The following is a 144,179-nucleotide window of genomic DNA, read 5'->3' as shown; positions in this document are numbered from 1 at the left end:
ATTCCTGCTTCTGCTCTCTCACCTATACATTCCAGCTAAAATCCACATGCATTAACATTCATTCTCATATTCTGGCTGTGCTTTAGCACATGGAATATTTTTTTGAGTTTAGTCATTTGTATTTTCCAGTGGTGTAGTGGAGGCAGACCTTTTCCAGAATAGAGGTAATGACATCTACCTCAGTGTCAGGGTAATTGACAGGCTCTCCTTGCTCTAGCACAAGAGTCAGCAACCTTTTGGCTGGTCCACCGTCCCTCAGACCATGTGGTGGGCTGGACTATATTTTGGGGAAAAAATAAAAATGAACAAATTCCTGTGCCCCACAAATAACCCAGAGATGCATTTTAAATAAAAGGACACATTCTACTTATGTAAAAACACGCTGATTCCCAGACTGTCCGCGGGCTGGATTGAGAAGGCGATTGGGCCGCATCCAGCCCCCAGGCCTTAGGTTGCTTACCCCTGCTCTAGCAAGTGAGAAAGGAGATAACAAAGCTTTCAAGTTTGTTTGCATCAGGTTAGCATATGGAAAGTCAGAGTGAGGAAAACAATCAAGCAGTAGCTGAGTACTTCAAGTTTTCTCCTTGATAGAGTTCCTGCTTTCACATGAGCAGGGTCAACACACTTTTTTTTCTAGATGATTTGCATTTCTAAATAAAAGCGAAAGGTGGCATTTCAGCTGGCTCAACATCTTTGATTAAAACTCAGTGTGTTTTGCAAGTTGTGCAGTCAGAAGTAAGCCCCAATGACTTCAGTGACTTTTATTTCCAGGAAACTAAGCATAAAATTGCAGTCATGGTGATCCTAATGAATAGGGTATTCTACTTTGCCCTTAAACACTTTTGGGTGTGTGTAGGGATCAACACAGAACACATGAGCAATATTCAAGGTATGCTGTATGAAGCCCTATACAGCATGCGACCAGGTTACCTGACAGAATTATCTCTCACCTTGTATTGCCAGTCAATCACTGCATTCTACAGGCAAGGGCCTCCTGCAGATACCATCTTATCAGGAGGTCCATTACACAAAGTGTGGGAACTGGGCCTTTAGTGTGGTGGCACCTACCCTTTGGAGTTGCCTCTCCTTAAATATTAGACAGGTGCCATCTCTCTTGTCCTTTTGGAACCTAATGAAGACCATCCTCTTTCAACAAGCCTTTTAAGTTGAGGTGTTTCCCATTCTGCATCTGTATGGGAAGTGTGCTTTTAAGATGTTTTTAGCGTTTCTCTCTTGTTTGCTGCCCTGGGCTCCTTTGGGAGGAAGGGTGGGATATAAAATAGACAGAGGGCCTTCTTGGTAGTGGTGCCCCTCCCTGTGGAACACCCTTCCATCAGATGTCAAGGAGATAATTAACTATATAACCTTTAGAAGATATCCGAAGGCAGCCTTGTATAGGGAAGTTTCAAAATGTTTATTTTTTATTATGTTTTTTATATGTTGGAAGCTGCCCAGAGTGGTTGGGGCAAGGCAGTCAGATAGGCAGGGTACAAGTGTTGTTGTTGTTGTTGTTGTTGTTGTTGTTGTTGTTGTTGTTACTATTATACTGTTGCCTACATTTTTGGACTCCCTTTGGGATCATAGCTCTAGGGGCCATTAAAATGCACTTCAAAATTTACCACAAGTATTGTCACCTTATTGGATCTAAATATAATCTGTTTTGGATACCAGTGTAATAGAGAAGATGGATGATGATGATGATAATTTTATTACAACATTTATATCCCACCTTTCCTTCAACAAACTCAAGATAGTTAGTATATGGTTCTCCCCTTTCTCATTTTATCTCCACAACAACCTTGTGAGATAGGCTAGGCCTAAATACAGTAACTGGCCTAGGAGAGCTTCCTGGCTGAGCAGGGATTTGAACTCTGGACTCCCATTGCCCTAGTCCAGATCTCTAACCACTGAACCAAACTGTCCCTACTTCTGAGAGCAAAACAAGTGCAAGTGAATGTTCTTCTAGAACACTGAAGGGGAACCATAATGTACTCTTCTGTGGCATTCTGGGGCCTTGCCTTTTTTCCAGGAAAAAAGAAGGAGGGGGGTTATTGCCTTGCACTTTGCTTGGAAATGCACAGCACTTTTTGAAATGGAACAAATCCGACCTGACGGAGCTTTTGTGAGGTAGATCATTAAATGTGGGCTTGAATCCAAATCCCGCCAGCCTGAATTTGGCACTTTGCTATCAGGGTGCACTGGTGGGTAATAACACTTTGGGATGATTCATATGATCACAGAGGCAGGCCAATTAAGCCTTGGCTGAAATATTACAGGGCTGCTGAGCAATGTTGCCCAGCCTCCAGACGAATTCATTTTCTTTCTTTCTAGTGAGGATGGAACACAGTAGAATCTGAAAAAGGTTAGGTGTTGATTCCAGGAATCCAGAGCCTTACTAAGTACTCTGGAAGGAGGTTTTCAGGGAGGATACTACTTTTTGCCCTGTTCTCCCATAGCATATTGTGCACTGTGGGAATCTTGTCTACACATGCATGTACTTCTATTTTCCAGCATCTATCTTCCCAATGAGGAAATGTGTGTCATTTATACTCCCCCTTCCCTCCAAGAAACTCGAGGAGAAGGCCTGTAGGAGTATTTCCTTTTGTAGGTTCTGACTCACAATAAAATAAAGTTCCTCTGAAGCCAGGGAGTTGTAGGCCTCTGCAGGAGAAATGCAGAGAGCAGAGACACCCCTTTTACATCGCCTTCATAGACCTGACAAAGGCCTATGACCTTGTCAGCCAAAAAACACCATTCACACTGCTCAACAAGCTAGAGGGCCCACCTAAGCTCCACAAGAAGATTGTGTCCTTCCAGGAGAACATGCACAGCACCATCCATGATGACGTCCATTCATCTTCTGATGCCTTCCCTATAAAGAGCAGTGTTAAACAGGGCTATGTTCTCACCCCAATTCTCTTTGGCATATTCTTCTCCCTAGTGCTCTCCTATGCTTCAGCTCAATTGAAGATGGTATGTACTTTCATTCAAGGAGCAACAGGGCATGTTTCTGGGCCATGACAAAAGTGTGGCGGGTCCTTATCCTTATTCTTTGCAGATGTTGCAGCCTTGACAGTGCACTCCAAGGAAGCCCTGCAGAGACTCATCAGCTGTTTTGCCCAAGTCTGCAGGGAGTTCAGTTTTACCTTCTGTCTGACAAAGACCAACATCTTGGGTCAGGACACTGCTAGCACTCCATGCATCAGCACTGGTGACCACACACTTGATGAGGTGGTAGGTGATTTTGTCTTCTATGGGTTTCATCATAACCAGCAACCCCTCCATTGATGATGAGTAGGACAAGCGTATTGGCAAGGCAGTTATGGCTATGGGTTGCCTCTCCAAAAGGGCATGGGAGAATGTGATGTTAATATTAATATGAAGGTCTACCAGGCTTGCGTGTTGAGCACCCTGCTTTATAGAAGTGAGTCATGGACAACTTATAACCATCAGAAGTGGTGCCTCAATGCCTTTCACATGTGCTGCATCAGGAGGATTTGAGGTATCACATGGCAGGACAGAGTTTCAAGAGATGTGCTCTCGAAAGCCCACAGTCCCATTATGTTCACACTCCTGTCAACCATGTCTACTCTGGCTTGGTCTTGTTGACAAAATAGAAGATGACAGGATCCCCAAAGACGTGCTCTACAGGGAACTGGCTGCTGGCACCAGGCCAAACTGGAAGACCAACTCTGCGTTACAAAGATGTCTGCAAGCATGGCATGAAGGCTGGCAACATTAACCCCACCGTATGGGAATCCCTTGCAGACAACCACAGTGCCTGGAGTCAGACAGGTTGTTCATCCATAGTGGTGGCCAGAGGAGGAATGGCCATTGGAAGGAGCACAGAGAAAAGAAAGGTCATGGTGCATCTGGAGTAGTATAACCGGCCACCTTCATCTCCCCCAGCTGCAACAAAATATGTCTCTTCCGTATCCGTCTCTACAGCCACAGCAGGCGCTGTGACTCCAGCGATTTGACTTTCCTCCTTCATTGTTTCCTGAGACAAGATGGATACTAACAATGGCAACAACCTGGTATCACAGTGATGCTAGGTACTTAAAAGATCCAGAACTCAGCCCCATAGCACAAAGTTGCACATTTTACTTTTTACATAAAGATGCAAATTTAGACTGCTTCCTGGCTGGAGGTGGAGACAAATTCTGGCTTTTGCTGTCAGGGTTTACTTCAGAGCTATGGATTGACAACAGGATTTTCTGGATGTACACAGTATGTGAATTGAGCCCTCCACCCTACCTGCAATTTGTTGTCAACTGCTTCTTGTGTACCTATGTGCTTACATACATAATAAAACTGAAATAAGTGTTGTCCAACATCTCACCTGACTTTTTTCACTCACTTTCACTCTCTCTCTCTCTCGCATATATAGTTCATTTGAGGGGGCCAGTTAAAATCTAATGGAGGAGTCTATTTTTGAACTAGTGGAACAAGTTCCTTTGCAAGATAATGGCCGTAGCTTACCAGCTAAGTACTGTCATTAGTCTCTTCATCTAAGCAATTACTGTTGGTCTGAGCAATTAAGCGCCATAATCACAGGCTAATGGGTGGGCTTCACACACACACTCACCTGGCTGGTATATTGAAGTTCAGGGGCCAGTGTGTGGGTGTTAGCTGAGCTAGAAGCAGGTGGAAGCCATAGAGACAGAACTGTGTTTGATTTATGTTTGATTCCAAGGCTGAAACTATGAGAGAAGCAAGGCCCTCTTGGCATGTTAATGCTGTGAGCCCCTCCATTGTAGGCTCAGTTTGTATGTATGTGTGTAAATAAACCATATATCCTAAAGATACCACAGTCTCCATTGACCCTCATTCCACGGAAACTGAACCCTGTGTAAATGCTTGGAACCCCTGGAATCTCTCACCTGTCAGAGATTGTGGTAGCAGGTAACAATCTCTCTCTCTCCCACTCTATCCAAGTATTGCACATACTTAAGGATATGTATGTATTTTGCAATACATTCTGGACACAGTAATAGTGCATTAGTGATGAATATTCTGCTTTTGTTTGTTTTTTTTATGCTTCCTCGGGGCAACCAGATTATTCCTGTTCAGAGAGGCCACAGCAAAACAAAAGTGGGACAAAACTAAACCCAACCATTTGTGTTATTAAAAGTTCTGAGAGTTGTTAGGAGATCCCTGTTCCCCTCAAAGAACTCCAATTCCCAGAGTGGTTTAATAATCAATTCCTTTTCCCAGGGACCTCTGGGAATTGTAGCACTGTTAGATGAATAGCAGCTTTGCCTAATATAGTGCATTTTACCCTAGAACATGCATTTCTGCACACATTATCTTGCTGGTGAACTGCATTGCAAAACTCAGAGAACTACAAATTTAGAAGGAAAGTGCAAATCAGGTAAGTTTGCCTTAAGATGCTAACTGAATCACATTTCTCACCCATCCTTACAAACAGAAACACATCTCTGAATTTTGCAATCCAGTTCGCTAAACACAAATGTGTGCAGAACATCATAATTATGAAAAGGTATGCATCAAAATGAATATATGTGAAAACAACATACAAAAAGTGCATTATACTAGAGAAAATTTCTTGTATGTTATGAGAAAGGAATGTAGAAATGTGTGTGACCTTTAGAAACAGATGCAGAAATGAGGCAAACCAAAACTGCTAATCCCTGACCTCAACATGTGGGTAGGTTGATGTGGGAATAGGTATTCATTCATTCCTTCAAGTACTCAGGTCCCAACCATGTTGTGCTCAGAAATGGACAGTTAGGCTGCATGAAAAGTTTCATTCAGATATTAAGTGTACTTAAAAGAAGTCATCCTGAACTTGTGCACGTTTAAATAGCTCAGCAGATAGGAATGTTGCTCTTTTCGAGGTCAATAGCATTTTCTTTGTCACATCACTGATAATAACCCAAAGGTCACTTGAAGGGATTTTACTGTCAAACTAAACTGCAGCAAACATTGCATTTGAATCCCCAGCCCGTCTCTTTGCCCAGTAGTACTATGGCATTTCATTTTTTTAACAAAACTTAACAGTTTTCATAGTAATTATAGACTTCTAGATTGTAAGACTAGAGTCTTAATTCATGAAACACTCTAAGCCAGAGTGTTTTCAACCTTTTTGAGTCCACGGCTCCCTTGACCAACTTCATTCTTTCTGTGGCACCCCTGTGGGGATCAGGAGCCCTTGCCTGCAGAGCTGGCAGCCTCTCACCCTTTTTTGAAACCCTCCTTTGTGAAGTGTTTCCTCAGCCTCTTCTCCTCTCCCCTCTCCTTGGGAGTCCTCCAGACAGCTGCTGCTGCCGCCCCTGGTCTCTGAGCTGCCTTGCCCTGCCACAAAGAGAGATGTCTCCTCACATTAACTTGCAGGGCCTGGGACTTGTCTGTCCATTCCCAACAGCAAGGGCTGGCAGACTAGCTGGCTGGGCTCCCTCTCTTGCTTGCTTGCTTGCTTACTTGCTTACTTTGAGGCCGATTCAACTCCTGGCAACCAGCACCCCTTGGCCTGCGCAGAGGCACCATTCGCCTGGGGAGCTTGTAGCCAGGGCTGCTGCAACAAACAGCTGTGCAAGCTGTTTGGGAGGCAGAGACGCAAGAGGGCATTAGAGGAGGAAGGGAAGGGAAGAGGGATGGAGGCCAGTGTTGCCCGCGGCACCCCTGACCATCATTCAAGGCAGCCCAGGGTGCCATGGCACACTGGTTGAAAACCACTGCTCTAAGCCAAACTTAGGTTTAATGAGACTGTGGGCAAGCATGCGGGCTTCCAGAGTAGATATTGCAGCCACTTTACTCCTTCTCCATTCTTTTTGTTCCTATATGAATGTAGCCAAAGTTTAACTTAGCATGATATCTAAACAAGGACCCATGGTTAAGCTCTCTCCTCACTAACTATGAGCTTGGATTTGCTCTGCCCAGGTATAAAAATAGTAGATTGAAATAATTAACCCTGGCTTATAAATGCAAGCTCCTCTCTTGGAGCTTGCATAGCCTTGCTAAGCTTGGGAGCATGGCCGCAGGGCTGGCTCAAGACATTTGGCTGAAGAAGGTGCCCAGCAGGTTGTTCAGTCTTACTTCATCACTGGCAATGGGGCAGGGTCGTCCACCCTGCGTGAGGAGAGCAGGCTAGTTTAGGAACCACATGGCACACCAGCTCTATCCTCTTACTATTTCACCACTGTTCCCTACATACTTTTAGAATTTGAAGTTGACAGAGCATAACAAAAATAATAAATGCAACTTGAATTACTAGGATTGATGCATCTCCGAAGTTCTACTGTTCATCAGGTCTTTGTTTCAACTGGATACTAAAATTGTTAAAGCGGTTATAGTTTTTGAAGAGCTGGACCTTTAACACAACAAAGAACTAAGCAAGTTAAACTGGTTGGGCAACAGTGAGCCAGAGTGTCACTTGCCATTTCATTCTAGCTGTCTTCCTTCTATGACACTATTTCCTAAGGCAAGTTTAGTATACTGAAAGCACCTTCTTTAAATATAGCTCGTGGAAATGCTTTTAGATACAAAACTTACCATAAAAGGAAAATCCTTCTCATCTCCAACCTGATATGCATTAAAGTTTTCTCAGTGTTTTGCTGATCCAGTGAATTGTGGGTGTTTTAGTTCTGTAATGGTCCCAGGGAGGAAAGTTACAGTAAAGGACAAATATTGTGCAATGCAAGATCAGTGGCACCTTTTTGATTGGTGTGGTGTAACCCAGTCTAGACGCATTGAGTATTTACACAGGGGTGGGCTGACTTCAGTGTTTATGATTAGTTTTTATGATGGTTCATTGCTATTATTATTAGAACCACTAGCAACCTGCCCATTGTGTCTTGGAAAAGATGCAGAATAAGTACCGGTAATAAGCAATATTATTATAAGCATAATAAATACACTGGTACCTCGAGTTACAAATGCCTCAGGTTACAAACACTTCCGGTTACAAACTCCACTGACCTGGAAGAGTTACCTCGAGTTGAGAACTTTGCCCCAGGATGAGAACAGAAATCTTGTGCGGGCGGTGCAGCGGCAGCAAGAGGCCCCATTAGCAAAAGCACGCCTCCAGTTAAGAACAGTTTCAGGTTAAGAACGGACCTCCTGGACAAATTAAGTTCATAACCAGAGGTACCACTGTTATAGCAATAAATCAAGTGTGCATTTTTGAACCTCTTAACTGGTAAGACATGGCTCAGGGGTTGGCAAGGTTTACCTTGCCTGGGCCAGTTGACTCCAGCGGAGATCCCTCTGTGGGCCGGATTGTGCATGCTTGCGAGTGCATGCGCCTGTGATTTCCAGTGTCTGCGTTTGCACAGACGCAATTTCTGGCATCCGCATCTGCGCAGACGCGATTTCTGGCGCTGTGGAAGCGAGTCCCCCTGCCACGCTGCGCTGGTTTAGCGCAGCGCGCGGGGACTCGCCGAGCGGGCAGCTCAGTTTGCGTCTGGTTCGTGGGCCAGTTAAACGACCCCCGTGGGCCGCTTGTGGAATGGATTGCTGACCCCTGACATAGCTGAACTGAGTAAAGCACTCTTGCCAAAGAACATAGCAATTGCACCAATGCATTTAATTCAAGGTGTGCATCTTAGTGTTTAATGCCCTAAACGACTCCAGCCCCAAATGCCTTAAAGACCCCCTCCTTCCTTCCACATATCCTCTCAGGTGCTAAGATCGGTAGAGGAGGCCTTCTTGGTTGTTCCTCCATCCTCAGAAACTCAGAAGGTGGTGACCCAGGAAAGAGCATTCTCTGTGGGTGCCCCTAAGCTGTGGAAATCCCTTCTGACAGAGCTACATTTGGTACCTTCATTTCACAGCTTTCGACCATGCTTCTCACTGGCTCTGCTTTGAACCCCAAGTGTTTCTGCCAGGCTGAAATGTGTCCTTGAATTCTAATAATGCCTTTTGCTTGGTTGGGTGGAGGATAGAAAGTGGTGTGTGTATGTGTGTGTGTGTGTGTGTGTGTGTGTGTGTGTGTGTGTGTGTGTAGTTCAACGGTAAAATTTACATGGATTGCTCTGCTCACTCTGGCCCCACCCACCACTAGCATGTGGCCCTCATAAGGTTGCCCAGAGTGGAATGCGGCCCTCAGATTGAACAGTGTTTCCCACCCCTTTTCTACACACACTCTTCTCCATCCTCCTTCCAGGTAAACAAGAGTCCTAGGACCAGTTCCAGACAGGCAAAAACACTCAAGGAGGGCGTGCAGCAGGGTGGTTGAGGGGTGTGGCTGGGGAGGACAGGGTGTGTCCTGGGGAGAGTCCTGAGGGTCAGATGGAAAGCTTGGAGGTCCACATTTGGCTGAAGTTTCCCTACCCCTGGTCTACTGCCAAACATCCAGTTGGCACCTACCTGGGTAGTTTCGATGCCTCCATGCTCTCTTAAATATTTGTGTGAGCTGCATTGTTTTCCTTTCATCCGGTAGGTACAACACAAGTCCCAGCTCATTGCTTCTTCCTGTGCCAGAGCAAACAAAAGGGGGGGGTCCTCCTTTTATTAGCTCTCTTCGCCTCCTCCTGTATTTGCCAAGATCAGAAGACTTTGACTCAAAACAGGAAGTAGCTCCCTTAAAATCCTGGAGTGGATTAATTTCATTGACAGCTCTCTGCCACGTCCTGATTAGCTTTCAAGCTGGGTTTGTTAGCTTGCCACCCTGGGGAAAAGGGTGGTCTGTGTTTCTGGTTATGGCTAAACCCTGTAAGGCAGTTTTCACAAAGCTGATCTGCAAGGGCCATATGCTACCCACTCCCCAGTTGATATCTGTTCCCCCAATCACTGCTTCCTTGAACAAATAACTCCCCTGCTCCCCCAACATCAGCTCATTCCTCCAGTCCTTTCAGCCATTGCTGTTCTTTTAAGCCTGAGCCATAGCTGGAACTAGGAGCTGTGTGCTTGGAGTTGGGTCAGAACCAGTGGGAGGGGGCAGAATCTATCACTACTCAGTACAGAGGAACTGTACTCAGCCAGGCTCAAAAACAAATCAAGTTCTACTCAGGAAGACCACAGTTGCTCAAGCAAGGTTCCAGCCGAGACAGGAAGTCTTATATAGTTTTCCCTGTCTAGAAGGTCCCAGTGGCCAGCCCAGGTGGGTAGGGCCAGTGCAGAGCCTAGAATACTTCACTATGCGGGAAGTTCCTCCAAACTTCAATACAGTGGTACCTCTGGTTACATCCGCTTCAGGTTACAGATTCCGCTAACCCAGAAATAGTACCTCGGGTTAAGAACTTTGCTTCAGGATGAAAACAGAAATCGCGCGGCGGTGGCACAGCAGCAGCAGGAGGCTCCATTAGCTAAAGTGGTGCTTCAGGTTAAGAACAGTTTCCGGTTAAGAACAGACCTCCAGAACGAATTAAGTACTTAACCAGAGGTACCACTGTATGGGGCAGTTGCTCACAGAATCCCAGTTCTAGCTCCAGAATCCTGGGAACTAGTTTGTTAAGGGTGCTGGGAATTGTAGCTCTGGGGATAAACGACAGCTCCCATGATTCTTGGGGGGAAGCCATGTGCCTTAGCTTGGCATTAATCATACAGAAAACACTTTCTTATGTAAAATACCACAGCCATCAACATTAAAAAATAATTGATTTAATCTCACTGACTCCTTTCTAACAGGTGAGAATAATGAACATATCCCAGAGAGTCCGAAAGACAGGAAATCATTCTTGCCACCAGAAGCAACAGTTTTGCCTTCCGCTATCTCAGAAGAAGAAAGGTAATATTAACAAAAGAGAACTACACACATGGAACTCATTGTCAACGAAAAATGTGACAGTCAAGGAATTGGTGTGATATTGCTTGTTGAGATTCTTATTCATACAGTTCCATCTGTATATGCGGCACTTCACTGACCATCAAGGTGCCCCAAGCACCTGCAATTTAAATATAGATGGGGAGGGAAGGAAGAAGACAACACAGAAAGTCAAAAGCAACAAGGGGTGTATGCTAGTCCAATGGTTCCCAAACTCCCCCCCACACACACACCCCAACCACTTGAAAATTGTTGAGGGTCTCGGTGGACCACTTAATGGGGTGTTTTTTTTTGCCTGCTGCAGAAATTGTGATGTGATGTGTTATATGTTGAATCATTTCCAAGTGTATATTATTATTATTATTACTACTACTATTACTATTACTATTACTATTAATTTAATTTGTTTACAACCCTTCATCCAAAGACCCCAGGGCAGTTCACAACAGAAAAACACTAAATGAGAATACAAAATACGTAATAAAACAAAAACAAACCAATAACCCCCCCCACAAGCACATTTAAAATTATTTCTTATATATTGTATTTTAGTTTGAATTCCATAGGATTCAAATGGGTAGGTTTTGTTCACATACATACACACTGCAGACTCCACAAATGAAGCAGTGGCCCATGGACCACAATTTGGGAACCCCTTTGCTAGCCAGTGAAATTACACATACTTAGAAAAAGGAGACAATTGGCACCACATTGGTCTGAGAAGGTCCGAAATGGATCTGGCATCAGTGAGAACACCCAAAGAAGGCTTGCAGTTAAGGCCTTTCCCATAGGTCTCCACCAGAGGGTTGAAGAATTGAACTTCAGAGGCCAGCACTTCAAGACCCCACAGTTGCCTGGCCTGGCAAGTCTGTTGTCATCTTGTATGGACAGCAGGAAAAGCTATTATGTATTAAATACATTAGGACCATCCTCTTTAACTGAACTGCCAGTGCCTATTGATAGCAAGTAAGGTATATTTAAAGCCCAGCGCTGTGGGTTAAACCACAGAGCCTAGGACTTGCCGATCAGAAGGTCGGTAGTTCGAATCCTCGTGGCGGGGTGAGCCCCCGTTGCTCAGTCCCTGCTCCTGCCAACCTAGCAGTTCAAAAGCACATCATAGTGCAAGTAGATAAATAGGTACCACTCCGGCAGGAAGGTAAACGTTGTCTCCGTGCGCTGCTCTGGTTTGCCAGAAGCGGCTTGGTCATGCTGGCCACATGACCCGGAAGCTGTACGCCAGCTCCCTTGGCCAATAAAGCGAGATGAGCACCGCAACCCCAGAGTCGGCCACGACTGGACCTAATGGTCAGGGGGACCTTTACCTATGACTCAGTTACTGGGATCCCCAATGGGGAGCACATGGGCACCACCATGTCCTCAGATACTCTACTTTGAGCCCACCAGGGCACCCTGTGCTACCCATTCATTTCTTTTTAAATGAAGGCTTTTGTGTTTGGTTGATGAGGGTGGTCCGTTTTGGGGTGAGGGCATGCCAGCCCTTTTTGGGGGAGGATGTAGTTTTGTCTGTTGTGTTTTTTGGTGGGGGTTCCTCAGCATCATTGGTGTTTCTTCTGTGAAGGGAGTATCTTGCACGTGTCCACAACAATTTCTCTGATTTCTAAATGTGCCCCTAGGTCCAGGAAGGGTGGATATCCTTGCTCTATCATATAAAGCTTTGCAATCAAGCACTATAGAAAACCTCCTCCTCCTAGCTTTGTTTTTGAAAGTCTTGCCATTTTTCCTGGCTATTCACAGTGAAATCGCCTCCTTAATTCATGCTCTGAACTTAAGTTTGAACCCTGCAGACTGTCAGGTCCTGTTTGCAGGCTTCCCAAAGGTTGGATACTGTGGGAACAGGATGCTGAACAGATGGGGCTTTGTCCTGATCCAGCCACAAGGCTCATGGTTTACTGTTCTGTTCAGAAGACATCTACCCATTGAAGACTTGGGGGATGGTCACAGCTACTTTCAGCTATTTAAAAGCTAAAAATAAACCATGCAAGGAATTTTCTGTTGACTGCTTCCCCATTTTGTCAATTGCAAATACAACAATTCCAACCAAAAGTTAATCATTAAACAGGCACTAGCACCTGAGATGCCGAAACAGTTGGATGCCATTTGCCAAACTGTTTATTTAAGGCTGTAACTGCTTCCCTTTTGCAAATTGGGCTTTTTTGCCAGTTAGTGCAGGGTGAAGCATTTTGTAATCCAATCAGCTGATGGAGAAACATTGGGGGCCAGTCCTAATTTGACTATGTCTGGCCTCAAACAACTAGTCCAGACTGTTCCCTGCTAAGGAAGCAACTCCTTCGCATCTACTGCTCCCAAGATCCAAAACATTCAAAGAAGCCAGACTGGAAGCAGAGTAAGGAACTATTTCACCAATGGCACTTAAAGTACTTATGAGCTATTGGTGTCTCTCTCTGTTTATAAGACAGAAATGCAGTTTATAATGTGCTTGAATGCAAGTTTTTAAAGTGATGAACAAACATGAGGAAAAGTTCATTATAAGCTCACACTATTTTTGTGCTGCTGTTACTTGCAGCATTGTAACTAGTGCCAGAAGCATTATCTTCTGAATGAGGCCTGCCTGGCACCAACACTGACATATTTTTGGTGCCACAATAAAAACCTTCCTTTTCATTCAGATGTTGGATGGAATTTGATCCTGCTGGGACAAGCTTTGTTTTAGTGCCTCTCCATATTGCTGATTGGTTGTCCCCCACCAGCAGAAGCTGGTGCTTTTATGTTTTGTGTATTTTATTTTATTTTTGTTCAAATTTTGATGCTTCTTGTTTCTAACAAAGGGGCATAGCTTTGCATATAGAAGGTCTCAGGTTCAACCCTTGACAGCTCTAGGTAGAACTGGGAACCTGTCTGAAACCCTGGAGAGCTGTGGCCAGTCAGTGTAGACAATACTGATGTACCAGTGAACTGCCTCAGTATAAGACACCTTCCTAGTTTGGCGAGATGCTGCTTCGTCACTGTAGACAGTATTGAGCCAGATGGACCAATAGTCTAACTCAGTGATACACTACATGTGATAGACCTTGTGATAGACCCCATGTTGACACACAACACACCCACTCAACCATGTACAATAACAGCACCCACCATCTGCATTGAACAACATTGTTTGTATCTTGGCCTGTGACACCTCATATTATTATATGATTTAGGACCTCCTCTATACTTCTGACTGTAAATTGTTTTTACTGATTTCAATGTTGTCCATGTCAGAATATCATCACTCAACTCCCATTGGAGGATTCGTAGGGCTTCATCACAATCCTGGATTTGCATGAAGTCAGGCAGGGGGAGGGGAGCAAAAGAGAAGGCAGGTTTTAGACAACAGTGGAGGTTTGAATAAAGGAAAATGAGCAGTGGGGAAAGTGGTGATTTTTAAACAATGGCAGAGGTGTGAGTAGAGTGGGGAGGGGGGAAGAGTGGCAGTTTAAGACAAGGTTTGACTACCGTGAGAAGTGAGCCAGGAAAGGCTCTGTTGTATTAGCCTCAAATATCCCATAACCTTCGCACAAAAACTATTTTGCTCTTGGTACTGTGAATTGCCTTCAACATGAAGTTCCAGATCCATTGTTGTAATTTAGAAGAGATACTTTAATAATGAGCAGACCCCCATCTTTGTACAACACCCATCAACTGAAGTTAACCTTCTGTAATGGAACAAGCTGGCAGGATTCTGTTCACTTTCAAGACACAGTGGCATGCTGTATATGAGCATGGGGTGGTTGGGTGCAAAGGTGGCTGCAAATAGGAGAGTCCAGAGGGGATTGCAAAAAAAGAGGGAGGCGGAAGCATGAAAGAGGGAACATCAAAGGGTCTGGAGAAGAGGAAGGGATGGTAGCTTCATAACTGGGGAGAGGGTGAAAAAGGGTTCTTAGTAGTTGTAGTCTGTGGGAGGAGGAAGATGCATGAAGTTACCGCAAGGGTGGTTTACATGCAAAAAAAAAAGGGTTGCACAAAAGGAAAGGGAGGCAGAGACATGAGTGTGAAGGCAAAAATGGGTGCAAAGTGAGGCTGCAGAATAGAAGAGAGAAGTGGCTTCAGAAATGTGGTTGGGAAGGTGAAAAGTGAGGTTAGTAGTTGTATGGGGTGGGAAGGGGAAGCTCTAGGGAGTAAATATGGGAGAGATAGCGGGGGGGGGTGAGTAAGGCAAGCAGGGTAACAGTCCCTAGTATTTTCAAACTGTTGTAACCAATACATGATCCAATGAGATTATCCAATACATCACCATCATCTCAGGATTTGTGTCTTTGTGATAAAATGTTCTTTCTCTACAGGTCATGTGAAGCTTCTTTGGATTCAGCAGAAGGACACAGATCCAAACCAAAGCCAAGGCTAAGGTTGTGTACTCTTCCATCCTCTGCAGAGAAGGTAGTGTGTCCAATGGAAGTGGAATTGGCATTAATTGGCAGCTGTAGATCTAGAACAAACAAACGAAAGTCCTCTTTAACATAGGTAGGGATGGGGAACCTTGTTGAACCTGCCGCAGCTCCCATCAATCCTGGCCATTGACCATACTTGATAGGGCTGATGTTAGTTCAGCAACACTTAGAGGGCCAAAGGTTCCCCATACCTGGCATAAAGTATACAGAACATATGGAATCTGCTGTCACAAGGTGTGGTGATGGCCAATGGCTTAGATGGGGAGGCGGTACACAGGGAGTACTCAGGTCGGTACTCAGGGAGGGCAGGTGTTATTTTCTGGTCCCAAGGTGGAGCTTCCAAAGCACAGTTGGGCAAGGCAGAAAAGAGAGAGATATTCTCCTGGGCGATGTATGTAACACTTGATTGGAAAATAGGCCCTGCAAGTAGTTTACATCTCAGGCTCCCCCCCAAAACACAACAACTGCACCCAGATGGAATGTGTATGTGTGCACAGGCAGCAGAACTGTAGGAAGAGAGGGAGAGTCTCATGAGTGAGCTCACATCCACTTTGTCTTTAAAAGCTTGGTGGGTGGGGTATGTCATTGGGACATCTTTGTAGCCTCTGTTTCATTATGAATCTCTTCCCTTGGAATCATGACTTCTGCTGCTGAGCCTGTACCACTTTTCACCTGAATAAATATCTCTGTCATCTGAGAGCAGTAATTCCACCAGACTGCCTCAGTGGGATAGCTGGGATTTGGAGCTCATTTCATCAGCTTTGTTGGAGGCCCAGCTCCACCAGGCATCTCCTGCCCCTGAACTGTGCCAACTGGTTACTACAAGAACAACTGTTTAGAAATTGGGGCCTGAGCGTAGCTGTCAACATTTCCCTTTTTTTAAGGGAAATTCCCTTATTCCAAATAGGATTCTTCACAAGAAAAGGGAAAAGTTGACAGCTGTGGGCCTGAGTTGTGAATTTGATTTTCCTCTTCCCTCCCTGTCCCTTTTCCCTTGTGTGTCGTGGTTCTTTTTTTAAGGTTGTAAGCCTATGGGTAGGGGCTGACTGTCTTCTCTAGATCGTATGCAAGCTGCTCTGAGAGCCTTTTTTGGCTGGAGAGCAGGGTACAGATTCTCTTAGTAAATAAATAAGTCGTATTTTCCTCTTCAGAGATCAAGCCTAGAAGATATCTCTCCAGCAGACAGTGGCGTTGGTATAAGTCCTTTCCTGGTTACAAGAAGCAACTTGCAAGGATATGGAAAAGGTATAGTGCCTGGCTAGCTCTGGTCCATGGGGTCACGAAGAGTCAGACACAACTAAACGACTAAACAACAACAACATGCTTCATTTCTTGAAGTTAAGCATTGGGAGCTTCTATTCAGGGAGGCACATTTACAGGGGAGAATCAGCAGGTGAAGGAAGGGTAAAACATTCCCCTCCTACCCAGTAATTCTTCCTAGTCCATATTCCATCCCTGCATTGCCATCTGAGATCAGGTGGTAGGTGAGCGTAGCAGCTTACCTGGATGGGGCCACTGCAAGGTCAGGCTCCTGTGAGTTGAACCAGCAGAAGCACTAAATTGGTGGGGTGGCCCCACCGATGCACCCATACAGTCCCAACTTCACCTCTGCTCCAGCCCCACCCAGGTCAGCAGCAGCAGCAAATGCTGGTCTCAGCTCCACCATACCGTACACACTTCCACTGGAATTGGGAATCCCAGGTTTGCTTTGCAATGTGTAGATGCACCCTGCGGCTGGGGCAGAATGCACTGCTTTCTCCAGAGCCGAGAGAATCATAGGAGAGCACAGAATGAGGACATTCACATAGCCCAGTCGGATGGTATGCACTTCCTGATAACAGTCAGTTGCCCATAATAAATTATAGGGTACTGTATTTGCTGAGTAGGCTTTCCCCAACCTGATGCCCTCCAGATGTTTTGATCTTCAGCCACCATCATTTGTAAGCATTGGAAATGATGCTTGGGGTTCATGGGAGTTGTATTGCAAAACCTCTGGAGGAAACCAGACTGGAAAACACTAGTTCAGAACGCCTTGTAATTGCAAAGCAGTTGGGTGTAGTTCTGTCAATGATGCTCTGAACAGGGCCTTGGGGTTCTATTTTTGTTGCAGGTCATGAAATACCCTCAACAATATCCAGAAAGCTTTCTGAAAAGGATCTTGATGATTTTTCTTACTCAACTGGCGGGGATGTTGCAGATGCTCCTTCAAAAAGCCACACATTCTCACCAGTTCCACAGGAAGAATTTAGCCCTTCCAGCAAAATACCCGTGAAGAGGATGTCCAACAAAGGATCGTTCCAACCTAGCACAGTTTTAGCTAATGGAGCTGAGAATCCCGAGTTTGGTCTAGCAAAGAGAGAATCACCAAAAAGCTCAAAATTACCCACTCTAGATTGGGAAAATGGCCGTTCTGTCAAACAAGGAGCCAATTATACAATCTCCTCTAGCAACAATAAAGATGAGGAGATTGGTCTGGATTGGGAACACTTTAAGAACCTGAAGAACTTTTGGGAGAAGGGTGGGGAGCCCCTCTTGACTAATGATGTATCTGAAATCTCAGCAGAAAAGGCCAGCACCACAGAGGCCAATGGAAGGCCATCAAGACTGAACCGATCTCTCTCAGCCCAGTCTAATAACAGCCAAAATGGTGGCGACAAGTTCACTTCTAATATACACCCCAAAGCCAGAATCCCCTACAGGAAGCCAGTTGCCTTGTCTTCCAGTGAAGATGAGCCCACTTACATAGCTCCTCCTAGGAAAGGATCGGGATCTGCAATCCCCCGGTCCACGTATGGCAGAAGCAAAGGGGCAATGACCAACAGAAATAGCCTAAGTGATGGGAATGGGAAGCAGTCTCCAGTGGAGGAGGAGAAGAAGGTACCACGTTGCACAAGGAGATCAAAGTTGCCGATTCGAGTGCCATCAGTCAAAATAGAGGCACCGGCTAAAGAGCGGACTGGCATCATTTTTGAGCCAGAGACCCCTGCTGATGAGTTTATTATGGCTGATGAAAGCAAACGTAAGACTGATTCTTTAGCAGGTAGGGTTCAGATATTGATAGAGTCTGTATCTTCAGAGGATATTGATAAAGTTGGTAGCTTTGTGGAAATAAGTTCTGACTTGGGCTCTCAAGACAACCTGGAAATGGAAAAGAAGCAGCTTAAAGATGGGCCTAGTAGCCTTGCAGAGGACCCACTACAAAACGAGGCTGTAGATGAAAGAGGAGTCGCTCAGGAAGTGGATTCTTCCATGCTTTCAGGTACTGATGCTTTGCTAGTTATACATAGTTTTGTGCTGGTCAATACAAAAAACACAAAAATGTGAGGTTGTACCCAGATAAGTTAGAGTAGACTCATTAAAGTTAATGAGCCTAAGTTAGTCTTTTCCATTAATTCCATTGGGTCTACTCTGAGTAAGACTAACATGAGCTGCTACCCTGTACCAACATGTACATACCACATTGCCAATCAAACATAGAAAATATTAAGTAAAATATTGTCATCTGTTTAAAAACATCTAGGATAGTAAGCTACCATCATATACATCTTAAACAACAATTAATCTACAATTTGGTGCCTTATCTCAGCTTACCTATAAACAGCCATTTTTATTTACGGAAATACAACCACCATAATTATTCCTCCAGTACAGTTACCCCTTCTCTAGGCTTGTCTTCTCCAAGGGCTAAGGAGCCTGTGCCTCTTCAGATGTTGTTGGACTCCAACTCTCACCAGGCCAGCTGGCATTACCAGTGATCAGAGACAATTATCTACTATGAGGACTGACCCTGACAGTGAATGAGAGAACCTGAGCTCTATGAGTGTTCCATCAGTGGATGGTCCAGAAAGATCAGAGTTGTAGTCTAACAACATCTGGAGAGCCACAGGTTCTCCACCCTTAGTCTGCTTAGCCATGGACTAAAAAACTGGAATCAATATTACAAAGAGCTCATCTTCACTTGCAAGCTGGCAGCAACTGACCTGGGTGGCCAGCAGTGCATTAATACAAACTAACCCAGTGTCTGGGAGAGCTGCTGGAGCAGAACAATGTAAGCCAGAAGGCCCAGCTGTGTACACAAGCTCCAGGACCACAAGCCGTAATCTCTAGATCAAATAAACAAAGAATAGGAGGGGGAAGTTTAGGGTGAGGTGGAAGCCACCCTGTTCAAACCTTGGTTACAATAATGCCAATGTCTTACATTGTTTAATACACACCTGCTTCTTTTCCAATTTATTCCAGAGGGAAATGAACATCATTCTCTGGCTGCCAAGAATTTAATATGTGCCAATGGCTATAGCCTTACGAAGAGCTTGGTGAACATTTATACTACCACAGAAAGTAAGTAGTAGCTTGCTTCAATCCACTGGTCTGGCTTTTTCTAACAAAGCAAGCTGGCAAAAGTTACCGTATTTTTCGCTCCACAGGGCGCACTGGACTATAGGGCGCACCTAGTTTTTAGGGGGGGAAATAAAGAAAAAAAATGTATTTCCCCCCCCCAGCCCCAAAGAGCAAAGAAGCTAAGACAACGAGCGGGATCCATCCCTCTGGCTGTCTTGGCTTCCTCTTTAGCCGCCGGCAACCTCTCCAGCCGGGAGAGGCTGTGCGTGGCTTTGGATCCCGCTCGCTGTCTTGGCTTCTTTTTTAGCCGCGGGGCTGGGGCGGGGAAAGCCTGAGTTTCCCCCGACCCCAGCCCCCAGAAGAGGTCCAGGAGCGGCAGCAAGGTTGCGCGCAGCCTTGCCGCCGCTCCTGGAACTTGTGGGGCTGGGGGGCGTGCTCCGAAGGCTTGCGGATAGCTGCCTGAAGCCCGGGGAGCGCAGCAGGAGTTGGTGCTGCACTCCCCGGGCTTCAGGCTTTAGGCTGCTATCCGCAAGCCTTCGGAGCGCGGGGGGAACTCCCACCGCGCTCCTAAGGCTTGCGGATAGCTGCCTGAAGCCTGGAGAGCGAGAGGGGTCAGTGCGCACCGACCCCTCTTGCTCTCCAGGCTTCAGTGAAAGCAACGTGAAGCCTCCGGAGCGCGGAGGGAGCGCTTCCTCTGTGCTTCGGAGGCTTCCCGTTGCTATCGCTGAAGTCAAGGAGCCTGCATTTGCTCCATAGGATGCACACACATTTCCCCTTCATTTTTGGAAAAAGTGCGTCCTATAGAGCGAAAAATACGGTATAACACATGGAGCTGAACCTATCAGTCATACATAGCAGGCTTGACAAATCTCCTGGTTTTGCTGCCTGCTGGAGAATAAGGAAACAGAACAGGGTGGAGGAGTCCAACCATCTGGAAGGCCTTTCAAGACATTTGCAGACCACCTGCCTTCTGGTGTTCAAAAGGAATATGCTCTTAGAGTGGAGTGGGGGCTGTGCATGTTAGCCCTACTCCTTCCCTGCCCCCCAACATTGCTGTTCCTGCTGGAGGAAGTTGTTTGTTTTGCTAAGAGCTATGGCCAAAGCTAACACTATTAATTACATAATTAATTTCAGTGGAAGGGGAACATCAAACACAGTGCAGAAAATAACATAATTATTAATGTAACAATTGTGAAGTTAAAAAAAAAAAGCTACATCAAATATCGATCATACTCACCTGATATCAAACGAACATGTGCATTGCAATGATTCCTGCACCTGTTTCCAGCAGAATTCTGTATCACCCAGCTGAGACTGGCTTGGGTTAAACAGCCCTAGTCTGTTGGAAGATTGTAAGTCCATTTGCCTGAACACACCTAAAGGATTCTTCAAGAATAGAGTGTGGGGAACCAGTTGTTTTTTTTTTAATTGTATTAAATTTGTTTTAATTTGTGGCTGATCTGGTAAAATGTGGGAAATCAATTAAAAATGATTTAGCAAGGGGGGGGGAATAATTCCTGAAGATTTGGCATCCTTTCTTATGAGCTCCCACACCAGTACAGTGGTACCTCAGGTTACATACGCTTCGGGTTACATATGCTTCAGGTTACAGACTCCGCTAACCCAGAAATAATCCTTCAGGTTAAAAACTTTGCTTCAGGATGAGAACAGAAATCGTGCTCCGGCAGCGTGGCAGCAGCAGGAGGCCCCATTAGCTAAAGTGGTGCTTCAAGTTAAGAACAGTTTCAGGTTAAGAACGGACCTCCAGAACGAATTAAGTACTTAACCCAAGGTACCACCGTAGTGGATTTATAAGGGGTTGTTTTTACTTACCAGTGAAATGCAGAAGTGGTACAGGATGATATTTTGATAAAGACAACATGTGGACAATGCAACAGCAACAACCCCTCTGATCATGAACACCACCGATTCTGTAACAGACTTCTAACTATTTATCTACACAATTTATTAAATCCTTTGGCTTATTAACACTAATTTCACCGAATGCTTTTGGCAATACAGCAATTTTTATTTCAACCAACAGATGGCGCTGAATCCATGCGTAAACGCAGATATTCCCCTTTAACTGTTTTAGTTGCCATGCCTTTGTAATGGGCTTTTTAAAGGCAATTAACTCACTGGAACCCAGTTCCGGCGACTTTCAGGTAGGTGCCATTTCTGTTCCAAGAGAACGGGGCAGGCGTTCATGGTGAGTTCCACCACCTCTTTTTCTAGAGAAATAGAAAATGGCTATTTATATTTTTAAAAGAAAAAGAAAAAAGAAACAGGCTTAAGAATATGTGAGTGCAATGCAACACAGATTTTTTTAAGCTGCTTGGTTTGCCACAGTCTCTATATCTAATGGTTTATACAGATAATGAAACAGGTTCTGTTGCTTCAGAGCACAGGATACAATCTTCATGTTGATATGTTTTCTTTTATTGTTTCCAGCGTACACTAAGCCTCAGGTGCCAAACCACCAGTACCTTGAGCCTGAGAGGGCCAAAGACTTTAGCAAATCCACTCCTCTCCTGCTGTCTGAGGTAGGACTATGTTGGTCTGCCTGTATCATGTTTACTAAGTCCTTTTGCTGCTCAGGCTACAACTGCACCAAATATTTACAGGACTTTTATACCACTTTTAACAGTCACATCTTCCCTGCAAAGAATCCTGGGAGCTGTAGCTTGTTTAAGGGTGCTGAGAGTTGTTAGGAAACCCTTATTTCCCCTCACAGGACAGCAGTTCTCAGAACTCCCTGGGTAGTGGGGTAGGAAAGTTGGAAATAATTCACATGCAAGCAATGAGTCCCTCCTAGCCGGAGGCTTAGTTTGGTCAGAATCAAGCATGCACTTCCAGAGTTAAGGATAAGTATGTTACGTCTGGTAAATGACCCACCATGGCCACTAGAGGGCTAAGGAAAGATTGAAAGAACCACTTTCAAGGGAATGGACTTGAAAATGAAGTAGGAACTGTTTAAAGTTCTACCCGAGATAAACTTAATTCACATTTAGTGCGCCTGGCAATTATGGCAACTGCTTTCTGATGTTTTTGGACTAAAACAGTTAAACTTAATTAAACCGAACAACTTTATTCCAAGCCCTGTCTATTTTAATAAGAAAAATCAGATTGATATCCCCCTTCCCACAAAAAGCATTCTGATGCACTAATAAAAATCGGGAAGTCAAGAACCATAGTCATTCAACAATCATCTTCTGCTTGCACCGATCACATCCCTCCATCCTTTCAATTCCCATTGCAGCAAAACACTCAAACATTCCATGACCAATAATTAATATCCACCTTGGCTTGATTTGCAGACGGAATCAGACACAGCTTCAGAAATCAGCTTCCAGTTCAGCAGGCACAAGAAGACCCCCAGTGTGGGGAGCCACTCCTCTGATATGGCCTCCGTCTCCTCGGTAAGCAGAGGCAGATTTAGAGGAGCGTGATTGATTTGGCTGCACTGGGCGTGAAACCTCAGGGGTGCCGCAATGTTGCAACTATTATTTAGAATTGAATGGGGGGGGTGCTAATTCTGGCATCACACAGGGTGCTGCTGAAATTTAAGACCCCAAGGACTAAGATCTGGACCAAGATCATCTAATGAAATTCATGGCTGAGAGAGGATTTGAACCCTGGTGTCCCAGGTCCTAGTCTGATACTCTAACCACTATACCACACTGTCTCTTACTGTCATTTGTTAAGAATGCTGGGAATTGTAGTTCTGTGGAGGGGGTAAACTACAGTTCCCAGGATTCTTTGGGGGAATCCATGTGTTTTAAAAAGAATGTTGTGTACACAGACCAAGTTGGGTCATTTCTCCACATTATAAAGCAATCCTGAACCTATAGACCTTCTAACAATGAATGAATGTCTCCCTTGCACCTTGGACAGGTGAGTGGCAGTGTCCTGAGTGTCTACAGTGGTGATTTTGGGAGTGTCGATGCCCAGGGACACGTTCAGTTTGCCCTGGATTATGATGAGAAGAACCGGGAATTTCAAATTTTCGTTTGTCAGTGCAAGGACCTGGCCATTGTGGATGAAAAGAAAGGAAGGACAGACCCGTAAGTGGAGATTAAAATGCTGAAGTAATGTTGTAGCAAAGCATACATTTCATAAGTGTTGCTGAGGCATTCCAGCAGTTCCCCTTGGGGACCTGGTGCTAAAATTCTAAACTCTGGAATTGGGGTGGGGAGTTAAACAGCACTATCACTTCCAATTAATTGTAAGAGTTTTTTAGGACTGGATTGGACAGTATCGCTCCCTGATCAGTCTCATACATATGGAAGGGGACCAGAGCATAGTGCTGACCTGGATTCCATTACATGCCTGTCTCTGGCATCCTTGGACATCTGCTCAGGACCATAAGATTCAAATGTTGCCTGTACAAGTAATATCTAGTACACGTAGGAACAGCCTGCATGGTCAGTTACCAAAGATTATCTGGGAAATTTGCCATGTGCATTGGATTTTCCACATATAGGTGGAAAATTGCAGCCACAAATGGACATCCCAGGAGGGAAGTAATAAAGCACTCAGAGTGTGCATAGAGGGCAGGTGTGCTATAAAGCCATCTTCAGCCCCCTGTCCACAGATGTTCATAAAATTATAGAACTGTAGAGTTGGAAGGGTCCCCAGGGATCATCTGGTTCAACCCCTTGCAATGCAGGAAGGTCAACTAAAGCATCAATGACAGATGACCATTCAGCCCCTGCTTAAAAACCTCCAGAGTCCACCACCTTCCAAGGGAGTCTGTTCCACTGCCAAACAGCCCTTCCCATCAGAAAGTTCTTCTTGATGTTTAGTTGGAATCTGCTTTCTTGTAACTGGAAGCAGTTGATTGTTGGACTACAACTCTCGTCATCCTCAGCCAGCTTAGAAATTGTAGTCCAACATAACATCTGAGGATCCGGACTGAATAATACTGTGCATTTAGCTTTTCTCTATGGCTGGTGGGCTGGGCTGATGAGAGCTAGCACTCAAACCAGCCTTTAGCTGACTGAATAGTCCAGCAAACTGTGCACAACTTTGCAAATGAAACATCCTTCATTTTGAGAGGAAGAATGCAAACGTTCCTTGTAAAAGAACACTCTACTTCATAGCCCTACCCCAGTATATATCTCTTTTGCCACCTCTCTCCCAGGCATACAAAAGCCTTTTGATGTCTCTTGAGTTCTGGCATGAACTGGTGTCTCCAGCCTGCTTACCTGCAGATATAATATCCTTTTTCTGCCTGCCCCCTGCCAGTCACAATCTCTGCCCAGCAGGTCACAGGCAACAGGAAGTCATGGAGGACCTCAGATGGGAGATACGTCAGGATCTTTATCCACCATGAAGTTCTTATAATAATAATACTAAATTTTATTTATACCCTGCCCTCCCCAGCGAAGACTGGGCTCAGGGCGGCTAACAACCAATAAAAAACAAGTTGATTGAAATGCAACCTAAAAAACAAGATTAAAATACAACATTAAAACAATAAATGCAGTCTCCTCACAAGAGGAGAAAGGAAAAAGAAATAGGGGGAGGGAATCAAATTGACTCCAAGCCAAAGGCCTGGCGGAACAACTCTGCCTTACAGGCCCTGTTGAAAGAAATCAGATCCTGCAGTGCCCTGGTCTCATGTGACAGCGTTCCACCAGGCCGGAGCCAGTGTTGAAAAGGCCTTGGCTCTGATTGAGGCTAATCTAACTTCCTTAGGGCCCGGGACCTCTAGGGTGTTGCCCTAGAGGTCCTCTGTGGGGCATACCGGGAGAGGCGGTCCCGTAGGTATGAGGGTCCTAGGCCGTGAAGGGCTTTAAAGGTCAAATCCAGCACCTTAAATCTGACCCTGTACTCCACCGGGAGCCAGTGCAGCTGGAAAAGCACTGGGTGAATATGCTCCCATGACAGAGACCCCGTGAGGAGCCTCGCTGCAGCATTCTGCACCGGCTGGAGTTTCTGGGATCTTTATCCACCATGAAGTTCTCTCTTCCAAACTGTACTGCAGGGCATTATCGCAGATAAACTCCCTATCCCCCAAATGAACAAAAAGGAAAATATGCATTCTTCTTTAATACAGAACTGTCCATATAAAAGCATAGCCCATACAGACTGTCAATTTCAGCAAAGTCCCAGTCCCAATTAAACATGAAAGTAAATATCACAAGAGCATTCTTATAATATGAGCACTCCTAGATCAGGCAAAGGTCCGTCTAGTCCAGCACTCTGTTCTCACAGTAGCCAAACAGATGCCTTTGGGGAACCTGCAAGCGGGACCTGATTGCAACAGTACTGACTCCACCTGCAACTTCCAGAAGCTGGTATTCAGAGGCATACTGCCTCTAACAGTGAGCATAGCTGTCATGGATAGTAGTCATTCACAGCCTTCTCCATGAATTTATTTATTTACTTCGTTTATTTTAATTTCATAAAGTTTATGTTCTTGATTGCAAAGAAGCCCTCAAAGCAAGTGGCTTACAAAAAGTACTAAAACAATTGTTAGCAGTAGCAACAGTTTAAAACAACCATTTGCAACATTAAAAAAAAAAAAGCCAAAAACATATTAAAGCACAAGTCAACATCTTGCCTAAGCAAAACTGTTTATCACAGTTTTATCACACCATAATGAAGGTGCCTGCTTGATGTCAAATAGACAGGGAGTTCCAAAGTCTGGATGCCTCCACACTAAAAAGTACCAATTTCTTAGAAATGTGCATTATTGAGTATTATTACCGTATTTTTCGCTCTACAAGACGCACCAGACCACAAGACGCACCTGGTTTTTGGAGGAGAAAAACAAGAAAAAAAATATTCTGAATCTCAGAAACTAGAACAGCAAGAGGGATTGCTGCGCAGTGAAAGCAGCAATCCCTTTTGCTGTTTTGGCTTCTGGGATAGCTGCGCAGCCTGCATTTGCTCCATAAGACGCACATGCATTTCCCCTTACTTTTTAGGAGGGAAAAAGTGAGTCTTATAGAGCTAAAAATACGGTATGTGGCACCTGTTATACTGCCAGTTCTGCAGATCCAAGTGGTTGGATGGGTATATATGGGGTCTTATCCTCTTTTTAAGGGCATTTAAGTTGGTGACCAACCCTACATTTGTCCCTGGCTCCACCAGATGAATTATAACTCAGCACAGACACCATGTTGACAACCCAGCTGCTGCTGACTGTCAGGCGTCCCCTGTTTGTATGCAAGATCCTAACTGTGTTGAATGTTAACTCGGTGGCTGCCTCTTCACAGGTACGTCAAAACCTACCTGCTTCCAGACAAAGCACGGATGGGCAAGAGGAAGTCATCTGTGAGGAGAAGAACTGTTAACCCCGTTTTCAATGAGGTGTTGCAGGTAAGGAATAAATACCTAGGAAGGTTAGGATTTGTGGCAAGGGAGGAGGTGGAATCGAGGATATAATTCTGAATCCAATCTCAGGCTCCCATCACACTAGAGCTCAGGACCGCTACTGAGAATATCCTGTCGAGGGCATGGCTGGCTGCTGGCTGGGACCATGAACAGGAATTAAGAGGTGATGATACACTGCAGTATTTAGTTTCAGGCCCCATTTGTTGTTTTATAAAACAAATGTGTAGAAGTGCGAACTACATGGGGCTACATAAACAAAGTGTCTCCTCTTTTAATTTATTGTGAGCAAAAGCTGTGTTTAGCTTCAGTTGAATGGGATAACAATGATCCCTATATACCAGGGGTCAGCAAACTTTTTCACTGTCCCTCAGACCTTGTGGGGGGCTGGACTATATTTTGGAAAAAATAATGAACGAATTCCTATGCCCCACGAATAACCCAGAGATGCATTTTAAATAAAAGGACACATTCTACTCGTGTAAAAACGTGCTGATTCCTGGGCCGTCCGTGGGCTGGATTTAGAAGGCGATTGGGCCAGATCTGGCCCCCGGGCCTTAGTTTGCCTACCCATGATATATACATATGCATCCTGTTCTTCTGTGAACTGTCTGGTGGTCTCCTATCCAAGCGATTAGCCAGCTCAGTGCTGCTTAATTCCATCAATACTATGCCCCCGCCCCCAGAACCCTCCCCTCAGCACTATGAGATGGTGACCATTAAGAGAACATAAGTAAAAACAAGGTGTGCAAAGTGATAAAAGTCGCTTCTCCTTTCTCCTCAGTACAAAATAGAGAAAATGGTCCTGCTGATTCAAAAACTAAACCTCTCCATTTGGCACAATGACCCTTTGGGACGCAATAGTTTCCTGGGCGAGGTGGAAATAGACCTTGCCAGCTGGGACTGGCAGAACAATAAACTGAACTGGTATATGCTCAAGCCACGGGTAAGTATAGTTCAGCAGGGATCCTGATAAATATAGGTTCTTATATAGGGTGAAGGGCTTAATCATACATTCACATTTTTCTTTTAAGAAAACTTCAGTCATACACACGCACACACACACATTTCTGGAACAGAGCCAGTGTGCTGTAGTGGTTAGCATGGAAGGGCTAGGACCTGGATGACCAGGGTTGTAATTCCCACTTGGCCATGAAGCTCACTGGGTGACCTTGGGCCTGCCACTGCCTCTTGGCCTAACCCACCTCACAGAGTTGCTGTGAGGATTAAATAAAAAGGGGGAGATCCATGTGCAGTACGTCACTTTGAGTTCCTTGGAGAACAAGGTGGGGTATAAAAGGGGTGGGGTGTTGCCTAGCAACCAGTTAGAATGGCATGATCCTTGCTGAGGTAACTCATGCTCTGATTGGCTATGTAGCTCTGAGGGAGTTTTCCTCAGTATGTATTGTGGAATTTCTTAAGGCCAGTTCTAAGAAAGGCAAACTCCCCCCATTCATTTCTCCTCAAACTATATACTCTTGTCCAGCTTACCTTAGATCAACAAGGAGAATTTCAACATAATTTTAAGCAAATATCTCCTTTAGTGCAGCATTTCTACTTGCCTACTGTCCTTTCCTCCCCTCATGCGCTATTCTGGTGGCTTTACTGATCCTCCTGAGCCAATTTGGGGACAACCCAAAGCCCTGTTGTGCTAGCAGAAGTTCTTGTGCAGGCTTCCAATGGTGGGAACAGTTAGTCAAACCTGACCCTGTTTTCATTCTCTCTCTGGACTTTGTCTATGTTCTTCAAGTGCTAGCATCGTTCCCCTACACACACACACACACACCCTGCCTTTCTGCTTCCACTCCTGATCACAGCCTGCCAGGGCTGCATTTCATTTAAAAACTACTCTCAACTGCCATGGAAAAGAGATCAGCATTGCCCCTCACATCTAGTTTTGCCCAGAGGCAATTTTGCTGATTTTGATGGAGAGAAATTTGATTGAATTTTCAGCATAGGTTTTCTGATCACCAGCTGATTTGAAATCCCTCGCTGTGGTTTTCTGCACACCATGCTTCTCACAGTCCTTTCTCTTTCAGATCCTCCCAGCCATCAATCATGTCGACCATCGGGGTGTGATGAACCTGTCCATCAAGTATATCCCACCAAGCAGCCTAGGTAAAAACACAACAGTGAAGATTTCAGAAAGCGTCTCCATGTTACTACAGGATTGGGTACCGTGCACCACCCATTCTCATTATTATACACCGCAAGCCACACTGCATATATCAGGGTTTCCCAAACTGTGTTCCATAGACCACCAGTGGTCCTTGAGCTTCATTCAGGTGTTTCACAACATGCCAAATATTCATTTTGATTTTTTATCTGCTTTTATTTCTTACATACTTTATTTTATCATACTGCAATTTGAATTCTTTGGAACGCAAGTTGTACTAAAATGTCACCCTGGGACAATGTGTGGAGGGAGAAAAGCTGATGACTGAAATTGAATCCCTAAGGATCTCAAAAGAGAGAAGAGAATTTTAGAATTCTCCCCACAGCCCAACAGCACTAAATATTGGACAATTAGGAAGAATAGTTGGACCACCTGAGAACAGAATCATAAAGACCTATGGGGTCCTTTCATGCTGAGGTCTATGTTGTTCTCCCCTCTTAATTTTCATAACAGGCCTGTAAGGTAGGTTAGGCTGAGAGGGAATGGCTGGCTCATGATCACCAGCAAAGCAATCCTATGCATGTGAAGTCAGAAGTAAGCTTCATGGTATGGAATGGGCTACCTTGCAAGTTTGTCATAGCAAACTTCTTTTCTCTTCAGCACATGGGGGGAAAGAGCTGTGGCTCAATGGGATGAGGACCATAGCTCAGTGGGTTGCATGGAAAAGGTCTCAGATTCAGCCAATTTCATCTCAAGATAAGGCTACAGAAGACCGCAAAGCCGCTGTTGGTCAGGACAGTACTGGGATAGATGAACCAATGTTCTAACTCAGTCTAAGTCAGCTTCCTATGCAGGGCCAGCTCTACCATTAGGCAGTGAGAGAACCCCCTCAGATGGCATGCTCTGGTGGTTAACAGCAGCCTCCTAGCTGTACACAACTGTCTCTGTGAGGTAGAGTTGGCTGGGAGACAGCGACTGAACCCAGGTCACCCAACGAGCTTCATGGTTGAGTGGGGGTTTGATATATCCTTGTCCCTAGTTATAGGAACATAAAGAGCTGTCAGACCATTGGTCTCTCTAGCCCACTGTTGTCCACAGTGACTGGCAGTGGCTCTCCAGGATTTAAGGCTGTGGTCTTCTCTCACCACTGTACTTGGAGCTGCTGGGGATTGAACCTGGGACCTTCTGCATGCAAAACAGATGCTCTGCCACTGAGCTACAGTATTCCCTATACTTACTGGCACCTTTCCTAGGCCCTGTCCACCATCAAGTCCAATGTTCTGGCCGCTCCACCACATTTCACTCTCTGTTTAGACTTGTTTTATTATAACTACGAATTGGTGGCACTTGCAAACTTAAAAGTTTAAGGATTTCTATGCCTACTTCATGGCAGGTCCATTAACTCCTCCAACTGGAGAAGTCCATATCTGGGTGAAAGACGCTAAAGACCTCCCACAGTTACGTCCTTCTGGAGTGGATTCCTTTGTGAAATGGTATGTATGTCATTTGCTGTGCATGTGCGCGCACACAGAGAGAGAGACGTACTTGCAGTTAACATAAATTCCTTTTCTGACCAGGGACATCAGAATTAGTCATATTAGGAAGATGCAACCCCTTAAGTAATATTTAAATGCTGGACTGAGACAGAGCCAGTGCTGATTTGTTCTCATTGGGCAGAAGGCAGGGAGACCTACCGTAGGTGGCAGCAGAGCTAAAGACAGGCAGGGTCAACTAATTCAAGTTTTGTCCCCATCCTCATGCCTGCTGAGTTCTGCAAGGGCAACCGGGAGATTAAAGAGGGGGAACCTGGCAGGCAATGCCACCCCCTGGACTGTTTTGCATGCAAGAAGCAGGTGGGAGCCAGCCAAGCTTAGAATGAGGTTGGAGGGGGCACCAAATGGGCCAGCCTCCATTGGATAGAGCTGAGAATAAGGAGGCCCATGGTTTGAAGCTCCCCTCCACTGTGGACTCGCTTGATGGCTTTAGGTAACCCCCCTCTCTCAGCCTCAGTAGTTTCCTTCCCCCCCCCCCATTACATTATGGGGGATATTAATATCCCTTACAGCGTTGTGTTGCGAGGATTACAGGAAGATTAGGGACTGGAATCTGGTGGCCCTCAACCTAATCTCATGTGGCCACTAATTCCACTCAGGTGAAGGGAAGCCCAGAGAGGGAAAAGGAGGGGAGCCAAAATGGATGTAGTGATGGAATGAACAGAGGGGGGAAGCCCTCTGCAAGCAGTTGGTCCAGGTCATGGACTAGAGCAAACGGTCCATCCCATAGCAGCCTACTGGGTGGCAAGGGACAGGGAGAGGTAAAGCGAAGCCAGAGAGTTGGGCTAGAGTGCTGGGGCTTAGGCATCGCTCTCTTTTGGCTCTGGCTTTACCCACCACTGTCATGTGGGCCCTGAGGAAATGCAGTCCTTCTCACAGTACCCTCCTCCTGAAGTTCATTCCATAGCTCAGTTGGTAGAGCATGAGACTCTAAATCTCTTTTTTTAAAAAAAAAAAAAGATATTTATTAAAATTTTCCATTATAATACATTAAAAAATCAAAAAGAAGAAACAAAAAAGTTTAAAAACACATAGAATTCAGAATCCTTATTTTCAATAACATATTTCCCTGACTTCCCCACACCTCCCCCTCTTGTATTCCAATTCAAATTGTTGGTTCAACAAGTTCTTGTCCCTAATTTTTAACCTTTTTATACTTTATATTTTATATTTTTTTGAAAAACCAATTTTGCCTTGTAGACATCAATGATTATACATCAGTGCTTATTCTTAAAGCCTTTTTCTAAAGTCAGCCTAAATTCCCTTCCACGATTTCCTCAATTCTCATACAAATAACAAAACAAGAAAAAAGCAAAACAGATTATAATTATACACCCTTTGGATTCCCAAACTCCACCCCCCCCTTTCCTGGTTCCAATCCCCAATAAGCGTCCATCAATCAATCTACTATCAGCCTGGAGACCTCACGTCCGAGGCTCTAAATCTCAGGCTCACGAGTTCAAGCCCCACGTTGGGCAGAAAGATTGCTGCATTGCGGGGTGTTGGACTTGGACCTCAGGGTCCCTTCAGGCTCTACAATTCAAAAATTTTAATTGATTTTCACAAAATTAAAAACACACTAACAAATAAACAAACAGACATAAATCATAACCTTATTAAAACTAATCTCCTTAACATTGTTAAGTGACTTCCTCATATTCCCCCTAGTTGAATTTCAGTGCATATCATTTTAACAGTTTTCCAAATCAAAGTTCTTATAATTTTAACTTAATCACTTAACATCACTCTTTCTTCCCAATTCAGCATTAAACATAGTAATTATCAAGCTCTACAATTCTCTGGACTATGCAGGCGATATACTTTGAACTATTGAAATAACTATTCCAGTGTTAAGTAGTACACAGCATCATCACACGGGATGTTCAGAATGACAGCAGCATCCTCCTTGCTGCAGTTTCACTGCCCCTTGCCAAGGCAAGGCAAGTTTGGGGGAGCTCCAAGTTGATGGCACTGGTGCCCTTCTGGTCCTCCTGACCTCACCGCCCCCCATCTTATCCCGCCCCACCCTGGTCACAACAAATGCAGCTATACCACTAGGAGGGTCAACCTGCTTCTGCTGCTCTGCCCCCTTACCCTCAGGTTCCACTGCTGGTGTAATTACTATTATTGTTATTATTTGTTTGCAGGAGAGGGGGTTGGTATTTGAAGGAACATGCAAATAAAGAACTGTTGGCATATATAACATTAAACACTGCTTCTTTTTAAGCTACATCCTTCCAGACACCAGTAAGAAGAGTTATCAGAAAACCAGAATTATCAAGAGAGATTCAAACCCTGTCTTCAATCACACCATTGTGTATGATGGATTTCACACAGAAGATCTGAAGGATGCGTGTGTGGAGCTGACCGTCTGGGATCATGAAAAGCTGACCGATCACTTCCTTGGTGGCATCCGACTGGGAGTAGGGACAGGTAAGTGGGTCACCTGCTCTCATCCTTTGATTTTCATTTATGGGAACATGGAACACAGTCTGCCATCAAGTAATTACTATGACTACAAAGAGCTGGCATCAGAATGTTAGCCCTGGACTGTATTTAAATAAGAAAGAAAATGTGTGTGAGCTGGGAAGGCTTTTCTTCAAAAGGAGGGCTTGGCTGAAAAGTAGGTTTTGTTTTGTTTTTCAATTTTTTAAATTAATTTCCCACATTTTTAAACAAACCAACCAACACACATCATAACTGAACTTGGTCCAATGTTAATATCATAGTTAAATGACTTCCTTAAATTCCCTTGACTGAATATCATTGTAACGGTTTTCCAAAATAGTATCTCATAAAATTTACTTAATCCTCTTAACATCTTTATCTAATTTTCATCTTAACTTTAAACATAATGTTTTATAATTTCACATATTTATATCCTTAGCCTATCTGTTATTTTGCAAGTATTTCTATTTAATTTATCTTAGCATATTTGAATAAATAGTCTTTAAATTTCTTCCATTCTTCCTGGTATTCCTCCTCCTTCTGGTCACGGATTCTTCCGGTCAGGTCGGCTAGCTCCGAAAAGTCCATCATCTTCATCTGCCATTCCTCCACTGTTGGTATTTCTTGTGTTTTCCAATTCTTAGCTAATAAAATTCGAGCTGCAGTTGTGGCATACAAAAACAATCTAACATCTTTCTTGGGCAATTCCAAACCTGTTATTCCAAGAAGAAAGGCCTCTGGTTTCTTAACAAATGCGTATTTCAACATTTTTTTCCAGCTCATTATAAATCTTCTCTCAGAAGTCTTTCACCTTGGAACAGGTCCACCACATATGGTAAAGGGTACCCTCCTTTTCTTTACATTTCCAGCATAGATTATCACTGTTGTGATAAATCTTTGCTAGCTTTACAGGGGTCAACACCATCTATACATCATTTTCATTATATTTTCCTTTAACATTGTACATGCAGTGAACTTGACCCCTTTCCTCCACAACCTTTCCCAATCTTCAAACATTATGTTATGTCCCACATCTCTTGCCCAATCTATCATCCCGGATTTAACTTGTTCATCCTTTGTATGCCACTCCAACAGTAAATTATACATTTTAGACAAATTTTTAACTTTAACATCTAACAACTCCGTTTCCAATTTAGTTTTTTCCAAAGCAAAACCATTTTTCTTATCTATTTTGTACAATTCATTAATCTGGTGGTAATGTAACCAATTTATTTTATCTTTAATTTGACCAAATGGTTTTAATTTAAATCCTTCATTATCTTCTAGTAACAAATCTGAATATCTCAATCACTAGGTTTCCATGTTTGACTTTTTCTGAGCCTTTGCCTCCATTGGCGAAAGCTATCTGGGTGTTTTCCTTTCTAAAAGATCTTTGTATTTAATCCAAACATTATATAAAGATTTCCTAATTACATGATTTTTAAAAGCATTATGGGCCTTTATTTTATCATACCATAAATATGCAAGCCATCCAAACACATTGTCAAATCCCTCCAAATCTAAAACATCAGTATCTTCTAGTTGTATCCATTCCTTAATCCAGCAAAACTCTGCTTCTTCAAAATAGATCTTCAAATCTGGCAAGAAAAATCCCCCTCTTTCTTTGGAATCTGTTAGTAATTTATATTTAATTCTGGGTTTTTTCCCCTGCCAGATAAATCTAGATAAAGCTTTCTGCCATTCTTTAAAATATTTCATATTGTCAGTAATTGGGAGGGCTTGAAACAAAAACAACATCTTTGGCAATACATTCATCTTAACTACAGATATCCTGCCCATTAATGACAATTTCAAATTCGACCAAATCTCCAAATTTCTCTTAATTTCATTCCATAATTTCTCACAATTATCTTTATATAAATTCAAAATTTTCACCGACAAATTAACCCCTAAATATTTAACTTTTTTCACAAAGACTAGGCCCGTCTTTTCTTGTAATAACTTCCATTCCTCATTGTCCAGGTTTTTCTCTAAGACTTTGGTTTTGCTCTTATTTCACTTAAATCCTGCTACCTGCCCAAACTCCTGTATCATCTCCAATGCTTTTACTGCACTGGAATCTGGTTCTTGAAGTGTCAATACTAAATCAGCAAAGGTTTTTAATTTGTATTGTTTGGATCCTACTACTATACCTTTGATTTTTTTCTTCTTTTCTTAAATAAGAAAGAAAATGTGTATGTGCTGGGAAGGCTTTTCTTCAAAGGGAGGGCTTAGCTGAAAAGTAGGTTTTTTTTGTAAGATTCAGTTGACTTCCAGATTTTGGCGGTTGTGGGGGGGACTTAATTTGAAAGCTAGTGGTTGCAGTGGGTTGCTTTTGTTCTATTTTTTACTTATTTGATTGTCCCTGGAAAGGGTAAGTCTCAGATAAATTGGAGTCTGGCATTCCATCCGGAAGCTCTCTCTCCATCTAAACTTGTAACCTGTTACTGTTTACTTTCCCTTTAAGAAGGTTCAGCAGCTTTTCGCAACCTACGTTCCTTTGAAGCTCCAAGTCTGCCTTGGGGTTTTAGAAGAGACCTGGAGAGGCTGTTAACCCTAATGGAAGTCCCAGCCCATTCTCATCACCAATAACTTAATTTTCAAATAATACTGTTAAAGAACATAAAATTACTTATTGGTGGCCATCACTGCCTCCAGTTCCATAGTTTGACTACATATTACGCGAAGAGCATGTCCTGAATCTTCCAACATTCAGCTCCATTGGTTTTCAATGAGTTCTTGTGTTGAGAGAGAGAGAGGAAGTTTCTCTCTATCTACTTCCTCCATGATGTTCATAATGTAATTACTCCTTAGGTATATAACAGTCCTGCAGAGAATGCAGGAGACTCAGAAAAAAAACAGTTTAGCATAGGACAGCCCCTTCCTGCAATTATTTCTACAGTGATTCACCACATCTTTCTCTCCCCCACCCCCAAAAAAGGTATTAGCTACGGGATTCGTGTTAATTGGATGGATTCCACACAAGAGGAGGTGGTCTTTTGGCGGGAAATGATGACGACACCAAATGAATGGATTGAAGGATCAATGCCTTTGCGCTCCTTGGCAGGGAAAAAGAAGTATAAATGAAACTCTGGGAACTCTATGAATCATCTGAGATGAAGTTTTGAGTACAGGTGACAGACAGGGGAGGACTCTTGACTGCCAGTAAGCATAAGGCTATTTAGATCATGTTTGTGACATATTCCAAAGAAGCTAAGTATTGTTTCTTATCCCAAGAGAGATCTGAAAAGATATAATACCGATATCACATTTCAGCTTAGGTAAAAAGCACGGAAGAACTACTGTTTACCTCCACAACATTATGTACTACAAATTAAGTTTTGTTTTGTCTTTAATTAGATTTTGGATATGTACCCAAAAGGCAAGGAAGAAGAGGTGTAAATATTTTATAGGTTTTTGAATTTTCTGTTCTATTACTATTCCCATGATGGTTTTGTTTGTTTGTTTTTCTGGGCAGAGGAAGTTATAATAAAAACTGTGGTGTAGCATTCATCAGTGAGCACAATATCTCTTTTGCTGAATTTATTATATTGTTCTGTCCTGGTTCAAATGGTTTTGTTTATTTTTCATAATTGGAACAGCTTGGGGTTGTATCTGGCATAGGTATCCTGTTACCACAAGGACTTCCACTTTAGCAACAGAACTTCCCTCTCCCTTTGTGCCCACTCCTCCTAAATACCAACGATGGTTGGAACCTTAAGGAAAGATTTGGGGGCACACAGGGGAGGAGTGGAAGGAGAACTTCCATTGAGCAAGTGGAAGTCCTTTGTGCCATCACAAGAATGACTTTGTTGAATACAATCTGTTGAATACAATCAGTTTTTATAACTTTATGTTGTGATTTTGAAACCTGTTGTGGGAGATTATTGAGGAAAGGCAAGTAAGAAATGTCACAAATAAATATAAATAACTTCTCTTTTTCAGTGTTGCCACACCCTTTATGTTTCACTTTAAAAATGGGAAATGCTTGATAAGACCAAAAAAACAAGTAGGTACAGCACTTCCCACTATTTTGGGGGGGTGGGTCCGGTAGCCTGTAACATGTAAACTAAAATATCCTTATGTTTCATGGTGTGCAATGCTTATGAATGTTACCTGTAAGTCATAAACATCTCTTAATGCTGTACCCCTCCTGATATGGGTCTGTGAATATGTGCCTTGAATGTTAATTATATATAATAAACCTGAAGATCATGTTTATGGTTGCTAGCTGTTGTTTAGCCCCATCAGTGGGCTTCGTGCTTTCTAGCAGTGTTGGGGGGGGGGCTTTTTCACCTTGAGGGCTGCATTCCCTTCTGGGCAACCTCCCAAGGGCCACATTGGAGTGGTGGGTGGGGCCTGCTATAGAGGGCAGTCTCCCGAAGTATGCATGTATGATTTGGGGTGGCCCAGAGGTTATTGTGAGATGCAGACCTCCAGGTTGCTATTTGTTACTGTCATTAGGGATCATTGCAGATAGACTCTCCCAGCTATGGGTGGTATATCCATATCTGCCCAATGGCACTTCCTCCTTCATTCACCAAGGGAATGTGCAGAGAGGGGAAAGCATGGGTAGCCTAATCAAATGCATATCAAGTAACTGCTCCCTCCATTGTGGATGGCAGGGTTTAGAATCAATTTAGACTGAAAGTAGCACATTGAGGAAGAACACAAACAATTTCGGGTTGAGAAAGCTACTTTGTGCTACAAATGAATGAGTGTGTACACACAGCCATAGTACTGAACACCTTCAGCTCATGATTCTTGAATATGATGGTTACAGCCTTTTCCAAGATGTTCTGGGAACAGAGGGGCTGCTGTTGCATAGTGACATCTGAAAAAGAAAACGCATGTTACAGTTCAATTGATTTATTGTTTCTGTCTCCCAGGTAACGCAGATGCAAGCACTGTTGCATGCATGGTGTCCTACAGCGCTTGTTGTTGTAGTCTTCTTTTCAGCCAGGAGATTGCTAAAATCTCCAGCTGCTCATTAAAACAATGAATTTTGCATCCTTTTACTCCTCTCAGGTTAAAATGCATCTGTTGCTCTCAGTGTAGGCAAGTACTGCTTCAGCAGGCAAAACCCACCTGGAACTGACCCCAGACAGACATCTTATGATTTTTCCTCTTTGGAGTTCATGATATGACTGCAACTTTTAAAATTTTGAGGTCCATTTTATTTTATTCTATATTATATTTATTTTTCTATTTTGCCCTACTTTAGACCTCAGGAAAATGTGTTCCACGTGCTTCTTATTTTGCTTCTTTAATGCTGGTCATTGACTGCAACAATAAAGTTTTGGGACAATACGAAAGACATTTCCCTTCTATGGATGCATATAGAAGTAATGGTAAAACAGGAATTGGGAGAGGGTTTTGCACCATCAAATAAAGCTAGCTTCCTTCATCACTCAGAATCATGGCAAGTGAACATATCAACTGTTCAAATATTATTCTAGGCTAAGATGTCAATGATTCAAAGGGGGTTTGCAGACAGCCTGTTTCTTCAGCATTCACCTTTATCTTTATGCAGGGTAAGATTAGATATTTCTGGTTGTTTAATGAGTATTCATTCTTATTTGTTTACAAATGATACTGCATCAAAGCAATTGCTACCCACACTTCCCAGTGAATTTTCCCATCACTTTCCTTATCGCAAAAAAGCCTGAACTTTTAGGGAAGCAGTATTGTTACACAAGGTCTCCCAATCAACTACAATTGAATTGATAGCATGTGATTGAATCTTGCCTGAAAGTAGTGATAGGCTGGAATTTTCCAAACGCAGGCATTGACAATCCAAAGGCTGATTCACTGCCCTCCTCCTCTCTCTTCCTGTGCCCCCACCCCAACGCTTCTATGTGTTCTCTGCTTTTTAGTTTGTTATTTTAGCAAGTCCATTTATTCATTTCAACATTCATTCATTCCCTAGATTTTTATAATGATTATTCAGGGATAAAGGAGAGAGGGGTTTTTGATGGCACCAATGCTACCCAATCTGTACTGTACATAGTTTGCTCCTGCTGCAAACTCAAACTTTTTTTTTTTTGCCTGAGCTCAAGCTTGAGAAGTGAAATAATTGCTTCTGAGCAAAATGCAGCAAATTAACTTTAAAAGCACCCCTGCCACCCAGTTACTGTATGCTTTCCATGTCTCATAAATTGCACAGAAATCACCATAGAGATCACCATCAATCACACTGAAATGGGAAACTTTGTGTAGCTCATAGCCCAGCATGACTCAAGCTGGTTGTTCTAAGAAACAGCTTTTTCTACTTAAGGTGATTTTGCTTAGCTGTACGGTTACAATTTGTTAACAGAATTAGACCCAAAGTGCCTGGTTCCTTTCCAACTGTCAGTTCCTCTCTCAAATGATAAATACTTTAATACAACAGGTATGCCTTTGAAACAAGGGTTGTTTATAAAGATGTATGACAAAGAGTTCCAAGAAACTAGGGTTTCAAGCTGTGTGCACATTACCATTTACTCTGACTCTAATGTGCTTCCACCACAGGTGTGTGGAGACAATTGCACATGACGTTAGCAACCATCCACAAGCACCCTTTGGTTTCTTGGCAAATACTGCTGTTCGGTGTGTTTTTTCCACAGACCAGCTGTCAAGTGATTTGAAAGTGTTGACTGTGGTTCAGCTGAGGTGGTGTGCATTTGAGACAGTTGTTGCACATGTGCAAACGACAGCTTCATTAAGGGCTTTTTGCCACAGAGCTTTCCTCGCAGAAACCTGGTCTTAAAAGCTGAAGTACAACAAATGGCAATTCGGGTTTTCTGCAGATTCAGGGGTAAAGAGCAGGTTTTCACAGAGAAAGCTCCAGAGCAGAGAGAGAGAGAGTGCTCAGACACAGAGCTCTAAAATGTGGACCATGTCTGGAAATCGCAGAGGAAAGATAAATGCAGATAAGCCCTGAATAGGAGTTTAGGGGGTTGCAGGCACGGGGGAATCAAACTGGTGATATGCATTGACTGAAGACATCTTCACCTCCTCTCTGGTGTGTACAGCAAAGTATATATGAGACTTGAATCAGGAAGGGGGGTGGGAAAACAACCTCCCTGTGTTTTAAGCCTCTAATGCGTACAGACATGCCCACTTGAGCTGATCATAGCTTTTATTACACCATGTGGTGGTTTTCATAAAATGCCAAGGATCAGCTTTCACGATTGCTTGCTTCTTAATTAAATTTCTGGCACTCAGAGAACAAAGGAAGGCTGGGGGTGGGGTGGGGTGGGAACTGCAGTTTCTAAGTGATCAGAAAACATGGGAGGATGCATAGTGTTTCAATGCGTGAAATAAATGCAAAGTATTATTTAAATCGGAAACAACTTATTTGTAATACAATTAGCAAAGTGTTAGGATGCACACACTGAATTCAGACCCCAATGTTTTGCCTCTATATAAAGGTAAAGGGACCCCTGACCATTGGGTCCAGTCGTGGTCGACTCTGGGGTCATCTCGCTTTATTGGCCGAGGGAGCTGGCGTACAGCTTCTGGATCACGTGGCCAGCATGACTAAGCCACTTCTGGAGAACCAGAGCAGAGCACGGAAACACTGTTTACCTTCCCGCCGGAGCGGTACCTATTTATCTACTTGCACTTTGACATGCTTTCAAACTGCTAGGTTGGCAGGAGCAGGGACCAAGCAACGGGAGCTCACCCCGTCGCAGGGATTCGAACCGCCAACCTTCTGATCGGCAAGTCCTAGGCTCTGGGTTACCACAGCGCCACCTGCATCCCTTTGCCTCTATATAAGCCTGTGTAATTTATTAACCTATGTACTCCCATTTTCTTGGGTTCCCCATGTGCGGCTGCTGTTCTGACCAAATAAAGTCACCTCAGACATCACAATTGGTGTATATATTGAAGGAATTCACCACCTGCCCACTCCTGACATCACATGACATCAGGTATGGAGGAGGTGCAAACACAACCACAAAGCTATGATTGAGAGCCTCTGGGCAAGATCCAGTGAAGCAGCTCCAGCAGCATCGGGACTTTTGATTGTGCAATGGAACTTGCCCCCTCTTTCCTCTGCCTGGACAACCCATGCCTTCCTAAATCTGTTCTAGGTTTCCCCCCACAGCCCTCAAGAGCAGATCTGGGGACAGCATGGGGGCAAAAGGAGGAGAGGGAGAGGAAGTTATACTATGCAAGTACGCACAAAGATTATCATTAGTTGGATACCACAGTTTAAAAAAACCTCTGTATAGTCCTTGGCAAGTGAGGCACATAGCAAGCCCTGCTGGGATCTGCTGCATTATAAAGTTCCTGGTCAAAAGCTAAACCCTGCTAAAAGCCAGGCTGACCAATAGGCAGGGCCGGCCTGGGACATTTTGCCACTGAGAGTTAATGGGTGGCCCAATTTCACCCAATGGACTCTAAGGCTCAGTCCTGGCATGGTACTCTAACCTAGGAATAGCCAATATGGTGCCCTTCAGGTGAATACTAGACCACAAATCCCATCATCCCTGACCATGCTGGCTGATGGGAGTTGGAGTGCAGCAACATACCATGTGGGTTACCACTGTCCTAACCACTACACAACATGGAAGGTCTTCTTACTCAGGCAGCTGAGAATGCAGCTATGGGGATAGTACTCCTGGATCTGCATTCATTTTGAAGTATGTAGAACTTTCCAAGGTCATTGTTGGCCTGTAAACACTCATCTCAAATCCTGTTGACCTGTAATTGTTGGCCTGTAAATATTCAGCTCAAATCATCTCTTACATTGTCTTTTACTGTAGATCTTATCAAGGGGAAGATAATGCATTATTTATTCCTTTATGAGGTGTTGTCCTAGTCAAGCCTTAAAGCCCCTATGAGTATCTTCTTTGAGGGGCTTAAGATATTTGTGACCAACCAGGTGGCAAGATATCTAAATGCTGTAATATCTTTTAGACCTGCTATGACTCCTTAGCTTGTCAACTTTAATATAATGATCAGTTCTATTCAGGCCATGATTTCTGCCTGCTTCGTAGTTTGTACTTTGCTTAATGGTTAGTTGAATGGAATCCACATTTGACATACTGACCAACTGATTGATTGATTGAAGTATGCAGAAATGCAATATATCCTGGTTTTTCCCCCATTATGCAAAAATCCTTCTGCCCAGCCCAGAAGAGGTAACTGCTAAATCTCCCAGTGCCTTAGATAGCAAAATCCATAATGAGATCATGTAATGAGATTTAACTATTGCCGCTTAATCTTTGGATCTCTAATTCATGTAAGAGTGAGCTGCTGAACTCTGTCTTATCAATACTATAATCATGGTTAAATGCTGACACGTAAATTTACAGGACATGGCACTGAATGAACCTTCCTGGATATAGTTCAGAGGGTACTTTTTACCTTTGTGTAAATGTTTTTAAATGTGTAGTGTTTTAAAATGATAATTTCTTACGTATAAGTGTTCTCAGGATCATATGTAGAAACAACAACAACAAGTGGCGTACAATTTAAATAAAGTCAAATTCCTAATAGTTGTTAAGGACTAGGTTCTTGAATTTAAAATGAAATGCTTGTTTGTGTTCCCAAATGGCCACAGAAGACCTAAGCAGCTTTGGGTTTGGGGCTGGTTGGTGTGTTTACTCTTTCTTCCTTACAGCTTTCATTGGGCCAAACCGCTGTTATAATTACCTTGTAGCATCAGCTGCTGCTTCTTTAAGTGGACAGAAGTATAAATCAACATGTGAACATTATTCCGCCATGGAGATGTGATGATGGGGGAAATTAGCATTTTATTTTATTTTTCATTTCTGCCTGTGACCGTAAAAATGCTGGCAATCCCTAGGGAGTTAAATCCCAGCCTGCATCAGCACGAAGACATGCTCACTTTGGGGCATTTGGCAAAAATATGTTGATATTATGGTGTCACAAAAAAGGGGGGAGGGCAGTGCTTAGAATGAAGAACACCAGGCTTCTCAAAAGGAAGCAAAGGGGGTTGAAGGGGCTTAGAACTTGCTTTGCACACAGGTGTCATCTTGGGCATCTACTGTCAGCACAGCCTTCCTGATCTAGATTGGCCAGTAGTCTGACTCTGTGTAAGGCAGGTTCCTATGTTTCATTAGATCAAAGGCTGCATTCAGTGCCTACAGATGCACAAGGAGGTAGACGATATATATAATATTGCTTGATTTCAAAAACAAACAAGCAGCAAATCTCCAAGCAGATAAAACATCTCTAAGGAGATAAAAACATCAGAATTAAAATTTAAAAACAGGTATTAAAAAGAGTAAAAGTAAAATCAATTTAATTTTAAAACCAATTTAATTTAATTTAATTAATTAAACCAACACTAATGTATCAAGCATGAGTCGAAACATGGCTTATAAGGAGCCTTATAGGGAATCTGACCACTGATCCATCTATCTCAGCATTGCTTAATACTGGATAAAGGTTTCCAAACAAAATGGTAACACAGTCCTTTGCCTACAGGATTACAATCTACATTTTTATTTACCAGCCATTTTTAATGGCTATGTTTAATCTGCATTAAAGTTCTAGTCTGCAATCCTATGCCCATTTACTTGGGAGTGAATTGAATGGGACCAATTTATTGGGGGTGGGGAGGTACAGAGGCTGTGCTGTTGAAGGCTTATCGCTCGTTTTGCTAATTTGTTGTGGAAATTGGTTTTTGTTGTTTTATTTGTATCTGGTGTGAATTTTTTTTAGTATTATTCTTACCTATATCGCAGTGCAACGTGCAGCACAGCCCTCTCAAGTAAATTCAGCCATAAAAGTGGCCGGCAGAATGGTTTGTGTCTTACAGCCCAGCGCCATTGAACTGCATACTATTCCTATCTTGAGCGGGCAGTGCGTGGTTTAGTCACTCAATTATTATTAATTCTACACCGAGCATAGTTGCCAGTCTCAACCTCTGCTTTGCTCTCCGTGACTCTTGATTCTCCGGAGCTGATCTGTTAGCAAATGGGGGGGGGTGTTTTTGTTTTTATAGAGATCTTATTCTTTGTTGGGAGAGGTTGTCTGAGTTTTATTATTTTAAGGGCGCTTCACTTCTAAACAATGTGGTAACGGCAAAACCAACAATATCCTGCAGGCTCCTCTCTTCTGGGCAGTACAGTAAGCTGCTGATGCCAATGATGAGTCAGACTGTTTGGTGCTGATGCTGCTGCCATTTCATCAGTTCTGTGATCTCGCCTGCATCTCTCCCCTTCGCTGCCCCTCCATCTTTGAAGCGCTGGGTATCTTTTTTTTCCGGGGGGGGGGGGCAGAACGCAAACAGGAAGGTGGATGTTCTCTACTCTCTTGGAGGCAAACGAAACCCACCTGGTGCTAACCAGATGTCCTTGAGAAGCATCCCTCCTTCCTCCTGACATATTTCCGACGGAAAGCTTCAAGGTAACTGCCTTGCCAGGTCCTTCGCTCCCCTCTGCCTCGCAAGAAGGCCCGGACGGGCTTGGAGCATCCGGCCTGCCTTAGGTGGAGGATGGAGCCTCGTTTGAGGACAATATTCCTAAGAGCCTTCCTCCTGCAGCTCTCCAAGGACCGGTTGCCTGGCGGATCCCTGGGGGAGCGCTGAGACAGCAGCCGGGAGGTCGTCTTGCTGAGAGCCTTTGTGGGGGCTTGGGGTAAAAACAAAAAACCAAGAACTAAACAAGAACAGCAACCCACCACCACCGAAGCCAAGGGCTTGAGAAAGAGGAGAGGAGGGGCGCGCGCGCGCGTTTTCTGTCATTGCAAACGGCAAGACCCCTTCCTTGGCAAAAATGAGAGGGGCGGCTCTTCGGCTGAGCGGTGTGACGGGCTGACGGTCAGAAAGGATGCGTTGTTATTGTCTTGCTTTAAAAAGAAATGTGCTGCTTTGGCTCGAGGGAAGGGGAGAGAAGGCGCTTAGGTGAGGAGTCTCAGACCCCCTGACCTTTCCGTCCACTTTCAGCAGGAACATTTGTGAAGTGTGTGTGTGTGTGTGTGTGTGTGTGTGTAGAACACCGGCAGCACCAGCCTAGGAGTCTACTCCCACGCGGCCACGTTCTGTAGGACCTGCCCCTCTTCCTCTTCCTCCGCCTCCAGAGAAGACCTCCTGCGACAAGGACCGCGTCGCTTCCCCCTTTTTCTCCCCTGCTCGCTCGTTCTCCCAGGAGACGAGAAGAAGCCGCAAAAGGGGACGGAAGAGGAACGCCGCCCAGTGGCCGGTGCGTGCGCGCCGGCGCGCTCCTCAACCAGTCCTCGCTCTCCAACGCGGCGCCCCATCCGCCTTGCGGGCCGCCGGGAGGGCAGCCTCGAGTTGCTAGAGGTGGCGGGGGCCCCTCCTGGGTCGGGTATGAAAGGCTTGTATTAGGCTCGCTCCTGCTTCCCTGCGCCAGGCTTGTGCGCCTCGACGGAAGACGCTGCGCCTCCGGCATCCGCGTGGTTGGTCTCTCCGGGGGCGAAGACGCAGCGGCGGCGGCACCGACACCACCACCACCAAGCGCCGGCTCCGGAGCTACCCCGCCTGGGGAAGGTGGAGCATGGAGGCCATTTGGCTCTACCAGTTCCGCCTGATCGTCATCGGGGACTCCACCGTGGGCAAATCCTGCCTCATCCGCCGCTTCACCGAAGGGCGCTTCGCCCAAGTCTCCGACCCCACCGTGGGTGTGGATTTCTTCTCCCGCTTGGTGGAGATAGAGCCAGGCAAAAGAATCAAGCTGCAGATCTGGGACACCGCCGGACAGGAGAGATTCAGGTGAGGAGGAGCCACTTTTGAGGATGGGGCTTGGGGGCCGGGCGGGGGGTGTCGTGTACGGATGGAGGGCGAGTGGCAGGTCGGCGCGGCGGAGGCTGCAACTGCGCCCCGAGTTCTGTCCCTTTTACCCCCCGCCACCGTCACCATCATAAACATCTTTGCTCTTCTGCAAAACAGCCTTCATTGTGAAGGATGGTGGAAGATCCGGACGGCTGGGTGGCGGTTTGATTTTGCTTTGTCGTTGAAGATGGAGGAGCCAGAGTAGGAGGGAAAAAGAGACACCTTGCTGCGGGTGGGGGGCCTTGGGGTGGGTGGGGTCCGGGTTCCAAGTGGGATCTCACAGCAGGTCACACAACAACACCCAGCTTCCTCCCCTCCCTCACCCCTATCCTCCTAACAGCTGTTCATTGAATCCTGAAGGGAGCCAGAAGCACAACAAAGGCTGCTGAGGAGCGCCCCTCCTCTCAAAGAAACATAAGATGCAGCCTTTTACCGAGCTAGAATATTGGTCCATTTGGCTCCATGTTGTCCACACTGACTGGCAGTGGTTCTCCAAGGTTTCAGGCAGGGGTCTCCCCAGCCCTACTTGCAGAGCCTAGGGTCTTCTGGTAGCTCTGCTGCTGAGCTCCAGCCCTTCCCTTCCCTCTCCATCCTCCATGTGTGGGCTGATACTGCAGAGGTTTTGTACTAGATTTATTCAAGAAAACTTTCCCACAGTGCAGATTTGTAGGCCACAAGCAACCATCTTGGACAGGAAGAAAGAGACTCTGGCCTTAACAATTTCTCAGGGTCTGGCTGCCCAAGTAAGGGTCTCCTAATGTAAAGAGAGAAGAAAACCAGGCCACTGGGGATCTCATATGCAGGCTTTCCACATGCGTCAAGGAGCTTTGATGCAGTGGTGCTTTCAAACAGATTTCCTTCTCCGTATCTTCCCAAGTGGTACAGCCCCCTCCCTTGAGAGTACTGTACCACATGCCTGTAAAAACATCTAGGTCCATTCTTAATAGACACCAGGTGTGAGGAACATTTGGCTTTCCAGCTGTCACTGAACTACAGCTCCCATCAGCCAGTGGATGGGGGTGATGGGACTTGTCATTCAGCAAGTTCTGGAGGGCCAAAGGTTTCCTGCACCTAATATGCACATACATGAGCTACTCATTGAACAAGGCCTTGAGGATATAGCGACTTCTGAAATCGTGTCACCTGGAGGACTTTGTGGATTGTGGTCGCTTTCCTCCCCACAACACCCTTGCTAAACTATTTGGCCAATGCATTTCCAAATCTTTCTCCATAACTAACCACAAGAACTATAAAATGTTAAGCTATGTTCCTGGATGCTGAATCTCAGAACTATATCAAGAGCAGGCAGCCAAGCACCAAACTGGCTTGAGGGAGCAACATGTGATTTGCAGACTAAATGTTGCCCAGTCAGCAGATGCCCCTCCTGTCCTTTATCCTGCCCCATGATTGAAAAATGTGTTTATGAGGGACAAAGCAACCCTCTCTCACTAAAATAGCACTTCTCCACCCATTTCTGACCCTACATAAAGGAAGGAAGGAAACTGTGCACCATCTCATTTTTCCACGCCCCCTCCCCAATAAACCTGGGTGTGGATGTATAATTGCTTCTGTATACGTGGTGTCTCCATTCTCTTAGGTGAAAGCAAGCTACTGTATTTTTCCGTGTATAACACGCCCCCGTGTATAAGATGCCCCCTATTTTGGGAGACACAAAATTAAGAAAATGGGGGGAGATTGCCCTTGTGTCTAGGACTACCCCCTTTTTAACATTAGTTTTTTAGTAAAAAAAAACCCTAGTCTTATACACAGAAAAGTTCAGTAATTCTTTATTACATTTGTATCCCACATTTCCTCCAAGGAGTTCTAAGCCAGTTCTGTCCGCTCATCCATTTTATCCACCCAGCAACCCAACAAGGTAGGCTAGCCTGAGAGAATGATTAGCCCAAAGTTACACAATGAGTTTCATGGCTGTGTGGGGATTTGAACAGCACATTGGCCTCCAGTGTCAAGTTTTTAGTGCCCACAAAACTAATAAACCTTCAGCTTAATATATCTTGTGACTTTGTAACGCTGCTGCATTCAGACATTGTGATAAGCTATTTATTATGCTGGGAAACAAACCTCTCACAAGCTTGCATGCTTCCCCTCCATTTCTGGCATGGCCTAGAGGAGGAATTTAGGAATTTTGCTTGCCCTCTATACATGAGCTACATTTGGACAAGGATGAAGTTGCTACATGAGAAAGAATGGTTTTGTTTCACCAGCGATTACACTGCAGGATGCTTAATTAGACTGTTTCCATTTAGAATCACCAAGGGTTTAATTCTTTTTTTTAAATGAAAAAACAAGTCCCATTCTTCCAATTCACTTTAGTTATGGAAACAGATGGAAATTCAAGAAAATGAGTTCAGAAATATATTTTTATTTATTTTGTTTGGTTCATTCGTCATTCATTTCTGTTGGGATCATAGGAGCTAACTCCTAGGGGCCAAGGTCCCTTCACACACGCCCCCAATGAAAAATTTAGGGGTGCTGGCACTTCACAAAGATGATGGGTATTGCCATTCAAATGGGGGGTGCCGTGTCATGTGATCAATTATGTGGGGTGGCACTTACCTGCCCCCCATATTTTATTCAAGTTGCCCCCCCCCTGGTTGGGATGAAATATAGAAAACAGCCTGGGGGAGAAATAGTACAGGTCAGAGAAAGGTTATAGAGAAGAATGGGGACAGAGAGCGGGGAAACTGACAGATATATATATATATTTAAAATCTCTAAAATAGATAACCTGTCCAATCTGTCTGAAGATTAGCAAGTCTGATGCTTAGGGTGGGTGAGGTGAAGAGGTGGCAGAATGCCTGAAAATTGCATGACATTAGGATGAAAAAGAGAGAAGTTAGAAGCAGCAGAAGACCTACTGGGTCTCCCATTGAAATAAATGATGGGGCAAATGGAAAAGCAGAAAAGGAGTGCAATTGAAATGAATGCCGAAAAAGAATAAAGAATAAAGAATAAAAATGTTGTTTCCCTACTCCCCCAGAAATCACATGACATGCTGTGATCATTTCAGCTGTGCTTCTGGTCTTAACAGATGCTCTCTTGAGTCACCTTCCTCTTGGACCCTGATTTCTAGTCTTGGGCTGTCCCATTACTATTTGATTTAAATCTCATGGTTTCCACTTGCAGTGCACAGCTCTCTGATGTACTTAGTCTGGATCATATCAAAGGCCTATTCAGTCCAGCTTCCTGGTTCCTATGGTAGCCAATCAGATGCATCTGGGAAGCCTTCTAGCACAGACTAAAGGCAAGCACCCACTATCCCCAGTAGACAACACTATGTGCCATAGTTCTGGGAACCTGGAAGCTGCAAAGAGCCATCTTGGCTATACTTATCCTTCATCAACTTATCTAACCCCCTTAATGCAGAGGTTTTCAACCTTTTTGGGTGCACAGCTCCCTTGACCAACCACATTCCTTCTGCGGCACCCCTGTGGGGCTCAGGAGCCCAGTTATGTCACCCCTTGCCTGCAGAGCTGGCAGTTTCTCACGCTTTTTGGAACACCCTCCATTGTAGAGGGTCCCCTCATCCTCCTCTCCCATCTCCTTGGGATTCCCCTGGGAAGCTTCTGCTGCCCCTCCCTGTCCCAAAGAGAGGTGCCTCCTCAAACTGCCCCACAGGGGCCTGGGACATGTCTGTCCATTCCCAACAGCAAGGGTTGGTGGACTGGCTGGGCTCCCTCACCCACTTGCTTGCTTACTCCAGGCCACCTCAGCTCCTGGCAACAAGCACCCTCTGGCCAGCCCCAGAGGCACCATTCACCTGGGGAGCTTGTAGCCAGGGCTGCTGCAACAAACAGCTGTGCAAGCCTTTGGGAGGCAGAGACACGAGAGGGTATTATTATTATTATTATTATTATTATTATTATTATTATTATTTGAATTTATATACCACCCTATACAAAGAGGTCTCAGGGTGGTTAACAGAACAAGATCAACATAAAACACACAATATATATATAATCAAAATAAAATCAGCAACCCAATAACACCCCTCCCCCCCCAAAAGAGCCACATTTTGAAAGGGCATAGGATGTCAATCACATCAAAGGCCTGGTTAAAAAGGAATGTTTTTGCCTGGCACCTAAAGGTGTATAATGAAGGTGAACTTCCCAGGGGATAGCATTGCACAGATGGGAAGACACTGCAGAAAAGGCCTGTTCTCATGTTGCCACCCTCCAGACCTCTCGAGGAGGGGGCACACAAAGGAGGGTCTCAGAAGATGATATCAGGGTCCAGGTAGGTTCATATGAAAAGAGGCAGTTCTTGAGGTATTGCGGTCCTGAGTCCTTTAAGGCTTTATAGGTCAAAACCAGCACTTTTAGTTGGGCCCATGAAACTAATTGGTAGCCAGTGCAGTCGGACCAGGATCTGTGTAATATGTTCAAATCGTCTTGCTCCGGTGAGCAACCTGGCTGCTGAATTCTGCACTAGCTGAAGTTTCTGAACTATCTTCAGAGGCAGCCCTACATATAACACATTGCAATAATCTAACCCTGAGGTTACCAGAGCATAGACAACAGTAGTTAGGCTATCCCTGCCCAGATAGGGGTGTAGCTGAGCCACCAGCTGAAGCTGATGGAAGGCACTATGGGCCACTGAGGCCACTTGAGCCCTGAGTGACAGCAAAGGATCTAGGAGGACACCCAAGCTACGAACCTGTTCCTTCAGAGGAAGTGTAACCCCATCAAGAGCAGGCGACTTCCCACCCATCTGGTCTAGGGAACCACCCACTAACTGCTTCAGTCTTATCTGGATTGAGCTTCAGTTTGTTGGATCTCATCTAGTCCATTACCGAGGCAAGACACTGGTCCAGCACTTCTGCTGCCTCACCTGCAGATGTAAACAAGAAATAGAGCCGAGTGTCATCAGCATACTGCTGAAAACGTACTCCGAACCTCCAGATAACCCCACCCAGCAGTTTCATGGAGATGTTAAACAATGTTGGGGATAGGATTGAGCTCTGTGGAACCCCACATTGATGGTTCCACTGGGTTGAAAAGCATTCCCCAAACAACACCCTCTGGAAACAACCATCCAAGTAGGACTGGAACCACCACAAAGCGGTGCCACTCACCCCTAGATCAGATAGTCACTCCAGAAGGATACTATGGTTAATGGTATCGAAAGCCATTGAGAGGTCAAGAAGAGACATTTTCCCTTCTCTCTCTCAACAGAGGTCATCATACAGGGCGACCAAAGCAGTTTCTGTGCCAAAACCAGGCCTAAACCCCCAATTGAAATGGATCCAGAAAATCAGCTTCTTCCAAAAGCATCTGGATCTGGTCTGTGATCACTCACTCCAGAACCTTGCCCAGAAAAGGGAGATTAGCAACTGACTGGTAGTTAGTTAGGCATCAGAGGGAAGGAAAGAGGGTCTGAGGCCAGTTTTGCCTGGGGGACCCCTGACCATCATTCAAGGCACCCCACGACACTCTGGTTGAAAACCATTGCCTTGCTTAAAGCCATCACCCCATCATTCGGCAGCAGGTTTCACAAACTATTTGTGTACTAAATGAAAAAATAAGAATATAAGGAGCTTTCTGCTCCATTCCCCACCACCCCCCGGTGCCCTTCAAGCACTGTTGGGACTACAGCTCCCATCATCACTTACCATTGGCCATGATGGCTGAGGCTATTGGGAGCTGAAATGCAGTAACATCCAGAGAGCTCCAGGTTATAGAAGGCTCATGAAAAGCAATGCTTCCCTTACCAGAATACAATTTCTGCATGCAAAAGGGCACCTCTGGACGTCTCCTTAGATTCATAGAGATATGTGGAACCTAGGAGTCTATTGAGTGTTCTATATACACCATTCACTTGCCAGTTCCTAAAACCTAGCCAATCTCTGTACACCACATGCAGTGAGGCGGGTGGAGGAGTATGCATTGTGAAGAGTTTTGCTTTACAAATACCTCCAAATGACTCTAGTCTCTCCATATATTTTGAGGATGACTTGAACTAGCAGACTCTTGGCCCATCAGTTTAGTGGAAGCACAGCCTGCTGGGAGAAACACCGAGACTTTGTTGTCCTGTTTAGGCCTATGGTGGAATCTAGTGACAAAGCTATCTGCATCTCATGCAGAAGGTCCCCGGTTCAATGTCTAGGTAGGGCTGGAGAAAGAGTCTTGCTTGAAACCTTGAAGAGGCACTGCCACTCAGTGTGAACTATACCGAGGCAGGTGGACCGGTGGTCAGCCGTGATATAAGGCAGCAGCTTCTTATGTCCCTAAATTTCAGATTGCATGTGGGGGTTGGCATGTTTGAACTTGGGGCCAACATGAGGTAGTGGGCTTAGGCTTTGGAGCACCAGGCTTCACATCTCCACTCCCTGGGTCACCTTGAGACTGTCACAGTCTTCTAGCCTAATTTACCTCACAAGGTTGTTAATGAGAATAAAGCAGAGGGCAAGATTCATTTTCATTTCTTTCTGCTCCTTGGAAGGTGGGTGGAATGTAAATGTAGTTAACAATATTGCACCCCCAACACAAGTAAACAAAAGCAAGAAGTTCCCTCACATGTAGGAATCTAGTATATCAGGGGAAAGGGAAATATTATATGTGGTGGGCATTGAGTAATTAGACCTTTCGCTAGTTAAACAATCTGTGGCCTTTTAAACCACAACAGGGGGTTTATTGTTTGTTACTATGGTGTGAATATTTGTGTAAACCACCCTGTGATCCTTGGATGAAGGGAGGTATAGAAATGCAATTAATAAAACAACAACAACAACAACAGAGCAGCATTAAGATATACAGCTTAATACCTGCAACTTGGAGCGGTATAGCCCAGAGTTACCGTGTGATTCTGCAAACACATATAAATTGCATCCATACATCCATTCCTTCTCTTTCCTCCAGCCCAATACATACATTGTATGTTACAGCCCACATGCTACCCAAGCAAATGGTCCAATTTCTGTAGTGAGGGTATACCCCCCAATTGTACACCTTATTTGGGGTGTTGCTGGTTTGAAATTGATCAGCGATTACTGGTCCTCTTTCTCATCACCTGTTCTGCTGAGATTTTATAAATGAGGAAACTGCTACTTAGGGAAATCTGCAAATTTGCAAAATAGTAGATGTGGCCTGTGCAGAGCAGGCTTGGGACAGATGAAAAGTAAAACCAAAAAAGTGGTTATAGAGGGAATGAAACAGTCACATTTTCCAATGTTTTATGGCAACAGTGACATTGGAGTAGAAGCCAGACACTTTCTAGAATCAATTTCTAGAGTGTCCATTGAAAGATAGAAGTACTAGCCACTGCAAACCCTGTGTTGCTCTTGAATTATTATTTTTTTAAATCAGTACAGTTCTGAAAGGTTCAGTAAGTCTTCTTGATTCTATATTGTATTCAAACATAGAAAACCTGCTCCTTGGTCTTAGCAACCGTCATGCAACTTTTGAACATAATATCTTAAGAGGTGTCCAGATTCATAATGCACAGACAAACAACATTGCAGACTGTGTAAGAGAAAAAGATGGTGGGGCAGAGAATCTTTGTGTTGTCTTGTACAAACCCCCTTTATTTTGCTGTGTAGCACAAAAGGGCTGTGTTCTGGGTGGATTTGCACCTAACTGGCTATTTCAGATGCACGAAACCAGCCTTTGCCACCAGCGTTTTCCTCTTGAAAATGATTCTCATTTCCTTCCTTGGGCTGCTGCTCTCTTCCAGATCAATTACCAGAGCCTACTACAGGAACTCAGTTGGCGGTCTGCTCCTCTTTGACATTACAAACCGCAGGTCCTTCCAGAATGTTCACGAGTGGCTAGAGGAGACCAAAGCGCACGTCCAGCCTTACCAGATCGTGTTCGTTTTGGTGGGCCACAAATGCGACCTAGACACTCAGCGGCAAGTGACCCGGCACGAGGCTGAAAAACTGGCTCTTGCTTATGGCATGAAGTACATTGAAACCTCCGCCCGGGATGCCATTAATGTGGAGAAAGCTTTCACCGACCTGACTCGAGACATATATGAGCTTGTTAAGAGAGGCGAAATTACTATCCAGGAGGGCTGGGAAGGGGTGAAGAGTGGGTTTGTCCCAAACGTAGTCCACTCCTCAGAAGAGGTGGTGAAATCAGACAGGAGATGTCTGTGCTAATTGCTTAACGAAAGCAAGGAGAGATTATTGCTGAACTTTACTAACCAAAACATACCCTGCTATACAAACTTGTCGTGTGACAGAAGAGAATGTGACAGTAGTATGGCAAGTACCAATGCCTGGTGCTTTGAACCTCTGAAGAATAGAATCGTGAAGGGCTGTAACCCCCTGTTATGTAGGAATGAACCCAGATGCATGCTTATATTGTAGGAGATGGGGTAACGTTAAGAGCAGAAAAGATCCGATAGGGGTAGTAAATATCAGGGAATTTTACAAACCCTGTTTTAAATAAATCTGTCATTCAGTGCTTTGTGTTGAAGCCTATTAATATGAAACATATTCAGAGGAGGAGGAGATGCAGAAATCTTGGCTTATTATTATATATTTTTAGGAAGATTAAAACATGACATGATTGCCATTCTTTTTATGAGAACTTGATGGTTAACACAAAGAGGAAAGCATATTTTGCAGAAGGGGCAAAGGCTTTCATGCCTATAATATTGCTGCAGTATAATCCAACTCTCTTTAAAAGGAAAGGGGGAAGTGTTAGATCACTCTTGTTAAAATGCAGTGCAATGAATAGAACTGTTAAAATGTGGTGCAATGAATAGAACACAGACTGGTGTTTTCCTGATCAAGCCAGACTTGGTGGTTCCAATTCCAGTAATTTAACAGACCAAACGTTTGCGCTACTTCTTCAGTTATTGAACTGGAAATGCTCCCCACTTCTGAATTTGCTGTAAAATCTGTTATCAGCAATGGTGAAATTCTCAGCCATATGCAGTCATACAGTATTTCTTAAATGAGAAATTATTTTATCCTAATTCAGAGAGGGATGCAGCCTTCCCACCAGTAGCAAGCTGCAGTGGGCAATTTTGGGTCATTTAAAATACAAACTTCTTGCAAATAAGGCTGGGGAGGGAAGCAGGACTCATCAAAATGGAGAGCACAGACTTTCCCCAAAGAGCGGGAAGTGGGGGTGTTCTTCGTTTTGTTTTGTGGGGTGAATTTTTTTGGAAAACAAGTTCGAAAGGACTATCTGAAGGTGAAGCTGAACAGCAGGAGAGAGAGAACTAAGGAAGAGGGTGCGTGGTTAGGAAACCCACAGGAAAGCGGTCAGAAGCGCAAGAAGGAACGTTTTTACTTTGAAAGTAGAACAGGATAAAATGCTGGCCTACAAAGCTTCAAGTGGGCCTTTGTTTCAGGGTAAACTTGTTGAGTTCTGAATAAAGAAAGCAAGCAGTCCAAATGAATTAAGGTAAGCAATAACAGCCACCCTGATTACCTAGGAAGAAATTAATGTGTTGGCAAGATACGCAGTGATATACATATGTGCAAAGAAAGGAAGCTTAATGTGTGTAAGGGTCTAGATAGATATTAAGATGGAAGAAGCCTGGAAGCAGGAAGGGGGAAAAGAGAGAGAGAGAGAGAGAGAGAGAGAGAGAACATCTGGAGAGCACCAGGTTGGGGAAGAATGTGGTATAATTATTTTGAATGAAATTAATCTATACCTTCACATGCGTTTCCACACTTTATACTTACAGAGGATCCTTTTAAGAGAACCGCCCACATCATTACTTTGTAAAGATGCAGGTGAGTTTGAACTGGAAACAGAATTTTAAGTTTGGCACAACAAAGGTCATATTAGGGGTAAGGCTAATACCGATGTCTTTATTTTCAATAATTAATTGGGTAACTAGCTTTGTAATAAACACCACTAATATCCACCTTGAGACAGGGAGAAAAAGTGGACGAGGGGCAGTTTGAAAAAGCCCTCCCCATCAAGTGTGTTTGATGTTTTTGGAGGGGTTTCGTTTTTCAAACTAGCCCTCATCTACTTTTATATACATTGGCCCATATAATATTTTGCTTCTCGTCATGTGATGATAATAATTACACAAATAGTCACATGACATTCACTGCCAGCCAGGCTTTTGCAGACTTGCAACAGCAATGGGATATGAACAGCATTTAATCTTGAGTCAAAAAAAATAGCTAAAAGCAATCCCCAATCAATCTAGTCCATCCTGACTTCCACTTTCATTGGAGTTAAGGAAAAATGTTTTGCCCAACCCATACAGATATTACAAAGCAAGAATGCAATTAGTGAGGGAAGGGAGCCACAGACAAAATCAAACGAAAATTATTATATTTTTCTGGGCTTGACATTATGGTTGAACCCAGGTATCAAAAGAGTTTTGAAGTTAACGCCCTAGCAAACTCTAGGGTGGAAGAAAACTGGGGTTGTCACCCAAATAAAGTTGTTTTAGTCAATTTTATGAATTTTTATTGCATGGATTTCTAGAGATGCCTTGCTTAAATGCTGTTACTGCAAAAACAGCAGTGTATCTTGTGACACCTTAAAGAATGAATGAAGGAATGTCACTTTTTAAAGTGTCACAGAACTCCGTGCTGTTTCAATTACAAGTTTCTAAAGTTTTCTAAAGAAAAAAGCATACATTCTATTTAGTTCGGGGTGGGGTAACCTGTGGCTCTCCACATGCTGTTGGACCCCAAATTTTATTAGATCAGCCAGCATGGCCAATGATCACGGGTGATGATCTAAACTTAGAACTGACCCTGATAGTGAATGGGAGAAACTGAGCTCAGTGAATATGCCATAAATGCTTTAGACTAGAGCAGGGATAAGGGACCTGTGGCCCTCCATATGTTGGTCAGGGATGATGGGAGTTGTGGTCCTACAACATCTGGAAGCTCAAAGATGCCCATATCCTTGTTTTAGATATAATGCACAGCAGTTTTAGAGAATGGACAGCAGGCACCATGGTTCTTCTGAAATGGCACTTTCCATCTATAGAAGAGCTTGCATTAGAAATTATTGTAAGATTAAATGACTACCCAATTAATTAGGGGCTCCTTTTTAGTTGATCAAAAAGCTTTTATAATCAATTAATCTAAGCAATTGACTTATGTTGCAGCCCTCTAGAAAAAGCCAGTATCAGTTAATACTGAAGTTATATCATAAACATTGTAACCAAGTCTAATTTAAAACTTCCCATTTTCTGTCCTACCATAACTGAATTGAATTGAGTATCTATTTTATTTTAGATTGCTAAATTGACATGTTCATTTCATTCCAAGCAGGTTCATTTTCAAACTTTTCATCTTAGAACACAAGTTTCCCTTTTTTGTATGATAATATTGTGGTCTTTCATACTATTTATAACCCAAATAAGATGCTGTTGCTATTTCTTATTCTTTAACCAAAGTTTTGGTGGTTCCTATTTTCAATTCTAAAAAACACAGATATGCCTAGCATCTTAAGAGTGCAGCTCCTTGCAACTTTTATCGCTTACCTTGACTTTATCTTTGTGATTATTTTTTTTAGTACAGCAAAATAATTTATACTTTTTAACTTCATAAATATGCTGCACAGAACAAATTCATATGCTAGCTGTTAAAATCTTGGAAGAATCAGGAAAGGGAAAAGATAGTATATCTTCAACCCGGCGCATAGTTAAAACTATGGAATTTGTTCTCACAAGACATTATAGTGGCCATTCTTTGGATGGCTTCTGAAGGGGAGAAGACTATCAATGGAGGATAAGGCAATCAATGGCTACTAGCTATGACAGCTGTGTTCTACCCCAGAATGTGAGTTGCTGGGAGTCAAAAGTGGGCTCAGTGCTGTTATACTCGAGTGCTGCTTGTGGAATTCCCATTGTGGCCTTTTCTTGCCACTGAAAGAACAGGATGTTAGACTAGATTGGGCCTTTGGCCTGGTCCAACAGGGCTCTAATTACATAGTTATATAAATTCTACACAACATTCTTAAAGCAAATATATTGGCTCAAATCCAAAGAAAGTTAGCCATGATACTCAAGGACCGGTATAAATTAACAAGGCATAAATAAGTCACAACGGCACTTGTCCTGGAAAATTTGAAAAGGCAGGCGCCAGCGTAGTTTGAATATTGGTCCTTAGATAGCCTCAGGGTCTGGTGGGCTTCTGGGCTAGACATCTTGGGAAACCCGATTTTGCACCTGTATTGGGTTGCTAAACTGCAGTCATCTGGCCCTAGCCTTGCATTTAGATCACCCACCAGCAGGACCTTTGCCCCTGGATAATCCGAAATCAGCAACTTAACAAAGGTTTCTAATCTTTTCCACTTGCTATCGATGTCATTATTTAAGCTAGTTGGAGGAATATAAACATTTATAAATAACACTTTAGATCACGGGTGTCAAGCACAAGGCCCGCGGGCCGAATCCGGCCCGCCAGACCTCGTCATGTGGCCCGTGTACATTTGAATATCTACTTATATTCTAGTTCCGGGCAAGTGGCTTCTCTGAAAGACAGGAACCGGCCGCAGCCCTGGGTTTTTATTCCCCTCCCTTCCTTTTGCTGCGGAGAGGAAGCGAGAACTGCAACGAGCCCCGGAGCTGGGAAGAGGGCGCGTGGGTGGCTGAGTTGGAGGGTGAAGATTTGGGTTGGGCAAGAAGGATCAAGGGTCGGGAGCAAAAGCGCAAGGCAGGGCTCCCTCGCCACCCCCCACCCCCCTCTTAGGACATCCGAGCAGACCCCGCAGCGCAGGCAGCCGTGAATGGAGTGGGGGAAGGCAGGCAAGAGAGACCACCGATCCGGGCCAGCTGTGCCCAAAGAAGGTCGGTGATCCAGCTGCGCCGCAGCCCGCCCGCCCCCCTCCTCCAACGCAAAGATCAGCCACACAAGCTCGCCAGCCGAGCTCCGGGACGCGGGCCTGACTGAGTCCCCGGCGCAGCCGCCGAAGCTAGCAAATACACGGAGAGTGGCAGGGTGAGAAGAAGCTGGGCTCCGGTTAAAAGGTAAAGGTAAAGGTACCCCTGCCCGTATGGGCCAGTCTTGCCAGACTCTAGGGTTGTGCGCTCATCTCACTCTATAGGCCGGGAGCCAGCGCTGTCCGCAGACACTTCCAGGTCATGTGGCCAGCGTGACAAGCTGCATCTGGCGAGCCAGCGCAGCACACGGAACGCCGTTTACCTTCCCGCTGGTAAGCGGTCCCTATTTATCTACTCCAATTAGGCTCCGGTTAGGCTTCGCCAAAAATGCTGTAGGTGTGAGGCTGCGCGGTGCACTTTTTATACGGCGTGCTGTATCCCTCCCCCGGAGCAGCGCCTTCTTTTTCCCTCTCCCTCCCGGGACTGGGGCATGTGGCAGCAGGCAGCCCTGCCCCCTCCCCTCCCCACACCCGCCCCGGCCCCTCCCCAGCTCCCTCCCAGCCGCCAGCCCAGCTGGCAAGCCGCGAGGAGGAGGAGGAGGAGGAGAGGGGTCGCTGGGCGCGCGCTCCATCTCCTTCCAAGGAAATGGCGGGCAGCAGCAGCCGGCACATTGGCTTTGGAGTGCCTGCCAGGGGTTGCAGCAGATGCTGCTTGCGGCTTAGGCGGCTTCCGTGTTCCTGCTTTGGTCCGAGAGGCCGAGCTGTTCCGCAGCAGGCAGGGAGAAGGGCAGGCAGTGTGTCTGCTGCTTCCCTCGGAAGCCCCGAGGTGCAGAAGCCTGGCAATAAAAACAAGAGAGAAAAGGGGCCTGGCGAGGATGGAGGATGCGTTTGGGGCCGAACCTACTGTTAGGCAGAGTGAGGAGGAGAGTTCTTGAAGCGACTGGTTTGGGGGTGGGGAGAGGGCAAGAAGAGGAAGCAAATTCTTGCCTAGTTCACTTATTGTTTCTGGAGTTTTGCTCCCAGGGAGAAGGAGAGGAACCTGTGGGAATTCGCAATATCCGCAATAGCCAGCCATGTACATTTGAATATCTACTTGCCATTATTCTGACTATGTTTCTGCTTTCAGAGCTAGTTATTACTTACATTATTACAAAAATCAGTAATAATTGATTGCAGTGACAATAATTTATGATAATAAAGAGTGGACACATAGTCCTACAGATACAACCGGCCCTTTGAGGGTGACCAAACTGCTGATGCGGCCCCCGATGAATTTGAGTTTGACACCCCTGCTTTAGATCTTCCCCATGATATAAGTAAGGCCATTGCTAGTTGGTCTAGGGAGGGCAGTTCTTTACAGATGGCATTTAGACATTGAGAAATCAAGATGCAAAGCCCCCCCTTTTAGCCTTCCTGGGCCTCTGCCCAGAATAGCCCTAATTGCATAAGCATAAAAACCTTCCAGAACTGGAGTTTCTGCCACCCATGTATCTTGAAGGGCAATGATGTTAAAGTTTTGGCGATAGAATGGAATATCTGTAGATTGAGAAGGAAACTCGGAGCGTTGTAATTAGCCTCAAATAGTTTTAGATAACCTCAAGGAGTTTTGGATGGCTTCAGCAGGATTTCAAAGGGGCTTTAGAAGAGCCTCAAAGGAAGGGAGGATGTTTAAAATGCTGTCCAGCGACTCCCGGAGTCTTTATCTGGCTGGGATATAAGCTTGTTTTCCGGGAGTGTGTCTTTTCCCCTTATTATTTTTTAAAAGCTCCTACTCACTTTGCGGAGGCTCACAGGAGAGCCTCTTCAGAAACCTATCGTCCTATTGAGTTCAGAGCAGCACATTTAACTTCCTCTGGATTTGGGTCATTCCACTGAATCCATTATGTTGACAACATGTTTATTTGGATTGGTACCAGCTTTCTGAAGTTGCAGAAAAGGGGCTCTCCTAAAATCCCTTTAACCAGAGACAGTATTAGCATAAGGGCTTCTGTATGCCAAGAATGACCTCTCTCCTTCACATACTGATGGTACAAACCTAAGTGTGGCTACTAAGAAGCAAGGCCAATTGCATTCTTCAGGACTCTCTCCCTGGTGTGTTTAGGACTGCAACCTTAATGTTTTAAAATTTAGGTTTCATAAGCAAATCAGCATTGGATACATTTCAGTTCTACCCAACCCTCAAAAAGTACTCAAATACTATTTCCCTTCATGGCTTCAAACCTTTTAAGACATTTTTTATCTCTGTAAGGGACATGATAAAAAATATTACTCATCAATTAATCTTCTAATTAATCTTACTCTTTATTTATCCAAAGTCATTCTAGTGTAGTGAGAAAACATTTTTAACAGCAAATAAATACCCCAGGAAAAGCTATAGATTTATTTCTGCATTGTCATTAATTTGCCAAGCATTGATTTTTACCCCAGATTCAGGCATGTTTCAAGTTGGCTTTAAAAATGAATTCAGAATTAAACATTCTGCATAATAACCAATATTACTCACAATGGACCCATGTAAATTAAGGGACCTGCTCTGAGTAGGACCAACATTTGCTACAATTCTCTATTTATAAAACATTTATATGCTGATTTTTGGCTCTAAATTTTTTTGGACTGCCCTCTTAGCTGCAAAAATACAGTTGAATCCAAAAAGAAAGCAACTAGCATGAAGAATTCCAGCATCGTTTTACGTCAGGATCCATAGACTAGCATACTGGCAAATTTCATTTCCCCCCAGTGCATTTGCTGTTTTTTACCATAATAGATATAGTTCAACTGCTGCCTGCCTCAATAAATACATTTTAAATACATAGAGGGGAATAAAGTTTGGTCATGTTTGGACTCTTTGATTTATAATGTATACTGCATTAGAGTTACAAAAGAAAGTAAAATGTATAGGAAATTTGATTGAAGACCTTTAAACGTACAATAATTCTGATTGAAACTCATGATGTAATCTCTTTCTAATGCCTTATATTTTTAGGCAACTTATATAAATGATCATCTGGGGAGGGGGACTTCCTCCTGTACAAATAGAAGTGGGGTTTGACTTTGTAAAATGAAAAACCTCATCTTTTTCTTGACTTGTTTTAGCATTTTGACTACTGCAAGATACACTGGAGGCTAATACTTTTAAAAAAGGCATTTTCTTTCATTTTCACTCTTTGGCAAAGACAGACAAAATAAAAACAAGCCTGTTGGTAAACTCACAATCTCAGTCTGCATGCTGGATTAAAAAAAATAAAAAATCTCTCAGTACCTCCAGATTAAAATTATACTGTACACTTTCCCTAGCTTTCTGTTATATGCACTGTAATGAAATGTGACAAAAAACCCCCCGCTGTATTTAGCTGTGTGTGAATGAAAACTATGCTTGTATCTAGCAAAATGGTTAATGTGATTATGTGACATTCAAAACTTGTAAAGGAAAATCCGTGTTTTTATTTCCTCTGCTGTTCCCCACCCCACCCCATCAAACACCTGTATACAGCAACCATGGTGGTACAAAACCCAGTACAGAGTAGATTAATAATAAACATATGCACTGTTTTAACAGAATCCACTGGTGTTTTTAAGGTGCAGATATGAACAAGGTCTGTCTCCCACTATCCTGGGCATTTTCAAACTGGTATTCTTGTGCAAATCCACAATGAACAAATCATTCTATAGAGCCAGGATGGGAAATAGTCCATTTGAATCACTGCCAAGGCAATGCATTGTGAACTACAGGAAAGTCGCTAATTCCTGTATTGCACACAGCTGACATTTTAACTGAAATCAAGCAAATTATGACCTAGGAATTGCTGGTAGATTGGACTGCTGCACTTCTGCAATGTCATTTGTGCAAGCTGCAGTTAAACCTTTGAAAATCCAGCCGTGGAAAACATTTGCTGACAAATGTACATCCTATCAGAAATAATGTTGGGAGTCAACATCCTTGCAGTGCATCCTTGCAGTGCCTGTTGCCACACTCTAGCTGCCCCCCTCCCATTAAAAAAAGGCTTCTTGCTTTTAACGCCCAACTGACACAGGAACACTAATGGGCCTTGTGGGAAATAAAGCTAGGCTATGCAGTGGCAGGATCTCCCTAGCTTTCCACAATGTCTCAGAGCAATGCTGTATTGGGAGAACCGCAGGACAGACAAATGGTGGTTAGACTCAGTAGGCCTGGTACAGCTCAGAGCAGAAACACAATTGGATAAAAGGAACCAGAAGGCACTTTGCACACAGACGCTTTAATCCTGGCCCTGGTCACAGCTGGTGAAGGTGAGGATTAAAGATAACGTTCTATAGTGTGGTGTTCTTAGGAACCCAAAAAGTGTCCATCTGTGCAGCAATGCTACCAACTGGATGATGGATGGTGGACGGACATTGGACATGTTCCAGTCTTAGCTGGATATATCCCTGCAAGATCATGGGTTTAAAACAGGCAGTCAACTATGGTGCTCTTCAGATGTTGCTTGACTCAAACTTCCAGCAGCCCCAGCTAGTAAGGGCATTGGCCAGGGGTGATGAGAGTTGTAGTCCACCAAAAAGACAAGGGTTGTCACCTGATTATAGAATCTGAGTCAATTAGTTATATTTGTATGTAGGAGAAAATAGTTATTGAAGCAATAAGCATATTTTCTGTTCTTAAGGTTATGTACATGTATCCTCTTGAGAATGCATTGCTTCCTATGAGAGATGGGAAATGTAACCAGAGAAGGATCAGGAAATGGCAACCAAAAAGATCAAGACATGGAAGTACATAAATATGAGAAAATGTTCCAACAGTTGGAGCTGTTTGCTTTAGAAAAAATGGAGAGTAAATTGAGGGATGGAGAATGATGAATGTTTATAAAATTATTTAGGGCTAGGGGAGAAATTGCAGTCGAGTAATAGTGGAAGATTCAAGACAGTGCGTAGCTGGAAGTGTTGAGTTTGCACCCACAATATTTAGTAATGGCCACTAACTTGCATGACTTTAAAATAGGGCTAATAAAAATTCATGAAGGCTCTCTGGTTACTAGGCATGATGGCCAAGTATTAGTTCCAGTGTCTGTTGCAAAGATTCACAAGTGAGAAGCGTCCTGTTGCATGTAGAGGACCCTTGTGAGCATTGGATGCTGGAGTAGGTGGGCTTTTGGTATAAGCAACTCTTCTCTTATGATGAAACTTCAGAAAGGATGTCACATCATTTGCCTCAAGATCTTGTGCTGAGATGACCCTGTGTGAATGACTGAATTTGTAAGCACCTACCTCTTCCTTTAAAGTGCAGGGATTTGAATCCTAGAATTATTGCAGTCCTGGGGCAATGCACTGGAAGTTTGGTGTTACAGCAACTTGCTGAAGCACAGTCTTAGAAAAGGAATTTCTTCTCTGGACTATCATCGCCTAAGAGGGTGCTTGCCACACACACACATACACACACACACACACACACACACACACACAAATATACTGCATATCCCAGCTTTATTTGTGGAGCTCGATAGGGTATGTGAGGAGATTTCCCATCCAGGAAGTGACCAGCTCTCAGACCGTCTTTACTCAGACCCATTCTGAAGCATTTTAACAGTGGGCTTTCAACTGGCTTAGCTGTATAGTGAGGTGGGATTATTGCTACCATACAGCAGTTCTGGCTACAAATCATGCCTAGGTTATTAAAGGGCTCTCAGCTCTTTCAAAGGCACCACAGCTCTTCTCAGTCCCTCATGCTGCATCATGGCTAGACACAAGTTATTGGGTACACTGAGTAGCAGTGTTAGGCCACTGTGGAATAACCAGAAACTTTCGGGAATTAAAGGGAGACATTCACAGGCAGAGATCCATAGAATTACTTTAAGTCATCCCCAAGTTGTGCACATGCTTAGCACACTTTTAAAACTCTCCTAGAATCATAAAATTGTATTTGGAAGGGGTTTCATTGGTCATCTAGCCCAATCATCTGCAATGCAAAGCTAAAACAATCTGACAGACGGCCACCTGGCCTGTTTAAAAGCCTCCAATGAAAGTGTGACACAAAACAAGAGGACAATGACTGCTCAAGCAAGTCCAAACACCCTTTGGATGTATTGAAGTGCCCTTGTAATTCTTTTGATTGCTCCCATGGACACACTGATTAAAGCACAGTGCAACAAGGCAAGACTAAATGAAAAGTGTGAATGTGCTAACTCATGAACTGTAGCAATTCTCTAAGTTAAGATAGGTGAACAACAAACACAAGAGAAACATGCTCATCCCTAAAGTTTTAAGATGCCAACCTACATCCACCCTAACAGCTCAGGCTAGACGTGCCTTACATATCTAGGAGATCCAATGTCCATATGGAACTTTTAGCTGAAGCACTATTAGCCTTACTCAGCATCTATAATAAACACTACAGCTTGCACACATATAATTTTATTCAACCATCAACTCAAACTCTCACAAGAGCACCATCTTGTCTCTTAGTAAGGCAAAAACTAACTTCTTGGAGGAGGGGGAAATCTATAGCTTGAAGAGATGAAACTATATACAAAAATTCTGTAATCCAAAAGGAAAAATGAGAAACATTTTGTTTCATAATCAATGTTTTTTGCATTATTTGGATGTTAAGTTCTGTATTCTTATTCACCAGAAATATTGCTGTCTTCTGTTTCTTCTAAATCTAAATAAAATAATGTCCTTTTATTTTACCATAGTATATTAGATTTGTCTTTTAAACATGCATTTATTTTCTACAGGTTCAAAAATATGCTTTGGGATCTTAAGGTATATAGCACATGGGTAGGCAAACTAAGGCCCGGGGGCTGGATCTGGCCCAATTGCCTTCTCAATCTGGCCTGTGGACGGTCTGGGAATCAGCGTGTTTTTACATGAGTACAATATGTCCTTTTATTTAAAATGCATCTCTGGGTTATTTGTGGGGCATAGGAATTTGTTCATTTTTTTCTTCAAAATATAGTCTGGCACCCCACAAGGTCTGAGGGACAGTGGACCGGCCCCCTGCTGAAAAAGTTTGCTGAGCCCTGGTATAGCACTTTGGGATGCCACCTCCAACACTGGGTAATCTTGAAAGCTCTCCATCATTTTAAGAACTAAAGCAATCTCTATTTACCATTCCACCATCATCGTCAACATTTACATTAACAATTATTTCAAAAGTTTTGGTGCCCATCTATAAGTGCTTTCAAGTTTCAGTGTTGAAGAAGAAGAAGAAGAAGAAGAAGAAGAAGAAGAAGAAGAAGAAGAAGTAGTAGTAGTAGTAGTAGTAGTAGTAGTAGTAGTATTGGGTGGCTTCCCCAAAGTATAAAAATACATATAATGAAATAAAAGTACAAAAATTTTAGAAGTGTTGTTTATTAGAAGAAATTAAAGCACAGTTAACATTTGCTTTTCATTTTAAAATAAAACCTGCACTGCCACCTATTCAGCAGTGTAAGTACAGCACTTTTTTGACCTTAAAATGTGCATCATGGTTTCAAATAAAAAGGAAAACGCCAAGGCAAGACTTTAGCAAAGCTTCATATGAAGTAAAAAGGGACTAAGCCTGTTAACCAACTGAAGCTGGGCTCAAATACACCATCCATGTTTAAATGCAGGTTCCACCAAGTATCTTTGCAATCATCTGAATTAGAACAGATGGCAAATGCACTGATTGTGTACATTAGGCCATTTGCTCCAGGATCCCTCTCGTTTTACAGACTTGGGATGAGATATTTATGTGAATACAGTACTGAGTAAGATCACATACAGATTGCATTGTGCATTAAATTATTTGTTTCCTTAAGAGCTAAACATGAGCTCATGTGTGTGAAGTGTTTAGAGGATTGCTAAAGCATCTAGAGGCAGGATTACAATAGACTGTTCCCCATATTGCTGCCATACTTTCCCCACACCAAATTTTGATATACCTCAATACTCATATATACAAACAACCCTTTGCAAAAGACAATTCCTATAATGCACTTCAGATTTTCAGTGAAGTCTTGTAGCCAGCATTTTCCTATGACAGATTATGTTGGAAGAACCAAAATCCTTTATGGCTCCAAAGCAGCAATAATAGAACATGCACAGAACCAAACTGGGCTTGCAAACCAATTTTTAAAAAAGATGTCTGCTAACTAAGATTAAAGTTGAGAACACATTTAATATAACAGAACTAATGAATCCTATTAATAACTATGCTTTGCTTTTGGAAGGGTCATCCTTGTTTCTTCGCTTTACGTCCCAATTATAAACTCTAGCCATATCTGGAAACACAGTTAAGGAAATTATTGTGCTGTAAGGTGAAAGCAGATGCTCCTCTCCCTGGATTTTATCTGCTTCCCATAATTAGCACAAGCAGTTTGATTCCTGAATACTAGACAGTGCTGTTCTCATAACCAATTTCTAATCTGTTCATCTGAAATATGTAAGTCTGTGCTCTGAAAACAGATCACAAATAACACTGTGCAGGGCCAGCAAGAAAAAGCCCTACAGTTTCCTTAGCATGAGCTTGATCATAAAGGTTTTTATTCCCGAATACCTGCAACAATACTAGCTTTCTCAAATTGCCAATAACTTGCCCTGCACACACTCTTGTGACACCTGGCTGGACAACAGGCAGCGTTTTCCATGATCACAACTCCATTTTCAAACCATGGGAAATGACTGCAGCCAGCTCATTAACAGCACATCTTCACTTGGTTAAGCACCTGAGCACATGCTTGTGGAAAGAATAAGATGGCTTTCAGTGACTAGACTGTATTTACCTGCAGATAACCAGAACACTTATCAACTTGTAATTTTGGAAAGGCTGGCAAATAACCACTTGCCTATGTTTTTAGAAGTGGTTAAAAAAAATTCTTACTCTCTGCTTCTCTGGTTTTTCTGATGCTAACAAATGTACTGAATAATCCAGTGCATTTTACACTTTCAGAAATCGTCTATGAAAACCTTTGAATAAAAATCGTAAGAAAGTTTGTTCTTTTTTGAGGTTTTCTTTTCCAAAGAAGAGCTTAAATGAACTTGATTACTCACGAGTATTGCTCACCTCTAGCTCCTTCTCTGCTCTTCCTCTGGAGAAGGAGCCTTGAGTCAAAATTCAGCCCCCAAAGCCACACCCCAAAATTTGATTTATTTTCCCTCCAAAACATTTTTTAGACAGTGCAAATCTTTTTTCTACTACTCTATATGTCTCCCACTGTGATGTTTTTGAGCCCTCCAAAGTCTCCTCACAAATGTTTACTGTATTTTTCGCTCTATAAGACACACTTTTCCCCTCCTAAAAAGTAAGGGGAAATGTGTGTGCGTCTTATGGAACGAATGCAGGCTGCGCAGCTTTTGCTGAAGCCAGGAGAGCAAGAGGGATCGGTGCTTCGCTGGATAGGCACTGCGCAGCTTTCCCTCTCTGCGTAGCGCCCCTTCAGCGAAGCGGGAGGAGAAATGGAGCCCCTTCCACTTTGCTAGAGAGGCGCTGAGCAGAGAGGGAGAGAATTTTTTTTTCTTGTTCTCCTCCTCTAAAACTAGGTGTGTCTTATGGTCGGTTGTGTCTTATAGAGAGAAAAATACGGTATATTTTGCTCTAACCGGTTCCTCATTGTGATGCTAAACGATTTTCTTTTGTGACCCTCCAAGATCACCTTATTTTGAACAAAGTGATGATGTTGTTTAAATAAAAAAGTATTCTTATTTAATGACCACTGCCATGGGTGGTTCCTGTGATCCTAAAAGTCTTTTATGACCCTAACTGCCCCGCTCTGTCCTTTAAAAAAGTCCACTTTTACACTTTGGCCACCAGAGGGGTCAATGTGGCTCTCAGCATGAAAAACGTTTTGTACTGGAGGGAAGAACCTTGAACCTCATCGACTGTCCTGGAGTCACTGCTCACAGCGACTGTTGCATATCAATGATAACTGAGGATATTGTATCTTTTCACAGCAAGAGGTATCTAGACTGAACAAACTGGGGAAATGCAATAAACACCTGCATCTGCTACTGGATTCACTATTCCTTGACCTAAATTGTTTCCACAAGCAGATTCGTTCAAAGAAAGTGGATGAATACTAAGAAATAGAGGACATAACATTGTGAAACATTGTGAAACAGGAATTCAATTCTCTTTTTAAAAGGATACTGACTTCTGTAGTAGTGAACTGATCCCTAAGAAAATCCAGATCTTCCTCGAGAGACTCAAGGTTTCTTGTGGCTGTGAAGAGATTCTTTTCTAGCAATGCCTGGGCTTCATCAATGTCATATTCCAGCATTACGTTGGCCTAAGAACAACATTTATGTTGAGGAACCTTCAATGGCTTTTGAAATTAAGTAGTTTTAAAATGAATGACTGACTGACTACAAATTCACCTTCAAGAGCCTAAGTTGGTTTTACCCTTTCTGATAGAGACCATTATCTTAAAACACAATTAAAACAGCAAATTAAGCACAACCCTTGACACATTATACTTAGAAGACTGATCTTGGACATTGAATATGGAAGTTGAATACAGAAGCAATAGCACAGCATAGCATAGCTAGATGATAGATAGATGATAGATAGATAGATAGATAGATAGATAGATAGATGATAGATGATAGATATAGATAGATAGGCAGTCATATGTAGCTATAAATATTGCAGGTGGTACTGTTTGCAGCCAGTTCAAAAACAGTATGTGAAGCTCATGTGCCATTTTTTTTACACTTATTTACACTGTAGCTATCTGCTGCATTTGTTGCCCATTTAAGAGATTTAGAGAGACACTTTTGGATCTCCTGAAAAGCCTGGTGTCATTCAAAAATTTTGCTCACTCGCTGCTCACCTCCAACTGCAGATAATTTAAAACAACTTAAATAGTACTGGTCTGGGAAAAGATCATTGTGGGAACTCAATTTTACAAAAAGCAGATAAAATTAACCAATCAGAAACTGTTGCGATTTAAACATATTTTGTAAATATTCTGCTGCAGGAGTGCCAGACATTCTCTGCCAATTTCATCTGGGATTATGTGCTCCTTTGTTGGATGTTTCAGATTTGGGGTAAAGCAAAGTGTTTAGTAGACTCCATGTTTCTTATTTAATCCAGGCAAGCAATTCATCACTTGTTATTTTACTGTTAAGTACAGTTCAGAAAACCATTTAAATGATTGTTTAGGTCAGAAATGAGGAGCCTCTGGCTCTGCAGATGTTGTTGGGACTCCCATCAGACCCTGGCACGTCACAGGTTTTCCAGATCCAGTTTGGGTTATTGAGAATAACTCATGTGGAGCCTTAGGCTCACATGCTAACTTTAAGCACATGCAACTTAAAGCACCACCTGAAACAATGCACAATGACTAAATTCAGAGGAGCCTCCAATTCATGCAAGTATAAGCCAAAGCCTATATTTGGACAGCACAGCAAATGATGGCTAATATTGAACAGAAAAGATGAAATAGATCATTAGGGCAAAGCTAGAGGAGAACACAGTTCATTTCCATAGTCTGAAGGATCAGCTGAACTGTGCCCATTGTTGCACCTTTCAAGATCTGGGCTGAAATGTATTCTTTTGCAATGTTGCTAAGAGGCTTTTGTCCCTGCTGTTCCAAAAAATTCCAGAGATTGGAAATGGGTAATGATTTCCATTGCGGGGGGTGGGGTGGGGTGGGAGGTTCATATCAAGCTGCGTGGCCAAATAACATCATGAAATGTTAACGTAATATTCAGAACTCATGTTGCCTTTCAGCCATGTTTGTGGCTGAAAATAGATGCTTAGTAAGTGTGAACATGTTTTTACTTACCCCCAACCAAAGACAAACTTTATCTGTAGGAGGAACAGAAGCTTTACAGTAGAGGTTATCTGCCAATAAAAATCTGGTTTCCATCAGTTTTGTGGATTCCTAACGAAAGGAGAGATGACAAATGAACATGGCTAGAGCACTTGTGTTAAAATTAGTCATTATCAATAATTTTCTACAGCCAAATAAAGATTGATTTGTGATAACTATTGATGTAGCATTGTAGAAAAGATAAATACCCACCACATTGTAAAAGGTATTTACCTTTTTCTTCTGCATGTGTTTTAAGATTTCTAATGTCTGCTTAATTTCAGGAATTTGATTTTTTAACCTGTGAATAAAACAGATATAAAATATTATTTCTGCTACACTTGCTAAACAATCTAATCTGCTTTATATATAATTGGGGTTTGGAGGTAGGGCAGAAACACTCAGTCCAGCATGTGAGGTTGTTCTACAGATATTTCCATATAAGGGACCCTTGCCTTATTGGGAGTCAGCCTACATTTGAACTTACGCCTCAGTTGTGATGTTGGAAATATTGAATTAAAATCAACCAACGGGTTCTTTAACGACGGATGTTGCAAGACAACTCTTCTAACTTTCAGAACCCATAGAATTCCAGCTATAATCATGAAAAAGAAGGCTCATTTAGCCAGGAAAGGAGTCTTTCCTTATCAGCATTTTGAAGACACATCACTTAAGCTACTGTTTGTACCTAAAAGGGTGATCAGGAGGAACAAAGTCACCTCAACTAAATCTGACATCTGTCCTATTACTGAAGAAGATCACAGTCAATGTGAAGAATTATTATCAGAAACTCCAGAGATTATGTTAGGAAAATTCAAGAGGTCTAATCAATCTATAGCAGTTCTGAATAAAAATTACCCTCCAGATTTAGCAGACTGGATAGTCCCAGAAAAAGAGGATTTCCTAAGTAATTTTATTAACCTACCAGATAAAGAGCAAAGTGGCATTCTCACCAAACTAGCTAAGTTTCAGTCCAGGTTGACCCAAATACAACAGCATGGACAACAAAATGTTGGTGAAACAACTGACAATCAAACCTTTTGCCCACAAACAGTTTCTCCGAAATGTATAGTTAAAAAGAGGACTACCAGAGAAACTTTTAAATGTATAGATGCAAACTGCAAACTCAACCCCCCTTGGAATATGATATGGTTAGGGACAATCCTGATGGTGTGACTACAAATTCCTGGCTGAGCTACTGGAAATTAGTTCCAAATGAAATAGGTAGTCCTCTCCTGAGAATCAAAAAGTATACCAACACCGTTGAATGGGTTCCCACTGATAAGAGGAATGGAAGCATTTTTAAAGATGAAATTGGGTACCTGGACAAAGTGGAACCAAAAGGCCAGAGCCTTAAAGGAGTTGGGGCTAAAACTGATGTCATGGAGCATAGCAGGCTGTCATTCAAGGCAGAGTAATAGACAACTGATGAACTATTTTGTGCAATTTGATATTATTCTGCTTCAAGAAACATGGCACAATGACTCCATAATGATTAACGGAAACAAATGTCACTCATTGACAACCACTCCCTCAATGAAAGGTGGTAGGGTCAGTGGGGGTCTAGCATGTTTCATCTCCACAAAGTTGAATACAGCTACAACAGCCATGATTCCATGTAACCCATTTGCAACTGCTGTCTTGGTTGTAGTTTTGAAAGTATGTTTAATGCTGATTAATGTCTACATACCACCTTGTCAAAAAACAAAACAAACAAAAAACCTACTGTAAATACTATCTGGACAGACATAGAGAATTATATAGAATCCATGGAATCCCTATATCTTACCGCAGTGTTTATCATTGCAGGGGATTTTAACATACAGTGGTGCCCCGCAAGATGAAAATAATCCGTTCTGCGGGAGCCTTCGTCTTGCAGGGATTTTCGTCTTGCGGAGCTCCGCTATCAGCTGATCAGCTGATAAGCGGCTTAGCGGCTTTTAGCGCTTAGCGGATTAGCGGATAAGCGGCAATTTAGAGATAAGGAGCTTAGCGCCTTTCAGAAAAGGCAAAAAAAGAGGGGAGACCACGGAAAAAAATTCGTTTTGCGAGTAAGCCCCATAGAAAAAAACGTCTTGCGAAGCAGAAAAAATGTCGGAAAGCCCTTTCATCTTGCGCGTTTTTCGTTTAGCGGGGCATTCGTCTAGCGGGGTACCACTGTACATATGGGAGTTAACTATGTAAATTTGTACACCCATTACAATCAGATTCTGAAATCAGGTATTTACTTAGCCAGAGGTATCTCCCGCCTGTCTACTTACATCATAGATGTAATTATTCAGAGCTTTGTTTAGCCCAAGTTGTAAGGCGGAGGGACTTGCTAATATTGAACAGCATGATAGAGGGAGATCAACCCAGAGAATATACCCACTTTACAAACCATGGAGGCAGTGATAGATTATATTGTGATGTTGTGATTTGCATATAAGTTTGTCATGGAGTTAGAGCTGGGCAATAATATTGAAAGCGATCATTTACCTCTAACAATGGTACTAGTAGCCCCAGTATTTAACAGTATTTCCCCCCAAACTCAATTTATCTCTAATGCAAACTTAGGTGTGACTGCAGGCAATAGAATTAGGTGGACACCAGTACACTTAATACTTAACTTGTTCCAAGGGTCCTTACGTACCCCGAAAAGTCCACAACATGAGGCACCGTTTCTGTGCATGTGCGGCGAAACCCGGAAGTATACAGTGTGATTGTACATGCAATAGCATATGGAAACTTGATCCTATTCTTTTGAATGAACACTTCTGTTGATTAATGCAAACATGTGATTGCTTTTCTTCTATTCCAGTAATAATTATTGCCATCAAAATTTGTTCGATGGTATGGCCAGGCTCATTGTCTAATTTTTCACCTGGATTTACTTTAACTCCTAGTCAAGCAAAATAATGCATGACAAAAAGCAACAGTGGGTGCAGATACCTAATTATTTAATACAGTAGCACCCATCATTACTGTAAAAAACAGCTCATTTACATCATGATATAAAGCAGAAAAATATTAACTGCAAACATGTCAAATACTCTTATGTGCCTTTCAGACATTCCTCACAAGTTGGACCACAGTCCTAGCATTGCAAGTTGTTTTAGTATCCTACCAGTGCATCAGCTTGTAGCAACAACTGTCTAGCTTCTTAAAGGGTAGTAGCTTATTACATTTTAGCCAAAGAACTGTCTGCATGATGACATGGGGAGTAGCATTATAACTTTAGAATAATCCTTATAAAGGACACCACAGAAAATACCTACCTTCTTTTCTTCTGGGCAAGGTTAAGCTCCATAAATTTATATTTCTGATACTGTTCATCCAATTTCTTGAGTACGGTGTCTGCCGTCTCATTTCCTGGCTGTTTCATAAAGGAATCTACATCTTCCTTTGAGTAGAAACACATTATACATAAGTAACTCCCAAAGCTTCAATTCATACAACCATGTGAAGAGTTGGTTGGTCAAAGCCTGGCCTGTTCTGACTTCTTCCAGGGCTGGCATTGGGGGCAGGAATGGCCAAGCACCAGCCAAAGACCCTCCTCCAGTATGAGACCCACTACTGAGAGTCCCCTGGCCCTCCTCACCATTTCTAACCACTTGCTTGCCTACCCTTTTTTGCTTTTAAATTTCCTAAGTCACTTAGAGACTTCTTATATGTCAGCTGGCTACTAAAATTGAACAAATAACAATAATTCTGCTTACTCTTCTACATTCAAAAGCATAAACAGCATAGTCAAGCAGTAAAATGTTTGGGAAGCGAGTCCAAGGTTAGTTTCTCCTTTTAGTATCAATCCCACATAAACAGGTTGCCTGAAAGGAATGGCAGCTATGCAGCCAGCCCCCTCCCCCCTGGGAATATGCAGCCGTATCTAGCTGGCCACTCAAAGCAAACAAATGCCTGTCCAGAGAGATGTTCAGTCTGATCCAGCAGGACTCTTATTCTTCATAAGGAATTAGATTCATAAGATAGGCAAACTTAAAGACTACAAGGGGTTTTTTTGTGTGGGGAGCCAATAGCAAGGGAAGATTACTGCTTTCCGTGTATAATTGGCTACTCAACTACTGGTAGCAAAATGTTAGCATATGGCCTAATAAACCAGTCTCTGTTGCATCACACTGGCGCTCATAGAAGCATAAGGAACTGCCTTACACTGAGCCAGACCATTAGTCCATGGAGCTCAGAAGTGACTACACTATTTTATTCCCTCTCCTAGTTTACAGTATAAAAGCCCCCCTTCCTGGTCACTTGGAAGCAATTCTTACTTGATCTGAGCCAGCTCGGCTCTTCTTACAGAAGACAAATCCATGGTACACAGACCTATTAAACCATGACATTATAGCAGTTATAGTTCGCAAGACTAGCACAACCGTGAAGCTTGTTGGGACCTGACAGCATCTCTTCAGCTAGCTTCCCTTGCAGTGTTGCTATAAGAATAGGGATGAGGGGGGAAGAGCAACGGGCAGTGTCTTAGGCTCTCTGGGAGGAAAGGCGGGATGCAATAAGTACCGGTAAATTACAGACCACGGAACCTTCGCATTAAAAGGCAATCACTCTTGGAATCCGAAGTGGGTGGGGCGCAAAAGCAGAAGAGGCTGCCCCCCCCATTCTTGCCCCCATCTTCCCTGCTGGATTTATTTCCCCAGAGGCGTGACACCTAACCTGCCTCTGAATACTAGCGGAGTCCTCGCTTTCCTGCCTCGCCTGCTGGCAGTCTTTTCCCAAACTAAAAACAGGCTGCTGTCTTGGGCTGACCTGGCAGGGCTTCCTGCCCGTTCCTTATGATAATAATAATAAAATAATAATAATAACAATAGGCTACCTTTAAACGCCGGTTACTGCAGGGAAGGCCGCCGCCGCCGCCACGTGAAGGGCCTCCTTACTAACAGGCAGTCTACCCCCTAAATGCCAGGTGCCGCAGAGCCTCCGCGCTCCTGCCCCGTGGCGAGGGCGCCGGTCGGAAAAGAGGGTCTTTGGGGCTGAAAGCCTCCCGGACATCATTCCTAAGGAGGCCCCCACCCCACCCCCCGCTCCCTGTCAAAAGTGAAGCGCATGCGCAACCAGCACACCACGCAGGACACCCCCCCACCCCACGTTCACATCAGTACTCGAGGTCCACTCTCGCCCCCTCCGCGTGGCTCCCCATTTCCCACCCACCCCGCGCCCACATTTTTGCTTACCACGAAGATGGCCTCGGGGATGCCCAGGTGCGCCCGTTTCCCGCCCGTTGGTCCGTCGCCGCAAACTGCCTCGCCGACGGTGACCGCCGCCATCTTCATGAAGGGAGTAAAAGAATGGGGAGGGAGGGGGGAACAGAGCCCGACGTGCTTTTCCTCCCTCGCGCATGCGGACTGGCATCGAAACTGAGCTAACCGTAGCCCAGACGTCGCGCGCGCGGGTTCTGAGGAGGGGGAGTGGAGGGTCTCCCTGTTGTCTGATAGGTCTTGATTGACTGCCCGAGGGTAAGGGAGGAGCGTGCCCTGCCATTCTCGTTTTTGGTGTGAAGGTTGTATTGTTGGTGTTAGATGGTGGTGATAATGTGCAGCTACCCCCCTAAGAAAGCGAAAGCTCCTTCGTGATTTACCATATAAATAAGATTGGATATCATTATTATTATTATTGCATAGAAGCTAGGCTGTTTACACAGTGGGTCATTGAAGCACATTGCTTCATCCCCTCAAAGAATCCTGGGAACTGCAGTTACAGGATCGCCATGAAGGATGCCCGAATATTTGTTACTTTTATATCAGACGTTTCCTTCCAAGAGCTCAGTATGATGTATGTATCATTATAGAGTCCTAGAGTTGGAAGGGACCACGAGGATCAAATAATCTCATCCCCTGCGCTGCCACTGCAGGAATCTTTCGCCCAAAGGGGGGTTTAAACCCACGACGCCAAGACTAAGTGTCTCATGCTCTTCGGTTTTCCCACTCCCCTTTTTATCCGCGCGATAACCCACTGTCAGAGGCGCAACACAGTGAGCCGGTGGGGATTTGAATCCTAGTTTCCACTACATCACATTAGCGGTGGCAAATGTCCCTTGATTATGATAGGGAGGAAAGGGAGGCAGGGCAACAAGAGGCGGAACCAGAGTCAAAGACAGGTAGAGCCGATTGATTCTGTTTTTGCCCCATCCACCTCCCTGCTGAATTCTACAAGGGCAGCGCTGAGACCGAAAAAGAGGAAGGTAACAACTACGTAGTTCCACCACCTCCTGGGTTGGTTGTAAGAAGGAAAGGAACTGAGGTTGGCGGAGCAGTGCCACCTTAGCCCTTATGAACTAACCTCTGATCTATCACACTGGTGGCTTTCATAGAAAAACTTCCTTACACCAAGACAGACCATTGGTCCGTTTACATAGTTGCCTACTTTCAGATTTGAAAATAAGGGATCAGCAGCCTCACCTGTCCCAGGGACAGTCTACGGGATATCTAACAATCCAGGATAGCAGCGGGAAGCAGTGGGAAACGGTGCTGGAATAAGGGAATTTCCCACCAAAAAAGGGAAGGTTGACAGCTATGTGTTTAGCTCAGTATTGTCCACACTGACTGGCAGCAGCTCTCCAAGTTTCCAGCTGGTGACATTGCTAGCCCTGCCTGAAGATGCCATGATTCGAACCTGATGCTCTACCACTGAGCCATGGCCCTTCCCCTTTACACATAGATGTAGAAGATATTTTATACGGCTTTTCAGGTGACTCTCACATAGTAATATTAAACTATAAATGTAATAATAGCAAATACAAGCTACAAGAGGGGGAGCATTTTGATAAACAGATCTCAACTCAATTTTTAATAGATATGTCTAGTCAGAAGTAAGCTTGATTGAGTTCAATGGGACTTAGGTTCAGGTAAGTGCATATGGAGTTTCAACCTAATGTTTCTTATCCTTCATCCTCTGCTGTGCGTTTAACTCAGGCATAGAAGAAGAAGAAGAGTTTGGATTTGATGTCTCGCTTTATCACTACCCTAGGGAGTCTCAAAGCGGCTAACATTCTCCTTTCCCTTCCTCCCCCACAACAAACACTGTGAGGTGAGTGGGGCTGAGAGACGAAGTGTGACTAGCCCAAGGTCACCCAGCAGCTGCATGTGGAGGAGCAGAGACGCGAACCCGGTTTACCAGATTACGAGACTACTGCTCTTAACCACTACACCACACTACAACTCCCATCATCCCTAGCTAACAGGACAGGTGGCCAGGGATGATGGGAATTGTACTGTAGTCCCAAAACATCTGGAGGGCAGAGTTTGCCTATGCCTGGTTTAACTCTTTATCATGTGTCCCCTTTTGTTACTTTTAAGTTACTTAGTTACTTTTTATCATGTGTTATCATATGACATCCTATGCCCTTTTAAAATATGGGTTGGGGGGGTTATTGGGTGGTTTTTATTTTGATTATGTATTTTGTGGTTTATATTTTGATTTTATTCTGTGAACTGCCCTGAGACCGCTGGGTATAGAACTGTACAGTGGTACTTCGGGTTACATAAGCTTCAGGTTACAGACGCTTCAGGTTACAGACTCCGCTAACCCAGAAATAGTACCTCGGGTTAAGAACTTTGCTTCAGGATGAGAACAGAAATTGTGCGGTGGCGGCGCGGCAGCAGCGGGGGGCCCCATTAGCTAAAGTGGTGCTTCAGGTTAAGAACAGTTTCAGGTTAAGAACGGACCACCGGAATGAATTAAGTACTTAACCCGAGGTACCACTCTATATAAATTAAATAAATAATAACATCTGTTGTCTCATTCTACATGATTTACTATATAAATGAAAGGAAAAATAGTATCAAACAATGTGATACACAGTTGTTAGGTGGTTTAGTGACATTTTATACAAATTCCAGCAAGCAAACCTTAGCCTGAGATCATAAGCCACTGCCAACTCCAGGCTTAGATGGAGCATTGGTCTGAAGACTCCTCAGAGACTCAGAGAGTGGTCTCTGGCCAACAAAAGCTTATAGTGTAACAAGTATGTAAAATAGTCCTGTATCAGTGATTCCCAAACTTGAAAATTGCTGAGTGTGTTGGTGGACCACTTAAAATAGTTTTTCTGCCCATTGCAGCAATTGTAACGCATTTGTGTTAGATGCCATATGCATTTTAATTTTATTGCTTCTATTTTGATATGTTTGCTTCCTTTCACTTGTTTTCCTGGCTCCTAATCTTCTCCACTCCTTTTAAATCTCTCCCTCCTGCTCTTCTGTATTCTTAATGCTCCCCACTCCTTTTAAATCACTTCCTCTTGCTTAAGATCCTAATCCTCTTCATTTCTTTCAAGTCCCCTCCCCTTGCCAGAGGATTGCTGGGTTCTCAGAATGAGCAGCTGCTGCACTCACTGTTCTTCACAGCCATGCTGTGGACCACCTGAGTGATGCTCATAGAACACTTGCACTCAACTCTATTGTTTATGATGTCCCCTTGGAATACTCTGGGCCACTGTGAGAATATGTCTCCCAGCCCCAGCTGCCCAGGACTGATAAGGGCCCTGCTACTCTGATGTAAGCCTGCCATGAACATGGAAATAGGGCCATGAGTTTTTTTCATTGAGGGCCTCCCTCAAATCTAGAACCAGCTCTGCTAAGATCAGCCAGAGCTTGCACCAGAGTCCACTTCCTCTTTTTAGCACCTCAATGCCCAGCAGTCTCTTCATCTGAGCTCAGAGCTGGCATTGAGGACTCCCAGACTGCTGTTTCTGGGCAACTTCAGCATCCATGCCAAGGTGATTTGCTCCCCATTTGTGAATGCTCTCTATACAGAGTATCACCTGGCACCTTCATTACATATCTTTAGATGCCAGGAACGTATATCTCAACTAGGTATTTTCTCTTCAACCATGGCTTTTTAAATGGTTTTTTTTTGGGTGGGGCTATTGGTTTGTTTTTCATGTATTATGTATTTTGAATTCTAATTTTGTATTTTTATGTTGTGAACCGCCCTGTGACCTTTGGATGAAAGGCAGTATACTGACTAAATAAGACAAGGAGGAAGTAGAAGATGGGGATTGTATCATGTTCAAGAACATGTACTATTCATAACCAGCTACCCACCCAGATATGTGGCTTCCAAGCTGGCTACCTCTCTTCTCACACACATCCATTCTTGTTCCATAGGAATTTCAAGTCTATATACATTTGATGTACACAATTTGCTTACCATATAATTGATGCTAATACATACTAGTAACTTTTACTAACTTCACAGCTTGGGCCCTGCTTTGGGTCTTTCACGAAACCAAGTAAAGTGAGAGATGGCATTTTCAGCAGTGACAGCACCCTAGTTATGGACTGGCCTTCACAGAGAGATTAGCTTGGCACCATCACTGTGGTCTTTTCAGATTCAGATCTTTCCGATAGCCTAAATTATCTAAAAGCCCTAGGTAATCTGGGCGTATTACACACAAACACAACTTTTTTTCTGGGGATACGCAGGGGTACACATACCCCTAAACGTTTTGTGAATCTTTGTACTTTTGTCCATTTAATGTATTTATTTTTCCTGATTTGAACTATAAAATGGTGATTTTCTTGAGTCAAAATGAGAGTACTATTTCAATTGTTTTTTGACATTTATTGCTAAGTTAACCAGAGAACTATGTTGTTGGGCCACACACAAAAACAATAAAAATAGTTTCTGTACTGTGAAACCGATTGCAGTAGGAATGCAATTATGAATGGGGCATAATTTGAGGCTTTTAATGGCAAAATAAATGAGTGATGAGATAGTTAGAACCCTAGGTCTTTGTTTATATGCATTTTTCTGCCCAAGGCCCTCATTTCATATATGGATATGTGGTACGAGAATGAATGTATTTTGTACATGGGAATAGCTTCCAGTAGACAAAGCTAAACTTAGAAAGCAACTCTAATATAGTACAAATTTCCAGCTGGTTCCAAGGCAAACAATGCAGGTATAAGCTCTAAATTTTACTTTAACATAAAATTAGAATACACAACCAAGGTGTTATAGGCCAAGAAAATAAGAAGTTAGGCAATGTGGTGGGGAAGGTGTGTACACTTACCTGCTTGCATTGAGAGATGATGTACTTTGGTTTTTGATAGCTAGGTTCATTATATGTATGCACAACTTCTTAGCTTTCATGTCATTCTGTAACAGCCTGTAAATATGCACATATACCTGAAACAACCATGTAGTGCATCCTTTTTTACTGCCTATGCTATTTCTGCTGTAACAAATTTTGGAATGGGTCAGGGACCTGTCCTATTGTGATCTGTAAGGCACTTGTCACTGGTGGAGCTATATAAATAATAATTAAAAGGATAAGGCAGTTCTTAAGTTGAAGAAAAATGTAAGTAATTTACCAGAATCGCCAACCACAAACATTGACAAAACTACTTAATTCCAAAAGTGACAGTACAATAATAGATTTGATAGGTTCAACTGAAAGGTCACACAGACTTTCAGCCCATTCACTTCTTGGTAGCTTCTTAGCTGGTCCTACTCAAAAGGATTAAATTTACTGATTTTGGGGAACGTTTTATTCTACTGGTTTGACATGGCTACCTGAACCATTAATGAAAAAGTGTATCCCTTTTGGAAAAGCCCTTTGGTTCATTAGCCATAGCTGATCATCCTTAAACACCCAATGCCAATGGCATCAAATAAAACAGTAAAAGCTTTTAAGTGTTGCTGGTTGACCCGCACCATTGGTTGAAATGAAACACTGCTTTTAAGAAAGATATTAAAACACACACCCAAGACACTTTGTGCCAGTTTATTTTCCAAAACCTGTTTCATTAACAAAATGGAGGACTCTCAACCACCTCCTGTTTTACATACTGTCAAGGATCATTAAAATGTTAACATAGCAAGCCCTGTGCTTCAGCAAAGTAAGTGCTGGGGACGGGAAGAAGAGGCAGGAATTTATTTACTTTTTTTGATGGCTAGATGCACCATGTTCTCACACTGCAACTTTGTAAAGGGAAAGCATATCAAAATCAATCTAAGTAAGAACAAGCAGAGCTGGGCAAAATACATTTTTTGAGTAGTTTAAATAAAAAACACAATACACTCCATTAAGCTATATTTCAAATATGAAATAAACTGAGAAATGTTTGAAATACAAAATATGAGAACATTTGCAGAAACCCTGTTTTCAAAATAAATTGCTAAATGCATTTATTCAGTAATGTCTTACCAATGCTTGTACAACCTGCAATTTTTATTTGTACTTGTATTTTTAATTGTTTTACAGATAATTAAATATGCTATTTGTTATGTCAGTTGAGGGGAAATTATTGAATCTGCTTTGATAAACTGAAGTCTAGAATCATTTTGGTGTTTAGTGGCCTTCACCACAACAGAACTATTGGTTGATTAATCATAATGGTACATTAAAAGAAATTTCCTGCAGGTGCATATGGCTATAAACTTGTATTTTATTAGCTAAACAAAATTTGGGCTGCTAGGTATTCATGCAGCATTCAAACATTTTGCTGTTTGTCATTCAATTAATGTGGCAGGTATTACTATAATCTGTTCTCGAAACAAAACAAAAATTCACAAGACGGCTTCCTCTTTTTCTAAAATAAGAAGTCAACTCTGCAGCTGCATTCAACATTATTTTTCTGAATATAGTCTGTCTCTATCACAGCCAGGCAGCAGGAACCACAGCTTCACATCTAGCCTTTAAACTGTGGTTCCTGCTGCCTAGCTGTGATAGAGACAGATGAAGCAAAGAGGTCACTGAATTAAGGATTCGGCTCATAATGCAATATAATGCTCACCAATACCATTTCTCTGAGAATAAGGTGTAGTAGACTTTTAAAAACTGACTCACAGGGGAAAATATTGTTAATACCACAGTGACAATCAAATGCTTTGTCTCAGAAACTTTTATCCTGTTGCTTCCACCAATAGCTGGTAAACGGCACTAGTGTGTCATGAGCTCCCCATGTTTGCTGAGACTCTCCTTGCCTGCACTAGCACTACTGATGTAAGCAGTTGCTTTCCAAACTACAAAGACTGTAAGACTCACTAAGCAGCTCCTTCCCTTCAACTGACCTCTTGGGACCATGTTAGACAATGCAAGAAATGAGTAACCTGATTTCATGTGTCTTAAAAAGTAAAAGAGAGGAAATAGTGAGAATCAGGTGTCTGGGTTATAATATACAAGAAGTAGGGTTTAAGCCTTTCCCCCACACTCTAGTAATCTTGACACCCCCTCACCCCTATTTGTTCTGTGAAGGAAATAATTAGGGAGTTAGTGGCATATGCTCTTGATTGCAAGGAGGCTTGTTCAACAAACTCAACACCATATGTTGATCCCAGACTAAGGCAGTTATATCAGACTAAGGCAGTAATCAAGTTACTACTAACTTGTCCCATTAATTACAATGGGAGCTATGTGCTACTAACTATCTGGAACCAACTCTGCATGTTGTTTAGTGAGCACATGGGACCTAAAACCTGCTTGAAAACCCAACTAAACTTCCAACCTTCTCCAACAATGAGGTTTTCCTTGCTTGTTCTACCTACAGAATAGAAAATGATCAAATACTACAGAAAAAACCCCCAATACATTTTCTATATCAGATACAATATGCAATTTAAATCATATTTGAAATACAAATATATGGATTATCAATACTGCCCTGCTGTGACAAAAATTATACAAGAATTTTAAAGAGTCATCCTGCAAACAGGAAGCACCTGTCAAATTAATATATATATAAAGGCACATACCTATTGCATTGGGGTGGGGCAAGGAAGAGAATATTGGGAACAATGAATTGAAATTATCAATTAGAAAACCAAACCCAGAACAACATACACATTTAACACCTTTTCCCCCTGCTTCCAATATTTCAAGAAAAATCCAGCCAACTATTTTATAAAGGAATACAATTGCATCAAATTATTTACCAAACTGGTAGGGTAGGGGGAGAAGAAGAATAAAGACTGCATTGGTTATTACAATATTTTAAAATAAATGCTATCATCAGAAAGCTGGGGGTATGAGGTACACAATACATACTAAAGCAGTACATGGGACAGCCAAGAAGTCAAATTACATATTCAAAAGCAACATTTCTAAGTAATTTCTAGAAACTGTAGAGATAGCACGTACAGTTCCCCATTACTCAAAAATATAATCTTTAAAATGGAAATAAGTGACTGGTACACAGCGCATGTCAATATTATTCTCAAAATGCAGGCTACTTAAAAAGAAAAGAAGTTTTCCCTTTTATGTACAAATAAAAGCACTGATCCACAGTGCATTCTACTCTAAAATTGTAGTCCACCCTTACCACACATCAATAAACCCCAAACAGATCCAGGTACACCCTGTATTTAATTTTAAAGTCAAAGACAACATTTTACAAAAAAACCCCAAAAGTATACTTGCTTTCTTTTTAAGCTCTACACATTCTTATCAGAGACTGAAAATGTCTTTATTACATTTTTAAAAAATGAATGTATATCTAGGAAAAGGAGCAACAGCTTTAGAAGAGACATTTTCAAGTATGACAATATTACCCATTAATATCACATTTCTATTCTTATGGCCAACTAATGTGACCATAGCAGCCATGTTTATTTATTCCTGGGTTTCATATAAAGTGGGGTAAGGTGGAGGCTGGCTTTAACTGCAACAGGTTTGCAACAATAAAGGGGACTGACTCTTCCCAGTCCATGGCATTAACTACATGGGGATCATTGCCCATTATTTACGCCCAGCTCATTTCATTTCCAGTGTAGAAGCAGAGCTGGAGGAACACATGTGGGCAATGGACTACGGGAGGGAACGGGCTCTGGTTTCCATGCCTGTCCATGCTTTCTAATATTAAGCTCAAACACCACCTTCCTTTCTATATGAAAACGAGGCAGAGATGTGAACAAAAAAAGCACAGCCACTATCATCATGTCTAATCTGACCCTTAGAGAGAGCACTCTCTGTACAAGGGCACCTTTCACCCTTCAGATTCTCACACACTCTCCTAGAAGCCACATGATGAAACTGCCATCGCTCTCATCCTGTTTTAAGAATGTACGAAATCATAATATTATAATCGAACTGTCCATGCTTCCCAAAGCTTTTAAGACAGAATTCTTGCCATTTTAATAACCTATATGTCTTTTTAAAAGCAAAAATAAATCTCTAATCAGAGTTGAATATGGGAAATGCAGAAAATGGTGTTGACACAGAAATCCACGTGTGTGGGGGGGGGAGTGTGAGTGTGTGTATTTCTTTCTCCTCAGCTTCATGCATTTTTTCTCTGAATACCTGTGGGAATTACAACCCTGACCTACCAGTCTAATTATCAAACTATAAAAGTATCAAACACAACTAAAGCCAGGACACACCAATCTTAAGATTTAGGCTGTGACCCTAAATACAATGGAAACAATGGAACAAAAACAGATGAAATAAATCTGCCTTGGTTTTGTAGCTTTTAAAATGGCAGCCTTGTAGCACTGCCTTAAGGATAGCACTGCCTTAAGGATAATCTTGTGACAAGACAACCACCACATTGCTTCACCTGCAAATATTTCAGAACCACAAACACATATTTGCAGTCAACCCGTTAATGGCCAAAACACTATGGCAACCTTCCACAGCTTGGCGCCCTCCAGATGTTTTAGACTACAACTACCATCAGCCCAAGTCAGCATGGGTAGGTTGCCCTAAAATAATGAATAATAGAAATGATACCAATATATTCATAAGGAAGGAGTTGTTCTCTAAAGTCAGTATCTTTGAGAAGGCAGTAGGTTGCTCAGCATCTTACTCTCACAATAAATTTACAAAACGATGTCATATGCAGTGCAATCCAGTCCTGAGTTTAGTTGAGTTGCTATTTTTATAGTTAGCTTTAACCTGCTAATATATCTAATAGGGAAGCAGCAAATGTCAAGTATGTTTGATGGACATCTTATTGGCTTTTAAAAACCTTTAAATACATATAATCTAACATTATTCAGACAGTTCAATTATAAACACCACTAATACCACTGTAAACAACCTTTCGCCAACTGGAAGTTGAAAATAGTACAGCTACCTGTACTTTTAGCATTTCTGGCAAGACGAATAAAAGTGTAATTCTGGCCACAGCAACCCCAAATGCAGTTTCAATAATGTTAACAGTGACCACCATCTAACTGCTAGGGTCAGCTATAAAAAAAAGATGCAATCTTTCAGCAAGGAAATGAGTGATAAACCCACCTCCACAGAGATAGGAGAGTTCAAATTCTCCAGATTTGGCACAGAAAGTGGTGCTAGCAGTTGTGACCAAACTGTTATTTTGGTTTTCCATAAGGACAGACAATTCCCTAAAGACCCAGTATGGCTGTAGGGATGACTAGCCCAGGTACGAAGGGGGGGGGGGAGAGGGCGGTCTGCCCTGGGTGCCACCCTGACATGGGGTGACAAAATGGCAGGCAGCACTCGTCACCGCGGGGCTTGCAGCACGCACAAGCCACATATCTCAGCGCCCACAGGCTCTGTACTGTCTGCCTGCCTCCCCCCCACCAGCTGTAGGGTGGCTGAGGCCCCGGTGTGAGCCCCGACCCTATGGGCACTGTGCGCCCTGTCTCGTCCCTAAGGGCACGGTCTTGTCCCTATGGGCACTGCGCGCCCCATGGCGCTCAGCACCCATAGGAATGGCACAGGGTGCGTGACAGTGCCCACAGGGACGCAGCGTGTGGCAGTGCCCATAGTGACGGCACGGGATGCTGAGCACCCTGTTCCGTCCCTATCAGCGCCGAGTGCCCCACCCCATGAGCAGTTTGCCCCGCCCCTATGGGTGGTTCACCCCACCCCACGTGCCTGAAAGGCTTCCTCCACCACTGGACTAGCCATGACTGTATTCTGCTCTTCCCCCAATTTATTTTGATCTCACACCTTGCCACTGTTCTCAATTGCGGCAACCTAAATATGAAGCAAAGACAGCACTCTAATCATACTCAAGAACCACCCCACCAATTGCACATTAAAGATCTGATAAAGGAGGGAGATTTTTAGATATAAGTTAAAGAACTACAGACTAAGTATTACCTACAAAGGTTCAATGCTAATATTGACAGCCAAAATACAGCTACTGACATTTATTACTTTTCTGGACAAGATGCCATTGGTTTATTGAACAAATAGATAATCACTTATTGTCTAGAAAGCTCATTTATTATAAAATCAAAGTCCTTGGTTATAGGATAAAAGCACAACCTCCAAGTTTAGGGTTATTGGAGACAGAATGTAAAACTGAATCTGACAAAAATTACACCAGTATAGTGGGCAACAATTCTTAAAAAGAATTCCTCAAATAACCATTACTGGTTAAGAGTAATGCCATTACTAGGGTTTACAGGTTACCTTCATGTATGAGCATGGGGGAATCCCCACACATTTGCTGTAGAGTAAAGGTTAAATTAGGTTGTGCAAGTATCACACTGCTTACAAAGATTGCAAGCATGAGAAGATGCACATACTCAGTAACATTTGAGTTCAGGTCACTGAGCTGGCAAGTTAGATACGAAAAGAGAAATTACAAAATCCAGTCTTCCTTAATGAATTAAATTGCATATGAATAGAAGCAAGAATGTGTAAGTATTGGGGGCTTATGCTACCGTGGGACTATTGTGATTATTATTATGCTTTGAATCTGATTTTAATGGATACATCAATGATTACTGTATAATGTTGTAGAAAGCATATAAACAACATACATAAACCCATTCATTTGGAGAGTTGAAGCTGCCCTCTCTCTGAGGAGGTGGGTACTGCATGAAATTCCCTGCTGTAAGACTGCAGCCAGTAAATGCAATAAATTAAGCACAGTTAAACTGAATTATTAGAAAATAATATCTGGGGGATAAAAAAGGTTGCTGCCTATTTTACAACCCCAAACTTTACATGGTCACAGCCTCTGAGATCAAACATTTTAGCTAGTTATTATAAAATCTGTGTAATTTAAATACATGTACTGATCCAAACTGGATTAAAAGACAGAAAATTGGTTAGAAGCATGATTTAAAATCCTAAATGAGGATCAATTGAATTAACTCACTAGAATATCAACTAAAACAAGGCCTTTAAGTAAGCTGCTCCAGCTTGTATAGGGCTACAATAAATATTGGTTTTGGACAAACCAGGAGAGTACATTAAAGCCCAAAGCCCTTGAAAATTCATTTTCCACATTTAATTACTGTACATGCATCCAGTTTATGTCTTTGCCAGTACATGTCCAAGATTTGGTCTGAAACGTTTTTTCCAACTTGCAACATTTAATCCATACAAAGTTAGTGGTTACAAATTCCAAACACATATGTAAAAAAACAAGTTGATTTTTTTAAAAAAATCATGTTTAGTTTGACAAAACAAGTATATCTTTCTTGAAGCAAGCATATATATATATATTTACATTCTTGGCACAATATTAACAAACACAAAAGACACTTACAGGGAAAAGACTGGTTTTCTAGAATTTGACACAGCCTGAGCCACAAAAGTACTTTTTGTTTCTGCAAATCCCTTCCCACGGAACAAGGGCCAATAACTTGGCAAAAACACTTGGAAGATCAAGCTCAAGTGCTGCAAAAAGTTTTAAATGATAAAAATGGGCAAGCTTAATGAAAGAAAGCCACATTGACATTTAAGAGAGAGGCTTTTTGCTGTTATTGCTACCGCAATGAGCTCAAGACAAGAAAATCATCACAGCAGTGATAGAAAGGAAAGAACCAGTTTGCACGCTTTCTTCAGTTAAAATGTTCTTTAAAAAATAAATAATCATCATCATTTTTTGCTTCCCATCTCCCCTCATAGGTATGCCCTGGACTCCATCTGACAAATTTAAAAATAATGTTTAAGGTAATCCTTTCATTATTTGGGGGCATTGTGTTTGAAAATCATGGACCATCTTACATTCTCCTACACTGCAATAATATCTTAAGTATCTTGAAGGATAATGGTCTGAACTTTTCAATACAAAAGAAATTTGAGCTAAATGTCTTAAAGCAGTACAATATCTGCATTTTGAATGTGTTACAAAGAAGAAGAAAAGATTATGCAGCACTAGATTTTTTTTGTATTTCAGGGTTTACAAATATTTACACTCCCTCCTCCCCCCCAAAAAAAGTTTGTTTTATGTAGTGACTGGCCCTTTTAAAATTTTCTTTTGCTCCTTTACCCACAACATGGGTCGCAAGTTATAGAGGGATAGAGGAGCTCAGGAACACAATTTTCCAGTTCTTAAAGTGCAGCACTGTAAATGATGAATGACTAAGAAAATGCTGGTGCCCTACATCTTAAATTAAGGGCAAAAAGCTTCCCAGACTCACTGCTGCTGGCCACCTGCAGACTTTTTTCTGGGACATGAAGGCAACTCTAGCTAAAGTATGAAATGATGCTGCTATCTGTACATAAGAGGCTGCATAAGGAAGTGCAGCTATTGCCATCCATGCCAGGACTGCACACACTCTACTTTGTAACATACTATTTTCTTCAGAATAGGTCAGGTGCCCCAGTCTCTGCCAAAGCATAGCTCTATCACTTGGCAAGGCAACGCTCTGCTGAAATGCCAATTGACTATAGTTTTCTGTTAATGGCCTACATTTAGTTAAAAGTTGATTCACAGCATTTAAAACTCACAGTACAAAATTTGTGAATTAGAAGAAGCTAGTCTAGCATGAGAAAAAGCAGTCAATATTGGCATTTCTGATAATGCAAGATTCTTCTCAGAGTCTTATTGTATCAGGTACTGCTTAAGAGTATCTGAAAGGTTTATTGCTCAACTTCATTAAATGGTGCCATGGTAACAACAGCCACAGAATTCTGGGAGAAAATAAATAGAATAATTATACCCTCCACTAGCTTACTAGAGGCTAGCTGTTGCATGGAAATGCTGCGAAGAGTTTCCAAGTAAGCTCTTATTTAAAAAGGGAAAGTCAGGATTCTCCTTACATATTTTGCTGACCTTCAGCTTCAGAATACTTCAGCTTTCCACTGAAAACAGTCTTATGCTATCCAAAACCAAACATGATTTCATACCATAGTGACTGTTATAACAATAATCTCTAAAGCACAGCAATTCAAAGTAATTGATATTGTATGGGAAGCAGGTATGTGCCCTAGTGAGGACCGCAGTTCAAAAGTTCTGTCTTCTTTCTACCAATATTTGGTTGTCAAAGTGTCTTGCTGCTTTGGCGGGTCTACATAAATTGTATCTGCAACATATATAAAGAAAAACAAGCTGAATGAAAGTCATTAAGGTTACATATTTTTATTCACAAAATACTTGTAAACTGCTTTTTCATATATATTTTTTAAAACAAAATTCTGGTGCACAACAATTCTTTTGTACATACACACACTAGTAAAGGTAAAGGGACGCCTGACCATTAGGTCCAGTTGTGACCGACTCTGGGGTTGCAGCGCTCATCTCGCTTTATTGGCCGAGGGAGCCGGCGTACAGCTTCCAGGTCATGTGGCCAGCATGACTAAGCCGCTTCTGGCGAACCAGAGCAGCACACGGAAACGCCATTTACCTTCCCACCGGAGCAGTACCTATTTATCTACTTGCACTTTGATGTGCTTTCGAACTGCTAGGTTGGCAGGAGCAGGGACCAAGAAACGGGAGCTCACCCCGTCGCGGGGATTCAAACCGCCGACCTTCTGATTGGCAAGCCCAAGAGGCTCAGTGGTTTAACCCACAGCACCACCCGCGTCCCACATACACACACTAAAACCATGTAAAAATTTAAAATCACAGATCACCTTCCATCTGCTTAATAATATTCCAGGAATATCTCTAAAAAGTTGTGCTGATCAATCAGAGGCTTGGGTGAAGCCCTGCTTCTTAAAGTTGAACTACAAGGTATCAAGTCTTAACTTTTGAATGTTCATCACAATAAAAGTTCCACTACTCTACTAACTACAATAAAATACATCTTAATTGCAAATTAGGCAAACATTTTTTTTGTCTGTTTTCAACAAAAAACAAAATAAGAAACAAAGATCTGGTTTGTTTCCTGCTTGCAACAGCCAGGCACAATCAGTTGCTGACAGACCCATTGCTGAAGGGCCCATAACTGCTTTTTTTTTTAAAAAAAAACATTTTAAATAAATGTATATTTGATTCATTCTGTAACTCTTTTAGTGGAGCTGATCAAGCTCTATCTGAAAGTCTTAGCCTGCCTAACTTTCATTAGGAGGGGGTCTCAGTGCTGTGAGGCAAGTACTTTAGGATCTGAGACGGTAAAAGAACATACCAGTATCCTTTCAAGCTCATGGACAGTTGAATATAAATAGTGATGGTGATGATGTTTTGCAGCCTAAGGAGCAGATTTGACCAATCAGGGGCAGTATATAAATATTTTAAAGTGGCAAGTGCTGTTAACAGTCTACAGGAATCATGAAGAGTTTCATCTTTATGCTAAGGAATACACTAACCTGTGTTCCAGAGATAGGTGCAAAAGGATTTGTTGGCCTTAGGCTGGTTTGGGTATATATCATAGGCTGCGGTGCCATAATAGGAGTAGCTCCAATCTGAGCAGGTACCTAAATGTCAGACAGAAACAGGAATGTATAAAGTCATTTACTGATCCTCTGAGCTTGAACATGGTTGCTCTATCTATATATTTTGAAAGCTAAACAAATTCTAGTTCCCTTTCAGCAACTTAACGCCAAAGCTCTCGAGGCTAGGTGCAGAAGCCACTTATGCATGAACACAGTACTCTTACTGCTGAAGCGGCCAGTTTCTGCACTCTTCAGACAGTGGTTTCATGTGGTCTTCAACAGAGTCAGACCACTAATCCATCTAGCCCAGTGACATCTATTCTTATGGGAAGCAGCTTTCCAATGAGTCTGGCAGAGAAGATAATTTTCCCTGCCTGAAATCTGAGAGAGATGGAGGATTGAATTTGCTTGCAAGGAACTGAAATGCCTCAGAAGTGTGTTGACCAGATAATTCCACCCACCTGTAATGGCCAGCTTCTATAATAAATTGTCATAGAGCAACATGAGCATAATTATAAATGCAGGAGTTCAGATACAGCCAAGGTATTTCACCTCTTTGGAATTTGTACATAAATGATGGGGGTGGATTAAGTTACAACTTGAATGCACTTTTAAACACCACCAAACGAATGGAATCAGTTACATAAAATATGACTAAAATTCTGTTTTAGCCTCAGATTTCCATACCTAAGCTATTGTGGACATCATTATAAAAACATGGTGGAGACAGAATATTTGTGTCTGTTTCAAGAAAGAGATGAGGAGGCTAAGATAACTTCCTTGGGGAGGGACAAACTAGTGAAAAGGTCTTGCTCTAAGGGGATGCTAAAATTGCATCCATTAAAAGATGTTAAGACCACACTGGCAAATCTTAAAACGTGGTCTGGGGATAATATAAAAGACATTTCTTAGGACATCCAAGTAAAGCAGTGGGAAAAACTTTATACCACACTTTGATTAAAATGTTGGTAAGTACTGGGAAGCAAGATAAAAAATACTTCAGTGACTTCCCTTGTGCATGCAGAAGCTTTTCAGGCTACTTTACAATGCAACAGAATAACAAAAGAATTAGTACTTGAGATTTCAGGCTCATTAGACTGCTGCAAATTACGATGTATGACATTCAAAATAGAACATCTTCTCAATGTATTATATAAATATAAAGAGTGAATATTCTTACCATTCCATACACAGGCACTTGAGGTGTATTCAGTGGGTAGGTTACTGGAGCAGGTACCTTTGACAGTGGGGGGGGAGGGGAGATTGCATATAAAATTTGGCTACAAATTCCACTGCTAACACTGAAGAAATTGTATAAAATGCATCTTATTTTGCAGGATAGGAACTCGCATATCCAAGATAAGGTACTCCATTCTAGCATCGCAAAAAGGAGGAGGGACAGAAAATTATTGGGAGTAGCAGGATACCAAAACTAGAATGACTTTAGCTGGAAACAAGACAAGCTAGTTATGAAGTTAATTATCCTCAGTCTTGCACACCGTGTAACTGTACATTCAAAAATAATTAAAGCAATGTGGCTGAATGAAATTACGGGGCAGCTATATTATTTGACTGCTCTTTTGTACAGAGAAAGTTCTCTTTCCATATAAGGAAGGAATAGCTAAGGAGAATATTTTCATTAATTTGATTCATGCTTTTCAGCTCAGATTTGAAGCAACCAGGAAGCATAATAGATATCTAAGAAAGAGCTACCATTTATACACATAAGAGCAATTCACACCGAAACAGTAAAGCTGCAATCTGTGCTACTACAAACAAGTTAGAAGGCATCAAGCACCTGTTACTGGGAGCTGGAATACAAGGCTATGAATTTTTGCCATATCTGCCAGGATCCTATCAAAAATAAAACACCAATCCACAAAGAACTGGAGACCAGAAGTGTACATGTACCAGGGTTTATAGGGCTGTTTCTCTTCAGCTGCTTCTCCAAAGGCCTTTAATTTCAATTTAGTACACATTAGCTACCTTCAGAATACAGTATTTTCCTTCTGCAGCTTACAACATTAAAATCATTTAAAGTAATAAAATATAAACATCTTGAAGGGGAGTCTCAAAGCCAGTTTATAATGGCTGTAAAGTGCTCAGAGAAAAACAAGGCAACAATTCCACTAGGGTAGCACCAGCCCCTAGTGTGCAATTAAGTAGTTCTTTGGATTCTGGCCAATATTTTTATCACAAAAATACTTTAAAAAATACAGAGAATCACATCTAGAAGGTACTAAAGTATTTACATGTTATACAAGATGCACTGTAACCTCCAATTTATTTTATGTCCAAATCCTCTCCCTTGGGATTCTAAAATTTCATGCCCAAGCCTTATTGGTAAATTTCTCTCAAAATTTTGACAAGAATGCTTTGTGAAATACAGGGGAAAGGCAAACACACAAACAATTTAAAGGCTGAAAATACTGTAAGTATTACCATCTGTGGAGCAGGAGGAATAGGGACAGTATTCCATGTAGTTGAGGTGCTTGTTTTCGCTTGCCAGTTGGTTCCACCAGTAAGTTTCTTCTCTGTAGGCTGATTCCACTGCATATCAGATCTAAAAACGAATTGAAAGCTGAGCAGTTACATATGGAGAACAGCTGAAATGATACTGCAATATACGGAACTGTTCTGTTAATCACTAATTTCTTTTAGCTGCCACTATAATTACACCTCACGGCCCCTGGATCATAGCATTTGGTATATGTAACTTTTTAAACACCACATCTACTTTTTATTAAATTCATAACTGCAAAATAAATTACTTCCTCCGTTTGTTTCAAGGTGTGCTTACTTCAGAAAGAGCCTGGCAAGTAAGAGAGCCAAATTTCCATAAAACTTTGTGAGTTACACTGGTGCTACAGTTACTGCTAAGGTAGCAGATAACTCAGCTGGATTTATACATCAGAAACTGCTCTCACAATGCAGTTCCCAGAGGTTTAGGCAAATTTTAAATCATACCAACCAGCCCACCACCTGGTCAAAACAATATTTTTATTAGCAATGTTAACAATTCACCTGTGCCAGGAACATCCCACACCCTGTGCCTTATTGATGGCATCCCTACACCCAAGGTGTGAAGCACGACTCAGAGCACATGGTGGCAAGTTTGATGTCCCTGCACTTACAGGCAAATTCTTTTTGTGATTTGTTTTATGGTCAATTAAATTAGACTTTTAACCTTTTACTCTGGGACTTCTTCTTTACCTGTTTTAGTTACTGATTATAGCAAGATATATATGTTAATTTTTGAATCTTTAGAATTAAAACATTTGGATTTTTTCCCCTCTAGTCAGAAGAGACTGGCAGGTTGGTGAAAGTTTTACAAACCTTTCTTTTCCAATACTTGAACAATAGTGCTATTCATGAAATCAGTTGCGTCACATGTTTTTGGAGTGGGATTTGTGCCCCAACCCTGGCCCGGAAATGACTACCAGAACAGCCAGGTGTTACATGGGGAGATTGGGTTTGTTTTTAATATTTGCTTAATTTTGTATTTTTAGCTGGATGTTAAAACTGGATGTTTTAATAAATTATATGGAAAAAAAGAGGTTCCCAAGACTTCGCTTGGCTTAGTGTAGATTAAACTCCCACTGGCAATTAGAATGCTCTCCACAGACTTATCAACTGAATACAGATAATAAGAAATAATGAATTATTAGGAATCGTTTAAGGGAGGCGGGAAGTTACAAATAAGGGAGATGAGCCAGAAGTTGTAAAAAGATGGCTTGTAAATACAAAGATGTATAACTGAAAATGTTCAGGCTTTTTTAAACTTTCTTTCTTTTTCTTCTTATGTTTTTTATTTCTTCTTCTTCTCTATTTTTTTTAAATTCTTTTTCTATTTTTCTGTATGTATATGTATTTGTAATATGTAACCAAAATAAACAAACAAAAAAAATGCACTACCTTGAACCCCTGGGCTTGTACGAAGGCAGGCTATAAATCTTCTTAATAACTCAAAACAATCTTAAAAAGCTATTGCTGAATGTCTCCTTTTGAAGGTTAAGGTCTGTTCCGTTAGGCAATATTTGCTCTCACAGAATGATTGTATTGGCACAACACTGAATATTAGAAAATTCTGTGATAGCTCAGCAATGGAAACACAAGTCAAGGACATTTATATCAATATATAATTAGAAATTATGAAATTAAGGAATATATGTCTCACTTTTTCGATGGTGTTCCTCCAAAGCCAAGATCTGTAATAAAACACCAAAAAAAAAACATTTAATTAAGATTTAGAATTCCTTTCATAATAAACATAGGGAAACCTTTCTTTAAAAATGAAAGTGTTAAACTTACTTCCAACCAGATTAGCAAGTGAAGAATCAAGGTCATTGGCCAAAATCTTCCCACTGTGCTGACCAATTAAAGCTACTCTCTGATTTTGAGCTTGTACTGTTGGTTGCAATACATCATCTGTAAATTAAAGACTGGGTACAAAGGAGATAACCTTTTAAAAAAAGAGTATTATTGGTTTGCAGCTATCATTTCAACTGGTAACAGAAGGCAAAAAAGGGTACCACCACCCAGAAATCCCCTTCTCCCAATAAAATGCCACAACCCTTTTCGCCTAGTTAAATTAGTTGTATATGCTATAGTCTGCTTACATCCACAGATGTAGGAATAAGAGTTACATCTATACTGTGATACTCACTGAAATGTCAGAATGTATATTTTGGCGAAGCTGGGATGTGCAAACCCACCTAAGCACACTATTTACCGAGAGCAATGGAAACTGAATTCTAGCCAGCATTAGCTTTTATGTACAGTTTCCATTTCAAAAGAAGGATTAGACAAGATATAGGTTAAACCCCACATTATTCCTGGAAAAAATGATTCTAGACAAAATTCTAATAAGCTGCTGGAATGTAAGATTTACACTTCAAAGATTTAAAAAGGAATTCTTAAACCCTGGATTTTCAAGCAGTCTTGAAAGTGTACAAAATATTTTAATGCACACAAAGATAACCGCAGTTTCTCCTATGTATATGGTGGTTTGACAATTGCACTTTCTTAGAGATGTAAAATTAGAAAGCACAAACCAAACCCCACACACAACCATCAGTGCCCAAGCAGCACCAAAAAGAGGAAATTTACAAAACTGGGGTGGGCGTAGATGGGGAGGTCATAATGTTTATTTTATCAGAATAATCAGTTAAAAGAAATTAGATAGCAATGTTTCAATTATAGCCTTCAGGTGTCTTAAGTACTTTAAAGCCAGCGTGTGTGGTAGTTTGAATGCTGGAATTAGGTACAGCAACCTAATCGGCCACTATGCTTCCTGGGTGATCTTAAGCCACTCATCATCTCTCAGATTAGCCAACCTCAAAGGGTTGGTGTGAAGAAAAGGGGGGGAGTGCCATGTACATTGGCCTGAGTTCTCCAGAAGAGGGGAATCATAAAGATCAATAAAAGTTTTTTAATGCAAGGATCATGTTCTTAGCGTTAGGCAAATATAACAGCTAAGAACTGCAGGCATGTTAAAACACCATGATGTAATGGTCCTTAGAGACCGGCTGTTTGCCTTCCCCTGGCAATGTTTGTCTTGGAAGTGGTGGTTCCTATAGAGAAGCATTCAGTGTTGGAGGCAGTTGCTGGGGAGTAAGAAAGGGGAGAGTGTTCCTGCAGTTTGCTCAGCCACTGTGAGAACAGGATGCTAGACTATTATTATTACCCATCCTTTACCCTCAAGGCAGATTTCAACAATTAAAGCACAATGTTAAAAACAAGCAACTTAAAATAACAGAAATAGGTTGGGAACTAAATATATATTTAACTCAGGTGTCAAAAGCCAGGTTAAAGAGATGTATGCCTTCAACATTTTCTGAAAGCTGTATAATGAAGATACCAGACACAACTCATGGGGAGAGAGTTCCACAATTTAGGGTCTGTCACAGAGAATGCACTCTCCCAGGCACCCCACCCCAAGCTTCTGGGGGCAGTGGAATAATCAACTGGGTCCCCTCTACCAATCTTAACACCTGACAGGGCTTGTGGGGAAGAATGCAGTCTTTCAATTATTCCGGGCCTGGGTGTTTTAGGGCTTTACTCACTAATTATGAGCACCTGGGAACAAATTAGCAACCAGTGCAGCTATTTTAAAACAGGAGTTATATGAGATCTAAACAGAATCTGGCTGCTGCATTTGGGACCACTTGAAGTTTTAGAGTTGCCTTCAAAGCTAGCCCCACATGGACCACATCACAGTAATTGAATCTGGAAGTTACAAGAGCATAAAGTGCGGTGGCCAAGTCATTTCTGTCCAAACGGGGCCATTGCTGGCGGAACACCCAGAGCTGGAAAAAGGGGTTCTGGTCACAGAAGTCACCTGAGCTTCCAGTGACAGTGTTGAATCCAGGAACAGGCCCAAGCTATGGATGTGCTTCTTCTGAGGAAGTGCAACCCCAACCTGGATGCCTGCTCGGTTTTCTGATCTGGGTCTCTAAATAGGCCCTGATCAAACAGGGCTCATCTTATGTTCCAGTATGTCTTAAGACAATACATTCCTATGGTCACAGGAGTTGAGTTTTGTCCTCTGCAATCTAAGATAGTTCCACATTCATTTCAATTGAGGGCTCTGATCTGGGCATGTATTCTTTTACAATCATATTCATTCCCTCCCTTGCAGTTGAACACAATATTGAGTGCCCAGGAAACTCTGGAAGCATGTGCATTTGAGGAGGGTAAGAGAAGCATTTTTGGTTTGTACACCAATCAGACTAATCTCTGCACGAACACGTTTACAAGTGCTCATTGAGGAGCAGTTTCCTGCTCACAACCTATAAATGCCCAGGTGGCCTTTCTATGTACAATCATTGCTATGAGTAAGAAGAATGCTGCCTTTCAGAGGAGAACCCTAAAGCCCTTGATTTTACTTCCTGGGTTACACTTAAGGGCAGAGACCAGGGGTAGCACAAACTTATTGATGTTTACAGAGAAGAGAATTCTGTGCTATTCAGTGGGGCACACTCCCAGGTTAAGCATACATAGGATTGCAGCCTTAAGCTTACAATCACTTTATTAACTTACCCATTGAAATCCATGATCCGGAACGCCACATTGAAATATACCAAAAATAAAGAAAAGGACAATCACAATGGGTATTAGATTGGCAGGAAACAGAACTAAGCACTTGTACTTTGGGGCAGGTAACTTTTTTCTAAAAGACAATTCAATCAGAAACATTCTAAGGAGCTTAGAATTTCTAAATTTAAATTATTTAAGTCCATCAGTTTAAAAAGACAGGCACCCTCCAGCGAATAAAACCATTTGATACACCATTTAAGCAAAATTAAAGTATGACTTCATCCCCATGATTAGGGAACATGGTGAGTCAGCAAGTGACTAACTAGCAAGTAGAAAAGAGCAAAGACTATTCTCCCCTCCTCTTGTGGCTGAGCTTTAATGTCTGCTGCCCTCCAATTGTTTTGGGATTCCAAGGCCCATCAATCCCAGCCAGAATGGCCAACGGTCAGGGATGATGGAAGATGTAGATCAGCAATATCTTGAGGGCCACAGGTCTCCCCAGCCTAATGGAAATGCCAACAACAACATTTAGCAGCCCAGGACTCTGAGGAAAGGCTATTCATGCATGTTCAAGGAAAGGAAACATACAGAGAAAAGTTATGGCTGAGCAATAAATGACAAGAAGGAAATTTGCCAGACAGGTTTATTCATTTGCTTCCCACTCCTTAGCCACTAGCTGTCCATACATGTGAAGTATTGGCGCTCTGTCTTCCATGCATTCTGGAAAGCAGTGTTTTACAGATTGACATTATATAAAATAATTATCTGATAAAAAGGCAAATACTGAATCCAATGACCTATATAACTAGACAAATAAAAGTAGCTGCTAGCTTTATAAAATGCAGAAATGTGAAACACATTAAATAGCTTTACCTGTTGCAGTTCTAAATTCTTGTACTGCTGATTTGCCACCAAATACAGCATCAAAATCCACATTGACTGTTGAAGAGGCAGTATTCTGTGGTACCGAATTAAGGGGATATCCTACAAATGATAATAAAAATTATTGGTACTGTTGTCATTAAATAGGTCTGCAATTCTAAGAGGCTGATGTTATGTAAACATTTATAAGAAAAGTACAGGGTAGTGTAGAGAAAGAAAGGAACAAAGCAGATGCCAGATTTAAGAAGGGGCATCTAGTGAATTATAGAACTTTGGAAACCCAATCATTCATATATATATATATATATATATATATATATATATATATATGTATGTATGTATGTAAAGGGAACTGGGGGTTGCTCGTGCATAAGGGGGCTGCTGCTCTAGGCAACGTTGTCTGGCTAAACCTTTCCCTGGCTGGACAGCCCTTTCTCCGTGGCTGTGTCAGTCACTGGCAGAATCCGTCAGTGGGCGTTTCCTGAACTTCTTCCAACATAAAAGCTCTTTGACGCCAAGTCTCCGCCTAGCCTCCCTGCGCGGAAGTCTTCTGCGCAGAGTGGGCGTGGCCAGCGGAGGTCCTGGGCTCTCCCCGCTGGTCTCTGTGGAAGAGTCTTGGAGCCATCTCTCCGAAGTCCTTCCCTGCTCCCCTTTCTTCCTGGTGTCACGCCGATTTCTTTCCCCAAAGGAAGTGTTCTCTCTCTCCCTGCTGGTCCCTTCTCCTGCATCGTTGGGGAGCCTTACCTCCACTCTTGGCTCCGATGGCAGTTCCCTGACTATATATATATATATATACACACACACACACACACACACACACACACTTTTTTTAAAAAAAAGTTATGGTCATGAACATGTCAAAAGTAACACATGCAATTTTGCATATTTAAAGTGCACAATTTTGATTCTTAATTAAAATTGTCACAGTTATCTGACCAACAATTAGCAGTTGCAATGTGGTTTTGAGTTGAAACTGAGAAAATTAATGCAGAAACTGAGAAGTAATACAATTAGAAATATTAGAATCACTATAATAATGTATATTTAGAAAGAAATTAGAGGATGTTTTACCACTAAACAGTTCCACTGTTTGTTTGGAGGTAAAGGTGGATGTCACAAAAGGGGTGGTACTTTTTACAGCTTCTTCAACTGGCTTCATATCAAAGAGGTCCAGGTGGGGTGGAGACCCAACACAACCATTTGTGGATGAGAAAGTTCCTTTCAGATACAGCATTAGGTTGAAAGAAAGCGAAAGAAGTAAAACTAGAACACAAGTAGTACTCAAGAGAGAAGACACACTGAACAACATGGGGAGTTCACAGAAGCAGGATGGTAAGGACTTAACACGGTTTTGTGTAAGGCTGTTTCTCATTAGTCTGCTCACCCAAACATTACTGAATGAAATTCATACCAGTTTTGTCTTTCATACAAAAATGCACAACCCTTTGGGAGCAGGAAACATATATTACACCAGAACACACTTCCAGGTCTTTAGACCAAGCAGTTGCTATTTCTACTTGAGCCTCACTGACTTGCTCACAAAATACACCTTGCATTCTACCAACACAGATTCATCCTTGGCTGTCAATCTAAGTCTGCTTTAGGTATAAAGTAGAGATGGAATTCTCACAACCTGTCTCTGCATTACATCTGAACCTTTGCTTGCTCTGCGCTGGAATGCTAGCCACTGTTTACTGGTAGACATATTTCTAACTTCTGGGGGCAGGTGGTTAAGCTGTCCACTTGTTAACTTTTCTCATAAGTAGAGTGACCTGTAGGGTTTTCTGGCACTACATTTTCCTTCCCCAAACCTCTGACTCAGAGGTGTATGATGCACAAGAGAGGATATCTGTAAGTACGAGTTTGTGACATGATCTTACTGTGCCTATAGTTGAAGCTGGGAAGCAGCATCTCAACAACCAGTTTGGACTGTATCTGTACTATAACCAAATTTTCTATGTGTTGAGGACATAACTATTTTTACTCCTGTACATATCTGTTCTATATAGCAGCCTTATTTAATTCAATCACTAACTAGAATCCTAATGAGAGGAAGACATTCAAGTTATAATTATGGGCAGAGGCAACTCCGTGTAGACCAAACTTCCTACCTCAAGTTGTTCTGATAGCAGCTAAGCATTTGGATGTACAACTCAGAAATGCAAAATGGGACAGCTACAAATACCCACAAACCACAAACATTCTGTTATGTTCTCCGCTCCTGTTACATGTTTCATTTACTATGGAAAACTGGTTCACAATGACCTAACAGTTCAGAACACACACCAGGAGATGAAGAGAAGATGTTACACCAGGGCCATGTGGCAGCGGGGGGGGGGGAGCAGCTGGGTGCACCTGCCCTAGGCCTCGGGGGGCTCCGCCAGGGACTAGCTGCTTTTTTTTTTGTTTGACTTTAAAACTTTCTTCTAACAAGGCCTGTGTTACACCCTATGTAATGTACCCTCAGCAGACAAAATTTGCAGATGTTTATGTATCTAATAAAACTAGGAAGAAAAACAGCAATAATTTTGGGGTACAATAATAGCTGCTGTTATCAATTACATGTTTCTCTGCCACAGCTATTAATAAAGGCAACTGGATTACATGACAACATAAGATTAGCTGTGCATTCAGGAATGTATGACAATCTGAAAGGGTAAAGACAATTAATTCCAAGGACTGTAAATGTTTTGTTTAACCACAGCAGTAAACTTACCTCCCCAGGCACTGCCTGCTGATGTTGCTATGGCTGGAGTACTCTGTACCGTTGGAACAAATGCAGGTTGGAGATCAAAGAGATCAGTAGAAAGGTTGGGCATGCTGAAAGTTCCAAGAAGGTTGTCAGCTATAAATGGCATACTTAAGCAAGAGGAAGTTTATTATGCTGTTTGAACATCTGAACATTAGACAACTTCAAGAAATGCCTGCATATGCATCCACTGACATGAGAGAAATAACTTGAAATTTCACTTTACAACACAAATTTGATTTGATGAGATCCTCCAAGAATCCTCCTCTCCAAGGTAGATTTTGTTTACAACAATAAAGCAAGTATTAAACCCACTGCCACCCCAACAATACTGTCAATGCCAGGCTTGTGCTGCAGAAGATTCTGTAGCCTTGCTTGGACTCCTCTTTATAGGTCTTCCAATACAATAAATGGTGAAGGAAGGCTTTCAGCATCTGACCTTTTTAGTAACTGGTTTTATTTGACCGTTTTAATCTTCAATTGGTTTTAATATTTGTTCTGCTGCTGGTGGTTTGTAACATTTTAAGGTGGAATTTTAATGCGGCTTTTATATTGGTTTTATTTATTGTTCTTGTGGCTGTTGATTTTCAACTGCAGGATAAGCAGGATATAACTGCTAAATTGGAAAAAGTCTACAATCCAGTTGTTGACTGGGTGAGGTCATTATTAATGCATGGAGGAATGCCATATTAATTTAAGGCTGGAAGTTTGGACAGCACTATGTACAACCTTTGGTGCCTGATCTCATACATTCATTTCTCATTGCAAAGTCAGATTTCAGCAACTTCTTTTACATTTTTTTCTTGCTGGTATCACTTCTATGTTATATACTTTATGTAAAAATGACTGTATGTGTCTTGACGTTCAGTATTCAATCCTAATTTTTCAATTAATTGATTACAAAGATTATTGTAAAAGGGAAGGAGAAAGGTTACAATGGCTTTTTTAACAAAGGAACAGTCAAGTTTCTCTTCAGTAAAACAATGAATGAGAGTCTAAAACCTTTATGCAAATGAAGTGCCTGTTCTTTTCAATTCCCACAAAGCATTCTGAGTTTCCACTTGGGAATGCTTTCCAATACCATAATATGAAGAAGTTCTGACTCTAGATTATTTGTACCTGATATTGAAATATTCCTCACCTATTGGTGGTTGGAGCAGGTGTTGCAAATAGGTCAACAGCTGCAGCATTGGTGTTTACACTCTTCCCTGATAAAGTGCTTGGAGAGGCAGATGTAGAAGTTGAATTTGACACCACAGAAATCTCTCTCAATCGCTGTTCCTAAAAGAGTTGTGCAAGATAATTCAAATTTTACATTATGTGAGTTTTTCAGAATGCAAGTACACCAACAATGAAACTTAACTACCTTGCGAAGTTAAACCACATCTCCATTCTACAGAGTGTTATGATGTAATCCAGTCATATTCCACTTTCATGAAAATCAGTGAGACTGTCCTGTTCATGAATTAAGGCCATGATCCAGCCAAAGCTAATCACTTTCAAATCACATTGATTTCATGAAGAATTTGGTTGGCTCTTTCCACACCAAGCTCAGTGAGATGTGGAAATGCTCAACTTTGGCTTGATCTGTGAATCCAAGATTTTTAAAATAGGTCAGAGATTTGATGCTGTGATCAAAATGAAAACTAAGGCTGCAGCATATGGTCAATTCCCAAACACTCAAAGCACTCTTTCTCACTTATACACACACACACACACACACACACACACACACACACACCCCTCTCACTTTAACAAGACACAGAGCCAAGTTACTTTTTACAGGGGTATATGAAGTGCAGCTGCCAAACTAGCTTACACATTTTCTGACTCTGCATGTCCAACAAAACCAGAAGCAGTACCTTCAGTGCTTGAAGTCTAGCTTGCTCTTCCTCCAATGCCTGCTGTTTCTCTCTTTCGTCCATTTTAGTGAAGGACATTCCTGTGTTGGCAAGTGTAGAAACTGCACTGGATAGGGTGCTTGCTCTGAAATTTTAAAGGAAAAAGACCACATATTTAAGATCTTTGAACTCGAAGGAAGCTTCAAGCATCACCTAGATAGTTCATGAGTAAGGGGGAAGCAGGACAGAATTCAGAACACTACAACGTTAGTCTTCTCCAAATTAACCTTGCAAAGAATGATAGAAGGGCATAGCATCTGGGATCCTATGTACACTTACCTGGGAAGAAAGCTCACTGAACTGAGAGGGACTTAAATCCAAGTACAGTGGTACCTCGGGTTATATACGCTTCAGGTTATATATGCTTCAGGTTACAGACTCCGCTAACCCAGAAATAGTGCTTCAGGTTAAGAACTTTGTTTCGGGATGAGAACAGAAATCGTGCTCCAGCGGCGCGGCAGCAGCAGGAGGCCCCATTAGCTAAAGTGGTGCTTCAGGTTAAGAACAGTTTCAAGTTAAGTACGGACCTCCGGAACGAATTAAGTACTTAACCGGAGGTACCACTGTAAATGAGTGGGAAACATGATATCTCAAAGTATCCATGTTTACCATGCTATTTTATGCACTTAAACTGGATTACAAAATACAACAAATTACAATAAAATAAGCACAACATATTACAGTTGTTACAACAGGCAGAAAAAAATTATTAGATAATCCACTGAGACCATCAGCATTCTCAAGTGGTCCATGGTCGTTTGGGAACCACTGGTTTAGAGTATACTTCACGATGAAAAATGATCTGGTTTGTCTGGAAATCCAAAGTAAATCCAAATAAAGATTTTTAGAGTGCTTACAAGAGATAAGACAGATCTCAAAGGGAGGGTAATTCCACACGTATGAGGCAGCTACCAAGATGGTCATATGCATGTAGACAGTACTAAGTCATTTAGGTGGAGAACTGAGGAATTCACCAGGTTCTTTTTGTGTTTTTTTCAGGGAGTGTGGGGGAAAAAGAATTATTTTTCCAATTTCAGCCCATAATTCCACCCACCCACTCTTAAAGGCAGATGATAGCAGCAGATGCTTTGGGCTAATTATACAATTCAATAAATCTTCTGTGCAAATTTAACAGCCTGCTTTGCATTATTGCTTTGGTGTTATCACCCACTTTTGCCCTTACTATTTGAGAAGAAACAAATAAGACTATAAAAGAGATGGGAAACACCCTATACTTCAACACTCCAATATGCCAATAATCAATACTCTGGTTGCAGTCTACCTGCCTATTTATTACCTGCTAGCAGCTGAAACCTCCTTTGTCTTCTTCCCTTCCAGTGAAGCCAGATGCTGCTCCAAAGCTTCAAGCAGACTGCTGGGAGCCTAAAGTGAAAATTCTTATCAAATGTATGCAGGATTGCAAACTACTACTTCTTCTTCTTTACATTTTTCCACTTCAAATACAAAAATCACTTTTATGTAAGGTACATTCATAGAGAGGAAAGACAATGGCCTCAAAGCCTCCACATCTACTTTCCACCATAATCTCATAACTGAGCGAAATGAACAGTGGCTGCCTTACATCAGGTCAGACAACTTGCCAATAAGACCCAGCATTGCTGATTCTGACTGGCAACAGCTTGCCGGGACCAAAGGCAGAAATCTTTTCCATTATCTCCTACATGGTCCTTTTTATTTTGAGCTTCCAGGGACTAAATCTGGGTCCTTCTGCAGGTAAAACATTGCTCTCTCTGTGAGCAAGGTGGTTGGTTTTTTTTAAATTTAGGCAGGAGGCTTGTTATAACATTTCTGTCACCATATTCCAGATGAGTTGTTTTCAGGAACTATTCCAGAGAACCGTAGGAGCACCTCAGTAATACCAGTTCTTGAAGTGAAATTGGTTAGCCCTGACAATTCCACAGTGAAGTTTTCAGTTTATTATGTTGGTATGCTAGAGTCTACACTGGAGTGAAACATTCCTTACATTTACTTGTAAAAAAGATTCATCAGCACACAGCTCATTAACTTCTACAGTAGACAAAATGATCAGAAACAAGAGCACATGATATGCACAACTGAAGAATGCTGAATTCATTTTAAAACGGCTCAGCTCCATAAGCTACCTGAGTGTCATTTTGTTTTACTAGATGCTCACACACAGGTAAATGGAGTGGATTGCATTTCTCCAAAACATGGCACATACAGTATTTACAGGAAAAATTGGCTGTTCTGCAAGGGCTCAAACTAAGCCTCCCAAAGTAAAAGAAAACAACTATTATGCCACAGTAATAGTTCTAAAGAGCTAACTTGCAAAAGTTGTTCCAAAGGCATTAGACAATGTATTAATGAAGATTCCTGTATTGTGCAACACTATAGCTTTGATTCACAAGGGGTGCCGTGTTAACTGCTTGAAAGAGAGTAGGTAAATCAATTCAACATCTCCTGGATGCATACTAAGGCTGGATGCACACTAAGGTGGTTGCACTTCATTCTCACTGAAATAAATCACTGAAGCTTGCCCAAAGACTGGAGTGATCTGCATTGATTTCACGGTGTCTGTTGGATATCACCTATTGTTTTTCTTTGTCCATGTTTGCATTAAAAACAAAAAACAAAAACCTCCCCATGCTTCTATAGCCTGCATTATTCAGCAGGGCTACACACAAACACAATAGTCCTAGTTTTGCTCCCAGTTTGTCAGATTAAGATTCAACACGTACAAAAGTCTGAAGCCATTACTTCAGTGGGGTATTAATGGTGTGACCCAAAAAAATGTGGGGGGACACACAAAACATTTTCAAGAAGGGACCCACTTCAGGGGCATGCAGTCAAAAGGAGTACCTTGCCTTTACTAGGCACCCAAGTCATTAGAACAGTCAAGAAGCCAGAAGGGCTGACAAAGCAACTGACACATTGTGGGGGCTGTCTCATTGGATTGGTAAGACAGAAACAGACAGGAGTTAAGCAACTGTAGAGGCAACAATAAAAATAAGGGGACAGAGGGGTGACATGCGCAAGTAGGTACAAAAGGCAATGCCTATTTGGGACAAGAAAAGAAACAGAAGAGCATAGCATGGTGCCAGCAAATGGAAAGATCCACGAAGATTAAGAGGGATCTACGGAACCACTTGATGCAATGTTGTAACATCAACAGCATGTGAACTACTGTATCAGATTCTGAGCTGGCTAGCAAGAATTTTTCACTTTGTAGAGCTGTCCTACAGGAATTAATTCTGTACACCCCCCATTATGTGAACATGTGGGGCTATTTTACATTGAATCAGACTGTTGTTTTGTTTAGCCCAGTGTTTAGCTCTCTAAACTCTTTAAGTTAAATTCTTGCCTAGCTTTGCTAACTGTATCCTATAACTGGAGATCCTGGAGATTGAATCTTGGACCATTTTCAGATAAAGTTTGCTCTACCACTGAGCTATAGGCCTCATCAAGTCTTTGTAGCTGTGGCTGCAACTTCTGAATAATATGCCTGGTATATGAGCACCAGCAAACCTCATAGAAGAAACTATATAGTTTCCATAACCAGGAGTTTATACCTATGTCAGCACCCAAAGGACAACTTTAGAGGCCTCCATTTTCTACTTTTTATTTGAGCAGCCAACTCCCTCCCTGGCTTTCAATTACATTTTTTTAAAAAAATCTCTGAAACACACAGGAACATTGGAAGCTGCTTTATACAAAGTCAGACTATTTGACTATGTTGCCCAATATTGTCTACTCTGATGAGCACAGGCTCTCCAGGTTCCCAGGCAGAGAGATTTTACTGATTTTTTTTAAAAGGATATTTTGCCAAGCATATGCTCTTCCATTGTGCTATGGTCCCCTCCTGAGCAAGGGGAGGGGAAAGCTGTTCAGCAAGTGAAGTAGTTGTACTGCCCTGCTTGCTCAGTTTGTGGAAATTGCTGATTAAAACAAAGCACCAGGTTTGGGTATCCTACCCCATGTGTTTTTAAGAGTGGTGTTGTTGTTTTTAAATAAACACCAAAAATTTCTAGTAATAATATTCTCCAAAACAGCACAGGAAAAACAAAAGCATTAATTGTTACTGAGCACATTACCTATATGAAGCAAAACAGGTTACAGGAAAAATGGCATGTATTTCCATATATAGTATATATGGAAGAAAATGATTTCTCAGAATGTATAGAATGGAACACTAACTATTAAAATCACAAAAGGACACAGGACTTGGGGGTTAAATTAATATGAAATGTACACTGACCTGAGTAAGATCTGGAATGTCACCCTGATCAATTCCAACTTGCTGGGTTCACAAAAAAGGGAAAAAAATGTACATTACTACATGCAGTGGCAATGAAAAGAAAGAACTGTGGATCTGAATGTCTACATAAAAGCTAAGGGAACAGGGAGGACATGGAAAGCTTTCTGAACTGGTACAACTCTAAATGCAACTTCTAAGCTAAATTTTATATGGAGATCCTGAAAGGTATTTCTTAAGATTTTATGTATTTCAGTTACCAGAAATAGTAATAAATAGCTTGTCAGAACTTTGGAGGAAAAATATATTCAATAGATAGTTTTTTAAAAACCACAACCTTTGTTCAACAGGCATTTCTTAGTTGATAAAAATGAACAGAAACAGAGCTTTCAAAATATACTCTTAAATGTACATAGTTTACATTCAGCAACATACATAACTTGCATGAAATTGTGATCATAAGCACTTATTACTGTACCAGTCCAGAGAGCTAAATGAAATACTACTAATGCTACTGGATTTATTTACCTCTGCCACTTTGAGGAATTCTGACAATTTGGTCATTCTGGCTAAGAATTTTTTGTAAATATCCAGACCTTCTTTGCACTGGTTCTTCTTCATATCAAAATACTTTTCTGAAGCATGAAATTCAAAGAAAAAATTGTTTGTAAATAAAAGAACAGTAACATAATATGATTATTAATAAAGTGGTATGTTAGACTTAAAAAGGCTAGGTTTGATACTTTACTATTTGAAGATGTCACTAACTGATTTCAACTTTATTTAACAGCAGTTTTAGCCAAGACCATAAAATGAATCCACCAATAACAGTTAAGTTTATTCAACAAGTGCCCTTCACAGGAACTTCACTGACAGAAGCAGGGATTGCAAAGCCTGAAGAAGAACTGAAGGTCAGCTGAAAAGATATATCTGCAGCTGAGGATGAATACACTGATCTAAATCTATTGCTATTGCTAGTGTGCGTCTCAGAAGAGGCCTACAATCTTCTGGTTTACTGCACACACATTAAATTTGTTTGAGTTTAGAATACTGTAGGAACCTAATTAGTAAGCCAATCATATTCAAACACTGACAAACAAGCTTCCATATCTTCCAAACAATCAGAACATCAATCAAAGCCTTAACTACACTGAAAATAATAAAATATATATATAAAGCACTTTCTGAGCATAAGCATGCACTCTTGCTGTCATCACACCCAAGAACTTTTACATATTACCATGGCCATCACTGGAGCATAAAATGAGAGCACACACACACAAAAAAGCTTTAAGTGTTTTTGCCAAGTTACTCCAGCCACCACTACCCTTTAAAATCAGATAAACACAACAAAAGAAAAGACAATAGAGACCAGCTATTGAATTCTGCAGGGTGAAATGAGTCTTCCCTAGACATTGGCTTAGCACTGACGTGTTAAGCTATGTCTATGAATACTTCAGCTGCCTAGTAGTTTAAAAATAAAATAAGTTTCTGGCACACTAGAATTATGTGTACTGTTATGAGAAGGAGTGCAACAGAAGAGATAACAGGCAGGACTATTAAGGTGTTGGTCATCCGTTAGCTATGTGCACATGTTTAAGAGAAACTATTTGAACATGGTGTAAGTATAAAAGTAGTGAATGGGCTGGCTTGCATGTCTTGGTAAGCCAAAGCAAAAAGTTAACCGTGGATTGTTGCAAATGAGCAACATTGCTCAATTGCTCCCACTTCACTCTGCCCTGCCTGGAGCCAGGAGAAACAAACGAGGAGACTTGGCTTACTATGATGTGTGAATCAGCAAAATTTAGGATTATTATGTGCAAGTTCAATGAGGGGGGAAGGAAAGAGGGAGAGAAGGGAGAGAGAAACACATGGGAAAGAACACAAGGGAGTGAAGGGAGAAATGAACATGGAAGATATTACAAACAAAACCACATCTGCATATTTATACAGGTCTCCACTGGTAAATGTTTAAACAATTGTTGTGTGTTGTTTCACATACCTAACAAGTTAATGATCCCCTCATTATAGGCTGCAAAAAGTCTAATGGAATCTTTAAAGAGGAGCATGAAAGCAGCATTTATTACACCATTCGTTAGTTCATTTGGGTTTGCCTGCATAAAAAGCAAAGAGATTTTTTAAGTCAAATCACCAGAAAGTGAAATCACAACACATTTTTCACCCTCCATAAAGCTTATCACGGATTGTAGTAATAAATAACAGCTACAGTGCTTACATCAAAATCGAGAAGTGCATCTAGTTGATTCTGAATAATTGGGAGTGTTTTCAGAAGTTTTTCAGTATTCATTGTTCTCATCACACCATCAATCCTTCAAAATAAAATAGAAAATAAACCAAACAGATACAATCATTGAACACACTATTATGGTATCCGATGTCAGCACTACAGATTATATCAAACAAAGAGGACTCTACTGCTGCCCATTGAAATCAGTGGGACTTTTGAATAACATACATAGAATAGTATTTTCCAAAGTACTGCATCAAATTATTCCATATAAAATGCTTTAAAGAATATTCTGATCTCCCAAAAGGTTCAAACTTATACGTAAAAGTTTATGCAAGCTGTTGCAACAGTGCCACTGAACATTTTATGTACTGTCAGATTCAATGCTCCAAAAGTTGCATTTTTCTATCACTGCATACTTCAAATTTCACATCAGAACATGTTTTTTTGCACAAATTTCCAAACTCTGTATTGACAATTTTGTTTTCTCAAACACTTTGATGCCCATCCAGTCACTAGAAGAGCATAAAAATAAATGGAATTCTTACCCTCTTTTCATTTTGGTGAAATCAACTGCTACAAGTCTGTAAGAAAGTGCTTTTTCATTCAAGTATCTGCTGTATCGTCTGATGAAGGTAGACATATCATAGCCTGGAAATAAAATGCTATTCAATTAGACTTTTCATTCTTCTAGTACTCTTATCACTTTTTACTCAGTGTGAATTATGCTCCAAAAGTTCCTTGGGGACCTTCTTCACACATTTGCCATTATTACACACATTTGAAACTAGTAGTATAGTGATCATGCTTCCAGCACTGATAAGTTGGTATAGTTTCTCTGAATGTTGCCTCATGAAATTAATAAAAACCAACACTTTCTGAACCAGTGAGACTCTCTAACAGTCTTAATTGAAAAATAAGTTTATGTGTGGTTAACACAAGTTTATGTGGTTCACACAAGATTTTATAAAAGTTTTGTATTTCACCAATAAACTAATATTTTAACAATTTCCACCATCAGAAAGCCATTTTACCATGGTTGATAAAAATGATTTTTAAATTTAGATTCTTTATTTCTGAGGTACACTATAATTGAAACAACAACAACAAACTGGTTTAGTAAAAGGTAAAGGTTTAAACTGGTTTAAAAGGAAATCAAAATTATATACATGTTAAAGTCTACACTTATCTCTTCAAAATAGAATGAACATCTATCAAAAAGAAACATAAACCAGGGGGAAGGTTATCTAGCATCTGGGGGTAACCATTATTTTCGTTTGGTTCTCTCTTCCAGAGACACATAAATCACATACTGTTCTGATTCAGTTTAGAGGCTTCAAAATTCATGGGTATGGTGCCAGAAGTGGCTGCCAGGGCCAAGATGCAAAGGATCTGCTGGGCTTGCATCAAGTCCCATTACATTCAAACTAGGGAATTCTGGCCAGCACACGTTGGTTTGAAAACCAAGTTGAGATCATAAGCCATGGTTTATGAAGCCTCAAACAACTGTCTCGACCAGGTTTCTATACCCCAGTGGGTGTTCTGCCCCTGGGACAAACAAGTCATCAGAGATGACATGATCCAGGAGTGGGCAATTCTATGTATCATAAGGATTACAGAATCCCCCATAAGTAACCTCGGAGTCAAACAACAAACAACACAAATTCTGCAGTGTGTAATTACTCAGGTTTTGAATATTTAGAACTCTAGTAAGCAGCCAAAAAGACTGTAGATTTACATTTTAACTAATGGAGAAACAACAGTGATATCCGCATGCAACACTAAACCATGACTATTTCAGCTATGACCATCCATGTGTGCTTGGTTTCCATCTCCTAAAAGCCCCAAGCAATATGGCCAATAGTCAGGGGTAATTGGATGTGCAATCCAACAACACCTGGAGAGCTATAGGTGTTTAACTAATTGTGGTCTGTTTGAATATTCAAACCCATCCTGAGAACTAATGATGTTTTGCTTGTTTCTGACAAGCTAGGGTTTGAATGCCAATGTGTGCTAACTGTAGTTTCTTGTTGTTTCAAAACCTGGCATCCTGACTAACTCCCAGTTTATTTTAGTGTTGAATTCTGGCCACTTACTTGGCAACAGAGGTGCAAGGAAAGGGTGGCTGTAAAAAGAAACTGCTCCCAAGATTAAGCAACTCTCAGCTGCCACTTTCCGAATCTTCCCCTCTATCCACACACTTTGCATGGCAGGAGGTTTCCTCCCTGTCCTATTCCTTCCCAACAAGTTCCCCCTTTCATGCCTGCCTATTTTGCTTTGAAGTAATTTCAATTTCACAGCCTTCTCCTTGAGCACGTGTTAAAAACACAGCTTAGAATTGGCAGCTAACACGCATCAATGGTGAATGTCTCCTTCTGCCTCCTTCCTTCCATAAAGGTTTGGAAATTCATGGAGACAAGAGTGAAAGGTGTTTGAGGATAAATTCCCTAGAGCAGTTCATTGGGCCATGGGATAAGTATTCACATGTCCCTTCTCTCATAAGGCACATTTCCTGGAGCTTAATAAAATAATAATAAAGGAGAGGGCTTGCAGGGTTAAGAAAAGATCCAATCCAGGCAAGCACTGAATGCATTGTGGAAGGGAGGTAAACTTCATGGTGCACTGAGAGCAATCAAAGAACTCAGAGGAGAGTTCCTCTGTCCTGCTGCTGATGTTGGTTGATGATATAGTGAGGCTGTAACACTTTATAGAACCATAGAGTCATGTGGGATATCAAGCTGTGTTGGCTGAAATACAAATCCTGGCTAAGGCAACAAACCATGGTTTAGAGGTACATGCAAACAAGGCCAATATTTTACCCAGTAAGTATCAACCCTTGCTTTCTGGAAAATCCTGGATGCTTACAAAACTGATCCTATCCATGTTTACTTGGAAGTAAGTCCAACTTTCCTCCAACAAGACTTACAGATAAATATACTTGGATAATAGCCTCAGCCTACAGATAAGTTATCTTACTTAGTAACCATGACAATGTACAGAGAGCCAGTCAGAAATATGCATCTTATTCCTAAGCAGATATAATTCTGAGGTGAATGTCAGGTTCATGATGAAATTTTATGCAATTATAGCACGCATAAATGCTCATATTAATTTGATTTATTTGTTTCCCAATACAAAACATATCACAAATATTCTAAGGCTACACTCCTAGATACTTACTTTGTTGTGAAGTTTACTAAAGTCAGTGGGACTTCCATACTTACAAATCCTGGACTGGACTACTGGTCTACTACAGCCAATGAATGAAACTACAGAATACACCTGGATGCAAACTTCAATAAATAAAAGAGCATGCCTCTCCAATACAATTTGGATACATTCATGGGTTTATTTAAGATGACTGAATTTCTAACATTCCTTTAGCCCATAGAAGTTACTGTGCAAATTGCAATCTGCCTCAGAATAGAAAAGTAAAAAATTCTTACCCTGCATGGCACTTTTATCCAGATAGTTGTTGAGATTAAACAGGGTATTTCGAGATGCCAAGTATTGGATAAAACGCTGTTTGAGAAAGAATTAGATTCCAGATTACTTCATTTATTTTTTCCCCATAGACATAACTGTGTTAGAGAAACTAGTTTCTACGCAGTTGTATAAGGCATATCTAAAAGCAGGAGGGGAATCTAATACTAAGACAAGCAAATTAGATCTACTATCAAGCCTGATTTTTTCAATCACTGCTCGGGAGAGCCAGAATTGGAACTGAGTTATGCAACAAGGGCCAATGTGTAACACAATTGACAGCCACCATGTTGTGCAAACTCTGATGTGAAGAAAGGATAACGGCAGCAGAACTTGTTACACATTACACCTTTGCATAAAATTCATTTAAGTGTGGCCCACATCACAGCAGGGTTATGAAAAGATACAAACATAGTTCTGAGGCTATTCTTTAGCGACACACATGCAAACTCTCCACCTACATGGAATAAGGAAATGAAGCCAGTATAAACTACAGACAAATACATTCTCCTCCTCCCCCATTGCCAACACCTTCAACGTTCATCACATTTACAGCAAGATGACATAACTAAGGAACTATTCACTCATTCACTCATTGTCCCTTGGGATTGTTCCAGCCGTGAGATAGAGAATGCACCCTGCTCCCTCTTACCACTGACAGGAGTTATCAACCATACTTGGGAGGTCTGTGCTTATTTGATTGCTGCATCTCCCCAATCCCATGAGACTGAATCCACTAGAAAGCAAGTTATACCCTGTAATTTCAAGGAAATTCAGTTTTTCAAATTGAAGTGGGATCTACTCAAGCACTTCTTATTTTATTGCGAGAAGAAATTTAGGGGAGTTGATTGGAGCAAATGAGACCAAGGCCTGCTCCTGATTCCACCATGAATAGAATTTCAAGGGCTAAGTAATGAATGAAAAAATTATCCAAAAACAGTTCCTATACAATTCTGTGAAGAGTGAGATGGTTGTAGAAAAGCTTATTGTTCAAATTCACCCCAATGTGTGTAGGTATATATGTGTTATAATGAGATGTGTATTAAATTCATTTCCGATTCAGACTTCTGTAGGAATATTTCAAATCTAGCCAAATGCAACCTGACACATAGTTTCCACAACTGCTAGATACAGAACAGAGTTCCTGCACCTTTGAGTATATGTATAAATTTTTCCTACAGAAATGAAAGGCTATACCAGCAGTGCAATGCTGACAATTCATTCATTTAATACAATCACTAATTTAGTAATTTGAGTATTTTAAAGGCGGCGGCAGGGGGGGTATTGCTAAGCTCAGGCTTTCATTACTTGCTTACTAATAGGTGAGGCAACAGGATAGACAATTCAGATTGGTATTTTTTAATTGTTCTCTCTCACCATCATTTCAGAGATCACCAGCACTTCACATCTGAATGTTTTCCTACCATTAAACACAATGTTCTATGGCAAATTGACTACTGTCTTACCTCATTTCCATACATCATGAGGTGGTGTGTTGTAATTAGAGCTTTGAACACTACTACCCAGCTACTGTTTGCTGTCCTCTCAAAAAGTGTGTCTGCCAGCTGTGGAATATTCACATTCATCTCATTTGTGCACTGAATAAGATCTAAAATATAAGAAAACAAGATAATTTACTTAAAACAAATATGGGGAAATGTGACAAAAACAGCAGGGCAAATGTTTTTATTTAGTGCCTTAAGTATTTTGCAGGTGTTATACGTAAATGGGAAATACGCTTATGAAGCCTCTCATTAGGAATCTGGCCTGCAAGCTATCTGGTTGCCAGTCCATTCTTTCCTCATTCCCTAACCTCACCTTCTCCAGGTTTCAGCCATTTCTTCTATAACAATAACAATGCACTCCAGGGGTACAGGGGGGGAGAGAGAAACAGCCTTAAACAAATCCCAAATGCTGCTTTCCGTTTGCATATCTTTCAGTATCAAGTTGCTCTCTTTTCTCTTTTTCATTAATTCCTTGCACTGGTAAAGACAATACTTGAAGCTTTCCAAAACCAGTCTCTAAATTAAGCTCTGTGCCTTTCTGACACCCAACCTTTGGTTAAAAATAGTCTCACAGAGCCACAGCATGCAAGCAGGTGCTGAAAAGAGTGTGCTACCAACTCAATAAAGAAAAATAAAGTGTATTATCTTGAAATAAATAAGTGTTCTCTCTTCCCAAGAGGAGGAATAAGAGATGTGAGCATTGACTATAGGCAATTATTATTATTAAATTTATATACTATCATTCATCAGAAGATCACAGGGTATTTTAGGAAAATGGTAAATGACCCCTGGACGGTTAAGTCCAGTCAAAGGTAACTATGGGGTACGGTGCTCATTTTGCTTCAGGCCGAGGGACCAGCTGTTTATCCACGGACAGCTTTCTGGGTCATGTGCCCAGCGTGACTAAACTGTTTCTGGTGCAACAAAACACCGTGACAGAAGCCAGAGTGCACAGAAACGCTGTTTACCTTCCCTCCACAGAGGTACCTATTTATCTACAGTGGTACCTTGGGTTACAAACATCTCAGGTTACAAACACTTCTGGTTACAGACTCTGCTAACCCGGAAGTAGTACCTCGGGTTCAGAACTTTGCCCCAGGATGAGAACAGAAATCGTGTGCTGGTGGCACAGCGGCAGTGGTAGGCCGCATTAAATAGAGTGGTACCTCAGGTTAGGAACAGACCTCCGGAACGAATTAAGATCGTAACCAGAAGTACCAATGTACTTGCACTGGTGTGCTTTCGAACTGCTAGCTTGGCAGAAGCTGGGACAGAGGAATGGGCGCACACCCCATCGCGTGGATTCGAACCACCGACCTTCCGATCAGCGAGCCCAAGAGCCTCGGTGATTTAGACCACAGCGCCACCCGCTCCCATTCTACAGGGTAGTTTACAATATAAAAATACAAAAATACACAACATTGCAACAAACAAAAATAGTAACTCCCCACACTACAGTGGTACCTTGGTTTTTGAACGTCTCCATTGATGAACATTTCGGTTTTCAAACACCGTAAACCCAGAAGTAAATGGTTTGGTTTTCGGACAAGCCTTGGAAATTGAACATGCCACGCGGCTTCCGTATTGAGTTTTCCATACTGAGGCTTCCATTTTAAGTTTTCGGTTTTTGAACATTTCAGAACTCGAACAGTCTCCTGGAACGGATTACATTTGAAAACCCAGGTACCACTGTATTATTATTATTTATTACATTTCTATTAGAAGAAGCCATCTAAACCAAAGCAGGAATCTAAGACCAAAAATCTGGCAAAGAGCCAGTGCAAAAGAGGTTTGCCCCTTCCAACATTTCAAAGCAAGGATAAAAGCTTTATAGTTTCTCTGGAGACCTTACAACACACAGTGGGCAAGGGGAGGGTCAGATGTGGGAAGCATTTGCACAGGCTGGAAAGAATTGTACAGTGAAATGGCACTACCCCAATGCTTTGGCAATAAGCAAAGCTAAACTGTCTATATTCACTGAGATTATTTTCACTTTACAATGGAACATTTATGCTTAGAGATGTGAAGGCCTGGGAAAAACTGGAGCCCCCCATTTGGAGGGGGGCCCTTCACATCTTCATTTATGATGCAATTAATCATTTACTCTGGAGTAATCCAAACTTCCTTCAGTAGAGTACCTTACAGCAAAACAGGAGATGGCTAGTTTAAGTCCTCCAACAGAGAACAAGTAGGGGAAAGAGTCTCTGCAAGCACCAGGTGGCCAACTGAGAAAAACCATAGAAAATGAGTTAAGGGCAATTCCCAGGGCCAGGCTACACTGGTGCTGCACTACAGGGATCCCCACCCTGCAAATATCAACCAATGAAGCAAGGAAGGGAACTTGTAGCAGGGTGGCAATAATGGTAAATAACTATTACTGTGTGTCTAGCCTGTTTTCTACTTAGTCTCGGAGCAGCTAGCAGCACAAGTAAAACTGTAATCATGAAATACAAATAAGCAAAACAAGCTATTTACTAAAAGCAATGAGAGATAGCAATTTGCCTATTACAATTAAAGAACATGCATTTTTTATAGAAACAGGAGGGCATGCAATACTTGGTTCTCTGTAAAATTTACACACACACTCACACATGGCCCCAAACTGGACAAAGTTCTTTTTTAAAAAACCTTTTAAAAATGCCACACCTTAAATTCATAGGAAGCTGCCTGATTTCCCCAATTCCTACCTGCTCATTCAAATTATCCAGGTTTTTATTATTATTTCCAAATACATGGTATTAATTGCCTAGTTACATATTAGCCTTCAAATGATCTCCTGCCTAAGCTTAAGAGTTACGAAATGTGAGTAAACCTCCATGGGTAGGTGGAAGAAAACTTCTTACAACTACAGTATTCTTGCTCTTTTAGAGTAGTTTTTTCAAAAGGGCTAAGTCCCCAAAGATGACCGTCATCCCGGCCACAGCTCACACAAAGTACTGAGCAATCTTCAGAACTTGCAAGGCAACTATGGACTTAGAAGGGCAAAGGGCAATTCCCCAAGGACTGCTACAGCTTGCCACAGTATCAGGCTCTCCTTTTGCTTGCCTTCTTTTAACTCATGCATTCCAAACAGCAGGGATCAATTTATAAATGTGAACATGTGCCAAAAAATCCTGCAATGCTCCCCCGCCCAGTGTTCTTCGCATTTTTTTGAACTCGGGCCCCTTTTAAAAACCTATTTTACCCTTCTGGGGCCTCTAACCCAGCACAAATAGTCCGTGAATCTGCAGTGATCTTTGCATGCAGTGGATGCAGTTATTACCACTACTAAAGGTAAAGGATAAAGGTTAGTAGCTACAGACAGAAGAACTTATCCCAATGCCAGCACTAAAACAGAAAATGAGTGGGACATCTCTGATCTCCTTTCCCAAAAGCAGCAATTCTATCTGAACCCCGTTCTCAAATCTCAGAGAAGATGGGAAAGTGAGGGTGCAGCTGCTATCACCCTCAGGAACACAGTGCGGATGAACAAGGGTCCTCTGCCAGGTCAGCAAGCAAGTTTCCATTCAGCATATTTGCAAAATATTGTGGAAAATTGGAGTGCATACATTATTGCAGTGCACTCTGTGTGTGGCTACCCTTGAGATTGATCCAGAGGCTTCTGCTAGTACAGAATTCAGAGGCTAGGTTGCTTGTGGGAGCAAAGTATCACCAACACATTCTGCAAATTGTCTGCAGGATTTACACTGACTGGCAATCTGCTGCTGGGCTAAGTTCAAGGTTTTAGTATAAATATATAAGACCCTATACAGCTCTGGACCACTTTACTTGAGAGACCACCTCATCCCTTATATACCTGGTAGGCCACTGCATTCTGAAGGAGAGTTTTTCCTCTAAGCCCCTAAAATATCAGACGCCTGTTCACAGCAACTGGGCTTTCAGTGTGGATGCTCCTGTTTCGTGGAACAACATTCCTACTGAGATATGACTATTTCCATAAATAACTGAAGAAGCTGTGCATTAGCTTTCCACCACTGTGTGGCAGGTGCTGCTGTCTAGAAGAGCTGAGCCTTTAATGAGGGGATACACAAGATCAATTAACTGCTGCTAGTCTTGACAATTAGAGGAAAAGCATTAGACCTGGAAGACTAAGAACCAACCTCAGGGAATAATATCTAATTTACTCCACCAATACCTTGTTTCTCACAACTACTGGATCTCTGTTGTCAGGGAAATGCTTTCTGCCACACCCGTTATTCCAATTGTGCACACATAATGATCCACATCTGAGGTCTGTTTGTACTGCTACAATTGCATTTTGTACCAGGTGTAAACCCGATTGCTATATTCTACATACATATTCTTTTCAAAAAATGTAGTAGGATTATTATTGTTAGTAGCCTTGAACAATATTGGAGGGAAAGGAGAGAAATGAATGTAAATAATATAAGGAGAAAGGAAGGAAGGAAGGAAGGAAGGAAGGAAGGAAGGAAGGTAGGTAGGAAGGAAGGAAGGAAGGAAGGAAGGAAGGAAGGAAGGAAGGAAGGACCAGCTCCTGGCTGTCGAGGGGGATGAAAAAGGCATCTATCGCTTGTCATTTCCTAGAATTCTGAGCCCTCTACCAGGTGCCCCCCCAAAGGCGGAAGAGCTGCCCCATAGCTTGAGAACTAAGGATTTATTTAAAATGGACACCTCAAATTAGAGGACAAAGCTATACAACCTTAACTGCAAATACTTTTTCAATTTATGAAAACCAAAGATAGTAATGCTGGCCTATAAGAAAAATACTTCCAAATCCAGAGTTGGGCAAATAACTGAAACCAACCCAAAATGTAACAAAATTGTGGCAAACTTTAAAGTTTTTCAGAACTCTTAATCAGGAAACTTGTTACATTAAGCAGTGGGTGGGGGGACGGGGGGACACAAGGAAAAATAGGTTAAATGTTATGAAGACTTACAGTCCTATTTTTCTTCAAATTTTCCCTTGAATTATGGAACCAACCATCCACTATATGAAAAAAGTAGATAAATAGGTACCGCTCCAGCGGGAAGGTAAACGGCGTTTCCGTGCGCTGCTCTGGTTCGCCAGAAGTGGCTTAGTCATGCTGGCCACATGACCCGGAAGCTGTACGCCGGCTCCCTCGGCCAATAAAGTGAGATGAGCGCCGCAACCCCAGGGTCGGCCACAACTGGACCTGATGGTCAGGGGTCCCTTTACCTATTTATGGATTTCCTAGTAAATCACATTGATTTCTACACAAGCTTCTTGAATTTATCAAGAGATATAAACAGCGCAAGTTGCAGTTCAGAAGAAAATATAGTGTTTCTATTGTAACAATGACCAGAACAATTCAGTGTGTTTGCCTCAGATTCTAATCATCATAGTTTTTTCCTAGGATCACAATGATCGTATCCAGCCTCATGCAAGTTGCATCAAAACATTATTCTCCAAGAAATGTCTCTTGCTAACAGTTTTAAACACACTGAAAAGGAACCCCAAGTTTTCTTAGAAAGCAGACTACTGCTGCTTGTGAGGAGTATGCCTTAATTTCTAGTTTGGTTTCCCTGCATGCTTCCCACACACAAACCTCCTGCAACCACATAATCTCTAGTCTTGGGAAGGCTCACAATAAAAAGAATCCACATTTTGGACTAAAATGAAAGCAACCTTCTTTACTACTAGCTAAGGCAAGGTGCAACAGTGCATGTTTAGTGAAGAATGAGATCTGTGTATTGTGATCTGTGAATGTGCTTGCTGGATGACTCTCAATAAAAATGAACAAATATATTTTCACATTTCATTACTCTGACAAGCTGCTCTGAGGAATGCAAATGTACTGGAAGGGTAGGTTATAAATCTCTTGAACAAACAAATGCATACATAGACCTATTGCTGGGCAGTGACATTAATATAATTGCAATATGGTGTATATATTAATCTGTATCAGAAGTTAAATGTCAGCATCCCTTCTACTAATAGATCACATAAGCCACCTCTTGGGCCAGTTCAGATAAGGATTTTCTCTTCCTGGCCATTTCCAAACACCCCTGGGTATAAAATGCAATATGAGATGTGCATCAATCCCTTCAGCAAGCAATTTAAATGATTGTGGCAGTACCTTATGGCGCCCCCACCATTGGTTGCTTATTCAGATGTTGTGTTTCTCCATATGATCATATGCACAAGAGAATAGCCAAGAGCAATTATGTGGAGAAAAGCACCAAGGAAGGTGCATGCATGAAGCAGGTGAAGACCCATTATCCAGCTGGGGAAAATCTGTCAGATCAAAAGTATATTAAATTGTTTCCAAAAAGTGCAGATAGTGGGCACCTGTCACATCTCAACAGGAATGCTTTTCCACAGAGTGGGTTTCTGAGATCTTTGTAACTTGCATCAGAAACTCTCCCACAGACTGCAACAATCTACTGGGTGTATAAAGGGTAAGGCAGTCTCTTATAACTTGGTCCTAAGCTTCATAGAGATTTATATGTCAGTAATAACATTTTGGGGATGCGGGTAGCGCTGTGGTCTAAACCACTGAGCCTCTTGGGCTCGGCAGTTCGAATCCCCGCAACGGTGTGAGGTCCCGTTGCTCGATCCCAGCTGCCAGCCTAGCAGTCCGAAAGCACACCAGAAAGTGCAAGTAGATAATTAGGTACTGCTTCGGTGGGAAGGTAAACGGTGTTTCCATGCGCTGCTCTGGTTTCGCCATGCTGGCCACATGACCCGGAAAAACTGTCTGTGGACAAACACCGGCTCCCTCGGCCTGTAAAGTGAGATGAGCGCTGCAACTGGACTTAACTATCAGGGGTCCTTTACCTTTACCTTTTTAATAACACTTTGAATTTCGCCCAGTAGCAAACTGGCAGTCAGTGCAAATCCTGAAAGCAAGGTGTTATAAGCCAACAGAAATAAAGGTTATGAAGTACTAAAACCACAATGGGCACCTGTAACATTCGCAATTTCAAATGCATCATTTCCCCATCAGTGCTGCTTAACTACATATTGTTGTTGAAATCCATCTGCCTCAAGAGACAATGGACGAGTGCACACTTGGGGGTGAAGCCAAACTGCTGGAAGTTTGACCAATATTAGAGAGATGTTTTGTTACAGCTGGGTCAGATTAAGGCATCCAATTGTGTTACTACAGATGTACCAAGGCGTTTCTTCTTTCTGTGCTCTTCCCGGTGGTCATTCCTCCTCTGGTAACTGCTGTGGATACACAACCTGACTGTCCGTCTCTAGGCACTGTGGTTGTCTGCAAGGGTTTTCCACATGGCAGGGTTAATGTTGCCAGCCTTCATGTTCGCAGACATCTTTGCAAACCAGAATTAGTCTGCCAACAGGCCTAGTGCCTGAAGCCAGGCTCCCCATAGAGCATGTCCTTGGGGGTCCTGTTATCTTCCATTGTGTGGGCATGACCAAGCTCCTGGCAGGTGCAAGTTGCCCATGTCTCACTATCACAAAGCAGTGTGCTCATCTTGGTATTGGACGTTAGCATCACATTCTCCCATATCCTTTTGGAGAGGCAAGCCATTGTCGTAGATGTTTTGCCAATACACTTGTCCAGCTCAGCATCAATGGAAAGGTTGTTGGTTATGGTGGAACCCAGGTAAACAAAAATGTCTACCACCTCTACTACATAGAAATTATTGCTATAAACTGTGTAGATGGATGATTTGATCAAACCTTCAGATCTACATGAGAACACATAGACTGAAGCTAGTGCACATTAACACAACACAGAGTTTTAGTGAATGAAGTGAAGGAAAAATTGTGTTTCAATATCACACATTATGATGAAATCTCATTAAAATTCAATAGTAACAAAATCCAAGATAACAATTCACTACACATATGAACATCTGGCTTAATGAAGGTTAATTTACCGATTCTGAGAATTCTGAAACAATGACCAAGATAGAGTTGTGTATTGGTCTTTTATAACAAAACTTCAGAATTTCAGTGACACACACCTTCCATGGGGAGAAAGCATTATGATATTGAATACTGCCTTTTCTTCTCCTGACATGTTCCTACTCTTCTCTTTGCATATATGAAGACCATGTGCACAGAAAGCAGCACAGGAATTGTTTACCAACATTTATACCCAACGGCAACTATGGAGGCAACATTCAATTCTTCCTTGATGCTTCCCTCTTTCACTTGCAGCTGTTTAAAAAGCTCTGCTGTTGCTGCTTCACAGAAATGACCAGGAGAAAAAGGATGGAAATAGCAGCCCTGTTCCATTTCTGTGGATCAAGGAAGACTGAAGCTCATTGAAGATTGAAGATCATTGAAGCTAAGTGGCCTTGATCCTCAGAAATGGGGCAGGGTTACTCTGAAGAGGAATAAGGCTTTACATTACACTAGAAAGAAATGGAGACTATAGGTGATGGCTCACAGGATGAGGTACAAAAAACCAGATCCATCCCCACTAATGCCAGCAAATGATTATCTGAAAAGCTGCTAGTTCATATGCTTGTTTTGGAAATTTTATTCATCTGAGTTCTATTATAATTATTACTACTACAACAACATCATCATCACTGTGCATGGGGTTTTAAGAGTAACTTAACCAAAGTACAGGTCCCTGCCTTGAAGATCTTATGGTCTATAAATTTCCACAGTTGGGAGACCAACACAGAGGAGAAAAGGGAAAGGTGCAGGTAACAAGAAGCAAACATGAAGACTCGTGGTTATAGAGGCCCCCAGTCTTTTTAACATTTACATGAAACCACTGGAAGCTAACCCAATTTGGTTTCTATTGTATTGCACTCATGAGCTCTGCATAATTATTCTCCAGCTTTATTACTACAAGGAGTACTGTACTTCTTCTAGCCTACATCTTCCTTACAAAAGAACTTTGTATTACAGTATCTGCTAGAGATCATCATAAACTTACAACTGTTTTCTGTATTTCCAAAAAAAAAAAGGAGCTCCTTAGGGTGTTTCTTGTCACAGCATGCCTCTGAGACTAACAAGTTCTGATTTCCTCCATTACCATACAAGGATCCAATTCAGAACTCTGTTGTGCCATGCAGTGCTGTAGGCTACTGTATTCTAAATCCCTGGCATTCTTTACCCTGGCAAACCCCAGGCATATCTTGTGTTCAGACTGCATGGTTCAGCTGCTGTGCAGCAGCCAAAGAGGTGTTATTGTAACTAATCCTCAGAACAGTACCTACTAAGAAGCTACAACTCCCCTGAGCCCAATCCACAATGGCTGGGAAGTGCTGCAGCTGTGTCAACTAGCTGCAGAAGTCTGATGGGTGTTCTACAGCTGACTGCCTATGTCATCCCCAACCCCTGGTTTGCCTGGGATTTGATAGTCCGCCCGCCCCCCCCGCCCCGTTTTCTCTCAGAAACCCCTAAATTGGAGCAAACATCAACCTCTATCAGTTTTTCTGTGGATTGACATTTGTTCCGATTCAGTGGTAAACAGTGCGTTTTCCTGGGGAAATGGGTGGGATAAATGAAATACCGCTTGGACCCGTGTCTAGAAAACACGGGGCAAGTGGAAAACCTCTCAGGCCCGTGTTTTCTAGGCACAGGACAAGTGGAATTGTGAACAACCCTGAAGTCCATGGTTATGGGCAGCTGAGCAATGAAATATTGAATGTGTTAACTTAAGAAAGCAAGAGACAGGAAGTGACCTGTTGAGCCCTTAACAGTTTATAGTAATCTGGAAATAAGCATTAGGAGGAGGGGAGAGAAAGAATATTTATGCCATAAAGTTGAAGAAAACCACAAACCGTTATCCCTAAGCAACACTCCACCTCATCCCCACCTCCCTGCAGTAATAAAACTGGTTCAGGCTGACAGCTAGTTCCAGTTCTGAACCCTTGGTATATACCAGTGGTTTCCATAGCTAAGTAGTATGGAACCCCTGTTTTTCAAAAGCCAAGCCCTCTATCTGAAAATTCTGACCACCAGTTGGGAATCACTGGTATACAAAATAATGGGAAAGAAAAGAGGTGTTTTCTATGAGCCCCAAGCAGCAATCCAAGGCTCCAGTTCCATGCTGGGTGGAGCCTAGAATTTAGGTTGGTTTTATTTTTATTTATAAATTTTCACAAATAAAATACAATTGATCAAACATTTTCCAGTATACATTCACTTAAAAAGTTGACTTCCCTCCCACTCTTCCATGGTTTTCTCACGATTATCTTTTGCTGCTGCATACCGTAACTAATCTATACCTCTTTTCCTCAGCTTTATTCTCAAAGTAACTTTTAGTGCTGATTTACTCCAAACCTGATAGTGTGCTAACATATTTACAATAATTTCCCAGAATTTAGGTTCTGAGGCAACATTGCAATATTTCGTTGTTGGTTGCCATTTATAGCTTCCTTTAGCCAAGTCAGTAGAAAAACTGGAGCTCTCCTAGTAGAATTATCATGAAAGGATACACTAAAATGGCAGTACAAGTCAATGCATAGAAACCTCCCTCCTCAAAAGATAACAAAAAAGAAGTAGAATAGAAAGGGGGCTCTCAAGTTTCTCCAATATCAGTACAGTGGCCATCTCTGGACAATGAAGATGAAAGCACATAAACAGGCTAAAGATTCAGGTGTAAAGTGTATAAATGTGAATGTATACAAACTGCCTTACCTTTAATATCTGTGCAGCGCTTAGAACATGTTATGCACTTTATAAGTGTTAAATACACTATTTTATCTTTGCAGGATATAATTTCTTGCAGACATATGGCTAGTAGGGCCCCTCAGATCACCCAGTTTTAAGTTAATTCTCCTTATCTTCACATTGAAATGCCTATTATATGGGCACACGTTTTTAAACTACATCTGCATCCCTCGACTGGTTCCTCCAAAACACTCACGGCAGCATGCATGCTATTATTTAATTCTTATAACAACCTTAGGCTGAGACAAAGTGGCCTCATTTGCCTGCCACTTTAAGCCACAATTAAGGTTAACTATGATTTGTGCTGGTAAACAGGGCTAAATCACGGCTGCTTTACTTCTTCTCTGCCGTGCCAGCAAGATCTAAGCTATGATTTGTTTTAGAGTTACAACTAAACCTGGCTCCAAACAAATCACAAACAATAACCAAGGTTTGTTGGTCCCATGCATCAGCACAATGCACTTTCACCTTTAAACCATAGTTAAGATTAAGTGTGCAAGCCAGCTCAGTGACTGGGCCCAAACTTCCAAAATTGCCTTTAATTCAGGTTCAATGTTCTGTCCATTGCATTGGCAAACAATACCTTGGTGTCCTTACTATCTCTCTACTACATCTGCAAAGTACCACCACTGCCAGTGCTCTTTGCTCAGCAGATACAAATACAAGATTGTATCAGAATGAATTATTCTCTCAAGTGTGTCCAGCAGTTGGAAAAATAAATAAATCACAGTGCCAGGATAACTCACTTACAATCAGAAACCAGATTGCTATCAGATACCATGTTTGGACAGAGAGGGCAGACTGAGAGAAAGATTACTATAGTTATCCTAAAGCAGGGATAGGGATGCTGTTGGCCTACATTATCCCTGACTACTGCCCATGCTAGCTAGGACTGATGTAGGATGGATTCCAACAATAGCTGGAGGGCCATAGGCTTCCCATCCATGTTTCAAAGTTTTCAAAACCAAAACAAATATCCATTCAACTATGAATGGATAAACAGTTGGGAAACAAAGTATACCAAGCTGCCACAAAAAGGGGATTCATGAATAAACAAACAATTATTTGATACGCAGGTGATCTGTTCTGATGTACAAATTTTGTAACCAGAGGCTATGATTGTCAATGGATCATCTCTCCTTCTGTGTAGAGTAACTTACAAAAACAATCCTTTAAAAACATGAAGTGCAGGAATCTTGGCATGTTTGAAGTATCAATTATGATGCATGGTGTGAAAGTTTTATGATATGCCAAATGGCAGTCTAAGCTGGAGAGCATTCACAGTTTGTGAAAGACCACATCAGTTTTGCTGGGCTTCTGATCAACCCTCTCTCTGGACCCAAATTTTCCTAAGATACCGTTCTAGTTTCATTTTTACTGTAACTGGTATACTTCTTCTTTGAAAGTGTTAAAGAGATTATCATACATTCTTGTAAGTGCTATGTGAAGAAGGAAGACAAGAGGAAAGCTTTGAGTAAGTGCATACCATTTATCTACCTTACATATCTTTTCTTACCCACATCCACCCTGTTTTAACAATCCTAAAAAACAGATTATTCCGCTTCTATAAAGAAAACCAGCACAGCAGTGCTTGATAACCTCTTCAATACAAACACCCCAATGGCTCCCAGCTTCAGATAATTCCAAACCACCAACCTTTCCTTACACTGTCAGCATTAAATAAAAGCCGTTTTTCAAACAAAGGAAACTAGTAGATTAAGCAGAACCATTTTTTCCACAACCTAAAAAAACAATGCTTCATGTACAAGAAATCACATAAGCACTTCACAGCTCTTCTTGAACTTCGTGATAATGGCATGTTGTATAAAGAATTATTAGCACTTAATTATTCCAGTGGAGTGAGATTCGCATTATAGACTCATTTTAACAAATGGGCAAAAAGTACAGATATAGATAGATAGATAGATAGATAGATAGATAGATAGATAGATATTGCTTTTAAAACTCTTCAATAACATCATGCCAACACCTCTTAATTTCCTGATGCAAAATAGTACAAAAATACATAGTTACATATAAAAATAAAATATTACATTAATACAATGTTACTAATATATATATGAATCAATATCAATTATTCCTCAATTATTGATTTCAACTTTGCATCTGAACTTCAACCTTTCACAGGAAACAGAAACCACAAGAAAGTACTCTTCTGATTTTATAGACAGTATATTGGAGCTATGGTTACTAAGATTTGATGCTTAAATACACAAGCATCAATAAGTAAGTTTAAACTGCCAAAACACTCTTTGTAAACTACTCTTAAATACACAAGCATCAATAAATAAGTTTAGTCCTTAAAGTGCCAAAGCACTCTTTGTTGTTTGCTGCAACAGCTGCACATACTAACCTTCTGGGATCAAGAACTTCGGATGTTACAATTAATTTATACTTCCTTTCATTCTGAAGACTATCATTCTTCAAAAGCACATATGAAGGTTACATTATGACCAAGGCCTTGGGTGACTTCACAACCGCAGAAGATAGAGAAATGATCCAGACAACAAAATGTTGTGTTATACTTAAAAGACTCTAAGATGCTAGCATACCAATGATGACAACAGGGACTACATAATTATTCAGACTTCAGAATATCATTGCTTTTGAAAGATCCAGCTTTTGAGCACAAGAAGTCCCAATAATCTTTTGGAATCGAATGGGATTAAACACACAATGGGCTTGTAGCCAGAAATACTGCTGCAGGAGGTGGAGGACACCAAGGATACCTGATGGGGGCTATCACAAGTCAAGTTAAACATTAAAATAAACGCTTAAATTCTTATCAGTCACCACAGTGCCTTTGCAATCACTGGTCAGAACACTGTAAACAACTAATGCTTCTTATTGAACTACGTAAAATAGTGCCTGCCTCTTATGTATTGCTTTGTAAAGAGTGTCTAGATACTGGCTTTTTTTAAAAAAAAATCGAAAATACAAGAAGGGCTCAAAATGGGGGTGGCTTTTGCCCTGCAAAACAGTTTATATATTTGCAGAAACAGGATCGAAGAGTACATCAGAAACAAATCAGTATTCACAAAGAAATATTTAATCACAGAGTAAGACATGGGAAATGCACATTGTTACTGCACCACATAGTAGCTGGAGCCCCTGGTAAGTCAGAGGGAGTTGTCCCTGAAAGTAATAGGAAACACACTCACACCAAGCAACAATCAGATTCAATATATGTTTTGCAATATGCAGCAGAGTAACTACGTTTCATGTCAACACAGTTTCTCCACATCAAAGGGTAGCAAGTAGATTTCTAGGTAGACAGTGTTTTATGCATGCTGTTGAATACATTATGAAACATACAGCACTAATGAAACAGCATTACTGAACATGTATAAAACACTTTAGAGTGTTCAAAGTACTTCAGATACATTATCTCAGAAATCCTTGCAACATCCACATAAGATAGCCTAGTATTAATCCCATACTGCAAATAAAGATTGAGGCCAAGAGATAGTGACTTTTCCCAGCAAACTTATGACTGAGGTGAGACAAACTGGGCAATTTCTCAACTAGCTTGCTACTCTAACTTCAGGATGAAAACTTTCATCTTCCAGGACTGCAGTTTTTAACCATACATGTAAAACAAGACTGCTAAACTCCAAGTAAGCAGACTACAATATCTTATCTGGTGAAAGTGTTAACAGAAGACTTCAGACCTTTGAGGCATCAGGTTAAGAATGTTCTTTAATTGGAGGCAGATTCCATTATGATGAGAGTCACTTGACAATATTCATTCACTGACTGCTTAGGGAACAGATATTTTAATTTCAGTTATTTGGAAGCTGCAATGTAAATTCACAAGATGGGGGGGGGAATCTAAAAGCTACTGACCTTACTAATGAAAGCAACAGCATTACTTTGCTTTTGGGGGGCGGGTGGGCACAGAATAGTAAATACTATTCAAGGATAGCCAAGTATACTTATATTGTTTGATAAAAGCATTTTACATCCTCCACACCTTTCCTTTTAGTCCATTTTAAAACATCTGCTTTAAACTTCCCACTTTGCCAGGACTCACAAGTGGATGAAAACCTGACTTTGATCAGCAGGAGAGAAAACGTGCAGAAAAGGACAGGGCTCCCAGTTTTACACCAAAGGTGGTTTCTGCAGGCCCAGCTTCAATTACCCCACATCACCTGAAATTCTCTCTTCTACACAACTGTAAGAAGCCCTGCTGTCCTCCTCTGCACCTGCTCTTCCTAGAAAGAAAAAAAATCAAAGCACTAGAAGCTGACTTATACCACAGAATTTCTACTCTGACTAGCAATGATCTTCTAGGGTCGAAGACAGGGGTCTTTCTCATCACTTGATAACTGATTCCACCCAGCACCACCTTTCTATTTTAACAAAAAATGCTGGTAAATGAAACTAGGACCTTCTATGAGCAAATAAGCACTACTACTGAACTTTGGATCTCTCCCCAAGCCCAAGTCACGAACACATATACAAGACCTGGGTACAGGTTGAAATTAAAAAGTGGGTCCTCAGTCTAGTAAGAGGCTCTGAAAAAGCAAGTCTTCAGTCTGCAAAAGAAAGGAGCTGTCAACATTTCACTCCAAGTCCCCAGCCCCACTAATTTTTGACAACTGTTGCAATACTGGCAGGATCTCATTCCTACTGCAAATGTCGCATACACGACCAACTACAAAAGTAATCACAACCAGAAAGTCTGGTACTGTAATATCAAGTGATGGAGTGATGGAGAAGGCCAGATACCCCCAAGAATACAATTGGTAACTAGCTCAACAATCAAGGAGTCAATGTGTCACTGGAAATGAACTGCCATCATTATCAAGTCCTGGGATTAAGAGAGAGGGGAAAATAAAACTAAGAAAAAACAAAACTTTCCTGCTTTAATATCCTTCCCCTGCGCCCTGCCAAGAATCTATCTTGTCCAATTTCAACCACAAAACAACCCTATTCTGCCCAGCTGGTAATGTCTCTTTCAAGCCTCCTAAATGAATTTCTCCTGTCTGTCTTGACAACCCTAGTACTAGTACTAGTAGTTTAACACACCCACCACTGCCAATTTGAGAGTTATGTTTTAACACCGAAAGTTAAACATACATTGCACTCAGCAAGCCATTTGTGTTTGAACAGCCCAATCCTAAAACCCTAACTCCTCAAAAATAAAGTTAAACGGGGCTTCCTTCCAGGTATGCAAGCACAAAACTGCAACCTTAACTTCCAGAAACAAACCCTATCAAACCTAGTTTGTTAGTCGTGCTGCAACCTCCCCCCCCCGCCCCACTGCTTTGCTTCCTTTCCTTGCCAGTAGTGGCATTGCGCTCAGCCCTTTGAAAACTAAACCTATACCCACCAAATCTGACGGTTTCGCTCTGACCCGCAAACGGGGCGAGGTTGGAAAGTCAGCCAGCCCCACGCCTCGTGTGATTTTTGCATTGAAATCCTAAAATACACGCACACACATATACACACACCCCAACTAGCAGAGAGCATTTCCCCTTTGAACGCGTAGCGGGGCTTGACATCTGAACAGCCATGCTCAGGGCTGCGCTGTCAATCCCCGCGGCGGCGGCGACCCTTCCCTCCTCGGCAGGTCATTCCCCCGGGGGGCTGGAAAGGCCGGCAGGGAGAGCCCTATCCGAGGGGTTCCCCAGCTGGGGCTAGCCGCTACCATCACCATCACCAACAGCCCACCCACCCAGGTTCCGTCAAGCCCTTCGCCTGGCGGGCCCGGCGACGGCTGCGCTACTCACAGTCGAGGTGCTTCTTCTTGGGGCCCATGACTTCGTGGGTCGTGGCCTTGCAGACGGCTTTGGCGACGGCCGAGCCGGTGACACTGTGCTGCGCCGCCGTGATCCGGTCCGTGATCGACTGGCCCGACATGTCGACGACGAGGAGGAGGAGGAGGAAGGTGGTGATCGCGCGGCCTTGAGGCTCTTTTCTTCCAGCTCCCCCTTGGACCCCAAAATGAAGCAGCGGCGGCAGCAGGGCGAGGAATTCCCCGGCGCCCAAATCCCCTCAGCAGCAGCGGCGGCAGCCCAGAGAGTAGAAGGAGAAGGGCCGAGAGGGCAACGGGGCGGCAGGGAGGAGGAGGAGGAGGGCCGGCCACCGCCCCACCAAGGAGAAGCCCAGCCCAGTGCACCGGCCTTGTTGGAGCCTCCTCCTCCTGCTGCCGCTGAGGGGTTCAACCGAGGCCAGGCGGACGGAGGCTCCCTCCTTCCCTCAGAGGACTCCGGCTCGCTCTGGCGGGCGCCTCTGCCTCAGACAGGTCCTCTCCTTCTCGCCCTTCCGTCTGCCTGCCTGCCTGCTTGCTTGTCCGCCCTCTCAGCTGGGACCCCGTCCCCTTTCTACCTCCTCTTCCTACACCACGCCTCCCTCCTCCTCCTCCTCCTCGCCGATCTCTTTCCCCCTTTCGCGTTCCCACTCCCAGACAAAATGGCGGCGGAGCTGCGGCGGCGTCAGGTGACGGCCACCATGGTTCGCCCGCCTGTCGCGCTTCCCTCCACGCCTCAGCCCTCTCGCTGGCCCTGGGGGATTCCGCCCGCCAGAATGTGTGCCGGCGGGCGGGCGGGCGGGCGAGCTGGTGGTGCACACACACGCTCCTTGTCTTACAAGCACAAGCACGTACACTCGCAAGTGCACACACGCGCCAGGCTCGCTTCACCATCCATGCCTCACCCTGTCATACACACTCACTCGTCCCATCCCTCACTGTCGCTCCATCTCACTCACACACACCTGCATACATTCGGTCCATTTCTCCCTCCTAACAGAAGCTCACTCCAGCCCTCTTTTTCTGTCTCTCTCATACACATTAGCTCCATCACTCTCTCTCTCTCACACACACACACATTCACTCCAACTCTCACCCAAGCTCATTTCTCTCACACACATAACACATATAGCACACATTCCCTAGTCTGGATGGATGGGAGGTTGCCTGCTCTTGATTGGGTTACATTCCCTTTGAAGGAACAGGTATGTCACTTGGGGTTTCTTCTAGATCCTTTGTTGAGGCTCAGGTGGCCTCAGCAGCCCTGAGTGCTTCCCATCCACTTTGGCTGGTGGCCCAGTTGTACACCTATTTGGACTTCTGTCATCTTATGCTCTGGTAACCTCCAGGTCAATTACTGCAATGTGTTGTAGGTGGGGCTGCCTGTGAAGATAGTTCAGAAACTTCAGCTGGTGCAGGATTTGGCTACCTGGTTGTACACTGGGGCAAGAGTTTGAGCATATTACACCGATCCTGGCCCAATTACACTGGCTGCCAATTAGTTTCCGGACCCAATTTGAAGTGCTGGCTTCAACCTATAAAGCCTTAAACAGCTCAGGACTGCAATACCTCAAGGACCACCTCATCCCATATGAACCAACCTGGATCCTGCCATCGTCATGTGAGACCCATCATTGTGTGCTTCCTCCATGAGAGGTCTGGAGGGTGACAACATGAAAACGGGCCTTTTCCGCAGTGGCTCCCTGTTTGTGGAATGCTCTCCCCAGGTAGGCTGTCTTGGTGCCTTTGTTATACACTTCTTTTTTACCAGGCAAAAAGGTTTCTCTTCAACCAGGTGTTTGGCTGATTAACATTCTATGGCTTTTTCAGTGTGTTGGGGGTGGAGTTATTGGTCTCTTTGTTTTATTATGCATTTTGTGTTATCATTTTGCATTTTATGCTGTGAACTTCCCTGTGATAGTTGGATGAAGGGCAGTCTACAAATTTAATAAATCATCATCATCATCATCATCATCATCATCATTCTATTGATCTCTCTTAATGCACACACCTCATCACTATCTCCCACACACACACTTGCATCCCTCTCTCACACAGGCTCCCTGCTCACTCTATCTCACACACGAAAACATTCTCTTTCCATCTCTCACTGTCCGCCCACCTCTCTCTCGCACACAAACACTCCCATCTCTCTCACATGCATGCCCTCCGTATCTCACTCATGCTCACATACATACTGTTTCTCTCTCACACACGTAGACATGTGCACATACCGTCTCTCTAACAGACATACAGTCATTACATCTGTCTCGCACACTCATTTTATCCATCTCTCTCACACTCCAACCCTCCATCTCATACACATACACGTATCCCTGATGGGTCAGACCAAAGATCCTGTGCCTAGCATACTTCAGCATCCTGTTTCCCACAGTGGCAAGCCAGATGTCTCTGAGAAGCTCACAAGCACATCATCATAATTACTGATATATTGCTTCCCCTCTCATTGGGACTCATGAGGGCAATAGCAACACTTTCCTGCTATTTTTTTCCTCTTCCCAACCAAGCAACTGCTATTCATAATACCTCTAAACATGGAGGATTTGACTGAACAAACATTAAGCTAACCAGCCTGTAGTTTCCTGGATCTCTTCAAAAAGTGTTTTAAAAATTGTCATTACAGTTCTTGGGTACAGAAGCCATTCTTGGGGATGTTACATAATTTTGTTAGAAAATCAACAATTTCCTATTTGAGTTCTTTAAAAATTGTTAACTGGATGTTTTCTAGATCCAGTGGCTTGATTTCATTTTATTTGCCCATATGTCCTAGAGGTATTACCATTATTTGTCTTCATTCCTCTGACTCCTTTCTTTAAAAAGTTTAGGCACAAAGATCTAACCTACGTCTTCTGTAGTAAATATAGATGCAAATAATTCATTTAGCGTGTCTGAAATCTCCTTTTCCTCCCTTATGCAGCCTCCCTTTCCTCTAAAGGTCCAGCCACTACCCTAGCCTGTTTCCTGCTTATAATCTATTTTAATAAGTCGTTGATTTTGCTGATTTTAAATTTGGGGGGGGTGGGCAATATGCTTTTTTGCCTCCAATAGATTAACTATGTGTGTTAACCATGCTGGCAGCTTCTTGGCCTTGGTGGTACCTTTGCTGAACTGGGGTATATTCCAACTCAGCTTCTGGCAAGAGTGTCCCTTCAGATGGCAGTAATGCAGCAGCACTGGAAAAGCATTGCAGAACAACTAATAAAGCTGAGTGATGTTTGGATGGTCCAATACAAATCTACTATTAATATGCTATTATTGCATCAATGGCATGTTGCAGAATACACCTGCAGAAATCCTCCCACTGTTCTAGAGGGCTCCTTGATCATTTTCCATGTACAAAGCGACACCACCTTCAGTATGCCCTTCTCCAAAGCAGTGCCCCCAGAAGCTGAAAATGTGTTGTTTTTGTTTAAAAAAAGACTAAATCCCACATGGGTTGAAAAGTCACTGGGGAAGGGGGAGGATATGTTCAATCATGAAATTGGGTTGTGAATCTGCAGGTGGTCCCAGTCGCTGTAAAATTCTGTACCCTGTTTGAGGTCTCATAGGTAACTGGACAGGAGGTTTAATTCAGTCCCTAACTGTGTTCCTAGCAGATAAAATATTGGAGGAGGAGGATTGAGAGGCACAAAAGAAGCATTAAAGTGCCAAATTATGCAATGCTCCTATAGTAGTTCATCTGCATGACATTCATTCAGAGCAACCATTTGCACACTTCAGTTCCCTTTTTGACAGGAAATTTTGTAATTTTCACAAAACATAGCCTTGAAATTGAGACTGTTGCCAAAGACAGGTCTTGCTCCCATTTAACCATGTTTGTTGTAATTACCAGCTAATGTAAATGTAAGCATGCTGATTTCAGAATTCTTCTCACCTAGAGGAGTGGCATAAATTTAGCAACTGCACTTCTCTGAGAGTTTTAAAATCATAGCGCATATCACATACCCTATAACCACAGTGCACTATGAAAATGAAAATTTGTATGTTAAAACATAAAAAATTGAAAACCCTGGTGGTTTCCATTGTTACTACTCTAATGAATGAAATGTTGTAAATAAATAAAGTAAATGGACCTGCAACAAAATATTGTATTGTTCCTGTTCAGAGACTGTACACACTACCCATTTGCAGAACAAAAGCACAGTTTTTCTCAATCCAGAATTATCCATGCTCATCCTCAACATGCTGCCTTCAATCTAGATTGAGTCTGCAAAGGTGGGTGTGGTTACTTGATAATGTATTTTAAAACCCTCTCCTTGGTTAGCTTATCAATGTATTTTCCTCCCTGCACATGTCCCAGGTGAATGAAGGAAGTGGTGATTCATTCTTGGTATATATATATATTTATTTATTTCATAAAATTTACACACTGCTTGAATGTAACAAAAACAATCTTAAAGCTGTTTACAAAAAGATAAAACAAGAAAACCAAGAAAAAAATGAAGTAATAGTTTTAGAACATATAAAAAGTCAAACCACTAAAACAAGCTAAAATTCACATCAAACTTTCTAAGCACCTATATAGGCTTGTCTAAAAAGAGTGTAGCAGGTGCCAAAAAGAATTCAGTGAATATGCATGCTTGATATTGATATGCAGGGAGTTCCAAAGTGTAAGTGCTTGCACACTAAACAATCACCCACAATGCTGTTGGGTAAGTGTGGATACACACACCCCATATCTGGTTTTGCCTACATTTGCTTTCAAATGAACAAATTGGGGTAATGCAGAATCAATCTGCAATAAACTATTTTCTGAATGAAACTAGTGTTTGAATAAGTGCTTTCCAGGGGTAAAAAATATTCTGTAGCTCTAGACTGTGTGCTGACTGTGTAGAAAAAACAAGTAGACAGTCTCTATTGATTCTGGGATATGTCATGTACAGAGCCACAGTTGTAGCCAGACTGTCAAGCACTTTTCCAGGATACTCTATCCTGTTTTCTCTCCTCCCCCCAAGTAAGTCAGTATTATATAACCACTGAGCATATTCAGGGTGTCTCCAAACTGCATACCCAAACTTTAGGTTTATGCAATTAAAATGGATTAAAGCACCAGAAATCCACTTTAAAAAAAGAACTGGACTTTTTGCGGTCCAGAAAGTGGCAGAAAAATGCAATGGAAAATGTGGAATTAACAAATGACTAACAGGAAAACATATAAGTGCCCCACAGACAAATTGGAATGAGTGTAGAACAAATGCTCAATGTCTTATAGATACCCCTTTAACAAACCAGTACCAATGCTCAATAAATAATGGATATCATCCACATTCCATGTAAGCTTTATGCAAGCTAATCAGGATGAATGCTCAATAAATAGGTCATCTGGAGGATCCCTCAGTCCTTATTGGGTAGTTTTGGAAATGATTTCTGCAGGGGGGTTCCTTTGAACTTCCATGAACATGTCTAGTACCATTTGAGCTATATATAAGGTTCTGTTCTTGGATAATGAGTTTGGTTTTAGTATAATAAATAGATAGATGATATATAGATAGATAGATAGATAGATAGCAGGGGGGCTGCTGAAATCAGATGGATAGCCTCTTCCAAGGCCAACAGGGAGTGAGGAAAAGGCTGTGGCAAGTCATGTGGTGACAGCTTTGCCCTGACTCATCTGGTGTGGCCTTGTGACCTGTGGGTCCTGAACTATTATCTAATGCACTCTGGACATGGCCAAAAGTGGCTGCATGGGTGGCAATCTTAAAGTTGAGAAGAAAGTGATTGTCAGAGGCAGGTGAAGAAGAGTCCTGCTGAACCAAGGGGCATGGCCACAATAATTTAGTTTGCTAATGTGATATCACACCTTTAGGTCTTCTAGCACTGCTCTGCCATTTCTCACTATGAGTATAGCTTTGATATGAAGATAACCAGTTCTGTAATTCACTATGGAAAGAAAGCAGTTGAATGCACGTAATACATTCAGTAGCTAAATAAATAAATGCTGAGTTGCCCTGAGAGAAGGAACAGCTGCAATCAAGTGTGATGGTGGTCTTGTGATAGGGACATCTGCCCATTAGCACCTGGACTGTGACAAACAACAGGCCATCAAACAATTACAAATCAGATGGAAACGATATTTGGCGGCAACAAAACTGGATCTTAGCAGTCTGTCTAGAAATGATAAGCTCTCCAGTGCATGATTGGTCTAGAAATAAGCTGCTGTCACACATTATCAGTTTCTATTGTAGACATAATAGCCTGCATAGCAACATATAAAATTATATCCTTCCTACTGCAATTCATTGGGAATGTGAAGAATGCAACTTGCAAATGGCATCTTTTTCATCCCCCTTTCCCCCCCCTTTTTTAATCCTTCTCTTAGCCCACCTTTCCTTAAGTCAGAGATAGCCAATACAGTGCTCTGCAGATCTGGTTGGACCACTGGCCATATTGCCTGGGGTAAATGGAGCTGGATTCCAATGACATCTGGAGAGCACCACGTTGACTTTGTTTGCCCTAAGTATAGAACCATTACATCCACGTTCCCTTTACAACAGAAGCAATACCGTTTTGGGGTATTAATGCTATTAGCCCCTCCATTGAGTTCAGTGATGTTAAGGTCCTGAATGAATCCTTTAAAGTGTATCTCATTGCTTAGTATCTTACAACTCAGCATATGGATGTGGAGGAATCCAATGTTGTTCACAACTCAAGATTCACTTTGCACAAAGTCCATCACTGCGTCTCAAAGTCAAACCTGATGCTGTTCAATAATGAAAAAGATAATATTTTGTGCAGCATGAGCCTATGCATATTTAGCCAGAAGTACATGGCACGCTATTTGATGCAGCTTATTCCTAGGTGCTGTGCTTTCAGCTCCACCATTGTGTATCATTGTGAGGCTGCTCTTGTGGGACACCAAGACTTTATCATAGAATCAAAGAATCGTAGAATTGTAGAGCTGGAATGCCAGTACAACTAAGAGGCATTCTTCTGAACGAGAAGCCACTCCCAACTGTTATCTCCTTTAAACACTCAAACTCTGCCATGGGTGTTCTAGCAAGTTTTAACCTCCACCCTTTACTGACACTGAGCTCATCAACCAGAGGCATCCCATTTTGTTTACTTCAGGCTTTGGGAACCTAGAAAGATGTACAGAAAGTTGCTTCATATTGATTCAAACCTTTGGTCCATCTAGCTGAGCAATAGCTGTCCAGGTTTTCACACTGGAGCCTCTCACAGCTCTGTCTGGAGATGGCAGGAACTTCTGCATGCTAAGCAGACGCTCTACCAATCTACTGCCCTCCAGATGTTTTCAACTACCTCCCATCAGCTCTAGCTTCCACTTCCTGCTTGTAGCACATCTGATTCTGCTAACTTTGCCACTGTCTGCTGTGCCACTCTGTTGGACTCCTGGGTTCTGCCCATTCGCCTCTCTCAGATATGCTCAGGAGCAGAGAAGGCTGGTACCCTTTGGAACTGGAAGAGCAAAAGGCAGGGAGACCAACAATATATAGAGCCAGAACAAATGGCTGGTGGAGCAGAGACAGCTTATCCTAGTTTTGTTCCCTTCTGCAGTTCAACAGAGGCAACACTGCAACTAAGGAGGAAGACCTTGACAGCCAGTGCCACCCCCTGGGATGCATGTAAATAAGGAGGTAGGCAGGTGTAGGGCTGGCTAAGGTTGGTGGGGTATTCTCCGTTATCCTGATGGACCAGCCTCCACTTCTCAGGAGTATCCTCATTTGTGACATGGCTAAGAGCACACGGCAAGACTAGCTGGTTCAGACTCATCTAGTCCTTAATCCTGTTCTTAGAGTGGCCAACCAGATGCCTATGGGAAGCCCACAAGCAGGACCTGAGCGCAACAGCACTCTGCTCACTCTAGTGGCGTTTCGTCATAAGGGGAATGGGCTAGTCCCCTAAATTTTCTGCTGGTGCCTCCTCCCCAAAGCACAGGAATCCTCTGCCCAGCTTAGGGAGGTAGGTGTGAGGCTTTGATGGGTCCAAGATCTGTCCTGCCATCTTCCCAAAGACCACCCGGCTTTTGGAAGGAAGCAGGAGTACTCCAGCATCCTGTCAGAGCCCTGGCACTTCCTTGCAAAGCCCAGGAAGCTTCTGGCTGGCTTAGGGAGGTGTGATGCTCACGTGTGCGATGTCAGGACATCACAATGTCACATGCATGACATCCCCCCATCCTTCTTGCAAGTTGGTGCCTCTGGCCCTAACTGTTCCCCTGTTAAAAATTTCGCTGCACGCCACTGGCTCACTCATGATTTCCAGCAACTAGTCTTCAGGAGCATGTTGCCTGTCGTACCAGAGGCAATTTAAACAGTAGGTCCTGACTAGTAGCAACTGATAACCCTATCCACAAATTTATCTAAACCCCCTTTAAAGTTGTCCAAGTTGGGGGCCATCACTATATCTTGTAGTAGTAATTGCAGGGGTGGGGGGCGCTTCACTGAAGGGAAACCAGCGCAATTCACTACCCAGTTGCTTTGACTATGTTTCCCAAAGATGTGCAATTGGTGACAGCTGTAAAGACACACACACACACACACACACACACACACACACACACTTGTATTGAAATGACAATGGAGGCTTTGAAAAGGTTTCTAAAGTCACATTGCATCTGGAATGGGTTGCTTGGCAGAGCATCATTACAGTGAAAACAGGATCTTTCTCCTTGTTGGGCTCATTAGGCTCTTTAGCATTAAAACAAACAAATAAAGAACACAGCCCCAAATGCTACAGATAATCCAACGGCCATGTTACACAAAATAAATAAATAAAAATGCACTGCTTGAAATACAGATCTTTACAGCAGGGAGCATGTAATTAAACCATAGATTTAGAAGCAAAAGCATCATTGCAAATCTAAATGTACTGCTCATATGATGGATGGATGCCAGCCTATTTCCATTTAGAGATCTACACAGAAGCTAGTAGAGTCTGGCTCCCATTTATTTTCTTCTTTAAAAATCTCATTGGTAGTGACAGCTCTGAAGAAAAAAGTCTGCACTTATTTCATCTGTTACAGACTCAAAATTATTATGAAATGCTGGGAAGCAGCCTCATTTGAGTTGAAAATAAACAAAATATTTATTTATTCAGTGCATTTATATCTCACCTTTTTCTCATAGGAGCTCAAAGTGCTGTACATGGTTCTCCCCTTTCTCATTTAATCCCTTTAACAACCCTGTGAGGTAGATTAGGCTGAGAGGCAGTCAGTACACCACACTGGTTCTTGATACATAGATATAGATTCTGAAATCTGCACTCATTCTTACCTGCCCTTTGACATAAGGTCCCAAGGTGGGTTGCAACTATATAAAAATACAATATTAAAACCAGTTTTTAAAAATTACAACCAGAAGTTTAGGATGGGTCTAAATATATATGCTTTTGATAATATTTTATTCTCTTGTTAACTATGCTGTTTTAAATGTGCATTTTATATTTGACTTCACTTAGCAATGTTTTCTTTTGAAATGTTTAAGATTTGTTTGTTTACTTTGTGTTAAATATGTATTCTGTAGTTTACCTCCTTTGTAATGTTTTATTTTGAAATCTTTAAGATAATATTTTAGTTTCCTGTTAATTATGTTGCTTTGACTGTATACTTTATATTTGACTTTCTTCAGAAATGTTTGATTCTGGATTGCTTTATTGATGTTTAATATGCTGTAAACCGCTTTGAGATTTTTCTTAAAAGTATAAAGCTATATAGAAATGAAATTAATAATAATAATAATAATAATAATAATATAGATATGCATACATACCATACGTTTAAAGCACTTCCCCCTTTACAAGAATCCTGGGTACTGTAGTTTATCCCTCATAGAGCTACAATTCCCTGCATGTTTATCAGGAGTCTTTGGGGAAAGTTTCCAGGAGTCATTGGAGGAAATCATGTGCTTTAAATATATGATGTGTATGCAGATCTCAGGTGTCAAAGGCCAAGGTACAGTAAATAGGTGTATAATACTTCCTTCCTTGGGCTTATTGCCTTTTCCAAATTTGCAAAACTGAAACGTGTGTTAATGTTGCTCTCACCTGGAGATACTTCTTTCAAACTGGTTCAGCCACCCCGGATTCTTCTGATTATGCTCTATGGTATCCCTCAGGAAGGGACATTTGTTATTCCTTTCCTTCTGAGCCCAAAGCATTACAGGCCCAATAGTAAAAAGCAGTTCAAAGTGACTCTTGTTGAAGGTTACAGTACAGCATGGGCAGAAGGTAGATTGGCAAGGGTTTCTGTCTCCCAGTTGTTTTAGGAATGGCAGCAACAAAACCACTCTCCTTGCCCTCTTCTTGTGAATGATGCTGTTAAAATAAAGAAAGCTCTCTCTCACACACACAGATAGAGACACACAGTATTTAGCTTCAGGGTGTCCCCTGATGCCAATTGCATAATATTGAATGACACACATATCTAGTCGAAGAATATTTGCATTCTACATGAATGTCTTTTGCACCTGGTTCTGGATGGTGGATCTTGGAATTCTAGTAAAAAAACAAACACAAAAAACACCACCACTACAAAGCAGACCCTGAAGTTTGCTGCCACAGCAACACATTAAAAGGCGATAGTACAAAAGTTCTGCAAACCCCTTAAGCAATGTGTTGCCTAGCATATAACAGGTTTAAAAGCAATTGTCTTAAGGCACATGATGCAGCAGCTGCTAAAGCAAAGCAGGTCTGGAGGTGCCCAGTTCCTTGTCTTATATACCAAGTCAAAACACACCGGTCTCTCCAGCTCAGTGATGTCTACACTGATTGGCAGTGGTGCTCTATGGTTGTAGGCAGGGGATATTCCCAGCCCTAGGTAGAAGTGCTACAGATTGAACCTGGGATGTTTTGTATGCAAAGCACTAAGCTACAGCCCAACACATCTGAAAGAAAGCTGACTTATACTGAGTCAGACCATTGGTACATCAACATTGACTAACAGCGGCTCTTCAGGGATCTAGGAAGGAGTGTCTCCCAGCTGCACTTGGAGATGCCAGGGATTGAACCTGGGATCCTCTGCATGCAGAGCAGATGCTCTGCCATTGAGCTATATGTACCATTTGAGCTCTTTGGAGGTTGCTTAAGATCTTTTACCTAAACATCAGCTACCAAAAATGGCTGCAGTTCAGAGTAGTTCTTTTTGTCCCCTGTGAGCAGTTCACGTCATTTGCAGGTGGGATTCCTCATCCTTTTGCTGTACCTAATTAGCACCCACAAAGCAAAATGCATTTCTTTTCTCAAAAGCAGGTGTGAAATATCCTCATCTCCACTCTACATTTTACATTGAAATGCTACACTTAAAACGCTTTTTCTCTCTCTCTCTAGCTTCTGCAGACGCAGCATATGGAAAAAGAAAACAGGAAATAAATCAGCAGTTTATATGGACAGGCAGCAGCACTAAGAAAGAAAGAAATGAAAATCACATTGCTGCAAGGCAGCCTTTGACAACCTGGTGCCTTTCAGATGTTTCAGACTAGTACTCCCATCAGTTCCAGTCAGAGGTTAGTGAAGGCTGCTGTAAAGCTTTCTTTTAAAATCAATGCATATTCCTACACCCGAGTATGAAGAATGGTGCTGGGAATTGTAGCTCTGTGAGGGATAGACTACAGTTCCCAGGATTCTCTGGGGGATGACAGGTGCTTCAAATGTATGATGTAAATGTGACGAGCTTCTGAACGCAGAATAGAGTGTTTTGGAACTCATTAATATCTGCATTTGCTGCTATCAAAGCTCAGAGAGGCAGGTTAGCAGCAAAATATGTCTCAGCTTGGGACAAAAAAGCAAAGCAAAACTGGTTCATGCAAACAGTGTTTCAGGACAGGAGCCAATACATCAGCCAAACCAAGATGTTTTCAGCTGACTTCTGCTCCAGTTACACATTTAGTAATACAATTGCTCCACCACTTCCTGATCTGATATTCACTTCCTTTTTCCTGCTACCTAAAAAACAAAAAAACAAAGCAGCTTAACTATTTGGCATGTCCGTGAGAGTTAAACTTGGAGAGCATAGCAAAACGCTTCTGAAAGGGCAAGCACATAAATTCCTTAGCCTAGATTTATATGACTTATGGCATAAGCACATACATTTCTAGCCCAAAGAAAGTTCCACTGAGCTCAATAAGGCTTCCACATAGACTCATAGAATTGTATAGTTGAAAGAGGCCATCATCTAGTCCAAGCTCCTGCAATGCAGGAATCCTGCCCTCAGCCAATCCCTTGGTGGGCACAAACCACCAGCCTTCTGGTTAACAGTCACATGCACAGACTTGTTATAGCACAAGAGGTATAGGACTGAAGCCCTGAGCTTCCACAGCCATCACTCAACATGAACCACCACTGGCAGGAACAGCAGCAGGTATCTTCTATGCTTATGATAATACTTAATTCGCTTGTTAATTATGTTGTTTTAAATGTGCATTTTATATTTGACTCCCTTTATTAAATGATTTCTTTTGAAATGTGTTATTTTTGTTTACTTTACTGTGCTAAATGTGCATTCTGGAACTGACCTCCTTCATAATGTTTTCTTTTGAAATCTTTAAGATAATATTTTACTAATTATGTTGCTTTGAATGCATAGTTTATATTGGACTTTCTTCAGTAATGTTTTATTCTGGATTATTTGGTTTTTTAATGTGTTGTAAACCGCTTTGAGATTTTTTCTTAAAAATACAAAGTGGAATAGAAACAAAATGAATTCTACTAATAACAGTCTTCTTGTCCGTGGATGGTCCCATGGTAATGTAAATGAAGGCACTCACAACCTGAGCATTGTAAATAGGGAAAAAATTGATGCTATTATGTTCAGTTTACCTGTTCTGGGATCTGATTTGTTAATCAGGCATTGTGGGCAGAAAGACCAGAGGAGTTGTAAAGTCATTTGTGATTATCTCCTGGCTTAGACCAGCCTGATTTTGTTAGAAACAGCTCCACTGTATATTTGCTCACAGCAGAAACATCTTTAGGAATGAAGTCAAACAGGCTTTGTTTTGTAACGTACAGGGAAATTAAGTTCTTAAAAGGTCCTATTTTCCCTGCCCATGCAACAAAACAGAGCACAAAGCCAGTTGACTTGAAGATTAGAGATGGGCGAATCTGTCAATTTCAGTTTCTCTGGTTTTAATTTTTCCAGTCTG

The 144,179-nt window shown here is 42.1% G+C and overlaps 5 protein-coding genes and 1 long non-coding RNA gene across 11 annotated transcripts in view; 4 read left to right on the top strand and 2 right to left on the bottom strand.

Annotated features, from left to right (window-relative positions):
* The window catches only part of LOC128406369 (synaptotagmin-like protein 2), a 44,376-nt gene extending 7,230 nt beyond the window's left edge, over positions 1–37,146 (top strand). The window contains exons 3-16 of one of the 4 annotated variants that reach the window (XM_053373698.1): positions 10,591–10,690; positions 15,028–15,121; positions 16,284–16,377; positions 17,243–18,391; positions 19,372–19,470; positions 21,922–22,013; positions 22,788–22,889; positions 23,365–23,534; positions 26,697–26,799; positions 27,596–27,757; positions 28,851–28,929; positions 30,321–30,420; positions 32,708–32,913; positions 35,870–37,146. In XM_053373698.1, the coding sequence (XP_053229673.1) occupies positions 10,591–10,690; positions 15,028–15,121; positions 16,284–16,377; positions 17,243–18,391; positions 19,372–19,470; positions 21,922–22,013; positions 22,788–22,889; positions 23,365–23,534; positions 26,697–26,799; positions 27,596–27,757; positions 28,851–28,929; positions 30,321–30,420; positions 32,708–32,913; positions 35,870–36,015 (2,696 nt within the window). In that variant the 3' untranslated portion in view covers positions 36,016–37,146. Of the gene's footprint in view, positions 1–10,590; positions 10,691–14,012; positions 14,087–14,133; positions 14,209–15,027; positions 15,122–16,283; positions 16,378–17,242; positions 18,392–19,371; positions 19,471–21,921; positions 22,014–22,787; positions 22,890–23,364; positions 23,535–26,696; positions 26,800–27,595; positions 27,758–28,850; positions 28,930–30,320; positions 30,421–32,707; positions 32,914–35,869 lie in introns of those variants that run through there. The other 3 variants (XM_053373700.1, XM_053373701.1, XM_053373699.1) reach the window with 3 other exon arrangements.
* Positions 37,147–44,045: 6,899 nt separating this feature from the next.
* RAB39B (RAB39B, member RAS oncogene family) lies at positions 44,046–54,105 on the top strand. The gene is made up of 2 exons (XM_053373676.1): positions 44,046–45,619; positions 53,372–54,105. The coding sequence occupies exons 1-2, from the start codon at positions 45,405–45,407 to the stop codon at positions 53,796–53,798; spliced, it is 642 nt and encodes a 213-aa protein (XP_053229651.1). The 5' UTR covers positions 44,046–45,404; the 3' UTR covers positions 53,799–54,105.
* Positions 54,106–65,759: 11,654 nt separating this feature from the next.
* On the bottom strand, positions 65,760–75,517 carry VBP1 (VHL binding protein 1). 2 transcript variants are annotated; one of them, XM_053374919.1, is made up of 6 exons: positions 75,374–75,517; positions 73,457–73,581; positions 70,434–70,500; positions 70,173–70,271; positions 68,534–68,672; positions 65,760–66,668 (listed from the first exon to the last, which is right to left on the bottom strand). In XM_053374919.1, the coding sequence occupies exons 1-6, from the start codon at positions 75,470–75,472 to the stop codon at positions 66,598–66,600; spliced, it is 600 nt and encodes a 199-aa protein (XP_053230894.1). In that variant the 5' UTR covers positions 75,473–75,517; the 3' UTR covers positions 65,760–66,597. The 2 variants fall into 2 exon arrangements, with proteins under 2 accessions (XP_053230894.1, XP_053230893.1); XM_053374918.1 differs by lacking the exon at positions 75,374–75,517 and adding an exon at positions 75,016–75,200.
* Positions 75,518–75,560: 43 nt separating this feature from the next.
* LOC128406993 (uncharacterized) lies at positions 75,561–101,646 on the top strand. Its single transcript, XR_008328665.1, has 3 exons — positions 75,561–75,699; positions 97,304–97,358; positions 101,308–101,646. It is a non-coding gene; the product is annotated as an uncharacterized LOC128406993 (long non-coding RNA).
* LOC128406991 (phosphatidylinositol-binding clathrin assembly protein-like) lies at positions 80,912–131,674 on the bottom strand. Of its 2 annotated transcripts, XM_053374916.1 has the most exons (20): positions 131,048–131,673; positions 114,665–114,807; positions 113,162–113,237; positions 110,264–110,366; positions 109,704–109,797; positions 109,470–109,581; positions 107,996–108,102; positions 107,471–107,512; positions 104,531–104,616; positions 103,195–103,318; positions 102,474–102,613; positions 101,300–101,403; positions 99,655–99,801; positions 98,575–98,685; positions 94,975–95,091; positions 94,841–94,871; positions 93,106–93,226; positions 91,844–91,900; positions 90,598–90,705; positions 80,912–89,372 (listed from the first exon to the last, which is right to left on the bottom strand). In XM_053374916.1, exons 1-20 carry the CDS (start codon positions 131,175–131,177, stop codon positions 89,358–89,360), a joined length of 1,968 nt encoding a protein of 655 aa, XP_053230891.1. In that variant the 5' UTR covers positions 131,178–131,673; the 3' UTR covers positions 80,912–89,357. The 2 variants fall into 2 exon arrangements, with proteins under 2 accessions (XP_053230891.1, XP_053230892.1); XM_053374917.1 differs by lacking the exon at positions 99,655–99,801 and having other exon boundaries at positions 131,048–131,674.
* Positions 129,951–143,549, top strand: LOC128406964 (uncharacterized). Its single transcript, XM_053374861.1, has 3 exons — positions 129,951–130,060; positions 130,997–132,794; positions 142,369–143,549. Exons 1-2 carry the CDS (start codon positions 129,951–129,953, stop codon positions 132,333–132,335), a joined length of 1,449 nt encoding a protein of 482 aa, XP_053230836.1. The 3' UTR covers positions 132,336–132,794; positions 142,369–143,549.
* Positions 143,550–144,179: the final 630 nt, after the last annotated feature.

The sequence above is a fragment of the Podarcis raffonei genome, chromosome Z (genome assembly GCF_027172205.1).
Source record: "Podarcis raffonei isolate rPodRaf1 chromosome Z, rPodRaf1.pri, whole genome shotgun sequence".
NCBI classification, from domain to species: domain Eukaryota; kingdom Metazoa; phylum Chordata; class Lepidosauria; order Squamata; family Lacertidae; genus Podarcis; species Podarcis raffonei.
Note: the sequence above shows the minus strand (reverse complement) of the source record. Positions and strands in the feature narration are given on the sequence as shown.

Excerpts from the sequence above, each read along its gene's own strand:
- RAB39B (XM_053373676.1), top strand. The coding sequence starts at position 45,405 with ATGGAGGCCATTTGGCTCTACCAGTTCCGCCTGATCGTCATCGGGGAC. Across the intron at positions 45,620-53,371 it reads GCCGGACAGGAGAGATTCAG|ATCAATTACCAGAGCCTACT; the intron begins GTGAGGAGGAGC and ends GCTCTCTTCCAG.
- VBP1 (XM_053374919.1), bottom strand. The coding sequence starts at position 75,472 with ATGAAGATGGCGGCGGTCACCGTCGGCGAGGCAGTTTGCGGCGACGGA. Across the intron at positions 73,582-75,373 it reads TCCCCGAGGCCATCTTCGTG|GAAGATGTAGATTCCTTTAT; the intron begins GTAAGCAAAAAT and ends TTCTACTCAAAG. Across the intron at positions 70,272-70,433 it reads AACACATGCAGAAGAAAAAG|GAATCCACAAAACTGATGGA; the intron begins GTAAATACCTTT and ends TCCTTTCGTTAG.
- LOC128406964 (XM_053374861.1), top strand. The coding sequence starts at position 129,951 with ATGTCGCATACACGACCAACTACAAAAGTAATCACAACCAGAAAGTCT. Across the intron at positions 130,061-130,996 it reads TACCCCCAAGAATACAATTG|GTTCCGTCAAGCCCTTCGCC; the intron begins GTAACTAGCTCA and ends CCACCCACCCAG.
- LOC128406991 (XM_053374916.1), bottom strand. The coding sequence starts at position 131,177 with ATGTCGGGCCAGTCGATCACGGACCGGATCACGGCGGCGCAGCACAGT. Across the intron at positions 114,808-131,047 it reads CAAGAAGAAGCACCTCGACT|ATCTTATTCAGTGCACAAAT; the intron begins GTGAGTAGCGCA and ends CTTATATTTTAG. Across the intron at positions 93,227-94,840 it reads GGAGGAACACCATCGAAAAA|ATCTGATATGCAGTGGAATC; the intron begins GTGAGACATATA and ends ATTCGTTTTTAG.